The sequence below is a fragment of the Peromyscus leucopus genome, chromosome 8b (assembly GCF_004664715.2).
Source record: "Peromyscus leucopus breed LL Stock chromosome 8b, UCI_PerLeu_2.1, whole genome shotgun sequence".
NCBI lineage: Eukaryota > Metazoa > Chordata > Mammalia > Rodentia > Cricetidae > Peromyscus > Peromyscus leucopus.
The window spans coordinates 102,835,599-102,974,734 of NC_051086.1; the positions used below are offsets into that span (position 1 = coordinate 102,835,599).

The 139,136-nt window shown below is 53.9% G+C and overlaps 5 protein-coding genes and 1 long non-coding RNA gene across 14 annotated transcripts in view; 2 read left to right on the forward strand and 4 right to left on the reverse strand.

Moving 5' to 3' along the window:
* Positions 1 to 7,559: 7,559 nt before the first annotated feature.
* On the reverse strand, positions 7,560 to 18,203 carry LOC114708958 (galectin 3 binding protein). The gene is made up of 6 exons (XM_028892568.2): positions 18,019 to 18,203; positions 15,534 to 15,607; positions 14,193 to 14,384; positions 13,904 to 14,035; positions 12,173 to 12,425; positions 7,560 to 8,960 (listed from the first exon to the last, which is right to left on the reverse strand). The coding sequence occupies exons 1-6, from the start codon at positions 18,129 to 18,131 to the stop codon at positions 7,856 to 7,858; spliced, it is 1,869 nt and encodes a 622-aa protein (XP_028748401.1). The 5' UTR covers positions 18,132 to 18,203; the 3' UTR covers positions 7,560 to 7,855.
* Positions 18,204 to 23,946: 5,743 nt separating this feature from the next.
* On the reverse strand, positions 23,947 to 35,638 carry Cant1 (calcium activated nucleotidase 1). Its single transcript, XM_028892565.2, is given in 6 exon segments — positions 23,947 to 24,403; positions 25,106 to 25,309; positions 27,387 to 27,770; positions 27,773 to 28,044; positions 34,332 to 34,626; positions 35,537 to 35,638. Coding segments are annotated over 4 exon segments (1,209 nt in total). The 5' UTR covers positions 28,023 to 28,044; positions 34,332 to 34,626; positions 35,537 to 35,638; the 3' UTR covers positions 23,947 to 24,032.
* Positions 35,639 to 39,790: 4,152 nt separating this feature from the next.
* On the reverse strand, positions 39,791 to 45,115 carry LOC119087044. 2 transcript variants are annotated; one of them, XR_005090484.1, is made up of 3 exons: positions 45,037 to 45,115; positions 43,506 to 43,717; positions 39,791 to 39,857 (listed from the first exon to the last, which is right to left on the reverse strand). It is a non-coding gene; the product is annotated as an uncharacterized LOC119087044 (long non-coding RNA). The 2 variants fall into 2 exon arrangements; XR_005090483.1 differs by having other exon boundaries at positions 44,966 to 45,104.
* Positions 45,116 to 49,559: 4,444 nt separating this feature from the next.
* Positions 49,560 to 72,426, forward strand: C1qtnf1 (C1q and TNF related 1). 3 transcript variants are annotated; one of them, XM_028892579.2, is made up of 5 exons: positions 50,080 to 50,240; positions 50,396 to 50,493; positions 64,594 to 64,752; positions 67,405 to 67,541; positions 68,716 to 72,426. In XM_028892579.2, the coding sequence occupies exons 3-5, from the start codon at positions 64,601 to 64,603 to the stop codon at positions 69,264 to 69,266; spliced, it is 840 nt and encodes a 279-aa protein (XP_028748412.1). In that variant the 5' UTR covers positions 50,080 to 50,240; positions 50,396 to 50,493; positions 64,594 to 64,600; the 3' UTR covers positions 69,267 to 72,426. The 3 variants fall into 3 exon arrangements, with proteins under 3 accessions (XP_037056714.1, XP_028748412.1, XP_037056713.1); XM_037200819.1 differs by lacking the exons at positions 50,080 to 50,240; positions 50,396 to 50,493 and adding an exon at positions 49,560 to 49,652; XM_037200818.1 differs by lacking the exon at positions 50,080 to 50,240 and having other exon boundaries at positions 50,267 to 50,493.
* An 18,347-nt stretch (positions 72,427 to 90,773) lies between these two features.
* On the forward strand, positions 90,774 to 102,104 carry Engase (endo-beta-N-acetylglucosaminidase). Of its 3 annotated transcripts, none has more exons than XM_028892571.2 (14): positions 90,774 to 91,032; positions 92,957 to 93,027; positions 93,160 to 93,361; positions 94,611 to 94,759; positions 95,169 to 95,326; positions 95,855 to 96,003; positions 96,247 to 96,412; positions 97,715 to 97,818; positions 98,180 to 98,288; positions 98,494 to 98,684; positions 99,533 to 99,681; positions 100,511 to 100,619; positions 101,116 to 101,233; positions 101,400 to 102,104. In XM_028892571.2, the coding sequence occupies exons 1-14, from the start codon at positions 90,914 to 90,916 to the stop codon at positions 101,814 to 101,816; spliced, it is 2,211 nt and encodes a 736-aa protein (XP_028748404.1). In that variant the 5' UTR covers positions 90,774 to 90,913; the 3' UTR covers positions 101,817 to 102,104. The 3 variants fall into 3 exon arrangements, with proteins under 3 accessions (XP_028748404.1, XP_028748405.1, XP_028748406.1); XM_028892572.2 differs by having other exon boundaries at positions 100,514 to 100,619; XM_028892573.2 differs by having other exon boundaries at positions 91,012 to 91,032; positions 93,164 to 93,361.
* Positions 102,105 to 105,470: 3,366 nt separating this feature from the next.
* The window catches only part of Rbfox3 (RNA binding fox-1 homolog 3), a 428,898-nt gene continuing 395,232 nt past the window's right edge, over positions 105,471 to 139,136 (reverse strand). For 2 of the 4 annotated variants that reach the window (XM_037201309.1, XM_028892576.2), the window contains 11 exons: positions 127,101 to 127,355; positions 120,183 to 120,320; positions 118,197 to 118,250; positions 117,342 to 117,434; positions 116,065 to 116,125; positions 111,833 to 111,886; positions 111,584 to 111,716; positions 110,954 to 111,134; positions 109,549 to 109,613; positions 108,410 to 108,488; positions 105,557 to 106,944 (listed from right to left, as the gene is read on the reverse strand). In XM_037201309.1, coding sequence (XP_037057204.1) covers positions 106,900 to 106,944; positions 108,410 to 108,488; positions 109,549 to 109,613; positions 110,954 to 111,134; positions 111,584 to 111,716; positions 111,833 to 111,886; positions 116,065 to 116,125; positions 117,342 to 117,434; positions 118,197 to 118,250; positions 120,183 to 120,320; positions 127,101 to 127,322 — 1,125 coding nt within the window. In that variant the 5' untranslated portion in view covers positions 127,323 to 127,355 and the 3' untranslated portion in view covers positions 105,557 to 106,899. The other 2 variants (XM_037201310.1, XM_037201311.1) reach the window with 2 other exon arrangements.

Here is a 139,136-nt window from a genome sequence, read left to right on the forward strand (position 1 = left end):
GAACCACCACCAGGAGAGGCAGGTGGCTTCTTGTCACTGTCTCAGAACCAACATCTGGAGAGGCAGGTGGTTTTGGCTAAAGGGTGGGAGCATAGGGAATGTCTTGTCTGGTGACCCAGTTTCTAGAAGTGGAGCTTCGTTGGGGAGGGGAGACTTGGCTCTGTAACCAAGATAGGACCTCAGAGCCCAGTCCCAGCCAGGCCATCTCCTAACTAGAGGAAGGCTTCCTCGCTAGACCCCAGGAAACAGAGGCATTCTGTCCATCCGTGCCAGCTGTTGGGATCTTCCTCCTCCTCTTTTGTCTTGTTTTCCTGCCTCGTCTTCCCCCCTAGTGCCCTATAGTCTCCCTGCTTTGGTCCCTTGGACTCTTTAATGATGCTATAATCAAATCCCCAACCCACCTAGATGCCTCAAATTGATTAAATCAATCTTAATTTTTTCTGGGGGGGGGCAGATGTGTGTGCTGTGGCATACATGTGGAAGTCAGGGGACAACTTACAAGAGCTGGTTCTTGTAACTTCTCCATCACCCACGGATGTTCTCAAGCTCAGACTTAGGGCTGCAGTCTTGGGAGTAAGCACCTTTATTGACCGAACCACCTCACTGATCCCACCACTTCCTAAGCTGCCCAATTTGCAGTTTCTGGATGCCTCCCACAAAGGCTGTCGCTGATTCCCCAAGGTGGCCAAGCACCTCTGTAAACATGAACTGGGTTCTGTCAAGATGGCAGCCTTCAGAACCCAGTGGTCACTCACATAGCAGTAGATATGAGAACCCAGCACTGTGGAGAGGGGGACAGTGCTGCAGGCCCATCTGCTGTGACATTCCAGCACACGGGATGGTCCCCAGCAGCAGACTCTACCTCCTTAGCAGTAGCACTTACTGCCTCGGGCTCCACGGTACCAGCATCCATGGGCTGTCGGGTACCAGCATCCGTGGGCTGTCAGGTACCAGCATCCGTGGGCTGTCGGGCAGCTTTGATCAGGAATGCTTACGGGCTGAATTGTGCCCACTCCTCAGCCCCTTACCAGTGACATGACTGAGTCCTAATCCCTTAGGACCCAAGTGCAGCTTTTGGACTCAGAGTCTTTGCCGTTGAGACAAGGTAAGGGTCTTGAAAGGAGATCACTCATGTTTTGGGAGGCCCCAGGCCTGACTGGTATCCTTTCAGGAGAAGGGAGGGAGGTTGATAACATCATCAGACACACAGCTAATGCTCTGTGGAAGTAGCAACAGTTAAAGAGGCATGTCCACGTACCAAGGGTACTACACTGGAAATACTGTCCCATGGATCCTGCAGAAGGAACTGACCTTGGGTCTCAGGTCTTTGGAGCCATGAAAAAGTATTCCTGTTGTTTTTAGAACTGACTTCATGGTCTTTGTTTTTCCTAAACTTTGGGGGCAAATATACATCTGAATTCCTCTTCCTCCCGAGTCAGCTGGGGATCAAGGCAGGACAGAGATGGTAGGCAGGTGGCCAATTGTCACTGCACAGAACAAGCAGTGGGTAGAGTTTTTGCTTTTTACCTTACCTGGGCAGCATGAGAATGCTCGAGGTTTTGGGACTCCACAGCTACCCTCTGGACCTTTCCAGCTCCCAGCTGGCACCTTGGCATGTTTGGTTTTGCCTAGACCACCTTTGGACATCTCCCTCCTCTTTTCTTGTGAGGCACAGCCTGAGGTAGTCTTTGGGCAGAACCAGGGCTGCATTCCTCCATCTGGGACCAACTCATGCCCTCTCCCTGCTTCAGGTACATTGTTCTTGACATGCCAGCTGTGTGTGCCTCTGTCTGGTCCCTGTTAGGGTCTAACTGAATCTGTCTTCTATTACCACACTTCCTGGGTTCCCCATCCCACCCCAGTTCATTCACTGGGTCCTCCTGACACCAGTCAGGCCCTCCATAGGCAACTACAAAACCCACATAAAAAGCCCACGGAGTTGGGCTCAGCCACACAGGACTCCCCACATCAGATGGCCCTCTCACATGCTGCGGCTGCTGAGTGCTGTAAGTTGGAGCCCCCCATGGCCCCTTTCTCAGGAATTTTCTAGAATGCTATCTCAGAACTCGGGGAAACACATCACTAAGGCTAGCGGCATATTTATAAATGAGACTGAAGGGTTACAGATAGACAGCCACAGGGACAAGGACACGGGGAGCAGTCAGGAAGGCTCCAGAGGACAGAGTCTCTGGCCTGTGCAGTTTGGAGTATGCAGCCCTCACAGCACCGGTGTGTGCTCTTGGGCCTGGAGCCTCTGAGCCCTTTGGGTCCATCGTGTGGGGACGGTCGGCTCAGTCTGGCTGTACTGACTCACCCTGGAGGTCAGGGTGCAGCAGGGGTTCTGGTCCTCTGGGGCTACTGAGTCCTCCTCACTTGCATAGACTCAGGCAAAGCCCAAAGGGCCTCATGAAAAGCAGAACAGGCTCCTCCCATCTCTTCCTCGTGGACATTCAGAAGCCTTGAGAGGCTGTGCCAGCGGCAGGGAGACTTAAATGTACCAGCCCTGCTGAGCCCCGTAGTTGGATCTAGCCCTCCCTCAGGACCCCAGCTCTGCCCAGAGCAGTCCTGGTGGGGGTTTTCCAGAGCGGGCTGGAGGATGAGCACACAGGCTGGATGTGATACTGAGCAAGGTAAGGACAGCGTGCTCAGCTCCACTCTGGTGCCCTCCAGTGGCTTTCTTCCAGACCAGCAGCTGACAGCAAACCTCCCTCCAGAACTCAGAGGTCTGGGAGGTCACCGCCTGGTCCCTCCATTCAGGAGAGTAAGGAGCCAGCCAAAGCTGGGGCAGGGTGGTGTGAAGAGCGAGGAGATGCAGGAGACTTTAAAACATGTTCATTTTATTCCATGTGTAAGTATGTATGGCTGTGTGAGTTTATGTGAAACACATGTGTTCAGAAACCTTTGGGGGCCAGAGGCATACAATCCCCTGGAACCGGAGTACAGAGGGTTGTGAGCCACCGTGTGGGGGCTGGGATTTGAACCCAGGTCCTCTGCAAGAGTAATATGCACTTTGACCTCTGAGCCATCTCCTCAGTCCCAGCCTAGGAGATTTTTGAGAGATTTCATAGCAAGATGTGCAAGTGGATGCTTTTCTTAAGCAGCTTCCCTAAGACAGCCCCTTCCCTAGGGGGTCAGCACAGGTCCACCCCAGACTGCCCTGTGGCAAAAAAAAGGGATCCTCCCTCCCTGCACTGCAGGGGCCCTGCCTAGAGAAGGAAGGTTGTCCTGGGAGGGGACTGAGGCCACTTGGGGAAGAGGAAGAGTTGGACACAGACTCTGCAGATCACTTGGACAGGAGAGTCCCAAAAGCTGCTTGTTTCCATTTTTTCTTTTAAAATTGATCAGGATTTTAAAATAAAAATTGCATTTGAACCGGTGGCTAGACAGACCATAGGCCCAGGGGAGAACCTGCTACTATTATTCTGCTAAATGAACATAGTATTTTTTTTTGAGACAGGGTTTCTCTATGTAACCCCGACTGTCCTGGTACTCACTAAGTAGAGTAGGTTGGCCTTGAACTCACAGAAAGAGTTGTCTCTGACTCCTGGTGGTAGGATTAGAAGTGTGTCTGTGCTTATATTTATACTGGTAGACTAGTGCTTCTCTCAACCCTCACCGAGAAGCTTCTTCTGCAGTAGATGGTGTTTAACACAGACACCCACGACTGCTCAACATGTAGAGAATAATGCCACCATGGCAACTTAGAGAAGAATTCATTTGGGGCTTATAGATTCAGAGGGCAGGCAGGCACAGAACTGGAGTGGTGGCTGAGACACAAGGAAAAGGCAGAGAGTGTGCTAATTAAGAATGGCATGGACTTTTGAAACCTCAAAGCCTGCTCCCAGTGACACACCTCCTCCAACAAGGCCACACCTCCTAATCCTTCCCAAACAGTTCCACCAACCAGGGACCAAGTATTCAAATGTATATGCCTATGGGGGCCATTCTCACTCAAACCACCACAGACACGCTCAGTCCTAAATGGGACATCTGCATCACACCTCCAGTGCTCAGAGGTCACCCAGGAAGAAGAAGCACAAGGAGTGAGAGCCAGAGGTCATGGATGACGGCAAGGGAACACAGCAGGGCGTTTGCACACACAAATGAAACCACAGCAGCTGTGGCAGCATGCACAAGACCTAAGTAGGCTGAAGCCTGAGACACAGTCCCAACACGAAGAGGAAGTGAGTACGAAGTCACACCCCTAGCTAAAGAACTGTCAGCATTTGATAACTACTGGGACAGGAGAGTCCATTTTCTTTAATGCTATGACTCCTGATAGGTCAACCACAATCCAGGACAGGTTCCAACTCAAGAGTATTGGAGAAACACAAATTGGACCCAGTGGGGGAGAGAGAGAGAATAAAGTTGTATGTGGAGAGAGATGGGAGTGGATCTCGGAGGGTTGGGCAGGGGGAATAAATATGATCAAAATATATTATATGAAATTCTCAAATAATTAAACGGAAATATTATTTTAGAAATTACATTTGATCCAGTTGGTGGTGGCATACACCTTTAAGCCCAGCACTCAGGAGGCAGAGACAGGTGGATCTCTGAGTTTAAGGACAGCCTGGTCTACAGAATGAGTTGCAGGACAGCCAGGGCTACATAAAGAAATTCTGCCTCAAAAAACCAAACCAAAACCAAACCAAACAAACAAAAAAGAAATTGCATTTGTTTATTTATTTAGTGTGCTTTTGTGCATGCTTGAGTGTCCTCCATCATTTGGGTCCTGGGAAGGGGATTGAACTCAGGTCATTGGGCTCAGCAGCAAGCCCCTTTAACCACTGAGCCATCTTTCAAGTCTTGCTTGTTTCCTTTTAACTTTTTATTGTCTTTATATTATGTCATTGTCCTAGTTGAAGTTTCTATTGCTGTTATCAAACACCATGACCAAAGCAACGTGGGGAGGAAAGGGTTTATTTGGCTGACACTTCCACATTGTAGTCCGTCACTGAATAAAGTCAGAGCAGGAACTCAAGCAGGGCAGGAACCTGAAGTCAGGAGCTGATGCAGAGACCATGGAGGGGTGCTGCTCACTGGCTTGCTCCTCACAGCTTGCTCAGCCTGCTTTCTTATAGAACCCAGAACTGTTGAGGGATATTTGCTTACATTGTGTATTGCTGTGATTGGTTTAACAAAGAGCCGAATGGCCAATAGCTAGGCAGGGACGAACAGGTGGGGCTTCCGGGGAAAGAGGGGAACTCAAGATGAATCTAGGCGCACAAGGGAGATGCCAGTGAGACACGAGGGAGTTGAGCACACAGAATGGAAGGAAGGTAAAAGCCACAGGGTAGAATGCAGATTAATAGAAACAGGGTAATTTGAGTTATAAGAGCCCAGTTGGGAACAAGCCTAAGCTAAAGGCCAAGCTTTCATAATTAATAACAAGTCTCCATGTCATTCCTAGGGAGCTGGTGATCCAGGGAAAGTCCGACCCCGACAAGAAAGCTTACTACACAGAACTATCTGCCCAGGTGAGGCACTTCATGTCGTCAACATTTTTTTAACTTCACCCATTCTGGTGGGTCTGAAAATCACTGGTTGGCCTGGTGATTTCACCAAATGTCCTGGGTGGGTCTAAAAACTGTGATCCTCCTGCCTCAGCCTTCAGAGTGCTCAAATGCCAGGCAAGCACCAGCATGCCTGGCTTGAGCACAGGGATGACAAGAGCTTTCGGGGTGGCTGGATAGCACCCCATCCTGCACCCGTGTCACGTATTTAACTTTCCCTCTGTATGTGGAGAGCCTCTTCCTGCAGTGTGAGTCTGCCCAGCACCTGTGAGCTGAGAGGACTGTCTGCAGCACCCCAGGTCACTGCACCCGTGTGCAGCAGTGAGTGGGCAGGCTCAGTTCTAACCTGACCATCTGGAGTCTACAGGTCCTCAGCTTTCTGCTGTCAAAGGAACACATTCCAACAATTTACTTTAAGTGTCTTAATTAGCTTTAGTTTGGAATTCTGGAATCAGAAATATTTCGTTGTATAAAGCAGATGGAGTATTCTCACGGGTTGAGCAAAGGCGGGTTTATAGGCAGAGGGTTGAGGAAGGCAGATGGGAGATGGTCACTTCCAAGTTACCGTTAAGAGCTGGAACCTAACACTGGCCCCTGAAGCCCGTGTTGAAGGCTTGCTCTCCAGCTGGTGGGTTATGAGAGGACTGCATCCCGAGGGAGTCAATCCATGGGGGAGTTCGTAATGGATGGACTGTGAGGAGGCTGTGGGATCACGTGAAGGTGGACTGAAACCTTTGAAGGTGTGAGCTAAATCAACCTTCTCTCCTCGACGTTGACTTGCTCAAGGTGTTTTGTCATAGTGGCGAAGGGATGGCTGATGCGTACACACCCACCAGAATGGGTGAAGTTAAAAAATGCTGTCAACACGAAGTGCTGAGGAGGACACAGGTGATGGGACTCATGGGAAGAGAATGTAGGTCAGACAATGAGGAGGGAGTGCTCAGCAAGCTCTGCACAAGCTGATTTAGCTCCACTTCTGTTGCTGTGACAAAAGGACCCCTCAGGAGAAAGGGCTCATTTTAGTCTGTCACAGCTCATCATCATGAGGACATCCAGCAGGAACACACAGCTGGTCACATCAGAGGGAAATGAATGCATGCACTTGCTTGTTCTCAGCTCAATTTTTTCCCTCCTATATACAGGTAAGGACCCCCTTTACCTAGGGCATGGTGCTGCCCACAGTGGGCTGGGTCTTCCCACAATAATTAACTCATAGACATGCACACAAGCCAACGCAATGCAGACAATCCATCATTGAGACTCTCTTTTCTCATGATTCTAGGCTGTGTAAAGTTGACCAAGATGAATGACCTATTAATCTTGAGAAATGAGACCTGGGGGTAACCTCTGCCTTCAAAAATGAACATGCACATGTGCACACGCATGTGCATACACACACACACACACACACACACACACACACACACACACATTCTTGCTGGTCATAAAGGAGTTGGTAGGGCATCCACTGCCCAGGACCCAAAGGCGACACTCTCACAGGATGTCCCCACAGCATCGAAGCCTGATCCAGGGCCCCACAGGTCACCCAGCACCCAGCACCTCTCTTCTGCCTGACTCCTGATCTGGCTCTCTTCTGTTTTGAGTGACTGAGCATCTACTCACGTGTAGAGAGTCTCCCCACTTGTCCATTCTCATAGATGCTGAGATGTCTTTGTCCCTCTGCCCTGGCACAGGCTCAGGGCTTCTGAAGGGACTGCTGCTCACTATGACTCTTCTTTCTCCCTGCACATGCCCTCCTCTGTCTTCTGCTGTGTTCTGTAGCCTCTGCCTACCAGCCTGGCAGTCTCTTCTCAGAGACAGCCCTGTTCTCAGTCAGGTCAGCCCTATGCTCACCAGCTTGATAGCCATGGCTGCATCCCACTCTGTTCCTCTGTGGTGGCCCTGGAGGACTGGGATGTTTGCCCACCCAGAACCACCAGGATCTCCCCCACTGGTTCACAATCTCATTCCCCATTCCCCAGCACCCCTGCCCTCCAAACACTGGAGGAAGCCAGCAACACCTCCCGCATGAATGGACCAGCATCGTGAGAAGTACATGTGACTTTAATGATTTCAGATTAGTGACCGTGACAGACAGAGCTCTGCAGTGGGCATTGGAAATCCCACAGGACTTCACAGAACCTGCGTGTGCCTGCAATGGGAGCCCTGGGGACTCTCAACAGTGGAGTGAGTGATGTCTGAAACCTAGTGAAATACAAAGCTCGTGGAGACAGTGGAAGCTGGGGAAATCTGGTGGCAGGCTGCTGGAAGCAGCTGCAAAGGAGGAGGCCAGGGAGGGGACACATGGGTGTCTGGTCCCCACCACAGAGATGGACCGTCTAGTCCAGGTCAGTGGAGTTAGTCAGGTAGAAGGGGCGGACGACCACACGGAAGCTGCTGAAGGCCCCTGAGGTGCAGGGAAAGACGGAGGAAATCTTGGAACTATTGGTATCCAGGGCACTGGGGATAGGAGCCTTAGAGCCTTCAAAATTGGTGACATCCACCACACTGGACCCTCCGCAGACCATCAGCGCTTTGTTTTCGTAGCCAATAGTAGGATCGGAGTAGCCGGACTTGGTGAGGCCCAGCACAGGGAGCTCGTCAGAGGTGCAAGAGAAGCCGTAATTCCAGCAGCTCTGCATGGTGGGGAGGTAGGTGGCTGACCAGGAGATCAGCTTGTCCTTGAAGAGGAAGCTGGGGTGCTGTGGGGTCAGGAAGGACTGGTAGGGGTCATACCGGCGTCTTGAGCCATAGTTATACGAGTAGAACTGATCGTAGCTGTACACTTGCACTCCCTGCGATCTGGAGGAACGGGCCGTCACCAAGGTACTCCAGGTTGAGGAGGTGTAGAGCCGGGGCATGTAGGTGTCGTCCGTGAGGTTCAGGCCTCTGTACTTGGCCAGCACTGGGAAAGGCACGGTGTGGAACTCCAGGGCCTCCATGGTCTTCCTTTGGAACAGTGCCTGGTGACCCTGGTACAGGCTCAGGTTGAACTGCAGCTCAAACAGCTGCTCGGGCAGCATCATAGGGAAGCGGACCTGTTCCAGCAGGTGCTCTACCTCCGCGTGGGAGGCGCCACTCTCTGTGCTCCATTGATCCACCGCCTTCAGCAAGTCCAGCTCGCTCGACACGGCCAGCTCGCTCTTGGAGAGGAGAGCCTGGAGCAAGGTGGTAGGGACACTTAGCCAGGCCTCAGCCTGTGTCAGAGGCTCGAAGTTCCAGGCCAGGAACTGCACGCACAGATCTTCCAGCACAGAGTCCTTGGTGTCCTGTGCATACTCATAGAGGTCCAGGGTGGTGTGGAAAGTGGGATCCTGGGGGAGGAGGGTGGCAAAGAGCCGTCCGCAGTAGTCTTGAAGCTGTGTGGCCTGAAAGGCTGAGGCTAGCTTGTGCAAGCACTTGACAGAAGACATGGTAACCTCGATTCTTCGGGAGTAAAAGTACCTGGGGGCGGGAGGGAAGCCAGGGATCTGAAGTCTGCCCTGACAGACAGCAGGTGTGTCTGGCCTGCTCTCCCACACAGCTGCCTACGACACCTTCCCCACCGACCTCCCTTCAGGGTACTGCCACTGGTGGGTCAGTCATCCTCCATTCCACACCAACCGACAGCAGCTTCGGGGTGTCAGGCCATGGGGTGGTGGATCATGGCTGGCAGAGACACTCACGGCCACTTAGTTCCTCTTCTGTGAGTGCCCTCACCTGAGGGGTTCCCACCCACACCTCCTGGTCTCTCTGATGTCACTGTGAGCCTTGGTCAGCAGAGGTCTGGGCACGGATCCCTGCTGGGTTCCTGTGCGTACCTCTCTCTGCCCAAGCATTTGCTCCCTGTCAGGTGACAATGGCTTCTTTAGTCACCTTGTTTCTGCTTCCCTGGGACTGTGAGACATGTGAGGGCCTAAGCCCACCATGCCCAGAGTAGCACCCCCCCCCTCTCTGTGCACAAGTGTTCAGACAGAACTGAGGAGGCCTGCCATTGACTTCACAGCATCTCAGAGATGGCATGGCAGCCCTCTCCCCTGGACTGACCCACCCCACACAACCCACAATGAAGACCCTTCACTGAAATCACCTCATAGGGAGGGCATGGTCCTCATGATGTCACCGTGAGCCTTGACATCAGAGACCAACCTCCCCCTGCTGTTGAAGGCGGAAGACCAGGAAGAAAGATTGGCACCAGTTCCTAATCCTCATCCCACACCAGTGTCCCTCGGACTGCTGGCAGCTCTGAGTGCCAAGGAGGCTGAGATGAGCCCGTGTTCTTGTGAACGCCTCTCTGTCTTCATGCTTTCTCCAAGCCTCCCTCACTCAGGGCTCAGTCTTGGGTTCCAGAAATCAGAGTGGATCTCCCAGCCCTGCCCATCCTTTTCAAGTAAAAATCACATATTCAGAGAGGGGTCATGCCTAAAGCTAGCAAGGACAAGTGGCTTGAGGGACAGCTGGAGGAGCCTAGAGGACTGCTGTGTCTCCTGTGGCTAAGCCCATGCGTGCGTGCGTGTGCGTGCGTGTGCGTGTGCGTGTGCGTGTGCGTGTGCGTGTGTGTGTGTGTGTGTGTGTGTGTGTGTGTGTGTGTGTGTCTTCAGAGGGAAGCCAAGGGGGATGGGAGAGGAAGAGAGAGAGAACAAGAGCCCAGACCTTGGGCCACAGCTGGGAGGGGGGAGGATGAGGGGATACGGGAAGGCAGAGATGGCATCTGCTCCACCCTCCACTGTGCCTTAGACATAGAATTCACCAGCAGGACACAGGATCCCCGCCAGGTCTGTACACTAGCCTGGAAAGCAAACGGTTCTAATCTGGGTTTAATTGCCAGTATTGTTCTCATAAATGTCACATTCCACTATATAAAGCATCATGTCGTAAGAACGAGAGAGAATACTTTTTAATAAATGTTCTGTTTTAAAATCCCTGCTTTCAAAATACAAGCCTGAGAATTCCTCCCGAGTGGGGAACCTGTGTGATCTTGACAATCCCTGGGGAGGTGTAGAGGGAAGGCTGGTGGCAGAGGCTGGGGAGGAATGTGGACCCCACTAACTGCCTTTCCTCTCATCTGTAAGAATCCTGCACCTGACTGGACAGGAGCCGGGTGGTCTGTGAGGCTCCTCGGAGGACCCTCTCTCCCTCCTCCCTTCACAGACAGCACTGAAGTCACGGCTTCCTGCCTTCCTCTTAGCAAGACCAATAAATGGGCAGGGAAGAATCTCACGCTGAAGCTGGCACGATGACCCAGCAGCCAGTCAACTGCTACCAAGTCTGGTGACCTGAGATGATCCCCAGACCCTGCGTGGTGGGGAAGGGGAGAACCCACTCCTGCAAGTTGTCCTTTGACCTCTGCATACGCCCTGTGGGCCCCACCCCCCACCAGCACACAAGAACCCCCCATTGTATCTGCAGCACCTAAGACACATGACAGAGAGGGGAGGGGTTATGCGTGTGTCTTCCTAAGGTGCCCCCCCCCACCCTGGAAGACTGGAGCTTCGTTCTGGCCTTGCTGTAGGAGCTCCATGCTACCCAGTGCCCACCTGGACTCCATCTCCATGTGCCCCCCCAGGGGACAACCGACAACTCCATGCTAAGGTCATGACCTCAGAATATCAAAAACTTCTCATAAGAGCGCATGGTGATTAGGAGGGAGCAGAGTTGTATAGTGAAATGCATGTATTTGTATGCACTGAATGTGGGTGAGAGTACATGTGTGTACACCAGTTCAGTGTGCATGGAATGCTGTGGTGAGCCGGGTGGTGGTGGCATACGCCTTTAATCCCAGCACTCGGGAGGCAGAACTCATCTCTGTGAGTTCAAGGCCAATCTGGGCTACAAACTGAGTTCTAGGACAGGCTCCAAAGCTACACAGAGAAAGCCTGTCTCAACAAAACAAAACAAAAAAGAATGCTGTGGTGTCTGAGTGAGAACGGCCCCCATAGGCTCCTAGATTTGAGTGCTTAGTCACCAGGGAGTAGCACTGTTGGAAAGGATTAGAAGGATTGTGAGGTGTGGCCTTGTTGGAGGAGGTATGTTACTGGGGGTGGCTTTGAGGTTTCAAAAGCGCATGACAGGCCCATCTCTCTCTGCCTATGGATCAGGATGTAAAGCTCTCAGCTACTGCCCCAGCAACTGCCTGCATGCTTCCCTGCTCCACCTCCACCACCATGATGATAATGGATTAAACCTCTGGAGCTGCAAGCCAGTCCTCAATCAAATGCTTTTATCTGAAAAGTTGCCTTGGTCATGGTGACTCTTCACAGCAACAGAACAGTGACTAAGACAGACAAACGGGCACATGTAAAAGTAAGGCTGGGATGCATGAGCATGTGTTTATACAAGTTCAGGAAGCATTTGGATACATAAGCATATGTGTGTGTGTGTGTGTGTGTGTGTGTGTAAGTGTAGGAAGCATCTGGGTGTAAATGTGTGTTCACACAAGTGCAGCAAGCATTCAGATGTGTGTCTCCATGTGACTGCAGATGTGAGCTTGTTGCTTGACGTGTGCAGTGTGAGGAAGCATGCATACGGCTGTGCATGTGTATGGGTATTGCATGAGCACATGCTGAGTGTGCAGGACAGATCTACTACCCTGCTGCCCCACCCTAGCCGTCAGGAGGAGTGTGGAGGAGAGGAAGAGTGTGCAGCCCAGCACTGCTGGAGCTGAAGGCTTGGCTTACCTGAGGAAGTCTTTGACCACAGGCATGCATTCCTCGTCCACTCTCATGATGACGCTGCTGCCCACTGTTTGCCACAGGGCCTGGGCCTCAGGGTTGGTGTTCAAGATCAGCTTGTGGGCACAGAGGTTCAGATCCCTATGCCCCTGCCCTGTCACCTGGATGAACAGGTCACAGCCCTGCTGGCTGTCAAAGATCTGGACCATCGCGTCAGGGAGCTCTCCAGAGAGGTCCAGGACATGGACACGCCTGGTTTCTGGGAGAGACAGAGGGAGTCGCTGGGTGAGGGTTTGGACTCTGCGGACCATTTTCTCTAACTCTAAGTTCTGTTCGACCTCAGGAGTCAGGATCTTCATCTGAACCAGCCACCCTGGTACCTGGCTTTGCTCAAAAGGGCTTGTGAGAAGATGCAGGATGGAGCAGGCCTTAAGGAAGTGTGCAGCTGCCCTCTGAACCTCATGAAACTGGAGTAGGCCCTGCTGGCCTCTGTGGCCATGTGTGGCCCTGTGCCCTTATGTACCCAGAGGCTGGCTTCCTGTTCCCCACAGTGAGGCACTGTGTGTTTGGTTTGTGGAGAGGGCTGTGGTGTCTGAGTGAGAACGGCCCCCATAGGCTCCTGGATTTGAATGCTTAGTCACCAGGGAGCAGGACTGTTGGAAAGGATAGGAAGGATTGTGAGGTGCGGCCTTGTTGGAGGAGGTGTGTTACTGGGGGTGGGCTTTGAGGTTTGAAAGGGAGGCAGGACTGGGCAGTGTTGGCGCACACCTTTAATCCCAGCATTCAGGAGGCAGAGGCAGGTGGATCTCTGTGAGTTCGAAGCCAGCCTGGGCTACAGGGTGAGTTCCAGGACAGGCGCAAAGCTACACAGAGAAACCCTGCCTCGAAAAACCAAAAAAAAAAAAAAAAAAAAAAGAAAGAAAGAAAGAAAGAAAAAGAAAGAAAGAAAGAAAGAAAAAAGAGAGGCAGGGAGGGATGAAGGGAGTGAAGGGAGGGAGGAGGGAGGAAGACTCTTACCCTGAGTCTGTGCCCATTCTTTACAAAGTCATCAGTAACTGCAGAGGCCACTCTCCCACACCCAGTGAACAGCCTAAGAAGTTAGAGTCCCACAGCAGCCCCACATTAGAACTTGGGGCTTCCCAGTCCCAAGGGGACAAATCCTTGAGGGGCTATGGCATGCCTCTGGGAATCCCCACTTTTCCCTGCCTCCCAAAGCCTAATCCAGAACCCCATTCCACATCATCTGTTGCCCTGTGAGGATTTGGCTTGACTTTTACATTTAGAGTAGGTGGGCTGGCTCCTCGAGTCTCCTCACACTGTGGCCCTGGTACGAGGGTAGCTCATACCAGGTAGGGGGCTAGCTTCCACCTCCAGTCTCCTGTTCACATCGTTCCCCAGCCAGAGGGGCCTCTTGCCTTCCCAGAAGCCTGCACAGCTTAGTCACACTCATGAGGTTCCCCAAGTCTGAGCCTTTCACCCCAGATCAGATCAGCTTGTCTCCAAGCTTGTCTGACTTTGTGGGATTCAATACCCTCATGGCTCAGTTCCCCAACTTGGGACAGAGGGGAATCCCATGGGCCAGCCCAGGAGGAAGCCACAGATGGCAGCCAGGAAGGAAAGCTCCCATCGAGCCAGACAGTAGAGGTGAAGAGCTGGGATGGAGTCAGGGTTTGGCAGGCAGGGGCCTGGGCTTAACCACTGCTTCCTCCAGGTACCGGGAGGGCAAGGGCAGCTCACCGTTGGAGCAGACCACGCCTGCATCCTTCTCATGCCCACAGCGGCTCTTCAGCCAGCCCAGGGAGCTGCAGTTGGCCAGCGAGGACTCTGTCCCTGTACACTCCACCTCGTCCAGCATGATGGGTCCCTTTCCTGTGGGTACAAAAGGAAGCCGGGGCCGCACTGGAGGAGGAACTGGACCTTTGGTGGAGAGCAGGTCCTGCAACAGGGTTGCTCCCTGACACAGTAGGGATGTTTGAGGGGCATTACTAAGTGATCTCAGCTTTGGGGGGTGGGGTAGCAGCCACACCTGGCCCGAAGGCAGCTCTGCCCAGTGCCTGAGTGGCGTTCTCGTAGCCCAGGGCCCGACAGACGACGTTGGCATCTAACAGGCTCCAGAGGTTGTCGCACACCGTCCCCCACTGGCCTCTGTAGAAGATCTCCACGCGGCCCTCACTGGCCGAGGCTCCGTTAACCAGACGCATGTCCCCATCTTCTGCACCTGTCAGGAGAGAGGAGGTCAGCTGGGAGAAGAGCTGGCCTGTCTTGGGGCCTATCCCCCATGGACCTCATGCTCTGTGCTGTCCTGCTGGGTGAAGGGTACCCAGCTGGGGTGGAGTGGCCTTCTGGGTTGCTCCTAAACTACTTCAAAGCCCTCTTTCCGGGTGTGAAAGGTTATCCACCGAGGAGGCAGGAAAGCTCTGTGAAGACCCCACAGAGGCCACAGCCTTTCTATCTCAGCTCTGGGTCTTTTGCTCCAAAAGGACACCTTGGCTCTCCAGCCTGCAGAGGGGAGGTGGCGGCTCCTGGGAAGAACTGGGAGGAAGAGGCCCCTTGCCGACTCTCTGGAATACTGGCCTGAGGTGGTCCCTGGGCCCCTAGACATAGGCAGAGAGCAGATGCCCCTCGACTTATGATAGGGTGATGCCCTGACAACCCAATGTAAATTGAAATTGTCTCAAGTGAAAATGCGTCTCATCCTCGGGGCCTCTGGACTGTCCCCACTCAGCAGCTGGACAGCACAGTGTGGCTTATTTCCTCCAAAGCATGGGACTGAGGGAGCTGTGCTGTGATAAGAGGAGTGGACAACACAGCGCCGGCCCCAGCTCACACCCAGGGTTTCTACCTCATCCCTACAGCATCTGCCTAAAGAGACAGCCCTGGACCCCAGACAGTCTGCACACAGACAGCCAAGGGGGTCCTGCACCCCCCCCCACTCTCCAGGGCTCCCATCTCTGCCCAGCAAATAGCTGGGTACTTGAATTTGGGGGGTCACCCATGCTAAGGAGGGACACCAGCTGAGGGTGCAGGATGACCACTCCTAGGGACTCTGAATTCTAACCTGTGTCCCGAGGCCACCCATTCCAGGATAGCACAGGCCCAACACTCCCTCCTTGGCACACTGATGAGATGGGAAGGTTCCTTGGCATTTTCTCCATCACCCAAGTTTCACCTGGGCCCAGGGGAGCCCCAGGGCCCACACACCACCATTATTTGGGATGACTGGGGATCCACATGAAGAGAATCCTGAGACATGGCACCTCACCGAATGACACCTGGGTTTTCTACAAGGAGGGAAATGACCCAGAGAGCAAGGTGCAGCAGCCTTGAGGACTTCTGTTTTAGACATTTCCCAGCGGGCACGACTCACCTTGAGTCCCTGGAACCAGCAACCACACAGAGAGGAGCCAGAGGAGAGCCATTGCCTGGCCTAGAAGCCCAGCCCTGCAGCAGAAGGCACAGGAGAGTGAGACTAGAATCAGTTCTCTACTGATTACAGCAGTTCCATGGCCCCCTGCTTGCTGAGGGCGGGACAGCTTTGTGGGTGGTCCCTCTTCCGCGGGGGCCCAGGTGGCTACGTGATGGCCTCACACAGGCCTCTCACATGCTCTGTGGGACAACCGTCAGGTCAGGAAGGCTTCTCAGGAGGGACAGGGGGTTGAGGGCTCCTGGCAATGAGGACCCAGGAAGCACAAGAAGCTGTCCCTTGGTGGTGAACAGGGTGTAAGCCTGCTAACAGTTGGCCGTATCTTCAGGCAGCAGCTCCCTGCATGGTGAGCTGCATGGTGAGCTGCATGGTGAGCTGCATGGTGAGCTGCATGGTGAGCTACATGGTGTGCTGCATGGTGAGCTGCATGGTGAGCTGCATGGTGTGCTGCATGGAGTGCTGCATGGTAAGCTGCATGGTGAGCTGCATGGTGAGCTGCATGGTGTGCTGCATGGTGTGCTGCATGGAGTGCTGCATGGAGTGCTGCATGGTGAGCTGCATGGTGAGCTGCATGGTGTGCTGCATGGTGAGCTGCATGGTGTGCTGCATGGTGTGCCCCAGAGGCACAAGCGATGCCAGTGAGAGAGGGAGCTGTGGATGAGGTTGGAACAGGGGGCCCCTCAGGAGAGCAGTAACAGAGACAATGCAGAAGGGCTTGGGGCTGCATGATGTGACGCTGGGATGAGTGGGGGGTGGGTCAGGGCCAACCCCCAAGGTGCTGACAGCTCTAAGGAAGAGGGCCGAGGAGGACTCAGTACTTAGACTATGGTCTAAGCTCTTGCCTGTCTGTAGGATGTGTCGCCCCCCCCCACCCCCCCCCCAGGCACTGTCCTTCCACCCCTGCAAGGAGGGGGATGACCCACAGAGCAAGGTGCAGCAGCCCTGGTGACACCCACTCTACGCCCAGCAGTCCGCAAGCTTGGTTCCAGCTAGGGGGGGGTGCTGTGGGGAGCATTATCTACTAGGCAAGCAAGGGCTGGTAACCTCAAGTTGTATCTTTGTTACTCAAGACCAGGGGCCCAGGGATGGGCAACAGAGATATCCCAGGACCAGTAGAAATACCAGGATTGCCCCCACCCCACTACACACACACACACACACACACACACACACACCACCACCACCACCACCACCACCACTCCACTCCCATCCCAGACACCTCTGCATTAGACCAGCACGAAGGACCTCAGGGTCCCAGTCCACCTGTAGCCATCCTGGCAGGGGTGAAGATGTTCTAAGAGAGACTTGAGCCCCTCCCTTTGGCCATCAGACTACCGAAGCAAGGCACCCCAAAGAGCTGGAATTCCCCTGGGTGTTGGCTCAAGTCTGGTGACAGCGTCAACAGGGGGACCTTGTCTCCAGGAAAGAGATTTACAGGTCAGGCAAGGACCAGGCCAGCTTCTTTATGCACACTTTTAGCCCTCCATTTAAATCTAAACCTCATGTTAATACTCCCTGATGGACTCCAGGGGGAGGCCAGATCTCCGTTCATCTTCTCAATGTAGCCACATTAGATAAAGTTCCTTTTATGCTTTTCACTACTGTATCTGTAACTGGACCACGGAGGATGGGTGGCTGAGCCTGGTTATCAGGGGAGCAGTCTGGGCATAGGCTCTGACCACTGAGTCCGGTAGTACACCAATGGGTGAGAAGCTGGCCTTTATTGCTCTGTACCCCACCCCACCCCATTCAGCAGGTTCCCGTCAGCCTTCTGAAGCTAGTCATACAATAAAGGAGAGCCCAGCGCAACAAGCAAGTTTCCACATCCCGAGTGAACACGCTGAAGCTAGGGAGTCGACTGACTCCAGATCACACAGCTGGTGACCCCAGGTTGGGGTCTGCCCAGGGGTGACCCCCTTCTACCGAACAGACGCTGGCAGAGGTGGAGGGAGCCAGGGAGCCCCACATCTGTGTGCTGAGACATCACCCAGTTTAATCCCAGGGAACACTGGCTTCTGGAAAACCTGAGTCCCAAGGCAAACTGCACTGGGTGCCCATCCTCTCCATTTATTATAAGGTGTGGCCAACAGATTTGTCCATGCTGGGTCAGGAACTTTGGCCTTGGGAGCATTGCAGGTGGGTGTGGCTGTCCTCTGTCTGACTCCTTTGTGTGGGAAGTTGGGACAAGTCTGTCTATGCTGGCTCATTCAGTACCTCTGTGCAGGTGGGATTAGGCCTGGGGGAGAGAGAGTCCACAGAGCCAGGAGAGGGCCAAGGGCTCAATTCTAACGCACTTGCCCCTTTAGCTGATGCTTGTTCAGCAAACATCCCACCCAGCTGCACAGAGGCCCTGCAGGTCTAGGAGGAACACAATGGCTCCTGGGCTCGGTGACCTGCCAGTGACCATGCTGTGTGGAGTGGGACTCACCTGGAAGCAAGAGACAGGGACTCCCGGGCAGCTGCTGAAGGTGGTCCTAGGGCCTCCCTGCTGGCTGCCCTCGGAAGCTTTCTGCAGACTGTTGGGCTGAGAGGCTCCACCATGTGGTTCTTCTCAGCCTGGTCCCAGGAAATGCTTCATAAACCTAGTCTGGTTTCGATTTCCAGAAAACACATGACAGAGGCCGCTTCTGGGGTTGGCCGCAGACAGGCTAGCAGCCCTCTGCTTACTCGCTGCTCCGCTTGGAGATGGCAGGCACCCAAGTGCTCTGTTGCTGAGCAGATAATGTAGCAATGTTCAGGCACCTAGGCTACGGCTGTGTTTGACCATCAGATGCATGTCCAGGCTGGCCAGACAGACACCCGTGGGAGGGGGAACAGGGGAGGATGGTGGAGAGGTGGTGCAAGCCGGCCTGGGAGCAGAGGCTCAGGTGGAACGGACTGAGCATGACGTGGGCAGCACATTCCTTTCCTGGATCTGGGGAGGCTGGCTGTGCTCATGCACACACCTGCTGTGCTTGGAGGTATGTGGACCACAGAGTAGGCCATGCCTGAGGGACAGATAGAGACAAAAAGTCAAGAGTAGACAACAAGGCTGGGAGCTGGGGGTGGCTTAGTGGTTAAGAGAATGACCTGCTCTTACAGGGGACCTGAGTTCGATTCCCAGCACCCATGTCAGTTGGCTCAGAACAGCCTGTAACGCAGCTCCAGGGGGATCTGACACTTCTGGCCCCTGTGGGCACCCACACTCAAGTGTGTGCATGCACACATACACACAATTTAAAAAATTAAATCTTAAAAGGTTCCTACAATACCTAGTTTAAAGGGGGAAAAAGCAGGGCTAATCAGGCATGGTGGCACCCACCTTTAGTTGGGAGGCAGAGGCACTCGGATCTTTGGGAGTTAGAGCCTAGCATAGTTCTCATAGTGAGCAGGTAAGGGCACCTGCAGCCAATCCTGACGTAGGAGTTTGATCCCTGCAACTCACTGTAGGAGAAAACTGCCTCCTGTAAGTTCTCTTCTGATCTCTGCATGTGTACCATGGCATGTATGCACGCATGTGGTCACGGATAGCAAAGAAATGTAAAAACTTAAATAAAAATGAAAGAGGACTGGAGAGATGGCTCAGTGGTCAAGAACACTTGTTGCTCTTGCAAAGGACCCAGGTTCAGGTTGAAACATCCACATGGTGACTCACAACCACCCCGTAACTCCAGTTCTAAAGGATGTAATGCCCTTTCCTGATCTCCGTGGAGCACCAGGCACACATGTGGTGCACATTCACATGCAGCTGACAAACACCTGTACACACAAATTACATTAAAATATAAAAATTATCAAGGCAAAATTTCCCAGACTTAGGATAACTTTATACAGTGGGGGCCTAATTCCTAACGGCTCCTGCACCTCACCCTCGTCTCTAGCACTGTGAGAGCTACTACCTCAAGACACTGAGCTGTCCTTGTGAAGTCTACCCAAAGGATCTGACACAGAAGGCCCAGGAGGCAGGCCAGCTGACTTCTAATTGGTATACAGTCACCCCATTCCTTTTCAGGTGTCTGATTCTCTTTTAGAATTCACCTGCTGTGTTTCTGTCCTCAGTGTCTACTGTTTTCTAAGATTCATTTACGTTATGTGTGTGAGCATTCTGTCTGTATTTAGCACACCATGTGCATGATGTGCATATGGGAGCCACCAGAGGGCGTCAGATGCCCTGGAACTGGAGCTACAGGAGGTTGTGAGCTGCCATGTGGGCGCTGGGAATTACACGTGGGGTCTGTGCAAGAACAAGGACTCTTAACAGCTGAGCCTTCTCTCCAGCCCCACCCCTAGTGTCTGTTCCGTATTAAAACCTTTACAGCGATTCTAAGTCTTTATCCCTGTGCCTTGGGCTCCTTGTTCCAGACATGACAACAAGGAGGCCCTGGACCTGGGAGCACCAAGCCCAAGCATTAGTTGGTGAGCAGATATGCTGGGTTCCCACACATCTGATGGTACTGTCACCCACACTCAGTAACCCAGTTTCCTGATGGCCCCAGTGGGGCAGGGTACAGAACACCAAAGGTTCCGCCTGACTCACACCCATTCTCCTTCTTCCACAAAACAAAACAAACAAAAATCCCACACCTTGGTTTCTACTTGGGGAGTTCTCTGCCCAGCGCATCTCAACCTGGGCTGGGCAGAATCACCTGTGACAGACACCAGTGTCCATGTCAGCCTGTGGGAGAGGTGCACTGTTGTTTTAAATCCCCAGGAAATTCTGATGTACAGCCCCTTTGGATTCACCCCAAAGCTTTGAGCCCCAGAGCCTAGAGGTCAGACCTCAATGACATGCAGTTTCCAGGGGTGTGGGGTCCTGCAGTCCTGGGAAACCCGTGCAGAGAGCGACAGGCGCAGAACTGACTCTGCAGAGATGTCCAAGCTTGTTGAACTGGGTGCCAGCTCACTTGTGGCTTCCGTCACCTCAGATGAGAATGTGAAAGGGAGGATGGGGGTGAGGGCCTGCTTGGTGCCTCCATTCTGGGTCAGCCCCATCAGCCAGCTGGGGCCCAGAGTCCCACGTTTCCCACGGAGGGAAGGACGCTAGGCCGCAGAGACAGGGCCGTCACAGGGTGGAGTCTGCAGCAGGTCCAGTTGCTCCATGGCCACTCCAAAGCCAACAGATGTGGTTTAGTGGGCCCAGACACTGAAACACAGGGGGACTTCCAGAGGCCAGGCCCCAGGAACATGCAGCTTCCCCCAGCCACTCAATGACTCATCTGGAGACTCAGAGCAAACGGCAGGGAAGAGCAAGCCGAGGGGGTCAAAGGTCAAGTGACCTCGCTTCCATTTTGGTTACCCAGGGCAGAGTATCACAGGGGGCCATCCTGGTCCCCCGCCCCCAACAGTGCTTATCTTTAACAATGGGTCTGGAGGTCACAAGGGCCTCTTCAGGATAATGCCCTGAAGAGGTCTTCAGTGACCTCTAGCAAACCCTAAATCCCCTCCCAATACTGTAAGTCAGAGCCTCAGAGCCAAGACAGTTATGAGTCACTAAGACCCTAACAGAACAGAAGCTTCAGAAGGAAGTGTCTAGTTCCCAGAAGACACGGGGCCTCCGGCTTCCCATTTCTTTTGCTTTGTATCTGTGGCTTCCCACACCCAGCCTTGGAAGCCAGGCCCCACTTCTCCATTCTCTGGCCACAGAATAAACCCGTGAGTCTTTGCTTTTCAACACTGGAAGGAAAATGGCCTCTTACGGTAACAGGTTGAAGTATGACCAAACAGCCTTTGTTTAGGGGAGTCTCTCATGAAATGGGGTGATATACTGGTAACTTTTCTTCCTCATCCCTCTGGGGTGTCCTCAGTCTCAACCTGGGGACCTCTGTACATCCTTGGAGGGGCACATTCCCCACATACTCTGGTGTCATTTGTCAGCAAACTTTCCAGGTTCCCTCAAATGATCTGCATGTGCACATTATTTGAACACTCTGGTCCCTGCTGCCCTGGGCAGTGGTTCCAAGATGATCTGCCTTCTGCATAGAAAATGGACCACAGGGAAGACAGAGACACAGACACCCACATCCCTCTCCTTGCCTACCCGACAACTGATGTAGTGGGTTACAAGAAACTGAAAATTTCCCAGGGGGCTCACCTGAGAGGGGAAAAGCTGAGGCCTGCTGCCAGCAGAGAAGACCCTTGTCTCCTGGAAGGATTCCACATGGTCTGACCTGGCCAGACAGCTGAGGAGCCAGGGCCAGACACAGTGATGGGTAAGTGATGGGCAGGACCACACCTTGACCAGGGCCTGTTTAGCTAGGCATAACTCTTGCCTTCTGTTTAAACCTAAACTGTGTGTCAGGAACCCAAAGAAGGGCTTGGGAGAGTCATTCTCTCTCACTCTGTCTCTCTGTCTCTCCCCCACACACACCCCGTGTGTTTGTGTGTAAGTATACGTGAGGCGGCACATGAAGAACCGAGAACAGCTGGCAATCAGTTCCCTCCTTCCACCGTGGGTTCCCGGGATCACTCAGTCTGTCAGGTTTCCATGGCAGGCACTGTCCACGCTGAGCCTTTGCCTTGTCCCTCTGCCCAGTGTGGCCACACCAGTAAACCTTTCTCTGCTGTTCTGTGGAGGTGGGGACACCAAGGCTGGCTCGTGACCCTGTGGCCCTGGTTCCAGCACTGCAGGCTCTGTCCCGACTCCAGTAATAAGCAGATTGGGGAGACATGGCGTGGACAGCACCAGCCCCACACACTGCTCTTCCCACGAGGTCCAGGCTTGGAGACACGCGTGAGGTGCCCACCTTGTGACTCCAAGGCTCGCCACCCCACCTGCTCAGACATCTTGGGGCAGAGCCCTTGGCAACAGTCAACACACACAAGAGAACCACATTCCCCTGACACTTTATTGCTGACAGAACAAATGGACAGAGGGAAGGACACACTCACTACGCTGACGTCCAGGGAAGGAAGGGGTGTGAAGGCTGCCCGTCCGTCCCAGGTCCACACTGTCTCTCCGGTGAGGGTCCCTAGGCCTCTCTCGGGCTCCCTCATTTCACCTTCCAGTTTAGAATCACGCACTCTGACACAGTTGACAACCATCAGAGGAATGGCTGAGCTCCAGCGGAACACAGAAAACACACAAAGGTGTCACCATCACGAGTCAGCAGCAGGCTGCCAAGTGGGAGTCACCCCCGGGGCAGTGGCCCTCCTGGCCTCCCAGTGGAAGGGCTTTGTGAGGGTTATCAGGGCCTCTGTCCTAAGGGTGTCTGTCGCAGGATGATGAGGTGGCCGCCCCAAGGACAACCTCCCACCCCGACTCTGCGGCCTTTGCTGTCGAGCATGGACAGGAGGAGAGCAGAAAACAGAGGCTCCCCGGAGAAGGCTGCTCAACGCTCGCTGGGAGCCAGCAAGAGATGCAGGGGACAACAAGGATGGCCTCTAGTCAGGGGCCGGCCTGCGGGAACCAGATCCTCCCTCAGCCACTGCTGGAGGGGAGACGTGGCAGCTTTTGAAGTTGCTAGAAGGCAGAGGCCAAGGATCCAGAGTCCCTTTCTGTAAAAGACAGTGTCGCCATTGCGGCTGTGGGGACGATTCCCTCCCTCGCCGCTGGGAGGTGTGGAAACTCCACCTTTGCTGTGTGATGAGGTTTGGCGACTGTTCCATAGGAACGGAAATTACTTGAATAAGTTAGTAAGTCAAAGGACTGAACGGCCAGACCCCTCCCGAGGGGTGGAAGGCGGCCGTGGCCATGGGAAGCAGGAACCCTGTGCTCAATAGAGGCGGCTTCAGAAGTGTGGGCAGGTGTGTCCCAAGGGTGGGGCCCTCGCTCTGCCTTGTAAACATTTACTTTCCAGAGGTCTGCAGAGTGTGGAATGCCAGGGTCACCTAGGAGGAAGAGGGGTGGGTGCCTTAGGGTGCCTATCTGGCAGGCCCACCTCAAACTCCCAGGGTGAGGCTAGGACTCAACACCTGGCCACCTCAGACACGTACTGGCCAGAGAACCCATGGAAAGGCAAGAGGCCAGGAAAGAGATGGAGGGAAGGAGGGGCGTGGCTGGACTTTGTGGCCAGGGGCTCAGGTACCTGAAGCAGTGACCAATCCCTACCACAAGGTGGCAGTGCAGAGTGAGGCATGGGTGGGCGAGGCCCTGCTGCTCCTGTCCAGCCCCCCCCCCCCCACCTGCCCTTGCTCTGGAAATCTCTATCCAGACACCCAGCTCAGTTAAAAAAAAAAAAGAAAGCCGGGCGGTGGTGGCGCACGCCTTTAATCCCAGCACTCGGGAGGCAGAGCCAGGTGGATCTCTGTGAGTTCGAGGCCAGCCTGGGCTACCAAGTGAGTTCCAGGAAAGGCACAAAGCTACACAGAGAAACCCTGTCTCTCGAAAAACCAAAAAAAAAAAAAAAAGAAAAAAAAGAAATCACCAAACAAGCCAAAGTGCGTTCCTCTGGTTTTTATGGAATTGAGTCCTGGTGTGGCTCAGGCCACGCGCCCTCACCTTGCTGGGCATGCGAACTTACTCATCTAGATGAATTCTATCCCTTCATACTTGACACTGCCGATCTTCGTCTCTGGAAGCAGGAAGCGGCCATCTAGCGTGAAGGCCATGATGTAGGTGGCAATCCTGCCACTGTCCTCTTCTGACTTGAGAGCCACGATGATCTGGTCGTCCGTGTTGGGGATGAACTTGAAAGACGAGAAGCCGTGAGTGGGGACCAGCTCCCCCACGCGCCTCACAGCGATGTCCTTGAAGTCCTGGGCTGCGCTCAGCAGGAGGTTGCTGCCCTTGCGCTCGTCTGCCCTCTCGCTGTAGCGCTCGTGGCTGGCCCGGCGTGGCAGGAAGAACCAGCGCTGCAGTGTGTCACTCCAGCAGGCGGATTCGTGAATGAGGTAGCCTGGGGTCACAGCACAGACCAGTCACCACATCACAGCCCTTCTTCTCCAGAGTCCTGCCACCCCAGAGGCTACACTCGAGGGCCCACCCCACCTTCCCTCTAATCTCGGCTCCTGGAGAACAATCACAGCTGCTCTAGGACCACGCAGCAGACGCAGCACAGCTGGAGAGCGGTACTGAGTCTACAGCGTCTCACCCCCCCCCCCAGCTGCCGTCATGCCCTCAGGGGCCTGCAGCCTTCACCACTTGTCTGTGCTTTGTTCCCATGGTGCCCAGGGCTCAGGGCACAGAGAGGTCAACGAGTGGAAAGGGAAACCTAGCCAGCAGCACCTCCACCCACTTCAGCATGGAAGAGCTCTCTGGGTCTCGGCTCTCTGCTGCCCTTTGCCCCACACCTGACTCAACCTTTCAGACCAAGGTCACACTCCTCAGCCCAGGGGAAGGCCGCTCAGGCCCTAAACCTCTCCTCCTCAGCTTATGAGGGCCATGACCCCAGCCATTAGGGCCCCAAACCAAGGACGAATTTTGTGGATGAGGGGACTGCAGTGTGCAGTGGGCAGAGGCCATCTGTTGAGGCTAGTGAAGGACAGAAACAGAAATGGCTTATCTGTCTCAGAATCAACCTACACGAGGAGAGTATCATCAACAAACCCGAGCAAGCCGTGAGGCTTCAGACTTGGGAGCCTGTCGAGAAGAGCCTTACCTGGCGGCTGGATCCCAGCGGCGGCTCTCAGAGCATTGTAGCTGGACACCCAGTTCTCGTGCTCCACGCTGCCCCTGTGGCCTACCACCTTCACCCACTCCGGGTTCTCGTTCATCACCTCCCCTGTGGTGCTGGTCCACTCCTTGCCCAGGCCACCCACGTACAGGTGCTCGTCCTTCACAGCAAGCCACTCAGCTTTGAAGCCTGGGGCAATGAGAGGGCGAGTCTGAGACCCTGGTCGCCTGTGCAGCCAGAGTGGTCAGCTGCATCCAGAGTGGCGCCAAGTCTCCTGGACGTCACAAGTCACCACACCTGAGGTTCACTGGAGGCTGCATGAGAGGCCCAGAAGGGAGCCTGGCAGACCTGTGCTGGGTCCCAGAGGCCCCACATCCTCTTCCGTACCCCTTTCCTCCCAAGGAGCCCCATCTCCTCTGCAACTCTAGAACCGCATCAGACCAGTCCCAGACCTCCTGTGCTAGGTCTCCGCCCACCCTTCAGCTCCCAAGGGCCAGCAACCCCACCCCACGCCTGTGACGCCAGCAGCCTCAGGAGCCTCTGTGCCACAGCGATCCACAGCGATCCACAGCGACCCGAGCTTCCAAGTGCTGTGGCAGTTATCGGCCACCGAGGGCCAGAGCTGACAGCCCAACACAGGCTACCATTTCCTGCCTCTCACCTGCCAGGTTGTAGAGCACCACCATGTGGGTCTGTTCTCCCCTGAGCCGGGGAAGAAAGCACAGTGACAGGGTCTTAAGGACGAAGCAGTGGTGCTCACCATCCTCGCCTTCGTTTCAGAGCATTCACCCGGAGCTCCTCCATCTAACTGACGGCGCAGGCCTCCTGGGCACGCCGGCAATGAAGCTGTGCCATCCCAGCACTCTCCCCCGACATTCCCACACATGCCAGCTCTCCAACACTCCTGCAAGTTCCCTAGCCCCTGGGAAGCCAGGGCTGCATCTGCCTCCCCACTGTAGGAGGATGGAAGCCTCTGACACCCCTAGAGTGACTCTGGAGGGACTGGCTTGGTCCCTGTTGCCCATGACCTCATGAGTCTTCTGAGCTGCCTCCATGAGAAGCTGCCCCATTTGCCAACCTTTGACCCTTCTGGATGAACAGTCACAACTCAGCCCTAAGCACCTATGACCATCCTGCACTCTTCCCACCCCACACAACAGAGGCTGACAACCCTGAAGGTTATGAGCAGGAAATGGGTGAGCATCATCATCACTGGCACGGAGGTGGAGAGAGGCCCTCCCGAGAGCCCAGCCTTGGACAAACACTAGAGATTTTATCACCCAGGCAGGGCCTGGCAGGCTATGTACAGGGACAATGAATCAACCTCCTTCTACCCCAGGCGTCTGCAGGGTCTCCAGCTTGCTGTGAGGACAGAACAGACCTGCTGAGGTGAGGCAGTTCGTTCCCCTACCCTGTGGAAGCAGCGGCTCCTCTCTGCTACACATGGGGATAACGTCAGTCTATTCCCAGGGGTAACTGCTGCTCAACACAGAGACCCTTGCACTGGGCTCAGAGCAGGGCTGGGTAGCAGCAGCTGACCTGTGGCCCCAATAAACTGAGATTAGAATCTGGGATCACAGTGAACCACTGAGTACCCAGCTTTGAAGGTGAGTCACCCGGTGGGAGTAATACTGAATGATCCTAAGACACCTCTGAAGACATGACAAGGACCAGGGTCCCTTAAGGGGCAAGGGAGGCAGTGGACACAGCCTTGGCTCATTCAGAAAAGGGCTTCCCACTCAGCAGCAGGCTCCCCGTGATCTGCTCAAATTTCTAGAAACAGCTTCATATAATCCCGGCAAGGCTCTGCTAAGGTGGGTGGGTGGGTCAGTCGGAGTTGAATGAAATGTCACCAGGGCCTTGGATTACGTTCTGTGGTTGATCTTGAGTGTCAACTTGATGGGATTCGTGATCACTATGGAGACAAACTTCTGGGCATGCAGGTGAGGAGTTTCTAGATTGGGCAGGAAAACTCACCCTAAATAGGTGACAACCGTCCCACAGGTTGGGGTTCCGGACTAAATGAAAAGGAGAAAGCGAACTGAGCACCAGCATCCACCTCTGCTTCCTGACCATGTGACTAGCTGCCTCACACTCCTGTCACTATGGCCTCCCCACCGCGACGGACTGTGCCTAAGCTGGGAGTCACAGGAACCCGCGGCCCCCCCCCCCCCCCCCCCCCCCCCCCCCGTCAGTTTGGTCACAACAGTGAGAAACTAATATGGCAGTGGACAAAAGCTCAGCCCACAGAGAAGGGCTCACTTACCCTTCTCCACGGTTCCGTCGCCATCAGAAAGGATCACCCAGGGCACTGGTCTGGTGCCCTCGATCTGGTAGATGACCCCCGTGCGGTCGTCCACAGAGTATAGTTTCCCATTGAAGACGATCAGGTCAGAGAGCTCCATGCCCCGCCCCTTTTCTGCCAGGTGGGACTCCAGGACCCCACGGTCTTTATCCCACTCCACGGTCACCTTGTCCCCACTGTCCGACAGGGTCAGGTAGCCTTTCTTAAGGTAACTAAACCAAGTGTTTTCCTCCTGGGCCCTGGACCCCGTGTCCAAGTCAGCGATGACTGCGATTCGGTACCGGATCCCACCTGGAGTCCTCTGGGAGGGTGACAGGGGATAGGTGTCATTGTAGTGAGAGACATGCCCGGGTTGAACCTCCGGCCGTGTGCATTGTGGGTGGGGGACCTGCCCGGTACTGGGGCCTGATGATGGGAATAGAGCAGCCAGAGGAGGGCAGCACCCACAAAGGACGTCAGGATCACCCTCCAGCGGGGGCGGAAGCGAGGGTCTGTGGCCTTGGTCATGGATGCCAGCACAGGAAGGCCCCCGACACTGATCCGGAGGGAGTGCATAGGCTCATTCCATTCCCGGTGGTCAAGGGGCTGGATGGGCATCAGACTGCACGCTGGGCAGGACCTAAACCAGGCAGAAGAGAGCAGCCAGTGAGCTCTGGAGGATACCGCCTCTCCAGTCCTAGGTCGAACAGGCTGAGGTCAGCCTCATCCAGGAGAGACAGCACTTCATGGAAGTGGTGTCCTGGCTGAACCCTGACCCCAGCAGGGAGGTCAGCTGTTCTAATTCAGCAGGATGGCAAGGGTTTACAAATACAGCAGAGGCAAAGCGTAGGTGAGGGCTAGTGCCTGCAGGCTGGCAGATGCTCTAACAGAGGTGCACATCTGGACCTGACCTGTCTCTTGAAGTCTTCTCTAACCACCCCACTCCCAGGCATATCAACACTCATGCTGCCAGCCTCCGCATCCCAGCCCCCCCTCCCTCATGGCAGACCGCAGCACTGAGCCCCGAGTTCCCGGGCAGGTTCTGGAATGTTTCAGCACTAAGATGGGAGGCGGTGCAAGCACTCTGCTGTCTGGTCTGCCTCCTGGCACTTACTTCTCTGTAACACGGCAGGCACAGGGACTGGGTCTAGCATGCCGCTCACCTTATGACCTGGGGCATGGTTTTGGCTTCAGGCCCAAGCTGGGCTCTCTACTATGGCACAGCTACAGGCCCAGAGCACTGGAGAGCTGGGAATCCCATCTCCTTGCAACTGCCTGACCTGCCTGCTCCTGGCACACCACAACAGCTCAGTGCCACAAAGCCTCCAAGCCTGCGCTGGCTGTGGCGGAGAGGTGTCTGTCTCCTGACCAGAAGGTACAGCCGCTGCTGCTCTCGGGCCCTTAGTCCTTCACCTGGATGTTTGTGGGGTGCCACTGTACTCCAATCACAAGGTTCTCGTGTCCAGGGGCTGCAGAGGTGGTTCCCTCACCATTCTGTAGGCTGCTCACAAGGCACTGGTTCCTGGACATGCTCAGGTTTTAGTGCCCAGGGTCAGGTCCAAGGAGAACAGTGGGTGCAGGGCCTGCTGCTCACAGCAAGGGTGGGAGAAGGTTCTGTGCCCTTCTGGGGCTGCTGTGTCATGGCCACCTTGCAAAGTAGCTACCTTTTACCAGTGGCTACAGAACTGGTCGCTCCAGAGCGTCCCCTGCCCCTGCCGGTGGTGCCTCCTTGGGACTCACTTTGGCTCTGCCTCACACACCACGGCTCCAGAGGCTAGACCCAGGATATCAGTGTTATAGCCTCATCCCGGACATGGTGCTGAGCTCTGCCAAGTCTCAAACACTGCCACGTTCCAATTCCCACTTGCACCTTAGACACTATTTCAAAATACAAGTCTGAGTTCCCCAACCTCAAGCCAAGTAACCCAATCCTCCTCAGGAATGGTTGACACCACCATAAACTCCAGCACCAAGTCAAAATTTCCACAAACCCCAAAGAAAAGGTGCAGTTTCGGTGTGAATGTTATGCTTCAAATTGCCACAGTGCCAAGAAGTGCCCTCAACCCTTTCCTTTGCCTTCTCTAATGGCTTCTCAGCGGCAGGTGTGTCCATCCAAAGCCTGTTTGACTCATGATCCATCTGCAGAGCTCCACTCACCCCCATGCCAACAGTCTCCCCAGTTCCTCTGCAGCCCTCTCCTCCTTAGCCACCCAGCAGCCAGCACTACTTGCCGGGCAACCTTCACAGGCTCCTTGTTCCTCCCTGGCACCCTCTTGCTCCTCACCACTAATCATGCGGGTCCTCATGCCCAGGGCAAGCGTCGCCATTCCCTTGCCCAGGATGCTGCCCAGCTCTGCACAGCTGCTTTACTCACACCCTCGGGTCCTCATCTGCTCTCCTTCTGTTGGGAACTTTGCAGGGTCAGGGCTTCCTGCCCTATCTCTGGTACTCAGCTCAGAACTAGCAGCCAAGAGAAAAACCAGCACACATCTTCTGAAGGGTTGAAAGAGCAGCACCACACGAGGTTGCCTTCCGTCACTCTGAAAGTGCACAGCCCCAGATCAAGGCCTGATGAACAAGCCTCTCAGCTGCCCAACATGAGCCGCGGGCCCAACAGACACGATCGCTATGTAGAGTACCACACACTATGAAACGTCACCATCCTTAGTGTCTGGGACCCTCCCACTTGTCTCTGTTCAACAAACTGCATTCCTGTGAGCCACCACACCGTCACCGTTCTGAAAGTCACCAGTCCACCTGCTCCAAGACAGGATACAGCCCATATCCCCACACCTCTGTTCAGGGAGAGGGACTCTAGGCCATCCTAAGGGGCTGACACTGGTTCCTGTCCACCTGGCTGGCTCGTGCGTGCTCCTGGACTGTCCTCTCAGGCACACTGACTTACTCCGTGAACAGAGGACCTGGAGCCTGTGTAGGAGCAGGTCTCCCCACCCCTGCTCCAGCGCCCTGCTCACTGTCTCCAGAGCATCACACTCAGTGTGCCCTCCTCCAGGAGAGCCCAGGGCTGCATTCCTGAGCTCTCTGTGCCTCTCCAGGCACTGTCCCTCCTAGAGTCAGGGAAACTTCTCTGCTGGCTCAGGAGGCCATCCCAGGAGCAGCTGCTGCTTCTCTTTCCCCACACACTTAGGCAGGCACCAGTTCAGCTTGCCATCATCCCCACAGCCTTGGGCCTGGTCCTGTTTCACCCGGACTTCCAACCTAATGCTCCAGACCTTCAGGGTCCAGAGACTTCAGACAAGAACTACTCCGCTTCTGTGGGTCTCAGCATTCTTCCTAGACCTGCTGACAATTAAGCCAGATGCAGAGGAAGAGGGGCCTCCTTGTTAGCCCTTCTTACTTACACGCTCTCCTTACCTGTCACAGTCTGCAGAGAGAACCTCCCTTGGTTTTTCAGCCCAGCCTCCCACAAACTAACTTCAGACAAGAGAAACTCTGCAAATCCAGAGTCTACATGCCCAGACCATGACGCAACTGCTCCCCGCACCTGGGATGCACATCTCTGACCACACGGGGCCATCTAGAACCCCCCAAAAGTGCCATAACAGCCATGCTTTCACTGCGCTGCCCTCTTTGGCCAGGCGTTCTCACCCAGCAAGTCATCCCTCCCATGGGAGGCTGCTATTGTCACTGTCCCCTACAGGGGACCCTTCCAAACCAGTACAGACTTTGAGGGAGTGATTAAGGACCTCAATGAGGACGCTGTCCAAGAGGACGCAATGCAATCAGAGGTGTTTCTTTTTCCTTTTTCCAGACAGGGTCTGGCCTTGAACTCAAGAGAATCCTTCTGCCTCAGCCTCTTGAGTGCTGAGCTGTCACAAGTGTTTGTCTACAAAAGGCAGGGAGCAATGGGTAGAGAGAAGGCCACATGAACACAGAGGCAGAGGGTGGGGGGCTGATATGGCCTCAAGCCGAGGAATGAATGCCTGAGACGCTGGGAGGACAGAAGGAGTTCTCCCCTAGAACTTTCAGAAAGAGCTCTGGGACACCCTAATTTCAACTCTGTGGCAACGACAATGGGACCAAGATTTTTGGGTCACTGAGTCTCCAGACCTGTGTGTGAAGATGCAGGCCACCTCAGGCTACTGTACATGCCATTCTCTTGACCCTCCTGACAGTGGCCCAAGGACCACCAGCACCTGAGCCAACCCAGACCTCAAGGGAAAGGATTGTCCAAGAGCAAAAGGAAGAACAGGAACCCCTGGGGCTTGGGCATCTTTGGACAAAGGAGGGAAGGTACTGCTTTCCACAATAGCAGGCTTCTAGAAACTTCTGCCTCCTTCCAGAAGCCTCTGTGAACAGCCCCATTGGACGGCCTTCCCCAGCCTCACTCGTACTTCTCTAGGAAGACAGCTTCAAGTCAGCTGCCTTTCCACTGGTGTCTCTCACCTCGGCTACTCAGTGCCTGAGACTGACTTGTGTCCTGCGGCTGTAGATGCTGACAAGGCCACAAGACAGGAGCCAGTGGATGCAAGGGATGAGATGGACAACAGTCCCAGGAAAGGACAGGCTTGGGCTTGCCTCCTCCCGGCCCCCAGAGGAACCCTGAGGTCATTCCGGGGTTGGTATGGTTGTGGCAAGAAGCCTGTCCACCTTGCCCGCAGCACGACATGTCCTGACCTGAGCACTGAACGGTTACAGTTCCTTCCAGACCGCTAAGGGCACTGGCCCGTGGCCTGCAGACGGGCGCTCCCCGAGACCCGGAGGCACCCCGCTGGCACTCCTCTTCCTGAACCAACCCTACTCCAGTGCAACATGGCTGGAAAGAGACATCAAGTGCCATCAAAGCGTCCAGAGGGCACAGGAGCCCTTCCCTCCCACCCCTCTTATTCAGTGGGTGCTGAAGAGCTAACGACCCTCAGACATAAAACAGCAAGACCACACCTCTCTTCCTCATTAGACACACGCATCTGTCTGTCCACTCCAAAGGACATTGCTAGATGACCAAAGGAATTAGCCACAAGCCACAGAGGGAGTGTTTTTCTCTGTGTACCCAGGAGATGCCAGGGCTGCTGGCCTGTTAGGAAGAGCATGGGCAGAGGGCACCTACCTCCATGGGCACCCTTGAGTCTATACAGCACAATGCGGAACCACAGCCAGGGTGGCCTGTCTCCTTCTTACTTCCTTCACAAGTGGCCTGCGTGTGTAACAGGTGGCAGCTCAAACAGGTTCAAGGCGGCTGCCAGCCTGACTCCTCCCCTCCAGGATCAAGGAAGGGCTGTTCTTAGTGCTACTCTCTCGTCCCTCTCTTCGCTCCTGCAGAAAGGGCTCCCGACTCCTTCCAGGCCAGAGAGGGGGCAGGTCGCCTATGTCTACCCTGTGCGATGTGAAGAAGTCACTTCCTCAGCACACGGAACAGCACAGACCGCTGGGGAAGGGGGAGGCAGACACCCAGGGCTTCCCGGCAGCCTCTGAGGGCAGAGGAAGCACACACCTGTGTACAGCCACAGCTTAGAGCCTTGGACGTGGAGGCTGCCTCCTGGTTTTGTGCTTTGCCAAGCTGAGCGGCGTACCTAAGAATTCCATTCCCGATTTAGACCAGGTGGACAGCCCAGGGGAATGAGAAGAAAGGCAGTGTGTGTTCTAGGGACTACAGAGGCCACTCAGATCCTTCTCAAAGGCCAAGGGTGGTGTCTCTGACATCTGCACCCCGCTCCAGTGTCGTACACAGAGGCAGTGACAATTCTCTCCTGAGTCAACTTCTGTACCAGTGGGGTAGTTTTGTTGTTGTTTTTCCAGCCCATTTTTAAGTCAACTACTCAGGAGGAGTGTTAGCTTTGCCAGGTCTGTAACTAATTACTACAGACATGGCAGCTGAGACATCACACGCCATTATTTCCAGCCCTGCAGAAGTCTGGATTGGCCTCACTGGGCTCCGCCCAAAGGCTGGTTCCTTTCCCAGGCGCTGGGGGAAGATCCACTTCCCGGACTTTGCCAGCACCAAAGGCTGACCTCACTCGCTGCCTGTGGTCCCTTCCTCCCTGTTTTGAGGTGGCGATACTGACTCCCACCAGTGCTCTCTGCAGCCTTTCCCTCTTGCTGTTCTGCCTCCCTCTCACAGTTTTAGGGGCCCTGAGGTCACATTTCCCCTGGAGAAAATTTCCCCAGTTTCAGGTGAGGTATTTTTCTTATACACTGCAGCACATGCACAGGCTGGGGGGAGGTAGACATGGCTGCCTTGAGGCTCATCACAACTCACGCCAGGCCTCGGGTGGGCGGAGAAGCTTCAGACCACATCACAACACTGCCACATCTGCTTACCTCGTATCCCCAGTGCCCTGGAAGGAATCCTAGCAGAGGAGCTGCCTTCCAGGCCAAACTGACACCCCAACACTGGATGCCTAAAACCAAGGGTATGGCAACCCCAGCTCAACTCAGGCCAGCACTCAAGTCCACTCAACTCAGTGCCAGCTCCTGGGACAGGACCCTCAACCATTCTGATGGGTCCCACCTGTGCTCACCTGCGCCTCACTGCTCACGGTTGCTCACCCTCAAGGCACTGGAGCTGACTGGAGCTTCTAGTTCGTCTTCTGTGGCCCCACCCACTCTGGACACAGGTGAAGCACATAATCTGTGCTCACTGGAGAGAAATGGGGATTCAAGAGAAATCCACCAACAGGAACCCTAATGCCTCTCCTTGCAGACTTATTCATAATAAGTCTCCGTACAGGGTTATTATTTTTTCCTAGTCAATCCATCTCACGCTGATAAAAAGGAAAAAAGTTATTTAAAATCAGTACATAGGGTTTTAATTCCTTCAATGCTGGCATTTAAGACAAGCTTTCCAGGAATTCTCAACACTCACTGGCTTCCCACAGGTCTCCTTACGCCACTCTGCAGAGAGAGGAAGGTGTGGATGACAGCTCTGATGTCCTCAAGGGGCACATGCTCACGCACGGGAGCACCTACCTGTACAGCCACCTTGAAGACAGCCACACTACTGTGAAGGACGCTCTGAGACTCAGATGACAGGGCCACACGTGTCTGTGGGAGCTTCACACATGCCACATTCAGGTGGAAGGTGAAAACAGGACCCCCGCCTCCACCGCTCTCGAGACCTTTCTTCCTGCCCCCTCTGCTCTGCAGGCACAGGAGATGGAGTGCGTGCGCTGTTGGGACAGGTTGGTGACAGTGGTCTCAAGTACCAACAGCTTACACCAGTGCCTCTGTAGAGCTGCTGCAGGCTGCGGAAGCAAGGTCACACCTGTAAAGGGAAGGGCACTTAGCTGGCCGTAGGGGACACAAATCCCTTGTCTTATCCAGAAGGAACTAGGCTGGCTCCACCAGGCCTCAGGGACACAAGAAGACTAAGGCCAGCAGGAAGGGCCTGCTGTGCTGGAGGGCGCCAGCAGGACCCTTACACTGAGGTGCAGGGAGCAGCTGAAAGGAGGGCCTGAAGGATGGTCTTCAGTCAAGCTCCGCAGAGGGGCGGGGAGGAGGAGCTACAGCTCCCGCAGTGCTAGTCTTGGGAGCTTGCAAGTTCTGAGCAGCCAGGTCCCACTGACACCATGAGACCAGGTTCCCAGGTCTATGCGTCAAGTATGTAGTCCTGAGATGGGCATGGGAAACGAAGCTGGTTACCGAGGTGCTCCTGAGTGTCTGCAGGAGGGGTGCTTGGCTTTGCTGGGGGTGGGAGAGTGTCATGAGTGCTAAGGGCAGGGAGAGTGGATAGTTGGGGAGTAAAAAATGAGACAGGGCCGTAGTGATGCCCACGGGAAGGTCCAGTCTTGGTTGGACAAGAGCCTGGACGGCAGCAAGAAGGTGGGCAGTTACAGGCGGGGATGGGGTGGGTGGACAGGTGGGTCTGTTACAACTGTGATCGAGTGCCACACTGGAGAGGCCCTGCCCACGCCAGGCAGGGGTGCCTAGGGGCTCGAGGCACGCTAGTCCGAAGAGGAAGAAGTCTCACACTACTCCTAATGGGTATAGCGTTACACACTCATCAGAGAGGGGAGATCTCCCACACTAGCCAGAGGGGGAAGACGTCTGTCCAGCACCAGTCACGGGCTAGCTGCGGAGAGAATCTGAGGTGCCCGGGACCAGGCTGGACGGGTGCAGGCGGCGACAAGCCCTAGAATACGGCAAGGCAGGGCACCCGGCCGCAGGTCACTCACCCACTGAGAGCCTGGCTCCGGAGCCCGCGGGCTGCCGCCTACCTGCGTAGGGCCGGACAGGGCGGGCGGCTACTTCCGCCCGGCCGCGCGCTCCCGGCAGCCTCTGCTCTGCGCCTGCGCCCCACTCTGGCCGCGCGCTCCCGGCAGCCCCTGCTCTGCACCTGCGTCCCATTTCACTCCGCCCCGCCTAGAGCCACGTCTTCCCAGCAGTCTTTGCTCTATGGGTCTCTCCCCTTCCCCCACCGTCTCTGCTCTGCGCCTGCGCGCTGGAAGCGGGGCTGCTGGGAGTTGTAGTTTTTCGCTTGCGCTTGAGCACGAAGTTGCGAGGGACATCTGGCAGCTGGAGGTGGCTGTCATTCCCCAGCTGAGGCTCCAGGGTTCTTTGCCTGGGCCTCCCCGGCTTCATCTCAGGAAGTTCTGAAGTTTGGACCCCGCTTGGCCACCCTAGTTCTCTTCTGAGCTCACCCAAGCCGGCTATAACGCAGTGCTGTCCAGTTTCCACAGCCAGGACCAGAGTCCTGCACTGAATGAGAATGGCAGCGTGTCCTCATGACCGACTGCAGTCAACAACCCTTACCAACGGTGGACCCCGATTCCTTTTTTCCCGGCCTCCTGCGTAGCCCTGAGTTCTTGTGCTATGTGAACAGGCATCCCGATACTCATTCAGTCCCAGACAGTGGTAGCAAAACAGGATTCTTGAGAAAGGCCCTCATCAGCCAGGGAGCATCAGCTCTAACTCCTACACTTCAACCTCATCTCCAGGTCTCCAAAAAGCCTTCTGAGAAGTAACGGGTGCAGGAGGGGGACGAATTCAAAATATGCAAACCGCACACAGTGAAAAAAACAGCCCTTTCTTCCATCTTTCCTGTTCAGAAGCCACAGTTACTGCTACATTCTTGAAAGATGTCCTGTAGGACACACACTAACGGTAGAACACATACTAAATTACATGTAAAAGTGGAAATGTGCTGGGTTCCTCCTCTGTGCTTGGGGTGGCAGACAGACCTTTCTTGAATTCACTGATGTTCCCCGTCAGATCAAAAGGAGTCCCAATCACACCTCGTTCTTCCTATAATTATTCTGAACTATCCATCCTTTATTTGTTACAGCTTGTCCACAATAACAGATTGCTCTCAGTATTTTTAAAGCACCCTGGATATTCCTTCCCATCCCATGCTCCTCTCCTCCCACCCTCAAAGGTAGATATGGTCCAGAATATTGTGTTCATTATTCTTTCACCATCCTTTGCAGTCTTAGCACATAGCTGTGTGGCTCTAAATAACACACTGCTTAGTTCTGCCTAGTTTAACTTTCATAAAATGAAATAAAACTTTGAGGTGGATGGCAGTCCCAGGGTTCCGCAGGCAGTTTAGTTTTGCCAATTTGGTGGCATCAAATGTCCTCTCCTTGCCTGACTGTAGAGTTGTGTGCACAAGTATGTGTGTGTGTGTGTGCACATACACATCATATATAAACACATTAATATATGATTTGTTTTGATTGAGACAGGTTCTTACTGTGTAGCCCAGGCTGGTTGCAAGCCTGCAATGATCCTTCTTCCTCAGCCTCCTGAGTGAGACTACAGGTGTGTTCTACCATGTCTGGTGCTTTTCACACACACACACACACACACACACATACCATGTCTGGTGCTTTACACACACACACACACACACACACACACACACACACACACACACACACATGCACGCACGCACGCACGCACAGAATGCCTTTGTGTGGGTTTATGTGTTCATAGGTGCACACATTTGTGCATTCCTCTAGAGGCCAAAAGACAAGCTCGACTGTTGTTCCTCAGGTGTTATCCTTTTTGTTTCTGGATGGCCTGAGAACTGGTCAAGAAGGTTAGCCTGACTAGCCGGGGAGCCCCAGGATTCACATGCTTCTGCCTCCCTTGCACTGGGATGGCAAGCATGTATCACTACACCCATTCTTTTTTGTAACATGAGTTCTGGGGGTTGAATTCATGTCTCTGTGCTTACAAGGCTAGCCCTTTGCCAGCTGATTTATCCTCTCAGCCCTGTCATATCTTTTAGATCATGCACAAGTTTTTGGAGTTCAGTAACATCTCTTTAAGAAGGAATCCACCCTTCCCCATTGCTATCGCACAATACTAATTACCAGAATGATGTTTCCATAGATACACAGCTCTGTTCGGAGGCTATTAGGTTCCTCTGGTAGGTTTTTTTTAATCTGCTTCAACGGCTCTTTATCATCATCTCTTTGTAAGCCTTCATAAGTTGTTTGACACAGCCCTGCAACTACCCACCAGCAACCAGCCTTTAGAGATGTTGAAAAGAATTGCTTTGAACCTGTAGAATTAGGAGACTATGGAGATTTTTATGATATATAGTCTTCTACCCAAGACTATAAGGAAGTTATTTTATTCCACCCTAAAATATTCTTTTGGTGTATCTATAGTCTCATATTTCAACAAGGCTGCAGGGAACAGCCTGTGTTGTTAGAGCACAACTATACAATGTATCTAGGCTAAATTTCTAGAAGGAAAACCACTGTCCCAAAGGTTATCTTCAGGCGGGAGTGAGCACATATCCCCTAGAGCAGCTGGCCCATGGAATGACCCTCCTCAGGGTCAGCAGTGGCTCCATGCTCGAGCACAAACAGGTGTGGTTTGACTTTCATTCTTCTTTGCATCGATCCTCATAGCCTCCAACGGATCAGAAAAGGCATGCTGACTTCCTCACCCTGCACAGGGCTAGCCTACACTCCAGTAACAAAATGCAGGTAGCAAGATAATAGCATGGCAAATTCACTGAATCTTGGTTTAAGACATGAGACGAAGACCCCTAAGACCTGGGAATCCAGGAAAGGCTCTATTTTTCTTTAAACATGTAGCCCAGGCTGTCCTCAGACAGGCTATATATCCGAGGATGACCCTGAACTTCTGATACTCCAGCCTCTACCTCCTAAGACTCTGGGATTGCAGGCATGCACCACCACACCTGGTCTGTCTGGTGCTGGGCATCAAACCCAGGGCTTTGGGCATACACAGAAAGCATTCCACCACCTGAGCTCCAGCTCCAGCCTGGGAACGTTATCTTAATGCTTGGATCTGAAGAAGAAGGAACTTTGTATGTAAAAGTGACTGAACACAGCCAGGGCTACACAGAGAAACATGTCTCAAAAAACCAAAAGAGAATAGTGACAGGACAAAAGGGATATGATCTAATGGGGCTAGGCTGAGTGGAAGGACCTAGGGGAATGTTTGCTTGCTCAGTATCTCCTTGGCTTCTCACTGTAGCACTATTTCTTGTCAGGTGTGAGGCAAGACTCCTTCTGGGATGAAGTCATGTGACCTATCACCAAATAGGGTTTCTCTGTGTAGCTTTGGAGCTTATCCTGGAACTCACTCTGTAGCCCAGGTTGGCCTCAAACTCACAGAGATCTTCCTGCCTCTGCCTCCTGAGTGCTGGGATTAAAGGCATGTGCCACCACTGCCCAGCATATAAAACTTTCTAAAATATATAAGCTTTCTCTCTCTCTCTCTCTTTTAAAAAAGATTTATTTATTTATTATGTATACAGTATTCTGTCTGCATGTATGACTGCAGGCCAGAAAAAGGCACCAGATCTCATTACAGATGGTTGTGAGCCACCATGTGGGTGTTAGGAATTGAACTCAGGACCTCTGGAAGAGCAGCTAGTGCTCTTAACCCCTGAGCCATCTCTCCAGCCCCTAAACTTTCTCTTTAAAAAAAAAAAAATTGTTCATTTTGTTTTGTGTGTGGCTTTTTTTTGTGTGTGTGTATGTGCACCAGGTGCTTGCCTGGAACTGGGGAGGGGGCGGGGGCTGGAGGACGGAGTAAGAGCCCATGGAACTGGAGTTACAGATGGTTATGAGTCTCCACGTGGTTGCTAGGACTCACACCAGAGTGGTCTGCAAGATAAGCAAGTGTTCTTAACCCCTGAGCCATCTCTCCAGTCCTACAGAAACGCTTTGTAAAAAGCATGCTTTGTGTATTGCTTGAAAATTGCGTACATGGGGGGCTGGAGAGATGGCTCAGTGATTAAGAGCACTGGCTGCTCTTCCAGAGGTCCTGAGTTCAATTCCCAGCAACCACATGGTGGCTCACAATCATCTATAATGAGATCTGGTGCCCTCTTCTGGCCTGCAGGATATATGCAGACAGAACACTGTATACATAATGAATAAATAAATCATAAAAAAAGAAAGAAAATTTCATACATGTATACAACGTATTTTGATCATACTCACTTCCTGCTCCCTCCCATGCTTAGTGCTGCCCGCTGGGAGGCCGGCTGGTTTTGTTAGCTTGATCCTGTGGGTAACCATAACTGTGGTGAGTTCATAAGTACAACAGCTCTTCAGAGCACTCCTCCCTACTCCTCCCCCTCTTGCACAGCACTCCTCCCCCTCCTCCACAGCACTCCTCCCTCCTCCACAGCCCCCCTCCTCCTCCACAGCACTCCTCCCTCTCCACAGCACTCTCCCTCCTCCACAGCACTCCTCCCCCTCCTCCACAGCACTCCTCCCTCCTCCACAGCACTCCTCTCCCTCCTCCACAGCACTCCTCCTCCACAGCACTCTTCTCCTCCTCCACAGCACTCCTCCCCCTCCACAGCACTCCTCCTCCTCCTCCACAGCAGTCCTCCTCCTCCTCCACAGCACTCCTCCTCCTCCTCCACAGCAGTCCTCCCCCTCCTCCACAGCAGTCTCCTTCCCCCTCCTCCACAGCAGTCCTCCTCCTCCTCCACAGCACTCCTCCCCTCCTCCACAGCATCCTCCCCTCCTCCACAGCACTCCTCCCCTCCTCCTCCACAGCACTCCTCCTCCTCCTCCACAGCACTTCCTCCCCTCCTCCACAGCACTCCTCCCTCCTCCACAGCACTTCCTGCTCCTCCTCCACAGCACTCCTCCTCCTCCTCCCTCTCCACAGCACTCCTCCCTCCTCCACAGCACTCCTCCCTCCTCCTCCACAGCACTCCTCCTCCTCCTCCACAGCACTCCTCCTCTCCCTCTCACAGCACTCCTCCCCTCCTCCACAGCACTCCTCCTCCTCCTCCACAGCACTCCTCCTCTCCCCTCTCCCTCCCACTCCTCCCTCCACAGAACTCCCTCCCCCGCCTCCTCCTCTCCACAGCACTCCTCCCTCCTCCACAGCACTCCTCCTCGCCTCTTCCTCCACAGCACTCCTCCCTCCTCTCCACAGCACTCCCTCCCTCTCCTTCCACAGCACTCCTCCTCCTCCACAGCACTCCTCCTCCTCCACAGCACTCCTCCTCGCTCCTCCCCAGCATCTCCCCCTCCTCCACAGCACTCCTCCTCCTCCACAGCACTCTCCTCCCATCTCTCCTCCACAGCATCTCTCCTCCCCTCTCTCCACAGCACTCCTCCTCCTCTCCACAGCACTCCTCCCCTCCTCCACAGCACTCCTCCCCTCCCCTCCACAGCACTCCTCCCCCTCCCTCCACAGCACTCCTCCTCCTCCACAGCACTCCTCCTCCCTCCACAGCACTCCTCCTCCTCCCACAGCACTCTCCCCTCCTCCACAGCACTCCTCCTCCTCCACAGCACTCCTCCTCCCTCCTCCACAGCACTCCTCCTCCTCCTCCACAGCACTCCTCTCCTCCTCCACAGCAGTCCTCCTCCTCCTCCACAGCACTCCTCCTCCTCCACAGCACTCCTCCTCCTCCACAGCACTCCTCCTCCTCCACAGCACTCCTCCTCCTCCACAGCACTCCTCCTCCTCCTCCACAGCACTCTCCTCCTCCACAGCACTCCTCCTCCTCCACAGCACTCCTCCTCCTCCACAGCACTCCTCCCCTCCTCCACAGCACTCCTCCCCCTCCTCCACAGCACCTCCTCCTCCTCCACAGCACTCCTCCTCCTCCTCCACAGCACTCCTCCTCCTCCACAGCACTCCTCCTCCCTCCTCCACAGCACTCCTCCTCCTCCTCCACAGCACTCTCTCCTCCTCCACAGCACTCCTCCTCTCCTCCACAGCACTCCTCCCCTCCTCCACAGCACTCCTCCTCCTCCACAGCACTCCTCCCCCCCCTCCACAGCACTCCTCCTCCTCCACAGCACTCCCTCCTCCACAGCACTCCTCCTCCTCCTCCACAGCACTCCTCCCCTCCTCCACAGCACTCCCTCCCACTCCTCCACAGCACTCCTCCTCCTCCTCCACAGCACTCTCCTCCTCCACAGCACTCCTCCTCCTCTCACAGCACTCCTCCCTCCTCCTCCACAGCACTCCTCCCTCCTCCACAGCACTCCTCCCTCCTCCACAGCACCTCCTTCCTCCACAGCACTCCTCCTCCTCCACAGCACTCCTCCCCTCCTCCCACAGCACTCCTCTCCCCTCCTCCTCCACAGCACTCCTCCCTCCTCCTCCACAGCACTCTCCTCCTCCTCCACAGCACTCCTCCCTCCTCCACAGCACTCCTCCTCCTCCACAGCACTCCTCCTCCTCCACAGCACTCCTCCTCCCCCTCCTCCTCCACAGCACTCCTCCCTCCTCCACAGCACTCCTCCCCCTCCTCCACAGCACTCCTCCCCTCCTCCACAGCACTCCTCCCTCCTCCTCCACAGCACTCCTCCTCCTCCTCCACAGCACTCCTCCTCCTCCTCCACAGCACTCCTCCTCCTCCACAGCACTCCTCCTCCTCCACAGCACTCCTCCCTCCTCCACAGCACTCCTCCCTCCTCCACAGCACTCCTCCCCCCTCCTCCACAGCACTCCTCCTCCTCCTCCACAGCACTCCTCCCTCCTCCTCCACAGCACTCCTCCCTCCTCCACAGCACTCCTCCCCTCCTCCACAGCACTCCTCCCTCCTCCACAGCACTCCTCCCTCCTCCACAGCACTCCTCCTCCTCCACAGCACTCCTCCCCCTCCTCCACAGCACTCCTCCCTCCTCCACAGCACTCCTCCCTCCTCCACAGCACTCCTCCCTCCTCCCCTCCTCCACAGCACTCCTCCTCCTCCACAGCACTCCTCCCTCCTCCACTCCTCCTCCTCCACAGCATCCTCCCCTCCTCCACAGCACTCCTCCTCCTCCTCCACAGCACTCCTCCCTCCTCCACAGCACTCCTCCCTCCTCCACAGCACTCCTCCCCTCCTCCACAGCACTCCTCCTCCTCCACAGCACTCCTCCCTCCTCCTCCACAGCACTCCTCCCCTCCTCCACAGCACTCCTCCTCCTCCTCCACAGCACTCCTCCCCCTCTCCACAGCACTCCTCCTCCTCCACAGCACTCCTCCTCCTCCACAGCACTCCTCCTCTCCTCCACAGCACTCCTCCTCCTCCACAGCACTCCTCCTCCACAGCACTCCTCCCCTCCTCCACAGCACTCCTCCCTCCTCCACAGCACTCCTCCTCCTCCTCCACAGCACTCCTCCCTCCTCCACAGCACTCCTCCCCCTCCTCCACAGCACTCCTCCCTCCTCCACAGCACTCCCCTCCTCCACAGCACTCCCCTCCTCCACAGCACTCCCCTCCTCCACAGCACTCCTCCCCTCCTCCACAGCACTCCCCCTCCTCCACAGCACTCCTCCCCTCCACAGCACTCCCTCCTCCACAGCACTCCTCCCTCCTCCACAGCACTCCTCCCTCCTCACAGCACTCCTCCTCCACAGCACTCCTCCTCCTCCTCCACAGCACTCCTCCTCCTCCACAGCACTCCTCCCTCCTCCACAGCACTCCTCTCCCTCCTCCACAGCACTCCTCCCTCCTCCTCCACAGCACTCCTCTCCCTCCTCCACAGCACTCCTCCCCCTCCTCCACAGCACTCCTCCTCCTCCTCCACAGCACTCCTCCCTCCTCCACAGCACTCCTCCGTCCTCCCCAGCACTCCTCCTCTGGCTCCTGCGTTATCTCCACCTCCTCTCCCGCAGTGTCCCCCAGCGTTGTGGGGCGCAGTGCTGGCAGCGGTGTCCTCCCCGGCTGACCACCCAGCCGTGACTCACTCTGCACTCTGCAGCCAGAGGACTTTGCGAGGTGGGGCGCTCGTGTGGTGTTTCCGGGTTTCTGTGGGAAAGAGGAGCAGAGCCAGGAGGGCTGACGAGGCTGAGAGAGGTTTTGCTGCCCAGGGCCTCTGCACACCACCCTCTTCAGTGCCAAGGGCTCCGTACCGTGTCTTGGGGTATCATGTTCTGAGCGCATTCCGAACAGCTGGGGCCTGGAGTGGGTGCAGTAAGGAAATGAAGGAAGGACAGACACACAGACACACAGACAGAAAAGCTGATGTCACTCTGATGCAGCGGGACCAACTACTGCCATTAAGCTGATTAACACCACAGAAAGGTCTGCTTTGGACTACAAACTGCTTAGGACAATTTTGAGATGGCTAGCTGAGATGATCCAGCCTAACAGACTACTTGAACAAAGACTTGAAATAAGCCCTGAACTTTCCTTTTATGCAGAGACTGGACAAATGATACAGAACTTGACAATTAACCCAAAAATTTTCTTTTCAAGATTCCCTAAAGATATCTTCACCCCTAGAAAGCAAAAAGAAAAAGAATAAGATATGAGATAGATCATTGAATCTACTCTGAGAAAAAAGATAAAGAAATAATAGGATAAATAGGTAGATCATTGAATCTACACTGAAGAAAAAGGGGAAGATATAAAAATGACAAAAGGTAGACTACTGAATCTATTATGAAAAGAAAAAAGAGAATATGGATATGATAAGATAAAAAGGGAGATTATGGAATCTACTTTTAAAAAGGAACTACTTGTTTTAAATTTTTTGGTCTGAGTTTATCAGATGTTACTGGACTGGACATTGTTAGTATATATAATGGAGTTTTCATCTGAATCTGTCAAATGTTAATGGACTAGACATCATTAATGTAATTTTGGCTGTATATATTATATATACTTATTGGATAGTTTTTCTTGTATTAGTTACAAGCTTTTTTTAATTTTAGACAAAAAGAGAGGAAATGTGGTGGTATTGTGTTCCCCAAAATATTGTGTACTCTAATAAATAAACCGGTGGCGGCTGCGGTTTACTACGTACAGCGCAGGGGCAGGACAATCTCCCGAGGAGGGTCGGGGGCCAGCAGTCTCAGGCTGTAAACACCCGGCAGGAGGAAGCAGTGGCTGCCAGTTTCCGTACACACTGGTCAGTTGCTTGTGCTTGGACCCCAAGAAAGGCTCTACCATCCCTCTGAGCCTCCCCTGGGGAAGGCTCTACCATCCCTCTGAGCCTCCCCTGGGGAAGACTCTACCATCCCTCTGAGCCTCCCCTGGGGAAGGCTCTACCATCCCTCTGAGCCTCACCTGGGGAAGGCTCTACCATCCCTCTGAGCCTCCCCTGGGGAAGACTCTACCATCCCTCTGAGCCTCACCTGGGGAAGGCTCTACTATCCCTCTGAGCCTCCCCTGGGGAAGACTCTACCATCCCTCTGAGCCTCACCTGGGGAAGGCTCCATGGACCCGAGGCATTAGGGTCCCTGACGTGACACATCCACTCAGGCCTTCACTCACCCAGGGCTTTCTCTGCTCCCTGCATGCCCTCTTTCAAAATGCTTTTGGTTCCTGTGGCTGTGTAAAAGATGACGCATCCTTCACCCCCCCCCACCCCCCCCCCCCCCCCGTACTTACATCTCATTTTCTCACTGCCTTTCTTAGTGAAGTGCTTAGGACTGTGCTTCCACCAGGGGGCACGCTTACTTTATTTATCAGGTAAAATATTGCATCAGGTTCATCCTTTGCCTCTGTGTTAATTGAAAACATATATTACCAAAACAGAGGAAGCCAGTAGAGATGGAGAAACTGAGGCACGGAGAGGTCAAATGGCTGAATGAAAGTCGAGAGGCATGCGAATGGCCACAGTAGGAGTGTGCTGACCTTGGAGAGGGATAAGCCTTACACTGTTTTCTTCCAGTTGTGAGGCCCTGTACAAGCCGTGTATCTGGCCTGTCCATGCAGCTGCCAATCCTGAGCTCCACCTGCCCAAGCCTCCCAGAATACAAGGCAGCGCCAGGCAGGAGACACGAGCTCGGGCCAGGGGCCAGGAGCAGGCCTGGATGCCAGGTTTCCTTTCTCATCTCAGCAACTTCTGTGGATCCTGGAGAGAGGTTCCCCCAACCCCCTCTTGGCAGTGGCACCCACCAATGGGAGCCTGCCTGTCGCACTACCCTTTGGAATGGAATTCAGAAGTTTGCAAAACCAGCCTCTGCCTGTGGGATAGCTGGGCAGACGGGCCCAGAATAGCTGGGTTGGCAGGATGTTAGGGCCCCAGTGGGAGACGCCATGGAGCTGCTAATGACATGCTGTGTCGCCCAACTGCAGTGAGGCCTCACAGCCTCTCCAGCATTCAGAAAACAGCAGCAGGGATGATGGCATGGCCAGGGAGGAGGAAAGAATTGCCAAAGGGGGGCTGGAGAGATGGCTCAACGTGGCGGAGGGGGCGCGGGGGTGGGGTGGTGGTGGTGTGTGGAACCTGCTGGATAAGCATGGGGACTGAGTTTTCAAAGGAAATCAGGTGGAGAGTGACAGCATCCTCCTCCGGCCTCTGCTTGTCTGGACACACACACACACACACACACACACACACACACACACACACCAAAAACCACCAAACAGATACACCCCATATACACTCACATACATATATACACAAAAGTAAATAAACAGCACTACAGTATGTCAGGGCACAGAGTGTGCCCTCCATGGTGGGCTGCAGGAGACTCTCCAGTGACTTTCCTGTCCTTCTCCAGGAGCTGCTCTGGTCTAAGAAGAGAGAGCCACGTACCTGAGAATGAGGAGGAAGCCTTTGATGGTCTGACACAGACACCCTTGGGTAGGTGCAGCCCTTAGGGAATTCAGGGCGGAAGTAGCTTAGGCTCATTTGGGAACTTGACAGGAAGCCCCTGGAGGAGTACTTGGTCTTGATGTCTGCCCCACCTACTCGGCTGCGGCGATGACCTCTGACCCAGCCACAGCTGACCACCACACTGCTGCTGACTTGGGTTGGTTTATTGGTAGTTGGCGTGTTTCACCATGGCCCTTGCCTTAGCCTGGAGGGAGGGCGTGGGCTATGGGGAACAGGCTCTGGGGTGCTTGTGGAAGGGATGGAGGGAGACCAGAAATTCTGCAAAGCTTTCCCTGCCTTGCCAAACTTCCGGCCTTTCTTACAGCTTCAAAGCAGAAATGAAGTTGATGACAGAGGGCTTAGGAGCCTAGCAAACTGTCCAGCTCAGTGAGACATTTTATTTCTTCTATGACACTGGCGTGCCTTGGCCTTTGGGACCTGGCCCTGTGAGTCCCTTTGTCTGTTTTCCTGTTGAGTTGGGTTGTGATGACACCCTTCAGACACACTCCATCTCTTCCCACCCCTTGGAACTCTGCCTGCCTCTGAGCCTCCTGGCCCTTGGGCATCGTGGGAAGCCACAGGTTCCCTTTGCTATGTTTGGTACAAAGCTTCTCCTCTCCCATTTCCACCGCAAAGAAAACGAACAAGCCCCCTTTCAGATCTCTTGGGAGATATGGGGGCTTGGCCTAAGAGACTGGAAGGAGAGAGGTTATACTTAGAATACTAGTAGTTATCGAGGGTATCCTAGCATTCTGTCCACCTCACCAATCTTTTTACTAATCATGTGAGAAAATTCAGGTGTAGGGTGGCTTATCCAAAATTCCCCAAAATACACCAGCCATAGTGGTACACATACATAGTCCCAGCAATTGGGAGGCTGAGACAGAGGGATTGCTATTAGTAGGAAGCCAGCCAGGGTTAGTGAGTGAGGCTCTGTCTCCAAAGAAAAACCAGAAAGAAGAATGGGGAGTTATTTGCTAAATGTTTCTTTGCAAGCACCAGGACCCAAGTTCCAGCCCAGAATCCACGTTACAAAAAAAAAAGAAAAAGGAAGGAAGGAAGGAAGGAAGGAAGGAAGGAAGGAAGAAAAAGTATGGTGAAGGGGTTTATAGTCCAGCCTTGCCTACTTGATGGGTTCCAGAACAGTGAGACTGTGGATTAAGACCCAATGTTTCCCTCTGACCTCCACACCCATGTTTACACACATGTGTATGCACTGGAACACACACGTACATACACACACACACACACACACACACACACACACACACAAGTAATTCCGTTTGTTTGTTTACTTATTTGTTGACACAGTGTCTCATCTCACTATGTAGCCCTGACTGTCCTGGAACTTGCTACATGGACCAGGCTGGCCTCAAACTCATGGGGATCCACTTGCATCTGCCTCTCAAGGGCTGGAATTAAAAGAATATTGTAAATGCTCATCACTGGTTGCTCACACCACTGATCATCTTGCCTCTTCTGTGCGCCTACATACTGTACATAATAAATAAATAAAAAAAAAAAATCAGAGCATTTACAGAAAGAATGCAATAAGGAAACAAACAAACAAACAAACAAAAAACAAACCAACTACCTCCCACCCAAATCTCCCAAATACAAATACAGATCTGAAACCTTGGTCTCTCCTAAGTTTGACAGGAACTTGGTAGTACAATGTGACTTGAGCTGTCTTGCAATGGCATGGCCTTCATTTATTGCCCTGGAGCCACCTGGGTGAGCTGCTTTCTGGGAAATCTCCATCTTACTCTGAGTCAGTTGACTACAAATCAGAGACTCGGAGTCCATCTTTGCGGTATCCACAAGGAACCAAGCCTGTGAGTTTGGCTACCATTCCCCAGGCTGGGTTGAGGAAAAGACACTGGGCCAGGATGCAAAACCTCATGTTGGAATAAGCCAGTTGTGCAGACTGCCTGTCATCTGGTGTATTTCTAGAATGTTCTACTGTTTTGGGCCTTCCAGTTGGCATCTCAGAATTTCATTAGAGAGTGTTGCCATCTTGGATGTGTGGGGTGAGGGCAATTCCTCTGCCTCCACATCTTTCCCTCTCCTGAGCCACATGCCCAGCTTTAGGAATGTTGCCGTGAGCAGGTCTTCCTGGAGCTGAGCCTTCTGGGTAGGACCCTGCAAGCTGTACTGCCACACCCACCCGTCACAAGACTTTGGAGGCTCTCTGTTGTCACAGCAGCAGCCTAGTAGGGGTTAAGTGGTCTTTCTGCCTCTGCTGGCTGCTCTCCCTGGCATCTCTACTGCAAAGGATGTGGGGGACAGAGTGACAGGGGACAGAGTGGGTCCATGTGCTGGGTGGGAAGCTTCACATCACTCACAGGAATGAGAATCTTATCCCTGTGTTTTCCTATATCGATAACCAAGAATGCGGTTTCACTCCGCCTTAGATATGTGCTAAGCAACAGGAAGTATCTTGCTAGGCCAAGGCAGGTCACATCTCTGGTGGGAACACATCTACTTATTCTCGACATGCGTCCTTAAGTGGCACCGCCCCCTCTCCCCTCCCCCGCCCTGTGGGTACCAAAGGGCTCAGCAACATCTCTCTTTCTCATGGGGTTGGCACTTGGACTTAGAATTTCTGGAGAAGCCTGTGGGAATTCACAGGCTGCTCCTTGCCATCAGAATCTGCCCTCTTGTCCTTCCATCCATCCCTGGCCTTCTGGGATCTGCCCTCTACTGATGTAAGCCTGGCTTTTGGGCAAGATGATGGGGGTACTGGGCTTGTTCTCTCCTGCCTCCCCGCTTTGATTCTGTTGGCCCCTTTTTCGTGCTGACACACAACCGAGAATAGCAGAGTGCAGCCTGTTTATTTTGCTTGGGATATCCCAAACTAGCATCCCTAATTTTATATCTCCTGCCTATAGAGAGGAGGGAGAAAGGGAAGGGTGGGAGGGAGGGATGGGGGAAGTGGAGAAAGAGAGAAAGAGAGAGAGCGCGCTCAGAGGCTGATAGCATTAGGGCATTTTCTCCTCTCTCTTATGGGTTGTGATAAGATTCCAGAGCAAGCCATCTGACTCAGTGTTTGGGGATGGAGAACAGGAGGGACTTTTCTGTAGAAGCCTGGGGTAGTATCCCCACGGGAAGAGACTCACAAAGGCATGTGTGTAAGATTAAGAAATTTCCAGAGCAGAGCTGCCTAGCAGAGGCTGAGAAGCATCTGGCTCAGCACTGCTCTCCACTGCATGCCACGGGAGGACCTGAGCCTTCTGGAGGCTGCCTGCTCACCTTCGCCTCTCAGCGTTCTCTAGACTCTGAACAAGTGAGCCACCCCCTTCCAGTACATACTTGCATGAACACAAAACCTGCCATTCTTTTGCAAAGGGATTACGGATGTCCCTAAACCTACCCATGAGTCTCTGGATTGCAAGTAGATGTCTTGCTGGAAAAGTGTCTCAGATGGGCCACTGTTTGGAGTCAGGGTTGCCCAAATGCCTAAGTCAACTCCCTAACCACTAATTAACTTCAGATTCTCAGCCTTTTTGCAGTTCTCTATCCTGAGTGGAGCACCCTTGTCCTGGGCTCCCGGCCACCTCCACATCTGGAAAGACCTCTAGATAAACAGAAGTGTTCATCCCCATCCCCTCCAAGCCTGCCCTAGCTCCCCAGGGTGTCCAGAAGGAGGGAGCACCAGCCAGCCAGCCAGCCGGGCACACACACAGTTAATCTTCTGCGGCTGCTGTTTGGATAAAAAGCGCTAGGAGCGTTCTAGGCTCCTCAGCAGCTCACATCTGGCTGGGGTTTGCTCTTTGTATGTGTCCCGCTTTCTTCCTCTCTTCCTTTACTTTTGAGAGAGACCACGTTTCCGCTTCTGGCCAAAGAGACCTTGGAGGCAGCTGAGGAGATAAAGGTGTTGGGACCGCTGTGGCTTGCACCGCCCCCTCTTCCTCACCCTTAAGTCCCCCCCACCCCACCCCCAGGGACTTCTTTTCTCCCTCGGGCTCGCTCTCTCTTCTCTCTCCCTCTGCTTTGACGCATCTGTGCTTCCCCTCTGACCTGGCCTAGAAAAGACTCAGCCCCCGAGAGATGCTTTAAGAGTCAGCGTCCCGAGAGCCCCAGTGGCGGGAGGATTCGGTTGGCACCGCCGGCTCAGCTGGACGGAGGTAGGTGGCTTGGCCGTCGGACAGACCAGGAAGGACTCGGTGCCTCTGAGCTCTGTCTTCGTGGCTTCGTCTGGGTGCCAGAGCAGAGTTGAACAGACACCTTCCGTGTGGTGAGATGTGAGGTGGTGCCTACGGCAAAGGGGCAGACGGAGCAGAGGAGTTTGGGGTTCTCACTAACTCCCCCTGCTCAGATTGGCTCTTCCCAGGCAGCCGCCGCCGCCGGGGCTCCCTGGAGCGTGCAGGAGGCGGGCTCTTTGGCCGATAGGATGCTAACAGGACCAACTGCACCTTCGCTCACGGTTTGGTGGGGTGTCTTTTCTTCCGGGTGCTTTTTAGAGGATGTGGAAGGAGAAACAGCATTTCTGTTTCCACCTGACACCACACTGTCCCTGCCAGATCACCTGGGCCCACTGGATCCAGGTCTAGACCATCTGTCAGTGGTCAGCCGGAACCCCAACACTGAACAGGAAGTGTGACTTTGGCCCCCTCTTCTAACAGCTGTTTCTGGATGGCATCCAGTCTGGGCAGGAAAAAACAAATATCCCTTCTCTGTGGACCTTCCTGGGAAGTAAAGCTGCCTATCTTGCTAAGAGTGGCCAGAGCTAGGGTTGCAGTCTCTAAGATGTCCCGGGATACCTTTGCGCGGCCCACGTCCACCTACTCCTCAGATGCCCAGGTGTAGATATCCTCCTTCCTGGTGAACCGGAGCCCCACCTGTCATCTCTGGCCCACCCAGGCTGCTCCCTGCCCTGGAGAGCTGGATTTCTCAGGGGAGCCCTCCCATCCCTCTTCTGTTACTCCCTGCCCTGCCCTTTTCTATGGGGAGGGGGAGTGGAGGGGCTGCCTCTCTGGCTCCTTTCTGCCCTGTCCTCCCTGTTTCTCAGAATGGGGGCTACGGAATATGCTTCTCCAGCTTTGGGTTTGAGATGTGGCTCAGTAGTTCCGGGTAGTGCCCAGCACGTGAAAGGCCCAGGGTTGCTTCTCCAGTAATGGAAACAACCAAATACCAACTGTGATTTTCACTGAGCATGTTGGCTCAAGACTGTGAGGCAGGCAGGAAGGCTGCTGTGAGTCTGAGGCCGTCCTGAGCCAGATAACCAGCTGAGGTCAGCCCAGGCTATACAGTGTGAGGTGCTGTTTCAAAGTAACAAAAAGAAAAGAAAAACAACAACAAAAAGAAAGCCAAGAAATGTCCCTGGGATCCCCCGGGAGTCAGTGACGTCCTTAGAGACTGCCTGGGCTCTGCTTTTTTTAGTGCGCTGACTGCACCAGAGTGGGGTGTGGGAGAGCCTGCCCCCTTCTCACGGGAGAGGAGGGAACCTGCAGAGGGAAGCCCAGGTCGCCTCCCTCGCCTGTGCCTCATAGCTCTGGCCAAGGCCCTGCCTGCAGCCAGCGCAGGAAGAAGCATCCCAGCTAAATGGTGTCTTCACTACCCAAGACTCAACTTGGAGTCTCTGCTCAGGCAGGAGACGCTGAGCTTTTCAACTGTCCCTTTTTACTTCTAAAAACTCCCACATACACATTCCCCCCTCCATCTCTTATCCCCTGTGAAGTCAAAAGAGGTGTTCTTAAGTTCCTGGAGAGCAGGCTAGCCCAGGAAGCCTGGGGTAGGCCCCACTAGCAGGCCTGTCCTGGAGCGTGAGGGCAGTTCACTGCTCATTCCTGGCTGTAACCTCCCTATTCAGAGCGACTAGCACAGCATTAATTTTTTCTGAACACACTCCTTTCTGTTATTCTTCCTGGTGCCTCCCCCTGACCCCCCCCCCGTAATTAGCATGACTCATAAACCAAATATTCTGGCATTGAACGTCACCCATCAAAACAAAGATGAAAAGAATTTCGTGGAAACTATGGGTCCTGCCTCAGGGCACGCTCACCCATTTGCTTCTTATCCACAGGTCAGGCCCTTTTGTGGGTCACAGTTCCTAGGGCTGGGAGTGGCTGAGGTTCCAGGGTTAAGGAGCCGGTGAAGTGGCTGCTGCTTCTCCCTGTAGGGACGGGCTGTTTGGGAACAGCCTGGGCACTGGCCTTGAAGGACCCAGAGATACTGGAGCCCGGTCGTGACTCCAAAGGACTGCTATTTTCTTCAGTTTTAGTCACTGAAAATCCGCCTTCCACTTCTGTCAAGTGGCCCACAGTGGCTGTCTGGACAGGACCCTGCCACCTCCCTGACTCATTCATGAGGTGCAAGAGACATTCTGGCTTCTCCAGAGAGCAGTTTCCTGAGAACCACACGTGTCTGCTGATGCTGCTCTGGCTCTGTCTCAGGGCCCTCCCTGCCCTGGGTCCTTGCCCTGGCAGGACCTCTGGTGGGAGACTGCAGTCTTGGAGGCCTTCAGAAGTGGCTCCTCTTTCCCTCCTCCCCAAGCAGGAAGGGACATGCCGATTCCCTGCAGGCCTGTTTGACTTGGGGAGAACAGGCCTGTACACAGGGTGAGGCCTCTGAGCCTGGAAGGGCGCTGTGTCTCAGAGCCCTGCTTAAGAGGCAATGGTATTGTGCTGGTGCCCTGTCAGCAGCAGCTCTTCATGTACCAGCCGGTACCCATTGCAAGCCACCCTTCTTGCCCTCATTGGCTACAAGTAGGGGTTTTGGTACCCCATCACCACTGTCCACTGAGCATTCTCAGACTGTTTCTGAGGCCTTTGCATACCTACAGTCTCCTCCATGGGCACCTCCATACACCACTGGGAATCCACGCACTAGCTGGCCTCTGTGTCCCACCATCCTCCTGGCCTCTGTAGGAATTTCCCTTGAAATGAGACAGTTGAGCAGGAGACAGGAGGCAGACAGGGAGCTGAAGCCCAGGCTGCAAGGATGGGAGAAGACCCATCTGGGAAGGAGGACGGGCAAGGAGACAAGTTCCCAGTGCCCAGGACTGGGCCGGAAGTGCTCCTGGCTGCTGTGGCCACATGTGGTGGGGAGCCTCACATCCTGGGGGCTGCAGCTCCTCTGTACCCTGGGGCATCTGGTTCCCAGCTGCCTGCTGCCCTGGGTACCCGGGAAGGAGAAGACAGCCATGGGTGGGCTTAAGGATGATGTAGGCCAGAAGCTAGGCTGGGTCTGCAGTTTTCTCCCTTACATTTCTGGGGCTGGCTCTTCATAGATAGGGTTGTTGTCGAAGTTGTTAGGGTCAGAGCCTGGGCCCCTGAAAGCCTTAACAAGCAAGATTCAGGCTCTGTCCTCAACAGACCAATCAAAGGAGCAAATAGTGAAAACAGACAGGTTTATTCATTAGGAAGAACAAATAAAGAGAGCCGGTGACCTCCAAGTCTGTCTTTGGGTCCCAACGTGAGATTTGGATTTAATTAGAGGGCAAGAAGTGTGCAGAGCTAAGCTGTTCCAGTCAAAGCACCACAGTCAAGGTGTGGCCCTGTCCATCACTGTCCCATTATTGTCTTGGCCCCTGTAAGATGGTGTGACAAATTGTCAGATGGTCTGAAACCTCTCCCTAGGGGACAAGATCCTCTTCTTGTTGGCACCAGGCTTCCAGCCTTTCCTTCTCCAAGTGAGAGATACCTGAGGAGACCCCAATTTTGCAGGGTCACACAAATGGCCAAAGGGAGGGCACACATGTCTCTGTAGAATGTCTTCATTTTTGCTAGGATGCTGAGCTCTGGTGGGGGACAGGAGGTTTGGGGTGCTATGGGCTCCTGAGTCTTGTGGCATGCTGGTCTCTCCCTTCCTGGGCCTGGAGCCCCATGAAGACCCATCTATGAGAAGGAGACTGTAGGGTCTGTAATTCCTGATGGCACTTGAGCAGCCACTGCTGCTGGGGAAGGGGCCTGCTGTGCAGGTGGAGGCTGCCGGAGCCCTGAGGTCTGCTGTGGGACTGACTAGGTTAGAGCCCAAGCCACCCCAACCCTTGTGGTCTCGTTTTTCAGTCTTCACGCTTCTACCTAGTGGATCCCTGGTAGTGTCCATTCATAACTGACTCCTGACATCAAGAGATGGGAAGAGGGTGTTCGGCTCTTCCCTCAGTAACGATTCTTCACACAGTTTCTTCTGGCTGACCGCTGGGATGTGACCTCAGGGTCCTCGTGATCCAGAGTGCACACTTGCTGTTATTGTTGTTATTATTGACAGGGTCTCGCCATGCTTGTGAGGCTGTCCTGGAACTCAGTATGTACCCTCCGGTTAGCCTTAAACACCACACAATCCTGACCTCAATCATGCCTGATGACTCAGGTTGTCTCCTCCATGGGGGGCACTGAAAGGAACCCCGTAACCCTGCCCGCATGCTTCTCCTCCTGAGCTAACTAACATACTGTTCTCTCGCCACTCTGTTAAAAACAAGATCCTAAAAATGATTCACGGGATGAGGTGCCTCCCATTTGAATGTGTGAGGGGGCTGTTCTTGGTCATTCTATGCCCAAATCCAAGGAGTTAAACTCTAGGGTCAGGTGTTCGGTGTCAGCTTGCTGGCACCGCAGAGATTTTTGAGCATTGAACCAAAGAAGCCAGCGATGGGTCCTGGTGCCCGTACTGTGGCTGGCCTGCTGTAGGTGCTCAGCATCCTCTGCTGAGTAAATGATGGCCAGTTCTGTCACCCCAAGGGTGGCTGCTGGCGTGTGTCCCAGCTGTCACTAAGTAAGCTAATCAGGTGGGCACCCCAACCCCAAGCCCAGTGTGTGGGAACTGCTGATGCCCAAGGGAAGGTGAGCATCTTCTTGCTCCAGATGCTTCTAACATCAGCCCACTGCCCAGCATGCTGCAGGCATTCATAAGCATTCACTAAAGGGATAAAATGATGCAAAGCTCAGCCCCCAGCTCCACGTGAGCCTAAATGCATCACGGTCCAACCCGTCCCCTTTCCTATGCATAGTCAGCTTCCCTGGAATAAACAAAAGGCTCTCTCAGTCCTCAGGGTGGGGCTTATTTTGTCATTTTCTAAGCGGAAAATAATGCGTACTTCTGTGAAGAAAACGGTGGGATTGTTACAGGGGAAAAAGAAAGAAAACCCAGAGAAGCACAAATAAGCAAGTGTCAACAGTCCTGTTTCCAGCCCCCGTGGTGGCTGTTGGGAGCTGCTGGATGGGGGGCTTCTGGGTTGCTGGGTATGTGGGTCTGGGGACACCACACTTTTAACCTGCACTTTCCCTCTTCATGATTCTAGAAACGTCTGTGTCAATAGATGCTCACCTGTTTGCACTGACTGTGGCTGCTGCCTACCAGTCTTGCTTCCCCTCTCCTGCCCTCCCTTGCCTCTCCTTCCTCCTGTAGACAGAACCAGGGTTTTCTGGTTAGTGCAACCCCCAGACTTCCCTGTGGCTGAGTTTACCTCTAGTCAACAGCCTTGGTCTTGGTTTCCCACCCAACTGATTACTGTCATCTAATGTCTTCCTGGTGGCCTCTGGGGTTTGTAACCTTGGCTACAGAGGTGCGGAGTTGGGGTGTCTTAGAAGCAGGCAGCTTTTTGGGTGCAGAGCAGAGAGGCATTTGGGAAAGGCTAGCTCCAGACTACAACTAGATTCAGAATTCAGGTCACACTTAACAGCACATGGCTCTCCCTCATGGACGTTGCCTCATCTGAATACCTGAAGATACAGGGTGGTTTTGCGCTTTGAATTGACCGCAGTAGAAATGACACAGAGCAGGGGTGGATGGATGGCTCAGTGGTTAAGTGGTGGCTGATCTTGTGGAGGATCCAAGCTCTCAGATTGGGTGGCCCACGATCACTCGTAACTCTAGCCCAAGGGGGTTGGTGCCCTCTTCCGGCTTCCATGCACCCCTACACAGGCAGTATACTTACACCCATACTAAAAATAAATGTTTTTAAAGTGACACCAGATGCCAAAGGGTGTAGGAATGAGACAGTTCCATCTTCTAGGAATTCATAGTTCCTGGAGACTGGATCGGGACACCAGCAATCACCTAGCAGCTCTGTTCCTGATGCGAGAGAGGGGTGGCAGCAGTGGGTAAGGGACCAGGAAGCCTGCTAGGGGAGGCTGGTCTGAAGAATGGCTGCGGGGAGGTAGCAGTAAGAGGGCATCCATCTAAAGACCTGGAATGGCTTTAGGTAGCTGGGCGACGGGGGAGGTGGAGGTCCATGTTAATGCTCAGAATTTAAACACTTCCTTTCTTATCAGCAGATACCCTTAAGTCAAGAATGATGCTCCAATTTGGATTTTAAAGCTGCCTCTGGGAGACTGGTGGCAGGGAGACCCTGGACCAGCTGGGGAAGACGTGGTGCAGGACACAAGGGGCAGAGACCTTGGGGAGCTTGTGTCATAGCTTAGGTGTGGAAGGCATGTGGAAAGTGTGAGTCTTGGCAGCTCCCACACTCTCAGCCCCAGGGGTCAGCGCTGTCTCTAACCCAGCTGCTAGCCCCAGGGGGAGAAGTCAGGATTGTGGGAACAGAGGGAGGGGAAGAGTTAACTGGGGATCCCATGGTAGGGTAGACCAGGGTCACCAAGCAGAGATTTGGGAACAAAGATGCAGAGCCTCACTGGTCAAGGCATATTCAAGAAAAGTCCGGCCAGCCTGGCTGTCCAGTCTGGTGGCCACTAGTCTGGTGGGAAGCTTGGATGTGCCTGCCATGGGACCTGAAGTTTTACTGTGATTCATCTCTGCTAACTGAAACAGCCCCGTGTGGCTGGTGTGTTGGAGGGCACAGATGTGGGGCTCAGCACCCCTCCTGGGAGAGGATGGGTTGGGGTGGTGTCCGTTGAAGGCCTGACAGGCAGGATGGGTTTGGAGCGAGAGGAGCTAAGAGCTGAGGAAAGCAACTGTCTTGTGGGGAGACCAAGAAGGGTAGATACATGGGTGCTCAGCACCAGGGAGGCTGAAGCAGGATGATGGCGAGTTCAAGGCCAGCCTGGGCCACATAACAAGTTCAAGTCTGCCTTCTTTCCTTCTTCCTTCCTTCCTTCCTTCCTTCCTTCCTTCCTTCCTTCCTTCCTTCCTTCCTTCCTCCCTCCCTCCCTCCTTCCTCTCTCCCTCCCTCCCTCCCTCTTTCTTTCTTTCTTTCTTTCTTTCTTTCTTTCTTTCTTTCTTTCTTTCTTTCTTTCTTTCTTTCTTCCTTTCTTCTATAAGGAAAGGTAAGCCCCAAAGACAAACTGGTAGGTGTTTTAAGGATTTATGTTTATTCTTATATATGTGTATGTACATGTTTCTGTGTGAGTGTATGCTACCTGTGTGTGTGTGCCCCTGGAGGCCAGAAGACAGCGCTAGGTCCTGTGGAACTGAAGTCACGGGACAGTGTAGAGAGCAGGAAGTCCTCTTACTCTCTCCAGCCCCACCTGGCAGATGTTTTAAAGCTCTTAGATTGGGCATGCTCTCTTACACCTGTAACCCAGCGCACAGGAGGCTGAGACAGGGGGATCACCATGAGACAGAGTTTACATAGTAAGTGGACTACAGAGTAGGAGCCCTTTCTCAAAGCAATAACAAACAACAACAAAATAAATAACTGAAGCACCAAGCACATTGCAGAGATCTTGGTACCTCCAGGTGGAAAGTGTGGTGTGAGCAGCCTGGGCTGGAATAGGTGGTAGCAAGATTGAGAGATGCTGGCCAGATGGTGCTGGCACATGCCTTTAATCCTAGCAAAGGCAAGCGGATCTCTGTGAGTTCGAGACCAGCCTGGTCTACAGAGAGAGTTCCAGAACAGGCAGGGCTACACAGAGAAACCCTGTTTTGAAAAACCAAAAAAGAAAAAAGAAAGAAAGAAAGAGAGAAAGAAAGAGAGAAAGAAAGAAAGAAAGAAAGAAAGAAAGAAAGAAAGAAAGAAAGAAAGAAAGAAAGAAAGAAAGAAAGAAAGAAAGAAAGAAAGAAAGAAAGATGGGCAGATGCTGAGCAAACCACAAGGCTGACCCAGGAGCCACTAGGTAGAGGGCAGCATTCCCTCTTGGAGAGTATCCTCAGGCGGTTCCTGTGAAGTGCTGGGGGATGTCCAGGCTTGGGGGAACCAGACAAAGGCCAGTTTGTGCTGCCTACAGAGGGCTGGGCATGCTAGAGCCGGGATACAGAATCCCCAGGTTCTTTCTTCCCTGGGTCTTGGGAGTGGTCAGCCCTCAGGGCAATGTCAGTGCTGGTGCCAAAGAAATGGGCAGTGGGCCAGGCCACCTGCAGAGTGAGGCCCTGGCACGAGCTCCTGGGCCTCTCTTCCCTCAGACGGTCCTCAAAGCAGGGTGAGCTTCCAGCCGGAGGGCCCCTGCTGGGAGGTGACCTAAGGACAGTTGCTCTCCTCAAGGCGATCTTTGTTTCCTCGAGGATGCCGGAGCCCTGCAGGCTGGGCTGGTCAGGTGCCGCTAAGGCTGGAGGCCTGGCAACCACATGGCAGGGCCTGGGCAGACTGCTCCAGGTGAGTCTTCTTAGGGTGCAGATGAAGGAGCTGCTTTAGGATGGGGGAACTCCTGGTCTTTCCTCTCTTCTTTTTACCCAGACAAGACCTCACTTGCATCCAGGGACAAAGAGTCCTGTGCTCATAAGCTGGCTGTCCTACAGGAATCCACCTTCTCCATCCCTGAGGAAAGCCCCAAACCTTAAAAAAGTAAGCCCTCCTTCTCCAAGACAGAAACAGGAAAAGGTATGAAAGGGAACTACAGTGATTCCAAGAGCAGCGAGGCCCTGGAACACACGTGAGCCCATCCCCCATCAGGAGTCAAGGCTCCCTAGCTGCCCCCTTTAATCAGTTGGGGGAAGAGGCAGAGCCTCCAACCAGCATAGGCTGCTGAGTCCCAGCAGGAAATCACACACTGAAGGGGCTTCTGGAACAAACCTTGAACTGGGCTGACCACTGACTGGAAGCTCTGCCATCCTCTTGCTCATCCTGTTTGGGTGTTTGAGGGATAAATGAGCAAGGAAAGACCTAGGAGCTGATGTCACGTGTTAGGAAATCCTGAGTATCATCTCAATGTGGCGTTTTCTCTTCCTTGGCTGAATCTTGTTCTCACATGGGTGCTCTACTCTCCTCAGTGGTGGAGATCAGTTCTACCAGGGGTCAAGGCAGAGCAGTCTCTGGCTTCCCAGGGTCTGCGAGGACGCCTTAGGCATGAGAAGAACAGTGATGGTGGAGGGGAGCAGCGCTGTGCTCAGAGAGCTTTCCAGTGCGGCGCTGCATGTGTCCTAGAGCTGAAGCCATTAGGGAAGTGTGGGGGATCCGGTCCTGTCCTTGCCAAGCTTCCTGGGAAATGAGTGTAAAACGTTAGGGTGCTGTCCAGGTCCCAGCAAAGCTGGACAAAGATGCTTGTCTGGGAGGCAGCCAGAGCCCCTGGAAAGCATCTGGTAGGGCCGGTGGCAGGAAGGACGAGCGACCTTCGAGGCTATGAAGGAGGGCTGGCGGTGGATTAGATGTGCCGGATGCAAGGGAGGAAGGGTGTAAATGGTTCCCAGATTTCAGGCCTGCTGTGAGTTCATAGCTCCTGCTTCCTCCCCCGCCGGCCCCACTGTAATCTAGAACAGAAGCCCCCTTGGAACTTGCAGCCATGCCCGACACGTTCTGTACGGTGCTTTCCAATATGGCAGCAATACTGCCATGCACTCAATTGTCCAGAGCTTGGGACGTGACGAGCCTGCTCAGGGAGCAGAACTTTGAATTTCATTTTACTATTATTTTGTGAATAGAATCTAGTCTCTTGTCCATGGTAGTCAAGTGCTCTACAGCTGACCTAGACCCCCAGCACTTTTGAGATAGTCTCATTAAGTAGCCCAGACTAGCTTCAGATCTGAGATTTTTCAGGCAGGTACAATAGCCCAGTTGGCAAAGTGCCTTCGTTAAAAGCACAAAGACAAGAGTTTGATCCTCAGAATCTGAGTAAAAAATGCTGGCATGGTGGCCGGCAGGAGTAATCCTGTGACGGGGAGGCGGGGACTGTCCTGAGCTCTCTTTGCCTCTTCCTAGTGCATCCTGGGATAACAAGTAGGCACCCCCATGCTTAGTGCTTGATTTGTGTCTTATTTCAATTGATTTCAATACCACAATGGCCACTGCTCAGAGAGCAAAGGTCTAGAATGTTCCAGGCTCATCACTCACCATTCAGTCTTGAGCATTTGTCTGTTTCTCCCCTGGGCTGTTACACAGTTGAGATCGGGAACACATTTAATTTATGGCTGAATCATTCCCCACCCCCACCCCGGCTCTTGCACAATGTCATGCCATAAGCCATGCCTGTGTTAAATTGCCAGCTGAGAGGGCCGCTCCAGACTCCTTCCAAGGCTCCTGGCCATTCAAGGAGATTACAGGCTTCTCGCCTCTCTGAACAGTTGCTTACCCGATGAGGATTAAGGAAGAAAACAGTGTTTACAAAATGCTTTTGTCAATGGCACTGAGCTGGGGGGTGATGGGGAGGGAGATACCAAGGCCAAACCCACACTCACACTCACACTCCAGGCAGCCTCCCACTCCAGGAGGCCACCGTCCACACACACAGGCAGGGAGGGGTCAGAAACAACAAGACATAAGGAAATTGAGCTTGCAAGTGAATACTGTGTTCCATGAAGGACCCACCACATGAGGTCTGGGAAGGGATAAAAAGTCCCAGCAAGGAAGCGCCCTCACACGCCTCGCCCTCCTCGAAGTTGCTTTACTTCTCCTGCAAAGGGGGATTCCCGTTGCTGGGGTGAAAGCTGGGTGGAAGCCGCTGGGGTGGGCTGAGGAAGGATGCTGGGCTCTGCTCTGCAGGTTCTGTGGAGTTGGAGGGAGAAATAAAAAAGCAGAGTGTTGATAAGGCCCAGGGATGGGAGAGGCTGCTGAAGACCTGGGGTCATGCTGGGGTTGTCCTCGGGGACTCTTACTGCGACACAACCCAGACAGACTATATGAGTCCCGGTTGTGTGGTGGGGTCACCCTCATGATCAGGAAGGATGTCCTAGCCTTCTGTGGAGCTACCTCTGTGTGGAGCACATCCCCAGATGGTCTCACCACAGGCCATCTGTGCTGGGAATGGAGACAGGACCAAATTTGGTTAGGTGTTGGGCAATACTGATTTTGCCCAAAAAATGACTAAAACGACCTTAATGTGACTCTATAGGGTTTGTTTAAATGGTTGTTGAGATGGCATCGAGGAGGGGAATATTTCAGCCTTGGTTTGATTTTAATCTTCAAAGGAGGCTGTGTGTGTGTGTGTGTGTGTGTGTGTGTGTGTGTGTGTGTGTGTATTTGTGTGTGTGGTTGCACATGCGCATGTGCATGCAGGTGTTGGGGAACACTCTGCCCACCTCATTGCCATCAGCAGAAGCTTCTGACTACTTTGGGGGCTGTTACCTGACACCCTACCCATGTCACATTCCTAACCCAGCTCTGGGCACCCTTTTCTGACAAACATGTTTAAAATCCCCATTCTCGACTGGAAAGAGACATACCAGCATTGAACGGGGGCCACGGCACAGGTTCCTGGAAGGGAGTAATTTTGCCCCAGAGTCTAGAGTCGTTGGTTACAAACTGAGGAGGATGCCAACAGCATTTTGGGGTAGAGGCTGGGACCCCACAAAGCACCCTTAAATATACAGGACAGGATCCCCTCTAAGGAGAAAAGGAGAACTGTCCAGCTTCAGCTGTCAGCAGGAACCCATGGGTTAGGAGAGCCAAAGGCAGCTTTATGTCAGCTTCCATCCATTCATAGGGCCCCCAAACATGCATGGGTTTTGTTACACACACACACACACACACACACACACACACACACACACACACACACACACACGTTCATATATTCAGAGTCATAGATAAATCAAGTTTAAACTTAGTGTGGTGGTGCATACCTACACTACAGCACTTAGGAGCCTGAGGCAGGAGAATTGAGAGTTTGAAGCCAACCTGGGTTACACAGTGAGGAAAAAAAAAAATGAAAAAAACAAAAACAAAAAAACCCAGATAGATCCAAGTTTAAAGAAAGGAAAACTTCCTGTTGCCTGATGCAAGCGTAACACTTACAGGTGTGAGGAGAATAATTACGAAGGTACCAGGGGAAAACAGGAAATACAGAAATAGAGAAATAAACAGATCAAGAGAACTTAGCTCAATAAATATTTGTTGAGTCCTGGTGAAGTCCAGGATGCTGCAGGACACTTGGCTGGGCCAGGGACATCTATATCTGATGGAGAGTCAGGGCCAAGCCAAAGTCTCCACGGCTGGAGACAACCTGACACCTAACACGGCGGAGGAGGAGAGGAGGGTCTTCCCAGGTCAGGGCTGGGGAGGCGTGAACCAGCAGCAGAGCTTAGCATGAAGTGGGCCTTGACAGGGCCAGCTGGGCCAGGGTCACCTGAGTTTCGCTTGTCTTTGCTCCAGGGTAGCCAGGCACCTAGGAGGAGGCCAGCAGTTCCCTCCCCTGTGTGTGCTGTGCATGTGTGCATGTGTGCTGTGCATGCTCAGATGTGTGGAGGAACAGTTCTGTGTGTGTGTGTGTGTGTGTGTGTGTGCACGTGTGTTGTGCATGCTCAGATGTGTGGAGGAACAGTTCTGTGTGTGTGTACATGTGTGTGCACGTGTGCTGTGCATGTTCAGATGTGTGGAGGAACAGTTCTCTGTGTGTGTGTGTACATGTGTGTGCACGTGTGTGCATGTGTCTGTGTGCTCTGGTGGAGGTTAAGGGACAAACTCAGCTGTTGTTCCTCAGGTACCATCTATCTTTATTTTGTTTATTTGTTTGTTTATGAGACAGGGTTTCTCTGTGTATCCTGGCTGTCCTGGAACTCACTCTGTATCCCAGGCTGGCCTCGAACTCACAGAGATCCACCTGCTCTGCCTCCAGAGTGCTGGGATTAAAGGTGTGTGCCACCACCACCACCACCACCCCACCACCACCACTGCTGCCTGGCTGCTTTGTTTTTTGAGATAGGGTCTCTCATTAGCTTGGGACTAACCAAGTAGGTGAGGCTGGCTGGCCAGTGAGCCCCAGACATTCGCCCATCTCCGACTTCGTGATACTGGGGTTGTAAATACAGGCCACCATACTCAGCTTTTATTTGTTTTTATTTTGTATGTGGATTCTAGGGGTGGAACTCAGGTCCTTGTGCCTGCCAGGCGAGCACTTTAGCGACTGAAAAAGATCATTCCACCCCGCTCCGTTCTCACTTATGAACGGCATACTAATGAATGAATATTGTCTCCTGGAAAGATTAGCCCCGGGATCACATGAGGCCTGGGTGGGATACAAGTGATTAATGAGGACATGTTCTCAGACCTACCCTTACCTCACGGGCCCAAGGAATTAATTGGAAGGATGCATGGAATCGCAGCCGGGTGCCTGGTACCACTGCTGGGTCCCTTCGCTGCTTATCAGTCCAAACAGGACAAAGGCACTCCATGCAAAGGAGCAGGAATGTAGGCCTGCCGACAGGTGCCAGGGCTTGGGGGTGTGGCTTGAAGGTGGCATGCAAGCTGCTATCTGTCAGCAGACCCTTGGCAGCACCAGGATATGTGGGATATGGCCCTGCCCTGGTCAGCTGAACCAGAAGCTGAAGTGTAAGAGGAGCCCTAGGTTTGAGGGACCAAGGGCTGGACCACAGACTGAGGTGTGCAGCCGAAGGGGAAGAGAGCCTGGTCCTGCTTGCCCCAGGCCAGTTGCTTAGAGAGATGACAGGTGGATGGGGTAGAGAATTTAAACATGTGCTTCAACTCAGTACACACACACACCCTCGCTTGCTTTGGCTAGTGGTGGGGAAGCATCTGGGACTGAGGACAGGCTTGAAGGACAGTCTCCTATTGGAAGAGGAAGGTTCTTTCCAAGCTTTTGCTTAGCAGCGGGGGTGGGGGGTGGGGGTGGGGGGATGGGAGCTGTTAGATGGAGAGGGTTGGATGAGTGACCTTCTCTACAATATGTACAAATGGACACTCGCTCAGCGCCCCCTGGTGGTAGAAAACAGTGCAGCCAGTTTCTGCCCACCGCCCCTCTGGGGAGGGACTAGTAGTAGCCCTGGACTCATTTGGGCTTATTCTGCTTATTGTCAGGGCCCAGCAGGTGGTGGGTCCCCTTCCTGAGAGGCTGGTGCAGGTGACTCTGTGATCAGTGAATCAGAAGTTCCCATGGAGCGGTGTGTGTGTGTGTGTGTGTGTGTGTGTGTGTGTGTGTGTGATGTGGGGCTGGGCAAACGGTTCTCACTGTGGGCTGTTTCTCTGTCGAGCCCCTTCCTAACCCATGCCCTCTCTTGTATTTTAGCAGGAAAATGGGCTCCTGTGGACAGGGATTCATGCTGGGCTGCTGCCTGCTGCTGGCCATTGCCTGGGGTCCAGTCCTGAGCCTTGTGCCCCGCGGCCAGCAGGAACAGCTGGAGTGGGAAGAGGAGGGGCCGCCCTCTCCTCTGGACCATGAGAAGAGGTGAGGGGCTGTGATGGCATGATGGCAGGGCTCTGGAGCTGACCAGGGCAAGCGTGTGAGGTGTGGGGCACTCCAGGGTGGCTGCCCAGAGTCGCAAAGGGGCAAAGAGGAAGCGGAGGAGTGGTCCTCAGTGAGGTTGGTCCTGGAAGTCAGACAGGCAGTTTCTCCGTCTGGAGACTTGGGCGTCTTATCTGAATCTGAGGATGGTGGTCCAGCCTCATCCTAACCCCAGGGCAGCCGAGTCTGCAAGAACCTCACATCTCCATCATGAAAAGGTACCTGCACTACTCTTCGGGTTACCTCTGCCTTCTAGTTAGGTTTCCTGGGAATGTTTACCAGAGCACTGGGAGTGCATGCAAGCAGGAGGCTGGGACAAGTGGCCTCAAACACTTACTCATTTATAAGATGGCAATACAGTCTGGCAGTCTTGGTCAGGATCGTTTTCTCTGCCAGTTAAAGCCTTAAAAACAAACAAACAAAAACCAGGAAAAATCTCAAGCGTAACAAGCAGCAGCAGAGAAATCTCAGACACCACAGACAGCAGCAGCTGAAGATCGGCGTTTATTGGGGGGGAGGAAACATGGGCAGGCACACAGGGAAAAAGAGGGGACATCCAGTCTCTTCTCCAGGGCTGGGGCTTTTAGTCTCTAGAGAGTTTTCCTCCCCTAATTTAGGGTTGGTCAGTTTGAAGAAAGACAGGATGGCTGATGAGCCCACGACTGTTGTTGACCTGTCCTGAGCAGCCTTGAACCTGTTCAGCCAGTCGGTCAGCAGGGTGCCTGCTGGTGGGAGACCAACGCCTAGAGTGTTTTTGTTTTAAGCTGTTGGAATTTTGTCTGAAGGCTGGAGGTTGAGGAGGAAGCCAGCTGTGGAAACTCACCAGCTCTATTACCGAGCCACGCTCCCTCTCCCTGTCTGTCTGACTACCAGGAAGTCTGTCTAACAACTCCCAGGCAAGATCGTGCTGGTGAGGATGGACCCTGCGGGCCATGCGTCAGCTTCCCTTGATAAAGGACTTCAGGATGTCCCTTGCCTTTGTGTCTGTGACCCTCAGTGTATACAGACCCAAAGCTATGGAAGATATTTTGTAGGGACACCAAGCATGAAGTCCTACAGGCCTGTGCAAGGCTCCATGCTGGCTTCGGGCTTCTTCATTATCCTGCACATTGGGTCGATTTAATATTCAAGGTTCCAGACAGTTTTGAGGGCCAAGAAACCCCATTCCTTTGTTCTTCTTCCTCTCCTTTGTTTCCATTCGGCAAACATTGATTAAGTAGCTGCTGTCAGTCAGGCCATCTCCTGGGTCCTGGAGATGCACTTGGAGGACAGACTTCGGCTTCCAGAAACTCCAAGGCCGTAGGGAGACAGGCAAACACAATACAATACAGACTCCGAAGTAAGGCTGTATCCGCAGTGCAGTACTGGGGTTCTCCTGGGTGTGGGAGGAAAAGGCAGAATGCTGTAGGCAGAGGGGGGTGAGTCCCACAGGATGGGAGGGTGACTCGGGGTGGTGGGAGCTGGAGCCTGGGAATGGAGGATGTAAAGTGTTAAGTCTTAGGTAGCTGAGTGTAGTGTGTGGGAGGGAGAATCTCATCCGGGCTTCGTTCTGTAGGGAATAGGGAGTCCTGCAGGAGAGGTTTGCACTTAAGGGTGTTCCAGAAGGAATGCTCGAGGGAAGCATCAGAGAGTGAATTGATGATGGAAAGACAAACTCCAGGACTGCTGTCCACACGGTGCATTAGAGATAAGGGCCCAGATCTGACCTGCTGTGGGTAGGCTTGACTCCCCAGTACTTGCTGGATATTGGGGAGGTCAGGGAGGCAGAAGGCTCTATTATGGGCCACTATCATGTGCTGAAAAAAAAAATTGGAAGCAGCAGGTTTCATAGGCAAAGAGTTGTTACGAGGCTTTCAATTCTGGACACGTGGTGTCTGTGGGGCCTGTTGAAAGGGTGGGATGGAGACTTCCCGAAAGACGTCTGAAGCTCAGGAGAGAGGTGTAGGTGAGAGTCTTTCTCCAGGAACTGGGTTTCCATGTGGTGGAACTCAGAGTTTGTGTGGATCCATGTCCCAGACTGTCTGGGGATGAAACATGGACGGGGTTAGAGAGGAACGGACTTATCTATAGCCTTCTGTGTCCAGTGGAGCCTCCATGAGGAGAGCAACATGCAATGTTGCATGTGGCCATGTGATGGCAGTGTACAGCCATTACTGTCCGCTGGCTGCGGTAGCCCAGAGGCACCGGAAGATGAAGTGAATGAAGCGAAATTGTTTACAAATGAGTTGCTGGTAGGTTGTGCTCTAGATACACAGAGCAGTTCTTTACCACTGAAAGAACCTGGTCCTGCAGACAGGATTTCTCCACCTAAGCCCTGAGGTTATTGTCATTTGCATTATCTTTGTTTTGGATATATTATATTACTACTATAATAGTGTGTGTGTGTGGTGTGTGTGTGTGTGTGTGTGTGTGTGTGTGTGTGTGTGTGTTATCTGCAGTTTGAGTCAGGATCTCAGAATTCTCTCCATGTCTATGCTAACCAGAGCATTGCATATCCAGAGAAGGAGGGCCCAGGGGAGCCAAGCCCTGGGTCCATAGCAGCAGAAGAGAGTGCCCAGCTTAGAGTTTATAATTTGTGATGGTTTATTCCCTCAGGGATGAAGACACACGTGAGAAGTATAGCCCCAGCCAGGGCCAGGACCCCACTTCTGGGTGCTACAGATGCTGTGACCCTGGCACGCCTGTATACCAGACAATCCCCCCACCCCAAATCAACATCACCATCCTGAAAGGTGAGAAGGCTGCAGAGCTGGATGGTATGGGGGGGGCACTTCCTGGGGGCTGCTTTATGTCGATGGAGAGGGAGATGCCGCTGGGTGGGGCTTGCAGGACCAGGGGTCTCAGATAGAGTGGAGGTGGGCTGCCATCTGGAGGGAAGGAAGAAATTTTGAGTTTTGAGCTGTGACCCTTCTCCATGAGCAGAAGAGGAGGAGCCCTAGAGGATTCTAGGGAGATGGCTCAGTGGTTAAGAACACTCGCTAAGAAAGCAAGATGACCCAAGTTCAAATCCCCAGCACCCACGTAAAAACCAGGGGTAGCCACATGTGCCTGTAACCAGGAGGCTCGGGAAGGGCAGAGTCAGGAAGATTCTAGAATCCAGGCTTTCTGAAGCACTGTGATTCAGTGAGGAACCTTACATCAAAAGGTAAGATGGAGTGGGGCTGGAGAGACGGCTCAGTGAGTAAGAGCACTGGCTGCTCTTCCAGAGGACCCGGGTTCGATTCCCAGCATCCACATGGCAGCTCTCAACTGTCTGTAACTCCAGTTCCAGGGGATCTGACATCCATGGAAAAACACCAATGCACATAAAAATACTAAAATAAATAAAAAAGGCAAGGTGGAAAGAGTACCCCCAACACCGTCTTCTGGCCTCGCCAAGTGCCTGTAGTGTGTGCACACACACATCACACGTGTACACAAACACCACACATGCTTATCCATAAATAGGGGCTTCAGGGGTTCTTCCCCCTCCCTGTTTGCATGGGACTTGCAGACCTCTTTGTTTTGACGCCACGTCAATCCAGTTCTCTGAAATGCTGTGCCCTCCCGCTAGATAACTTCACTCAACCCCAGGGAATGCTTGCAACCTGGATCTTGCTCTGAGTCCTGACATCTGCAGTCCATTTACTCAGAGTGAGCCCAGGCCTGGCCCCAGAGCCTGTTGCTAGTGGACAAACCCATATGTTCCTTTATCTTTGCCAGGACTTTCCAGAAAGAGAGTGAAAAAGCTTGCCTTCTGGATGAAAATAGACCAACCCTTGACAGAGAAAATGGTAGCTCTAATGATATGAGAACCAAAATGTCCCCTTGCCCAGGTCAGGGCTGGGATGTGGAGTCACATGACTGCCTGGAAGCCAGCTGCAGGCTGACCTCCTTTGGGACCTATCTCTTCTTATTCTCTCTTAGGTGAGAAAGGTGACCGAGGGGATCGAGGCCTCCAGGGGAAATACGGTAAAACAGGCTCTACAGGTGCCAGGGGCCATATTGGCCCCAAAGGGCAGAAGGGGTCCATGGGGGCTCCTGGAGACCGCTGCAAGAGCCATTACGCAGCCTTCTCTGTGGGCCGAAAAAAGGCTTTGCACAGTAATGACTACTTCCAGCCTGTGGTCTTTGACACGCAGTTTGTGAACCTCTATGAACACTTCAACATGTTCACTGGCAAGTTCTACTGCTATGTGCCGGGCATCTACTTCTTCAGCCTCAATGTGCACACTTGGAACCAGAAGGAGACGTATCTGCACATCATGAAGAACGAGGAGGAGGTGGTGATCCTGTATGCACAGGTGAGCGACCGAAGCATTATGCAGAGTCAGAGCCTGATGCTGGAGCTGCGTGAGCAGGATGAGGTCTGGGTGCGCCTCTTCAAGGGCGAGCGTGAGAACGCCATTTTCAGTGATGAGTTCGACACCTACATCACCTTCAGTGGCTACCTGGTCAAGCCAGCCTCTGAGCCCTAGCTGCCACTCCCCATGGTGCTCTCACAGACTGATGACCTCCTTGCCTGTCGCCCCTGCCCATTCCTGCATTCCACGGACACTGGAGTCCTGCCCCAGGCTGACCCCAGCGTCTCTCCCCTCAGTCCTGGCTTCTTTGGCCTTGGCGTCCTTAGTTTTGGTTTTTGACAAGATGCCCGTGGCCACTGGGAAGTCCAAAGGGCTGTGTGGTCCTAGGTCTGGCTGCCGCTCTCGATGGAGAGCTGCTGGCAGATGAAATCATCGGGTGGGGTGCCTATGAGGACTTTGGGGGACCTCCAGCTCCTTCTGTGTACACAGCCTTAGACGACCCTGTGGTGGGCTGTCCTGCGGCCACAGGGCGTTCCAGAGCACAGCCCCTGTGTGCTCCCATTCCTGGATGTAAGTAAGCAAACGCCATGAGTTTCAGAGGAACAAAGTAAAGCGGAGAGACAGGAAAGTGGTGTTTGGTTTGGCCTTTCAGCCAGCTGGCTCTTAGAGAGAGAGAGGGAGGGAGGAAGGGGGAGAGAGCGAGAGCGAGCAAGCGCTGTACTGGGGAAAGTGGGCCAGAGACCCTGCACAGGAATGGATCCTTGGGAAAGCATAGGTGACAACGGAGGAGCCGCAGTTTGTGGGTTTGGAAACCGCACCTGACTTCACTCTATTAAGCCACGTGTGAGCTTTCTTGGGGACAGCAGGACTGACCTCCGAGCTCTGTTGACTTGCTACAGCCTTGCCCAGGGGCCTGCCAGTCTTTCTGAGCCACAACAGTGAAAGGGTTCGGGGAGGAAGGCAGCAAATGTCAGCTCCCAAGAGGGGCAGCAGGCCCTCTGTGGGTTGGGCTGGGAGCAGCACCCAGCTCGCTCCAGCTCACAGCTCCTGACAGTGGCTGGGGACCTCAGGGACTCCTGAACCTGCAGGTTTCTCTATAAGAAATAAAGCTCCTAATTTATCCCTGCACCTCTCTGCTTTCCTCCACTTCCCTGGGCTGCTCTGGAACCCCAGGTGAGTTCTCCCCCTGCCTGGTGTGGGATCAGTTCCCAGTTCCTCCTCCCAGATGGATCAGTCATAAAAGGCACCAGGCCTTTGATTTGGGATTCTAACAAGCTGCCCCTCACCAGCCTGTGTTCCATCTTCTCCCTGGTTCAGTGTCCTGTCTGGGAGATTGAAGTGTTAACCCACAGGAGCTGATGGGTCTGACAGGACCCTAGCCTGACACAGCCCTAGCCAGCCTATGGCAATGGGAAAGGGATTTCCTTTGGGTCCCAGAGCTGGGGGAGCTTGTAAAGGCTGGAAAGTATACCCTTCCCATTTCCTGGTCAATCCTGAAGTGCTAGAGGAGGAAACATGAGATTTGTATCCCACCACCAGGCTCGGACTCAGGGACAGCTTCAGGGCTGATTCTCAGATCTCAGAGAACCTGTGGCCTCTCCGCATCTCACCCGGGTTGATGCCAGGGCCTGTATCTGCTTTGTGCCAACCAGGCTTGCTCGCTGCTGCTTGCTGGCCCTTGGCTAGGATCCCACTCTTCTTCTGGTGTCTGAGTGTTGGGACTCAGTGTTTGCGTATACCACCTCTGAAGGGGCTTCTGCTGATCAGACCCTCCAAGCCAGTCTCCAGGGGTGTGCCTGCAGCAGAGGCCGCCTGCCAGCTGTGCTCTGCCCTGCTCTTTCCAGAAAACATTAAACTTGCCATGGCAATCCACAGCAAGCCGGCCTCTTCGTCTGCTCATTGGATGGAGTCTTCCTCCTGCCCTCTTCCCATCTATCACCCACCTTCTGCCTACTAAAGGCCAATTATGTCCTCAGCTTTGTACCCAGGGCCCGAATCGTCATGTTCTACCAAGGAGACATGGATTTCCTGAGTATCCTAGATTTCCTAGAGCTGAGCACTAGGGCTGTTTGGTGTGTGGACAGGTCTGGAGACTCACATGTAGTGACGGCACATTATTCTTTTGTACTGGAGTGGGAAGCCCTGGGACTAGCAGTATAGGTAGCCCCCTGGCCTGGACTGCAGCCCAGGAAACTGTATGACAGTCCTGGGCTGTGTCACGAAGGCCCAGAAACCAGGTGGCTGGAAACAGACAAATGTCTTCTCAGAGCTCTGGAGGTCAGAGTTCAAAATCCAGGTGTGAGCGATGTGGTGCTCCTAGCAAGGACTGGGGGAGGGCACTTCCTGCCACCTGTATTTGCAGGCATTCTTTGCCTGGAGGGAGGGACCTTATCAGTCTTCCTGTCCTGACTCTATGTGACCTGCTTCCCACAGCTTGTCTCCCTTTCAAGAACACTTAGGGCTGCATTCAGGGCCTCCCCTAAATCCAGGACTCACTCTCCAGATCTCCAGATTTAACTTAAAACACATCTGCTAAAGGGATTTGTGAATGGGCAGGCGCTGGAGACCAGTGCATGCGTGTCTCTTTTGGAGATCCCAGTGATGCTTGTTGTGACAACCCACTGGTTTGGGCACTGGTAACAGCCCCTCTGTGTCTCCATGGTGAAGGGTAGGCACTTCTTCTTTTCATTGCTGGCCAGCGAGGTCTGCAGCCAGCCCCCCTCTCCACCTACCAGCAGCTGGCTTGGAAGCTGGAATCGGCAGCTTGGCAAACAGCTGGCCCTTCTGCCTCTGCCTGGTGCTGGGAGACCATGTGGCCACACTCAGCCTTGGAATGGGGCCAAAATGGAGCAGGTGGACAAGGGCCCTGGTCAAAAAGTGAGTTCCCTTCTCCACAGTGTGGAGGCTGTTGTGCAGAGAAGAGGCCTTACAGGTGCCCAGGAGTGGGGCCGGTGCTTTTCCCAAAGGGACCTGGAAGGAATGTGTTGGGCCTATTCAAGGGCAACTGGCAGCCTGCTCTCCTGTCCTGTGGCCCGGGTACATTCAGTCCACAGCTGGCCTGGCCCTGGGGAAGAAGGCAGCATTTACTCTGGTGCCCATCTGATGCTTCCCCCTATCCCCACCTTTTTTTTTTTCTTTTTTTAAAAAAGGGTCTCATGTAGGCCAGGCTGATCTTGAACTTACTATATATGATAAGCCTGACCTTGAATTCCTGACCCTCCTGACTCCACTTCCTGAATGCCAGGATTACAGGTCTGCCCCAACTCGCCTGACCTTTTAAAATGTTAGCATATATTAATTATATATAATAAAGAGTTTCCTTATGACATTTGCATACATGTGCACAGTGTATTTCCATCATATCCAGTTCCCATAATCCTTGCCTGTTCCCCTTTGCTTAGACTAATTCCATCTTCTTCCCATTTAGTATCCCTTTCGTGTGTGTGTGTGTGTGTGTGTGTGTGTGTGTGTGTGTGTGTATCTCCAAATGAGTCACAGTAGGGCTGTTCATAGGCACATGGGCACCTTCACAGTGAACATATCCCTGTCCCCCAGGCAACTGGGTATAAATCCTCAGAGAAGGGTGTGTGGCCATGAAATCCCTTCCCAGTTCCATGACTAAGAGCTGCAGGGCCCAGTCATGTGTGAGCAGTCACAACAGCTGTGCATTCAAGAGTGCGAGAGCCATGCCATGCCCAGACATCACGGTTTTTGCTTTTACTATTTATCATCTGTTTGTCTATCTACCTATCTATCTATCTATCTATCTATCTATCTATCTATCTATCTATCTATCTATCTATCATCTATTTTCAGACTGTATTTTATACTGTAGCCAGGCTGGTCTCAAACTTGTGGCAGTCAGTCTCTGGCTTCAGTATCCTGTAAAGGCATGTGCCCCAATGCCCCGATGTCCCTCATAAGATTTATTTTTATGTGTATAAGTCTACATACATATACATCCACCACATGTGTGAGTGTCTTCAAAGGCCAGGGGAGAGCATCAGAACTGAAACTATAGGTAGCTGTGAGCTCCTGGCATGTGGGTTCTGGGAACTGAACCCAGGTCCTCTGCAAAAGCAGTTAAAAAAAAAAAAAAAAAAAAAAAAAAATCTTATGAAGTTGATCCAGCATCTCCAGAGGCTGGGCTGGGAGAATGAGAGCAACAGCCAATGTGCACTAATGCATCTGTGGTCGTTTCATTTTTTTCTTTTTGATGAAAGCATTCTCCGATTGCCAATCATGGTTACATAACACAGTGACTGCTAGGAACCTTTTAACTGCACACTTTGCATTTGTGTAACAGAATGGTCACATACACACGAACACACGTGCCCACATGCTCGTACACATTAGCTTCCTATCACACATACCACACACATGATCAGGTTCCCCACGCCTCTCAGTCGAGGGCTGGAGAATCCCTGTCCTTCTGAGTTATAATCCTCATCATCCATCCATCATGACTTGGCTAAGGTGGAGTCAGAGGCCGAGGCTGAGAACGTAGAACAGGAGCAGAGAGCTAGCCGTCCAAGAACATTACTGAACAAGCAGTTTTCAACATCTAGAGTGTGAGCTCATTCGAGTTTGAGAGGCTGATGCAGAGGCCAAGGGAACATTCCAGAGGAACAAGTAATGGAGGACCGTGCCTTTCCCTCTCAAATCCCAGCCTTGCTGGGCAGGGGCCAGAAAGTCAGGGTGACCTCAAGTGCCCTACCTCAAGAGGCCCCAGTGTCCAGCCCTCCCAGCACAGGATGGAGTCCGGCCATTTCTCCTGGAACAGGCGGCCGGTGTAGACAAGGAGGTTGCATTTCAGAGATCCTACAAACGGGACTCGAAACCCATGTGCCCTACGGAACCTAGAATGCTTCCTGCCTCACCAGAGAAAAACGTCCTGACTGTTCAGTGGAGATGCCGCTAAGTTACCGTCCACACGGCGGGAAGGCCTGCTCGCTAAGGACAGGCATACAAATGCAGGCTTGTTCACCAGGCAGGGGGAGGATTCAGAGTTATCACCAGCAAAAAATAATACACTGGCTACAGCTGGAGAGATCAACGGAGACAAGACTGAGAACTGGTGAAGAACATGGTGGCAAGGAACCATACTTTCTGTATTGTGCGCTGGAAGTGGGAAACCAAACGAACAGAATTGAGAACTCCATGGACGAATTTAACCATGCCCTGTCAAAGTGGGATAGAAAATCAGCACAGGGAAAGTGAGTCAGAAGAAAACGCCCGGGAGCAAGCACGGAAACGGTGAAGTCAGAAGGAGAGGACGGGAGGCCTCAGGAAAACCAAGCCGGGCACACGAGGACTGGGTGTCGGCGCAAACAGTGTCATGAACTTAGGGACAGAGTCAGGACCACGAAGCAGGTGTTAACGGGGTGCATTAGCAGAAGTATGTCTTGTGTGGTGGCAAGACAGGTGGACGATAGCTCCCCAAAGCCAGAGGTGGGACTTCACGTGTCGGCTGGTTGATCTTGACCATCGATTGGATTGAATCAAGATATTCTCAGGAGATGATCAACGCACTCGGGTGTGTTCGGGAGGATGGTTGCTCACCAGGGCTCTGACAGTTAGTGCGATCCATTGATGGACAGTTAGTGTGATCCACTGATGGACAGTTAGTGCGATCCACTGATGGACAGTTAGTGCGATCCACTGATGGACAGTTAGTGGATCACTGATGGACAGTTAGTGCGATCCACTGATGGACAGTTAGTGCGATCCACTGATGGACAGTTAGTGCGATCCATTGATGGACAGTTAGTGCGATCCACTGATGGACAGCTAGTGCGATCCACTGATGGACAGTTAGTGCAATCCATTGATGGATTCATAATTGGAACGGACTATTGGCAGGTGTTGGGAGGAAGTAGGTCACAGGGCTTGTGTCCTTGGGGTTATATCCCATCATGGTTCCTTTTTGTTACTGTTTAACTATGTATCTTATCCTCCAGGATGTGAACAGTTCTGCTTTGAAACCAGGAACCCAGATAAATCTTTCCTCATTTACATCTTCCAGCCAGGCTGCCGCAGCAACCGTCTAACAGGTGTTAAGATAGACAGGTGAGGTGAGACCAGAATACACTGGTCTTTCTCGAGACTGTTGACATGTCCACCGTCGGCCCAACAACAGACTGGGCATCATCGGCTGGCACACTACCTTCAGGTGACTATCTCAGGATTTGATGTGTCCTATAGGGTAGAGGTGACTCCAGGGTTACCCAGCCAGCAAAACAGGAGTTAGGATGAAGATAGCCAGAGTCATATCATGGTACGTAAACACTGATGGTCCTGGCAAAACTAAATGGGTCACAAAACAAAACCAGGAGTTATAGAATCTGGGAAAGGGACGTGTGTGTGTGTGTGTGTGTGTGTGTGTGTGTGTGTGTGTGTGTGTTTGATGGTGGTAGAAGTTGGATAAGAGAGGGTGGATGGAAAGAGTAACCAGAATACATAATATACATCTATGAAATTGTCAAAGAACAATCTTTTTAGGAAGTGCAAAGCAGCTTTGAAATGTCCCCTGCTTCCCACAAGCACAAATGCACACACTCACTTGTAGGAGCACAGATCGAAGAGGGAGGGAGGGAGGAAGTGGGGGGAGGGAGGGAGAGGACATTTGCAAATGCACAAAACTTGTAAGTGTTCTTCACGGAGTGAGAACGGGTAGAAGGGAGAGCTGGAAGTGCAGGAAGGAGTAAGTGAGGAGCGCCAGAGTGGTTACATTTGCTGCTGATTCTAAGTGAACATCACTTGCCAAAAACAATAATAACAACCTTGGAAAACAGCTTGGAAGTTCCTCAAAATGTTAAATATAGAGTTGCCATGACTCAGAAATCCCACTTGTAAGCACATGCCAAAGAGAAACAAAAACAGGCTCCCACACAGAGCCTCGTGCATGCAGGTTCGGCAGCACCGCACGCAGGCTTGCGGGGTACCTGTGTAAGAGGGGGTGAGCTGCTACTGTGCGCTACTGCAAGGGATGGGCCTCAACCATGCTGAGCGGGTCAAGTCCTTGCAGAGGGTCACAACAGTGCACCACTGCTTCACGTGTGGGGAATACCCAGAAGAGGGGTCCATAGAGGGAGATTATGGGCTACCTGGGGCTGTGTACATTAGAGAAGAGCCGCCAGAGAATGGCCACTAATGGGACTCTTGACTGGAGTGATGAACTGTTCTAAAATTAAATCGTGGTCATAGCTGCACACACACTCGGTCAATATACTAAACGCCACTGAATTGGGCACTCTTTTGTTTGTTTGAGGCAGTCTCATGTAAGCTGAACTGGCCTTGAACTTGTACTGTAACCAAGGCTGACCTTGAATTCCTGATCCTCCTGCTTCTACCTCTCGGGGGCTGGGATTTCAGGTGTGTGCCAACACGCCCAGATGGATTGTGCATCTTAGATGACTATATTAATATTATATGTCTTGATGATGTGAAAATGAGGCCTTTGGGGCAGGACATACAGATTTTGCCCACCGAGCAAGCTTGAGGACCTGAGTTCAATCCCTAGAACCCACACACAGAAGCTGGGTACCATAGCATGTTTTTGTGATCCCAGTGCTGGGAAGCAAACAGGAGGCTCCCTAGGACTTGCTGGTCAGCTGCAACACCTACTTATAAAGACCACAGTGGAGACAGACTAGCAGGGTATAGGAGAAAAAAGCAGAGTCAGCGAAGTCGATTCTTTGAAAACATCAACAAACAAACACCTAACAAGACGGTCTAAGGAACAAGAGGGAAGATCTGGCTTATTGAAGCCAGCTGTGGGAGATGCCATCACCTCCCAACATGAGGCAGTGTGACTGAGGGGAGGTGGCTCAGTGGATGAGCATGCTTGCTGTAAACAAGAGGACCGAGTTTGGATTTCCAGCACCTATGTATACAGCTGGGTGGGGCCATGCACCCCTGCAAGCCCAGTGCTCGGAGGGGGCGTAGGTGAGACAGGGGACTGATGGGGGTCAGCAAGATGGCTCATCGGGTAAAGGGGTCTGCAGCCAAGCCCAGTAGAATAAGCGCAGTCTCCAGGATCCCTTGGTTGGAAGGAGAGAACTGACTGACTGCTGCAAATCACCTTCTGACCTGTACATGTGTGCCGCAGCACTCCCAAACACCACACACACACACACACACACACACACACACACACACACACAAACACACTGTCTGCCATCTGCCTATCTGTCTGTCTATCTATCCATCTTTTTTTTTTTTTTTTTTTTTCAAGAAAGGAAGCCATCCCTGGGGCTTGTTGGCTGCCAGCCTGGCTGAACTACAGAGAATTCCAGTCTCAGTGAGAGACCCTGTCTGAGTAATGTCGAAGCTCCATAAAAGAGGATTCCCGCTATCCTCCTCTCCCTCTTGATGACAGACACTTGCAGACTTGCATGTTACACACACACACACACACACACACACACACACACACACACACAGAGTTTTTATTTTTCCTTTTGAAAGGACATCACTAGGACTGGCAAGATGGCTGAGAGTTTGCTGATGCCACGCCTGATGACCTGAGTTTGATCCCCGAAACCCACCAGGTGGGAAGTTTAAACTGAGTCCTGCGAGTTGTCTCTGATGTCCACTCGTGTACCGTGACCCCCCTAAACATATGTCCACGCCCACACATATTCACTGCACTCTCACACATTAGAAGGAAAATCGTGGAGATACACCGTAGAATGGTGATGTGGTAGGTGAAGTTGCTGTTCAGTGGGTGGGATCTTGATTACATAGAGCCCTGGAGCACAAGGGTGGTAAGGACCGCCTCTGTCCTGATGCATTTAGTGCTGTGGTTGCCTCCATAACCATCTGGGGTTCAGATCTAAGTTATTTGCAGCCCTGTCACACCCCGTCACCTCTGGCCTAGTTCAGACTTCCCTTCCTGACTGGTAGATTGTGATGAAGTCTGTCCTTTCTTATCTTCCTCACTGGGAGCTCCGCCGCTGCTGCTGACCACTAGAAACCCGAGGGCGGCATCAGGGGACATCACCAAGTTCCCTCTGTGTGTGTGTTCACTCTAAGCCTGCATAGCTCCCGGGAAGTGCGAGGGCACCATAGGAACCTGGTGACAGTATGGCCCCCAGGCCCCTCCCTCCTGTCTCCTCCCCCTCCCCTCTCCCTTCCTTCCTGAATTTGTCTCTCCCACACTGTCTTCCTGTCTCCTCTCTCCTGCTCTCTTCCTCCCCACCTTCCCCGTCTCTGTCCCCTCTCATCTGCTGGTAGAGCAGCATGTCATTGGTCTTCCCTACAGACTCCTCCGCACCCTTCCCTCAGGGACCCAGAAGTGGTGCACTGTCTGTTAGTTCGTGTTTATTGTGCAATCTCTGGATCTTACTTGATCACCCAGCTGAATCACTGTCCCCCTGGTCAAGGCTGCCTGCAAGAGTAAGACATCTGGGTAAGAATGAATTGGATGCAGAATTCATCATATAATCTATAAAACAACATTTTTTTTTATTGAACACGTGGATTTTGTGGGTTTGAAACACAGAAGGGACACAGAGATGGAGAGAATCATGGACTCTCATAAAATAATGGAACAGGAAAATCATTTAAAAAGTGTCATTGCAGCGTCTACCAGTATGGGATGTAAATGACTAATAGCCTTCCTTCATGCCAGTGAGCTTGAGAAACAGATAGACAATCCTTAAAAACCCACAACTCCTGAGATTAGTGTAGGTGTAGAAACATTTGGATAGTTATAGGAATATCTAGTGCAAACTGCAATTTAAAAGCTACCACAAAAGAAACTACTCAGCACAGACTATCTTTTAAACAAAGATTTATTTAGCTGGGCAATGATGGTGCATGTCATTAATCCCAGCACTCAGGAGGCAGAGCCAGGCAGATCTCTGTGAGTTCAAGGCCAATCTGGTCTACAGAGTGAGATCCAGGACAGGCACCAAAACTACAGAGAGAAACCCTGTCTCAAACAAACAAAAAAACAAAAATAAAAAATAAAAAAGATTTATTTATCTTTTGTGTATGTATGTATGCGTGTGTGTGTTTGCCTGCAAGTATGTGCATGTAGTACCTGTGGATGCCAGAAGAGGGCACAAGATCCCCTGGAACTGGAGCTACAGTGGTTGTGAGGTGCCATGTGTGTGTTGGGAACCAAATCTGGTTCTCAGCAACAGCAGCAAGTGCTTTTAACCAATGAGCCACCTCTCTGAATCCTGCTGTTATGTGAATAAGCTAAGTTACAGAACAATTATGATAATCTTGAGCAAGCTATTCCAGAAAAGGGAAAAAGGGATCTTCCCCCATGTTTTAATGACGCAGTCCTAAAATAGTCTGATTTTAAGGCCAGATGGGAAAAAAATTTTTTTTTTGTTTTTGTTTTTGTTTTGGTTTTTCAAGACAGGGTTTCTCTGTGTAGTTTTGGTGCTGGTCCTGGATCTCACTCTGTAGACCAGGCTGGCCTCAACTCACAGAGATCCACCTGGCTCTGCCTCCAGAGTGCTGGGATTGGGGGCTGGAGAGATGGCTCAGAGGTAAAGAGCACTGGCTGTTTCTTCCAGAGGTCCTGAGTTCAATTCCCAGCAACCACATGGTGGCTCACAACCATCTGTAATGAGATCTGGCACCCTCTTCTGGCCTGAAGGGATACATGCAAGCAGAACACTACACATAATAAATAAATAAATCTTGAAAAAAAAAAAAAAGGGCAGAGTGCTGGGATTAAAGGCATGTGCCACCGCTGCCTGGCCCAATGAGAAAATTTTAAGAAAGGAAAACAACAGGACAATCTCCGAGTGAACATGGATTACTCCTGAACAGCTCAGTTGCACAGAGGAAAAGTACACACCTTGAGTAAACTGGGTTTATTTTGTGAAGGCAGCCTCCTGGAAAGACCCACACCTTCTAACCACTGAGTAGAACTTCAGTGACTGTGAGGGAGTTGGAATGTTACAGGTCCAAGGCCTAATTACTAGTATCTTACTAACATTCCTTGCTCATCTCTGTCTCATCTAACCTGTGACTGTCAGTCACAGACGGGCTCCACCACTGAGCTCCACCCCCACCCACACCAGTACACTTATGTTTGAGGTTGGTCGGGAGGGTGGATACAGATCATTAAGGCAAGAAAGGTCAATGATGTGGCAAGGATTGGAAAGGGTAAGATGAAACTGCCATTGATGGGTTGCTGTCAGTGAAGACATGCAATTAATAGGTGAAGTATCAGAACTGGTAATTAATGAATACAGGGCATAAAAATCACTACACCAGGGCTAGTGTAGTTGGAGTTTTCCTTTCCAGCCAGCAGCTCCCAAGTAAACACACAGAGGCTTAACATTAATTACAAATGATCGGCCAATAGCTCAGGCTTGTTACTAGCTAACCCTTACATTTATGTTAAATCATATTTCTTATCTTTGCTTTGCCATGTGTCTTGGTACCTTTTCTCAGTACAGCATGCCCATCTTGCTTCTCTCTGCATCTGCTGGCAAATCCTGAAGACTCTTCAGACTTCACCCCCTCCTTCCCAGCATTCTCTCTGCCTCCAAAATTCTGCCTAACCATCAGCCAGTCAGCTCTTTATTAACCAATGAGAGTAATACACATTCACAGTGAATAAAAGGATTATTCCACAGCATTCTTCCCTTTTTGTCTAATTAAAAAGGAAAGTTTTAATGTTAACATAGTAAAATTGTGGGTGACTGTTCATGCAGCCAAATATGAATATTACTTTACACTGTGTGACTATATGTCACTGTGGTTGGTTTAAAAAAGAAGTTGACTGGCCAATAGCTGAACAGAATAAGGTTAGGTGGAAAGCCAAACTGAGAATGCTGGGAGAAACAAGGGCAGAGCAGAAGAGTAGCCAGCAGATGCAGAGAGAAGCAAGATGGGCAAGCTGTACTGAGAAAAGGTACCAAGCCACATGGCAAAGCATAGATAAGAAATATGAATTAACATAAATGTAAGAGTTAGCTAGTAACAAGCCTGAGCTATTGGTTGAGCATTTATAATTAATATGAAGCCTGTGTGTGGCTACTTGGGAATGGCTTGCAGGACAGAAATCTCTGCCTACAGGCTGGCAAGATGGCTCCATGGGCAAAGGTGCTTGTAGCTAAGTCTGATGACTTGAGTTCAACCCCTGGGTCCTGCATGGTAGAAGTAAAGAACTGATCCTTGCTAGGTGACCTGTGACCTCCACAAAAGCACCGTGGCACTTGAGTGCTCACACAGATGTAAACACACTATAAACAGACAAATGCAATCTTTTCCATTAAAACATCAAAAACAAAAATCACCACTCTGCCAATAGCAGGCTGAAGGTGACATTTAAGACTCGATGCTGAGAGGCAGAGGCGGCTGGATTTCTGTGGGTTTGAGGCCAGTCTGATCTACACAGAGCTACACAGTGAGACCCTGTCTTGAAAAACTAAAGGAAAATAAAACAAAACAAAACAAAACAAAAGACAAAAACAAAAACAAAACAAAAACCAGACTCTGGGTTAGCTTTAATTGGTGGGTAATAAATCACTCCCCAAACTCAGTATCTTGAGGGAAAAATGGCAGCTTATTATGTCAGGACCCAGCTCACTGGCAATCATTGGCAGGGCTCCTCAGAGCTTCCCTCAGCCATTGGATCTGCTTCTGGGTATTCCAAGATGGCCTTAGACTGGGACGTCAGCTGCCAGGGCTCCGATGCCCCAGAGTGCCTGTCTAAGCTTCTCTGTCCACTTTGTCTTTTGTCCCAGAAGCCACTTCTTCATAGAGTGACCTCTGACCTCCACAGTGCTCTAAGGAGGAGGGGCAGAAACTTCAAGGTTTCTTGAGACCTAGACTCAAAACTCACACCATGGCCACTTCAGCCACATTCTTCTGGCCAAAGCAAGTCACAGGGCCAGCCCTGAGAAGGGCTGGCAGCCAACGTCACCTTTTGGTGGGGAAGGATGCGGAGAACTGAGTCTCATCCCTCACAGGTTTATGGTGTCGTTTAGAGGTGAATGTGACTAGGTGAGATCGCTCTGCTCTAAAGCAGTGTCAAATTAAAACCTACAGGCAGTAAGTTGTTTTTTGCTCTCTGAGAAGCGAGCTTCAAAACAGGCGTGGGCACATGAGAAGAACAAGGTTGCGGGGAGGGAGACGGTGAAGGTTTTAGGTAGGAATGAGCTTGGCAGAGGGTGTTCAAAGGATGTGAGCTGGACACTTTGAAGAGGGGACAGAAGGAGATAGGCCGGCACAGCTCCCAAGAGTTTGTCCAGGCTGATGGAGGTCCGGGGTTCAAGGTGCACTCCCCATGGTCTCGGCTTGGCATCAGGGTGGATTTCAAAAGGCAGCTGCTGGTATCCTTGGTCACTTGTTCCCTGGTTGCAAGGGATCCCAGTGGTTGCATGTCCCCACCCTTCCATGGAATGTAGCACACTCCCAGTCTGTGAAATCCAGTTGTGTAAAGACGGCACACCTTCCCAACCGGGGGTTTCGATGGCGTAAATGCATTTCTAACAGACTCTCAGTAGAAGGCAGCAGCCTGATTCTAAATATTAAGTAAGCAGAAGGCCTTTCTGAAGACCACGGTTCTCTTTAAAGCTACACCATGAACAGGTCTGGTATCAAGGAGCAGAGGGGGCAGAGAGCCCAGATACAGACGTGGGCACTCTGGACTTGGCCTCAGCAAAGGGAGGGCTGCAGGAAAAAGATAGTCTTTCCAGAGATAAAAACCCGAGTGAAACCCACCCCCCTCATTGTGCTGGGATGAGATGCAGGACTGCTTTAGCACATGCACATCTTCAGTTCCCTCTCCATCTCCAGTACAGCCGAAAGAAATAGTAGATGAATGGTAAACATAAACCAATGATAACAGTAACAGATACGAGACACTGAACCTCCAGAGAAGCTTAAAGGCAAAATGGAAGCTTTAGGAGGCAGGCAAGATGGTTCAGTGGGGAGAGGTGTTTGCTGCTAAAAGAGACACCTGAGTCGAAAGGACCTCCAAATCCATGTAGTAGAAGGAGAGAATCGATTCCTTCGGGCTGTCCTCTGACCTCCACATATGCACCTTAGTACGCATGCCTGGACACACACACACACACACACACACACACACACACACACACACACGAGACACACACACACACACATGAGACACACACACACACATGAGACACACACACATGAGACACACACACATGAGACACACACACACACACACGAGACACACACACACACACACGAGACACACACACACACATGAGACACACACACACGGCACACACACATGAGACACACACACACATACACACATGAGACACACACACACACACACACATGAGACACACACACACAAATAAACAGATGCAGTAATAAAACCCAGGAGTGCATGAGAGAGGTGAATCCCCTGGAACAGTCGATGGAGTTCAGGAGAGATGTAGGATCAGTGGGAGCACTGGAGTTACACATGGTTGTGAGCCACTGTGCAGATGCCGGGAACAGAACCAGTGTCCTCTGGAAGAGCGGTTAGCGCTCCTACCTGCCAAGCCATGTCTCCAGCCCCACAGTCAAAAACCTCTGTGATAGGTTAGGTAGGAACTGAAAATGGAACTTAACACAACCTTTAGAACTTAATGAAGATGAAGCAGCACCTTCCCCCATGAGCACCTGTGGCTAGTGGGGGGTGGGCTGCTGCCTTGCAGGCCTAGCTAGGCGGATTCTGAGACAGGAGGGTTTGCTCCCGGTTCAAGACCAGCTTCGGCCACGTTGTAAGTGCCAGGCCAGTGTGTGATGTGGGATGTTCTGTATGTTACGTGTGTTGCTCTGATTGGGTAATAAATAAAACACTGATTAGCCAGTAGCCAGGCAGGAAGTATAGGAGGGACAAAGAGAAGAGAATTGGGGGAAGTGGAAGGCTGAGGCAGAGAGACCTGCTGGCCGCCATGACAAGTGAGATGTAAGGTACTGACTGGTAAGCCACGTGGCAACTTATAGATTTATAGAAATGGGTTAATTTAAGATAGAAGAGGTGGATAACAAGAAGCCTGCCACAGCCATACAGTTTATAAGTAATATAAGCGTCTGAGTGATTATTTTATATGTGGGTCGTGAGACTGAGGGGACTTGGTGGAACCTGGAGAGAAGCCTTCCAGCTACAAGTCTGGCCTACAGAGGATCTCTGTCTTTAAAAAAACAAAACAAACAAACACAAGACCCCAAACCAAAACAATCCAGCAAGAAAACAAATGAAAACAAGCTAAAGCGAGCCTTCTCTTCCATATTCACCTCGAAACCAGAGCTACGTAGTACACAGGCCAGAACGTCCCACTTTGGAAATCAGAGGAGGAACAACTAACAAATCCACAGAACACTGCGGGCAAGACAATAAAGGCAGAAACCAGAGAGACAGAAAACAAACAGGAAGAGGGGAGCCCGCCAACAGAAAGAATCCCGAGAGGAAGAAAAAGACGCAGACACAGGTCTGTGTGCAGGCAGCAGAGCACACACGGGGCCAGGGGACTTTTTCTTTTTAAGTCAAGGGATTCAAGGGTATGAGCAGGGGCAATTTAAAACCCCACATTTGAAAACCTTGATGAAATGATCACTTTTCAAGGAAGACATTTAGTCAGAAAAATTGGCTCAGCAAGAAAGAGTGAGATCTAAAGTCCTTAACCAACAGGACGATGGACGTTAGAGACCCACCTCCCCAGAGGCCTCTGAAGGGGCACAGCCTGGCAAGGATGACCTTGATGTCGGGATAGCTGTGCTGAGCAGGAGACAGCTTGGCTACACACATCCGTCTGCATGGAAATATCAGATCCTGTTCTGTGAGCCATGTGAAGAGCTAAGATGAGCTACACATGTATGCGCTGTCTTCATGTACGCAGGAGGGAAATCAGTATCCTCACTGTGTAGCAGGCGCTTCCCAGCAGAGGAGAACTTCCTGGAATTGTCACGGAGGAGCTGCCGTGTCCAGGTGCCTGGACAATCCTAAAGATTATGCAGTGTGACGTCAAGCCAACAGTTGCTCCCCAAAAGCTCAATTAAAAAAATGTACTGCTGATTAAAAAAACCCAAAACATGGGATAATTTTTACAACATGGTACCATTTTTATAACACAATATCATACAAGTACATACACATGTTTTAAATGTATGTATGACTGTCACATGTATGGCTGTCTAGAAGTGTATTCTAAGATGTCTGCAGGATGCAGGCTAGTCTGGTAATATGAGTGGAGTGTTGAGGGGTCTCTAGAGGAGAGGGGTGCGTGAGGAGACCCAGCAGGGTGGGGGATGGAACTTCACTCTTGTGGAAGTACCATGAAAGGCCACACCATGTTAAGGGAGCAGAGTCTATCAAATGGATCTGTCAAGGTGACATGGTTCTTTTGTGAGGCCGGGGGTAAACCCAAGGCCCTGCTCCTGGGTTGACTTTCCTCTGTAATAAAGAGTGGACCGTCCTCTGCTCTGCACAATGGAGGAGAGCACTGTAGGACGCCGGCTGGGCAGGTGTCTGTAAGGTGGGGAGCTAGGTGATGGGGGAGTGGAGGAAAAGGCTGGTGCAAATACCAGGAGGCTGGATGCATTTTCTGTGAGGGTCAAGCCAGAGGGGCTTCCTTATTATGTTGGCATGGGTGGGCTGTCGTCAGACTTACGGAACTCTCCCCCTTGGAGACAGACACAGCTGTTTCTTTAAAGCTGCAGCACGATGACATGGCTTCATTCCACACTGGTCAGGCCTTCCCATAGCGCTCATGTCATACCATCTGTGTGATCACAATAGAGTAAGGGTACAGGACGCAGACAGACATCCCAGGTGGTGTCCTTTCACTGTGGAAGACAGAGCAGGTGGCTTCCATGATGGCATGGAGGCTGGAGTGTGCCAGGAGCCATCACCCCCTGACTGGGCAAGCTGCTGAGCAGGTGCCGAGACAGAGGCTCCAGTGGGCGGAGAGCTGGGCCGGGCAGCGGGAGCCCGAGGTCAGTCCCAGCTCCTCTCACTCAGTAGGATGCGCTGAGTGCCTGGGAAAACCACAGGCAGAAGAACAGCTGAAAGGTTTTGCTTGTGCCTCAGCTGTTCTGGGGCAGACCCCTGAATGGAGGGACAGTGGGGTTTATTGCAGAAGGACAATTTATTTATTGCACAATGAGCAAGAATGAGATAATAACATTTTGAAAAACAAGCACTCCCCCTCCCCCAAAAAACCCAGTTCAAACCAGGGAAAAAAAAACAGCCTTGCAAGGCAGGCTGATGTCCCAAGATTTCTCAAGCCTCGATATAGAGGTCGCCATCTAATTGACCGAGTGGCTTCCTGATCTTAGGATGGTGCAAAGTGCACACATGACCTTCCCGATTTTTACTCTGCTGCTCCACAGGTTTCAGGAGGCACTCGGTCTTTATCATCAAGTAGGCTTTGCGCTAGGTCACGTAACCCTGCTGCGGCGCCAGAGCAGGTGTGTGGGCTGGGTTGTGGGGCTTTGTTGAACAGCCGTAAAGGCAGTTTTGGAAAAGAGTGTGTGTGAGAGAGGGTGTGTGTGTGTGTGTGTGTGTGTGTGTGTGTGTGTGTGTGTGTGTGTGTGTGTGTGTGAATGTGTGTGTGTGTAAGAGAGGGGAGAGTGTATGTGAGAAAGGGGAATGTGTGCAAGAGGGGGGAATGTGTGTGTGTGTGTGTGAGTGTGTGTGTGTGTGTGTGTGTGTGTGTGTGTGTGTGTGTGTGTGTGTGTGTGTGTGTGTGAGTGGTGTGTGTGGTGTGGAGGCTAGAAGTTGACATTTGGTATTTTCTATGCTGCTTCATTTTATTTTACCCTGCTTTTCCACATCCAAGGCTTTTTTAAATAACAGTAGTAAGATCCAGGGTTAGTTTTTGTAACCGTGGCCAGCCCTTCAGCTTCTGGCACACTGGAACTTAGAGTGGACACAGGGCTTGGTGTGGCTGTGCAGGGTTTCTGGGGCCTTGACAAAATGTCGTTATACCTCTCAGTCCTTCCAAGGACCAGACAGGAGCATGGTGCCATGGCCCTTGGGGGACGCCAGGGTCAGCTGGATTGAAAGTGGAGTTGGTTCGTCTATCCAGAAACCTGTACAGCTTGACTGGCAGCCACAGGTAGATGTCCTGGCTCTTGGGCTCCTTGTGCCAAACCTTTCGGTCCTTATTGAATTTCAACACCCATGATGGCGCCTCCCGCTTGGCCAGGTCTAGAAAGCTTATATATATATTTATATAATATTTAATATTTATATATATTTAAATGTGTGCCACGTGTGTAGATGCCTGTGGAGACCAGAAGAGGGCGCTGAATCCCCTGGAGTTAGAATTACAAGCAATTTTGGGCTGTCCTAATGTGGGTGCTGGGAACCAAACTCAGGTCCTCTAGAGGAGCAGCAAACACTCTCAAACTGCTCAGCCATCTCTTCAGCCCCCCCCCCCCCCCGCACTTCTATTCTGAGACAAGATTTCTCACCGAACGTGGCTGTCTAGACTGGCTGGCCAATGAGCCTCCCACACTGTCATTACAACCACTTGCCACCACACTCACGTTCTCACATGGGTGCTGGGGACCCAAACCCGTATTTTCCTGCTTTCCAGAGAGCACTTTACCCACCAGCCCCTCCTCAGCCCCCTGAATGTATTCCCGACTGATAATATTTTCAATCGACAGTGTGTTTATCAGGAGAAGTCAAGGAACACATACAGTCAGTCCTTGACGTAAACACCAGCCCTCACCTCAGTGGGGTAAAAGAGTTATTTCTGGAGCCAAATATCAGTGATCATGGACTGAGAAAAAATTCAGGTCACCCCAAATTCAACATCTCAGTGTGGTAGCAGTTTCATGGAGCTTTTGTAGTAACAGAATAAAGAAGTCATAGATGAAGACACTTTTCAAATATATTGTTGGAAACTTCAGGTAGGTGGTTACAGCGCGCAAGGAATCTGCTATAGGCCTCGGGTGCTGCCTGGGACATTCTTAGCTCTGGGGCTGGTGGAACCTAGGGCCCTGTTTGTACATTCCAAAGATTTACCTAATAGTCACACAAAGGCGGCTGTTCCAGGGGCCGAGATAGCTCAGATCATTTGCGATTAGATCCCGCAACATTCTAACTCTTAATCATCAAGGAAGTTTTAATTAGTCAGTCAGCTTACAAAATGCTGTTTCTTTCCGGGAACTGTTGTCCCATATCATCTCAGATTCAGCTATCCTCGTAGACACAGAGATTGCTCTGGCTTCAATCACAGCTTTTCTCCTGGGGGAGCCTGCATGAAGTGGTCCAGGCTGACACTGTCTGTTCCATCAAAGTTTAGGCTGCTTCTGTCCTACTGTTCTGTACCCTCTCACAGACCCAAGCGGCTGCCAGTTCCAACCATCAGATCCTCATACTGGCAGATACTCACCCTGCCGCCAGCAGGAAGCAGGGGAAGAGAAGTGGGGGGCCCACTCAGAGCAGCGGACCTCTGGCCTCACATGCCAGCACTCACGCTCACTGCTTTGTCTTCGTGCTTCTGATCTCTGGAGCAATATGCGGGGGTGGAGGGGACTGAGAGGGAGGGGACAAGAAAGAGTTAGGCCATGTTATGGAATGTTGTCCTCTGGCTGCGACGTGACCATTGACATCTAAGTCCGAGAAGCTGATCCCTTCAGTCATATGGCCTTCACAGGACTGGCCTATTATCACGACCTTGTAGGAGCATGGTGGGAGGGTGTGGGGGGCACGGGGTGTGTGTGGGGAGGTATCAGACCTAACCCGAGAGCCCAGCCACTTCTACCTACCCACTTGTAACTCTGTTCTGGATGCACAGGTCTCTGGAGGGGGTAGAGCACAGAGGTGGAAGGTTGGCGGAGGTGGAACCATTCCCATCTATTACAGCTTTCAAGATAGCTGTTTTCTTTCCTCGAGGCTTCACGTTAGATAACTGCATTTTGGGACAGTGGCCCAAGCTGGGTGACCTGCTACCTTCTCACAGTCTGAGCCCCACACAGAGCTTTCCTCCCCACACTGGATCAGTGGGAAGAGGTGTCCTGCCAACTCTGTCCTGTAGATCACTCTATCTTGCTCCCCAGTGCCTCTTCCCTGTTGACTGGCTAGCCAACAACAGAACGGGGCCATAGTCAACCACCTTAGTCATTGTCCCCACCCTTGGCGTTTATGGACGCTTGGGGCCTCATAAAGCTCAAAGGCTGCAAACAGCAATAAAGAGGCCCAGTTAACTTGGCTTGGGCAAGCTGCAGAGGGACACTGGGCTCAGGCAGAAGCCATCTCCTCATCTCCTAGCACTTCCCACAGCTCAGAACACGGAGCCTCAAGTTCACTGTGAATCTCTCCTGTGCTTCCTGGGCCCTGCATACTTGGCGGGGTATACTTCTGCAGAACACAGGCGTGGGAGTGGGAAATGTGTTCAGGAGGAAACTACCCACGCCCACCATGCTCACCATCTTATCGGGTTCATTCCAGCTGTTTCCAAGTTGTGCAGGGTAGATGATGCAAACAGTCGCTCCAGGGAGTGTCACTGTCCTCCCACCCCATTCCCCCCACCTGCCTCTTACTTCCTAGACTTTGTTGAACCCCACCCTAAGCTCACTATAACACCTCTTTTCATCTTTTGTTGATTAACGAGAAAAGACAATCGTCAGCCCTTTGCTGATGTACGAATGGGAATCAGTTTTATCTTTTATGTTGCTCTGAATTACTCTTTCAGCGTGATTAGCAGAACTGAGTTAAAATCTCATCACTGGACCTAGAATTGGCTCAGCTGGCTTACCTGAGTTAACTTTGCAAGCCCTAGGACCAGGATTTGAGTCCAGAACCTGGGTTAAAGAGTCAGCACCGTGCTGCCTTAGTGAAGTGCCGATTGTACGTTCCTCTCCATGACCTCTGACATCACTAGTGCCAGACATGATTTTCCTTTTGTTGAACAGGTTTTAAGTCTAGTTGTGCCTCCTAGAAAAGGCAGAGAAGTTACATCCGTGAAGTTTCATCAGCATGGTTGCTTAAACAAGACCTGGACAATGATGACACCAATAGACTAACATGGCCCCCATCCTCGACAGATAACTACAGGGAACTACAGAATGCTGAGAGTGGGGGAAACAGTTTTCCCCAGGAAGAGCCCCTCCCCAGTTGGTTATTCAGTATCAAATGCCAGTCCTGAAAACATATACATACAAGTAACATTTATAGAGACTGAGCAGGTTGTGTTTATATATTTAGGAATATATACATGCATATGTAGCAACAATTAAAGAAATAAAAATCATGAATTTGAGAGTGATCAAGTGAGTGTGGTACACAGGAAGGGTTGGAGGGAGGAAAGGAAGGGGAAAATCAGGTAATTATATTTTAATTAAAAAAAATAAAAAAGCCGAGTATGGTGGCATATGCCTATAATCCCAGCATTTGGAGATGGTAGGTGGAGACGGCGGATCCAGGGAAGCTCCAGGGCCAGCTAGCCTGGTCTATGTGGCCAAGTTTCAGGGCTCATCGCTACCGTGTACTGACTTGGTGGTCTCTGGCGGATTCCTTCATCTGTCTGGGCTGCACCTCAATTTACTGGGAAGAGAGCTTTGCGGCTAACGCCAGGTCACACAGATAGGCGCTCTTGGGGATCTCTTAGAATCTGAGGCTCTGGATCCTCGCGGCCCCGCCTTTCTCCCAGACCCCGCCCATTAGCCCCGCCCCCTCAGGTTATTTAACTCTTGCTCCATGCGCCCGCTTGCAGAGCGCGGTCTGATTCCAGCCGGAAGAAGCCCGCCGCGGCGCTGCGCACTCTCCATTGGCTGAGAGCGGCGGCAGGGGCAGGCCCAGGCCTGCGATTGGCTGTTGGAGCAAGGTGTCCGGAGGCCCTAGCGGCCGGCGGGCGCGGGTGGTCATGGATCCCCCGCCAGTGCTGACCCAGGGGACTGCGCAGCAGAGAGGCCCCACAGCCTCGGAGAAGCAGGCGCAGGACCAGTCGGAACGGAGGCCGGGGCGGCGGAGGCCGGGGCGGAGGTGCGCACGGCTGGGCTGAGCTCCGGTCTGGGCTGGGGTGGCCATGCTGCCTGTCCCTGCACAGTGAGACACTGTCCACTGCTCGCGGTGGGCTCCCTCCATCCCTGCGTCCCTCTATCCTTCCATCCCTGGCCACAGACGGGCCACCTGAGCAAGCTAGCAGCGCCCTTGTCCCTGACCCATGACGGACCCTGTCCCAGCCCACCGGGTCGCGTCCTGGAAGGCTGGCGCCATGGCTACCATACCTTTGGCTTATAGATCAGGCAGTCCCAAACATGGATGGCTTTCTGTTAGGGTGATATTTGAACTGAGTCTTTAGGGATGAGGAGGAGGACCGTGGTTGGTGGATATCCACGTGGAAAGGATCAGAATGGGCACAAAGTCAGGAGTGGACAGGCATGCCCTTCTGGTCTGGGGATTTGTTCCTTTTGGGGTAGTAACCCCCTGGTCTGAAGAATACTGGGGAAGTTATTAGCGCAGGCTTGGCTTGTCCCGTTTTGATTTTACACCCTCAGCAGTGAGACAGATGGGCCATTCATACTATACGGTGGTTGCTGGCTGATGGAAAGGTTTTTCTGGGTGGAAGAGATTCTAATACGGTCCTTTCTTTCTTATTGGAGGAATTATACGGTGACAAAGGTGAACAGGAGCAGGCAGGATCGCTCTGAGTTCCTTTGGGTGTAGCTGAAGGATAAAGGCATCAGCAGGGAGGGACATCTGGAAGAGAGAAGTCTGGGGATGAAATTTGAAAGGGGGTGGTTTGCATGGCCCGATGACACAGCCTGTGATTCAGCTGTTTGAGAGGGTGAGGCAGGAGGATCACAAGTTTGAGGCCAACCTGGTTTAGTGAGGCCGTGTCTTAAAATAAAAATGGAAGGTCTTAGGATAGATTCATGGTAGAGCACTGGCCTAGGATGTGGAAGTCTTGCGTTTGAGCCCTAGCCCCACAGAAAAAGAAGGACTCTATCTCCATTTTAACCTGCTGCTGTCTGGCCACCTCTGCAGTGCCAAGGGCTCCTTTAATTACGGAGGCCATGGGTCAGTGATCGATGGCTGATCCTATGGAGGGAGCTCAAGTCATTGTTGATGGCCTCGGGCCCTGGGAGGTTTAGGGGAGTCCAGCTTCGATGCCTGCCATACCTAAAGGTTACTATAGCGTCTTCTCACTACTCTTAAAATGATACTTTAAAACTTAATGACAAACGAATGTTTCCTGATTATGGTGTGCTCACACTGTGACTTCATGAAGCCAAGGTGCTTTTCTTTTCTTATCCACTGGTGGACATTGGGGGCCCAGTGAATATTCCATGCCCCTGCATGTGGAAGGAGATAAAGCCGGTTCTGCCCTTTCAGGGCCTTCAATTTTACTAGTACTTGAAGACCCTATGTGACCCTTGGCCACAGAAGGCCTGTGACCCTAGGGAGTGCCTATCTTGGGGTTCTCAGTGTGTGATTTGCCTATTGGGTGGGGAAATCGCAGGTGTGGGCTGCCATTGGCATCTGTCCAAGCAGAAGCAGGTCCTGGTGGCTAATAAACAAGACGAACCCCAGCTCTCCAGTCTCTGGATCCATGCATGCCTCTGGTGTATGTTTATAGGCCATGTCCAGAGATAGCTAGCCATTTGCTTCTAACTGCTATTTACCCTTTCAGAGGGCTGAGAATGTAGCTCAGTTGATAGCTCATCTAACATGCTCAGAGCCTAGTGTGGTCACCAGCACAGCATAAATGGGGTATGGTGGAGCATCCCCATAACCCCAGCATTTGGGAGGTGAAAGGAGAAAGTTCCAGACTGGCCTGGGCTATGCAAGACCCTGTATCAAAAACAAAAATTAATCTTGTAAAAACAAAAATTAATCTTGTAAAAACAAAAATTAATCTTGTAAAAACAAAAATTAATCTTGTAAAAACCCACCCTTTGCCTAGGATCAAAGAGGACCAAGAAGAGGAAGCAGTTTTTAGAGATGTGGTCAGTTTCACCCCGGACCCTTTACCAGGTGAGGTGACCGAGGCTCCCACTAATATGTCCTCATGGCCATTGCAGCCCTACTCTTCCCTCTGTCGGGTCAGAGCATCTGCATGAATTCCCTGATTTCCATTATTCCTTTCTGTTTCCCTCCGTGGACCAGCTAGATATTATGACAAGGACAAAACCAGACCTATCAGCTTCTACTTATCTTCGCTGGAGGAGCTCCTGGCGTGGACCCCGCTCATGGAGGATGGCTTCAATGTCGCCCTGGAGCCCCTGGAGCGTCGCCAGCCCCCACTGAGCAGCCCTAGGCCCCGGACCCTGCTGTGCCACGACATGATGGGCGGGTACCTGGAAGACAGGTGGGGTTCCTGACACAGCACTGGTCTCGCTGGCCGCCCTAGGATGGGAAGAGGGCAGCAGTTGGGAAAGCAGGTTCTAGATGGGCCTCTGACGCCTCAGGGAGAGAAACTCAATCCTAGGTTAAGCTTCCCGTGGCGGAAGCAAGGTGGAGTTGGGTGAGCCGTGTCTGTCTTAGCTGCAGAGACGGCTAGTTCCTCAGGCTGCCCCTGCAGAGAACTGCCGGCCACATCTCTAGGCCTCCTGGCCCAGCAGTCTTCATCAGATGGGTCTGTGGCGCTTCCCCTAGCGCTGTCCTTGTTGGGTTCTCTTGCTCTGGCTTCCTGTGCTCTCTCTGCCAGCTATGCACAGGCTAGCTCGAGTGACATCTGGAACATTATAGAAGAGTCTCGGGCAGGGTGATGGGAAGCTGAGTCAGAGCCAACTGCCCCATCTGGGGCGTGACCAACCCGCAGACCCCGGGAGTCACAGGCACTGCTGACCCTGCATGCGGGGCGGAAGCCGGAGCTGGGGCCTGCACCCAGCCTTTCTGCTTCCTGCTTCCTCTGCTCACAGAGGCAAGAATGCTGTCTGTGCAGATCCATGGCCTGTGCCAGTTCCCTGGCTGGTGAATGATTGTCCCCCCAAACACTGGGTCTTGCTCTGTAGTTTCGTCTGGTCTAGAACTCATTACATAGCCCAGCTCTGGCTTCCACCTCTAGTCCCTCTGCCTCAGATGCCCCCACGCCTAGCGCCCCCTCACTGGTCTTTGTGTGTCAGTGTGTGCACATGGAGGTGGGGTGGGGTGGGGTGGGGCAACCTTGGCTGTTATTCCTCAGGTGCTCTTTACCTTATTTTTGAGATATGCTTCCTCACTGGCCATGAACTCACCAAGTAGACAAGGCTGGTCTAGCTGGGACTCTCCACCTTCTCATCCCTGGGAGTACAAGCACACTCTACCATACCTGGACTTTCTATTTTTTATTTTAAAGTCAGTTCTGGGGAGGGAACTCACACAAGGCGAGCGTTTTGCCGACTGGCTGTCACCCCAGCTCCTGCTCCTGGCTGCTCTTGACAGAAGAGCTCAGATAGTTCCTGCTCTTGTTCCTCTCACACAGGATCTTACACAGCAGGCTTTCAGTCAGAGCCAGTGACCAGAACTGAAGAGAGACACCTCACCCATGGCACGCCCCTCCCCCCCTCCCCCGCCCCCGGCAATCACTGTGTCCCGATTCTCTCTCCTGGGACCTGACTCCGCTCAGTGTCTTCCAGGTTCATTCAGGGCTCAGAGGTGCAGACTCCGTACTCCTTCTACCACTGGCAGTACATCGACATCTTCGTGTACTTCAGCCACCACACGGTCACCATCCCCCCTGTGTGCTGGACCAACGCCGCCCACCGGCATGGGGTCTGCGTGCTGGGTAAGAGCCAGGGTTGGTCACCTGCTGGGTGATCCTGTGATGTAGCCACGTCCATGGGTTAGGATGGCGTCCGTGCATTTTCCCGGGGTGGACCATCGGTCCTTGTGGTGGTGATCAGCATAATAGCGGCTGTAGATGACAGGTAGGCAGAGGGGCCATGCTGCGTTCTAGGAAAGTACTACTTACACGAGCAGTGGCTGGGTCAGGCCCAAGGCCATAGTTTGCCAACCACTGGTTCAAAATGATGCCTGTCCAGCTTGGTCCTGCATCCTCTGTGACTACATCCCAGAGTACCACTGATGGAATGTCTACATTTTCCTGTAGTCCTGATGTCCAGGAAGCACACTTGGCCAAGCCCTGGCTCAGAGGAGAGCCACCCATGTAGCTCTCTCCATCTCCTGTCTCACAGGGACCTTCATCACAGAGTGGCAGGAGGGAGGCAGGCTCTGTGAATCCTTCCTGGCTGGGGATGAGCGCTCCTACCAGGCAGTGGCTGATCGGCTGGTCCAGATCGCTCAGTTTTTTCATTTCGATGGTTGGCTCATCAATATCGAGAACTCTCTGAGCGTAAGCACTGAAGCCTTGTCCTGGTGCCTGACCCTCCGCCCCTTGCTTTGCAAATCCTTTCTGCTAGTTTCCACTGCCCTCATCCCTTTGCGTGACCCCTCTTGCTCCGGACCTAGCTCCAGCCCACGGAACAAGACCCGCTTCTCGCATCCTAGCTAGGACCGTCTGTGTTGTCTCTGACTGCAGGGAGGGGAGAGCCCAGCTACTCCATGAGCTTCTTTGGCTCTGTTCTTCTTGCCTCCTCCCTCGGTGTGGCCACATGCTTTCTCCCCATCCCTGCTTCAGGCTTGTGTGGCTTTTCTGTGGCCACAGACCCCTCCAGTTGCTTTTTATCTTGTCCTGAGTTCTGGGCTAGTTTCTTTTCTGTCTAGCAAGGATAGCTAGGTCCTTCCTCCCTTGTGGTTGTGGGACAAGGGGCATTTTTGGTGGTGTTGGGTCTTGTGGCTTCCCTTCTCAACTATACTGATTATTTCTCATGACAGACATGCCCAGCCTCGCAAGGGTCTGATCTCCTTTCCTCTCTTGCAGCCAGCTGCTGTGGGGAACACACCTCCATTTCTCCAGTACCTGACCACACAGCTCCATCAGCAGGTTCCTGGAGGTCTGGTGCTCTGGTATGACAGCGTGGTACAGAGTGGGCAGCTCAAATGGCAGGATGAACTCAATGAACAGAACAGGTGAGCGCCGGGGTGGCCGTGCAGGAGGAGGAGCTGGACGGGGTTACAGGACATCCTGTGTGGGCAGCTTTGGGGAGGAGGGAGCAGGTGTGATCAGTACCCACAGGGCCAGATGCTGCAGACTGTAGTCATGGGCAGCCCCAGTCCATGGGCGAGGTGTGGCCTGAGCATCAGGGAAGCTGACGGCAGATGGGTGTCCCGTCCAGCTGCGCATGGCCTCAGCTGGTCCTTGCCACCTCTCAGGGTCTTCTTTGACTCCTGCGATGGCTTCTTCACCAACTACAACTGGCGGGAGGAACACCTGCAGAGGATGGTGGCGCAGGCCGGGGAGCGCCTGGCTGACGTGTATGTGGGCGTGGATGTGTTTGCTCGGAGCAATGTGGTCGGAGGTCGTTTTGATACAGACAAGGTAGGTGGTGACCTTTGCCCCGCACCAGGGCTACTGGTCTGTATGCCTCGGTGGCCGCTTCCTTGGGGAACCTTCCATTCTCATTAGCACCTCAAAGGAAAGAAAGGGGAACTGTCCCTGAGAAGGGAAACCAAGGCACCCTGGGACTCCTGTGTCTCTTCCTGAGTCTCCAGTCAGATGGGCTGAAGGACCTGTTTCCACTCTTGAATCATCCCACAGACACCGACTTCCCTCCCGGGCCACGTGCTTTGGAGTGCGTTGAGTGACCTTTCATGCCACTCAGTGGACGTAGGGGGTGTGCAGGGGGCTGTAGTGCACAGAGGTGAAGCACTCGTGTTTGGGACCAGTTGTCTCAGCAGGGTGGAAAGGTGAGCAGCAGCCTCAGTTCCTGTCTGTCAGTCCCGAGGGAAGCTGTAGATGAATCATTTAATCCAGGGCCCTTGTTTCACTTCTGTTGTGATAAAATACTCTGACGAAATGCAACAGGAGACCCAGCGGTGTAATCTCGGGTTACAGTCCAGGCTCCAGTCCGTCAGTGTAGGCAGGTGTCGGTGACTGTCCCATCAAACAGTCAAGACCAGAGGGAAAGGGAATGAATCCTTGCTTATTCTCAGCCAGCTTTCTTCTCCTTCCCCCACCTCTCCTTATTTTGGAGACAGAGTCTTCCTATACAGCCCTGGCTGTCCTGGAACTTGCTGTGTAGATCAGGCTGGCCTTGATCTTTCTGTCTTGGCCTCCTAGGATTAAAGGTCACCACACCCAGCTTTATCCCTCTTTACACTGTTCAGGACCTCCTTGCCTAGGGAATGGTACTGCCTGCAATGGGCTAGGTCTTCCCTGCGTCAATCAACAAGACAGTCCACACTCAGACATGCCCACAGGCTAACCCAGTGTAGCCCGTCCCTCATTGGGACTCTCTTCCCGGGTTATTGTGTCAAGGTGACAGTTAAAACTAAGCAGCACACAGTTACACAACCCGGTAACTGCAGAGTCTCTACCTGCTGTGACTCTAGAGAAGAGGAGAGAGGAGGAGGTAGAGAGTTAGAGTGAGCTCAGCCACTCTGTCCACCGAGACAGCACCTCCATGGTTGAGTCTGCCATGTTTTCAGCTGCTTCTCTAACACCCTCCTTTAGCTGGCTTATGGGACAAGAGGGATGAAGCCCAAGACCCTCTGCTTGGAGTTGTGAGGAGAGCTTTTCCTAGCTGACCCCGAGAGATCCTTCCCTGTGAGCTGATGTCCAGGAAGCATGTGTGGACTCTGGTCACAGTGTTGGGCATCTCCCTGGTTTCTGTTTCCCCAGTCGATGGAGCTGATTCGTAAGCATGGCTTCTCAGTGGCGCTGTTTGCTCCTGGCTGGGTGTATGAGTGTCTGGATAAGAATGACTTCTTTCAGAACCAGGACAAGTGAGTCCCCAAGGGCTTTGCGCGAACTGGCAGGAGAGAGGGCGTCTCTGCTGCCGTGGATACCTGGGAGTAGCTCCGGTCTTGCTGTGTAGTGATCCTCTCCAATGGGGTGGTGACTGGAGGATGAGGGGGATCCAATGGGAACAAAGGGGCCACTGGCAGCTCCCTGGGAGGATGCTGGAGACCTTCTGGGCAGGAGGGAACAGAGGAGACAACCACTTCCTGCAGATGTCATTTGGCTGCCCCTAGCCGGGTGCCCTAGGCTCCCTGGATGGCCCCTGTCAGAGATCCCCCCAGCTTCACACAGGGCTGCAGGGATGTGGAGCAGCCCCCTCACCCCAGCTCCCTCTGTCCCTGTCAGGTTCTGGAGACTGCTGGAGCGCTTCCTGCCCACACACAGCATCAGCTCCCTGCCTTTTGTCACCTCTTTCTGCCTGGGCCTGGGGACTCGAAGAGTCTGCTACGGCCAGGTGCGTGGGTCACAGTGCTCAGGATGGGGTGGGAGTGGGCCTCTCTGCGTGTGGCCTCTGGCTGGGTGGGCAGGGGGAAGCCAAAGGGTGTGAGCAGGAGAGCTGTGTGTGGCTTTCCTGTCCCTACCTCACTTACTGTGTTCTGTTTGCCTCTGCAGAGGAGGCCCCTGCCCTGCCCCATGTCTCACTTACCCCCTTTCTTCAGGAGCAGGCAGTGGGGCCTTGGTACCACCCCAGTGCCCAAGAGATCCAGCCCCTCTTTGGTGAACATAAACTGGCTGGAGACAGCCGGGGCTGGGTGAAGACACACTGCTGTCTGGCCGACGCTTGGCATGGAGGCAGCTCTCTGCTGCTCCGGGGCCTGATCCCACCCGAGGTTGACAATGTAGCCGTGAGGTGGGTGAGTGCTGGGTGAGGCGTGTGGATCTCTGCCTTCTGTCCTCTGTGTCTGCAGCTAACTTAGGCCGAGGGTCTGCAGGAGCCAAGTGACGACAGGGTTAGACCTCAGATCTTTCACCTTGTAGTCAAACACCTCACAAGACACCTCTGCAGCCTTCTAAAGTGTTGCATAGCTGTGTCAGCGGGTGGGGTATCTGTCATGCAGGAGTCTGCAACGACCCACTGAGTTGTCCTTCCCAACGTGTGGCTGCAGCCTTAGATGCATGGGAAGAAATTAGAATGAGGAGCTTCCAGTACACAGCAGAGCCTGGCCATAGGGAATGCCCTAGCCACAGCAAGGTCCTGGCCACAGCAGGGTCCTGGCCACAGCAGGGCCCTGGCCACAGCAAGGCCCTGGCCAAAGCAGGGTCCTGGCCACAGCAGGGCCCTGGCCACAGCAGGGTCCTGGCCACAGCAGGGTCCTGGCCACAGCAGGGTCCTGGCCACAGCAGAGCCTGGCCATAGGGAATGCCCTAGCCACAGCAGGGTCCTGGCCACAGCAGGGTCTTGGCCACAGCAGGGTCCTGGCCACAGCAGGGTCCTGGCCACAGCAGGGTCCTGGCCACAGCAGGGTCTTAGCCACAGCAGGGTCCTGGCCACAGCAGGGTCCTGACCACAGCAGGGTCTTAGCCACAGCAGGGTCCTGGCCACAGCAGGGTCCTGGCCACAGCAGGGTCCTGGCCACAGCAGGGTCCTGGCCACAGCAGGGCAGGTGTCTGGCCACCCCACTCCCGACCCAGGCAGGGAGGGGCTGGTGGAGGACCTGCAGTCTCTCTTCCTCCTCTAGTGGGGTTTCTCTCCTCTAGGTTGTTCTCCCTGCTGGTCCCAGTGCCACCCAAGCTCTTCCTGTCGATGGTGTACAAGTTTGAAGACTCAACAGATGTCCAGGTGGCTTTGGAGCTCACAACAGGGGATGCCAGCAGCTGCCATGTGGGTGGCATTTCGGTGTTGAACGGTGAGAGGCTGGGTGACTTCATGGAAAGGAGGTGGATAAGGTCCTGGCTCTGGGCGGGGCTGCTGTGGGCGGGGCTGCTGTGGGCGGGGCTGCTGTGGGCGGGCTGCTGGGCGGGGCGGGGCTGCTCCCACCTTGGGTGGAATCTGTTGCTTGTGGTCATTACCTGCACTCCTCTGTGACCCTGCTAAGCAGCATGGCCTTTTGGGCAGGTTGAATACAGGTCTCCTTCCGGGCAGGACACTGAGATGGGCACACCAGTGGGCTGTGGAGGTGGCAAGGTGGTAGATAGCCAGGATGAGTGAGTCTGGCTAGTCCCAGACACACAGCCCACTGGTCCTCCAAAATCTTTCCAAGCGTCTGCCCCACCAGGGGTCTCCTAGGCCCCCTCCTCTCCCCCCCTCTGCCCCACCAGGGGTCTCCTAGGCCCCCTCCCCCCACTGCCCCACCAGGGGTCTCCTAGGCCCTCTTCTCTCCCCCCCTCTGCCCCACCAGGGGTCTCCTAGGCCCCCTCCTCTCCCCCCCTCTGCCCCACCAGGGGTCTCCTAGGCCCCCTCCTCTCCCCCCCTCTGCCCCACCAGGGGTCTCCTAGGCCCCTCCCTCCCCCCTCTGCCCCACCAGGGTCTCCTAGACCCCTCCCCCACTGCCCCACCAGGGTCTCCTAGGACCCCTCCCCCCACTGCCCCACCAGGGTCTCCTAGGACCCCTCCCCCCACTGCCCCACCAGGGATCTTACCTAGACTCCCCTTCCCACAATGCCTTGCTAAGTAGACAACCTGCCCTTCTTGGGTTTTCCTGTGGGATTCTCCTTTCTGAAGCCCATGTCTTCTAGCAGAAACTGGCTCAAGGCACAGCCCCCGACCCCTCCGGGTGCCCCCCACCAAGCTGGCCAGATGGGCCAGCCGTTGTGGCCAGCAGCTCAGTGGGGGCTGGATTCAACGGTGAGTCCTCCCCTGACAAGTCCCCATAAGGCGATGGGCACACATGGGAGAATTTAAGGAATGTGAGTCCCCCACTGCCGGGCAGTGGTGGCACAAGCCTTTAATCCCAGCACTCGGGAGGCAGAGGCAGGTGGATCTCTGTGAGTTCGAGGCCAGCCTGGTCTACAGAGAGATCCAGGACAGGCACCAAAACTACACAGAGAAACGCTGTCTTGGGAAAAAAAAAAAAAAAAAAAAAAAAAAAAAAAAAAAAAACCAGGAAAAAAAACAAAAAAGAGTCCCCTACTGAAAAACCCCAGAACAAGAGGGAAGGAGAGGCCTTGGTTTGACCCTCGCGGTTTTCAGCAGCAGTGAGACAGACCAGGACACTCCTTGTAGGACCCTGCTGTAGTCCTGGGCCCCACGACCTGGGGTACCCTCCGGATGCTTCCCCCTTCATACTGTGGCTCGGGCCCTCCCCGTAGCTGGCTTGTGAGCAGCCTGTGTGTTCTTTCAGCTGCTATGAGGTGAGCCTGCATGGGTGCCTGCTTCAGGACCTCTTGGTGAGCTTCTCACGGCCACCCGGTGGCAGCCGGGAGGAGAAGAGCTTCATTTGTCGTCTTGGAGAGATCCAGGTGTGTATGTGGGAGCTGGGCCTGTGGGGAGAAGGGGTGGATGGGGGAGTGTCTGGGTCCCTGGGGAGGAGGAAGGGTGGATGGAGGCACTGAGGAGTGTCTCCACATGGGATGCCACCCCTTTTTGTCCTCCTGGGCATCTGGCCTTACAAACCTCTCCTTCCAGGTGGTTGATGCCAACAGCCTGCTGACCCCTCTGCCCCGGGTGCAGAATGTCACCATTTCACAGATCCGCTGGATCCCCCTGGTTTCGGGGTCCGAGGGCCTCCCTACCCGGCTCCTTCTCAGCTGCACTCTACACTGGTCCTACCTCCTGCTCCAAGCCCGGTGCTTCCGGATTCACTGCCGGGAGCGGACAGGAAGCAGCTCTGCAACGGAGGAGACCCCTGGGACAGAGAAGCCCGTGTTCCTGGGCCTGGCTTTTGCCAACCAGTACCGTGTGGTGGACTTAGCAGTGGCGGCTGCTAGATTTGGGCAGGATGGGCATGTGGAGTTCCTGGTGGAGCCTGTCCCCAGGGAGGGCTTCCTGGTGCCTCAGGTTGAATGGGGGAGGGCAGCCCTGCTCTACTCCGCCCCTCAGTGAACCCAGCCCAGAGCACAGTGCTCTTCTCACCTCAAGACCTGAGGTGTCTTCCTGGGCAGCCGCCCAGGGCTGAGCGGACCGCTGAGTGTAGCTGGGTCCCCGGGGGGCCAGGTCTCTAGGCTCTGGCCATGCTCTCAGGAAGCTCGGCCCCGTGGATGCTCTAGGTGAGTTACCTAGCACCCACATCCTTCTTTGTAATGCTCTCCATGGGATGCAAGTCTCAAGGAAGGAGAGGCTTTGAGGACTCTTCCAAAAAATTCCATAAAGGCTATTACTCATCGTCTGAAAGGATTCTTCTGTTGAGAATGCTGGCCGTTTATCCCCGCAGCTTTGACAATCAGAGACAAACATCACTGGTGGCAGTAAGGATCCCGAGGGGCCAGGATTTGTGATGCTCCCTGAAGCCTGAGGCAATACTCCTCAGGGTTGGAGTGGGTGTCAGGGTGCTCACAGGTAGCTGGGATGGTGCCCCCCAGGACTAGGAGCCCCATCAGGTGGGCGTTGGCACCGCACCCCCGCCTGTACAAGGTGAGCCGGTTGTATTTCAGACTACCTGTATGGATGGTGGCGGTGGCAGCCGGCCGTCGCTATGAACCCCACCCCCCTTGCCTGTGTAGTATCTCCCCTAGGCTGTCTGCTCAGGGTGAAGGTGCAGAGACATCAGGGTACCACCAGGTTTCTTCCTCTGTGTCTTGCTAGAGGCGGGTGAGCCTTGCCTCCGGGTGTGGCTACGTCTTAGTCGTACAGAGCCCTGTTGATACTGGGCTGCATGGAAATGACCTGCTGTGTAGCTGGGTCTTGGGTAATGCCCAACCGCATTTTTCCTGCTTCTCCTGGTGCTTCATGCTCAGGCCACCATATAGAGCCCTCACATCCCTTCTGTGTTCAGAAAAGAGACACAGCTCTGGGGTCTGACCTGTGGACCTCATGTTGTAGTATAGGGTGGGTGGCCACCAGATGCCAGGGTAGCCTGTCACCGTCTCCCAGAGGTGTATGGGTTGGGTGGGTGGGGCTTCCTCAGAGTCCTGAGTGCCAAGCAAAGAGGGCAAGGGTGGCTCCTCCCTGTACGGGTTGATACTGCCCCCGCCCATCTTCCCTGATTTCCTGGGCACTCTGCCCCTCTCAAGTGAAGTGTAAGGGTGAGGACTTGGAACCTGAGATTGGGAACATTCTGCCGTTTCTCGGGTGGTTCTACCAGCTCTCACAGGGACAGGGGCAGGACAGGGCCTCTGGTAAAGCCTAGGCTACTCCTGTACTCTGGCATGGCTCCACCAGCCTTGCAAGGTGGCAGAGGAGCCCCTGGTGCTGTGCTGGCCTTACTTTCTCTGGTTCACGGCCAGATCCTGCCCCAGAGCACTGTCTCTCCCACTCCCGCCAGGGTGCTATGGCTGGGGTGGAGAGTCTGTGGGTGGCAGGCAGGGCAGGTGGCCCGTCTGGGGGCAGTACAGCATTCCTGAATGCCCTGCTTCCCTCGTGGTGTCGAGTCTGCTTCTTAAAAGTGCTGGTCCCTTCAAATATTTTATGCAGAGAAGGAGGAAAAATTTATAGTGGCAATTATTTTCTCACAGTCTGGTGAGCAAGCAATTAGAAGTGAGGGGGCTTAGCAGAGCATGGCGTGAGGCAGAGCCGCACAACCCCGCTTCCCAGGAGCACGGTCCCCGGTCCCAGCAACACTGGCTCCCGTGCAGGAAAATTAATCTGCCGGCATTTAAGCCGGGGCCCCTCTGGTGGATATAATCGCTTGGAAATAAATTATCCAATGTGAAAAATGAGAAGGCGAGTCTTGGTGAGATCCGACTCCCGGCCCCAGCCCTGAAGCGTTTGGATTGGATTCTGCACCTCTCCTTGCAGGGCTCAGCCCGTGCCTTCTAGCCCCCCTCCCTGCTGTTCTGCCGCCTCTTTCAGAAGTTGGGGCTCAGGGCTGGGGCGGCACATTCACCTTGAAGTGAATGTAGGGTCACAGCCGAGGGCGTCCACACACACGATGGCTTCACTCCCTACCCCTGGCTCTGTGACCTCTCACGTCCAGTGGAGCACCGTGGCTGGGGAATGCCCAGCGTGTCCCGCTTCTTTAGATGTGACTTGTTGCAGAAGCCTTGAGGGCTGTTCTGCTCCCCTGGCCCGTCTTGGGGTGGGGTGCAGCAGGCCATCCTGAAGACGGGGGTTGGAATCCCAGGTATTTGCTCAGAGGGGGTCTCCAACCTGCCTATCCTACCCCTGCCCCACCCCCTGTGCCGGGAACTGCTAAATCAGAAAAAGCCATCCTGGTTTGAAGAAAGAAATCTTTATTAATCTTAATAATAATACTGTTAATTTGAATGGTCACACCGTGGAAGCATACAGAATGGTAAGAAAGGAAGCCTGGGGCTCGGCTGCAGTCCTGGGGGAGGGGCTGGGGGGAGGGGGTCCGAGCTGCTGTGGGAAAAGGGTCCGAAACAGCAGAGGGCGCGGGGCTCTGTACAGAGGACAGAGCCGGAGGCAGGCGCGGGGCTATGTACAACAGGAATAGAAAAGGAGGGTTCCGTTTCCATAGCTTCGGTGGCTGATGCTGGATAGAAAGTGAGGTGATTTATTTTGAGGTGTCATGAGACTGGTGCCGCGTCGGGAGCCATGGTTTCTGTTAATTTTTTGCTGTTAATCCTACTCCACCTATCCCTGCCTTGCCAGGGGCTTCTTGCTACCTGTCCCCTGTGCCTTCCACTGGGTCTGCTGCTTCCCTGTGACTCCCACTACACCTGCCCAGGGAGCCAAGGGGCTGCAGCCCTGCTGGCCTTCCCTTGGCGGGGCCAGCCCGGACCTTCCCCCACTCCTTGCCTTCCCCATGGGTCCTGCTCTGACTGTGGCCCTCCAGACCCATAGCACCTTGACTCCCAACCTCGAGGTGCAGCCCAGGGCTGGCCCATCGGTCATCCCCTGCTCCCCAGCAGAACTGAGCCTACAGAAGGGAGTGGGAAGGAGGGCTGGGTCCTAGCAGACAGCCGAGGTTGGCCTTCTTCAGGAAGGCTGCCTCTACAAACAAATCCTGTGCTCCAGGGCCCACCTGCCCACGCTCACAGCATGAGGACTGGGTCCCCGCTGGCTGGGCTTCCTTTGTTCTCTGTAGCTGGAAGCTTTTTCACATAGGGGAGTGGAGCATGGGGTGCCCCAGAGCTCTGGAGCCATGTCAGCCCTTTGCATTGGGAGTTGGACCCCAGGGCGGCTGGTTGGACAGCTGAGGCACTGGCAGCACATTCAATGAGGCCAGGCTGGAGACCTGGGATGAGTGACAAGCCGCTGGCCCCGAACTGCCCCCAGCCCCTCCAGGGCTCAGCAGGCAATAGCCCAAGTCAGCTGGCCGCTCCTTCTCAGGGGCCTGCTCCACCCTAGGAACCCCTGCCTGGGGAGCAGGGTGGGAAGGGAAGACTGGACAGATACCCGAGCCCCCCCGCCCCACACCCACGGGCCACATCTTCCCTCCAGGTCTTCCCCTGCGCCTGGCCGTATCCCTACTGCACCGCCAGCCAGGCAAGGCCACTCTCCGGCGCCCCCTGGGGGACGAGCTCCCTCGGTGCGGGCGTACGCCAGACGTGGACTTGGACTCTTGAATGCCTCTTGGTTTGGTTGGAATTTTTTGTTGTTGTTGTTGCTTGGATCTTAACATCTTTTTTTGTTTTGTTTTTTGTTTTGTGATTTTTTTTGTTTTTTTGTTTTTGCCCTTCATGGTCCGAGAAGGAGACGGTGGAAGGTTTCACTACAACAGAAACAGAAAGGGAAGGCTTGCAGTTTCTGAGGGGTGGCTGCAGCATCGGGGCCACTGTGCCTGTCCAGCCTGAAGTCACAGCCCCCACAGCTTCTGGAACCCTGCCACAAGCTGGACCTAGAGTAGACCATCTTGTAGGGATGGGCAGGGCTGTGGTTGGATGACAGGTAGGGCAGGGTGGAGGACGTGGGAGGAGAGGGAGCAGGGCTCTCGATCTGCCACGGGGCTGACAGCTTTGGTAGCCGTGTGGTCCCGAACCCCCAGAGTGGAGGGGCCAGCACCTGCTAGTTCTCCAGAGCCCTCAGCTCGACCTCAGGTACCGACTGGCATCCCCTCCGGGACTCTGGGCAGTAGAGCTAGGTGAGTCCCCACAGGCCACAGAGGCACACACATGCTAACGGAGGCTGGGGTGGCCACAGGAAGGCTGGGGGAAGGAAGCTGACGCGTGTCCCTGGCCTGACTGCTGACACCTTTCCCTCTCCTGTGATGGACCTCGACAAAAGGTATGCTGAGTCTTGGGGATGGGTGGGCAGCTCTGTAGGTCAAGGACAAATACCCAGAGCCATCAGCTTCGGTGCCTGAGGAGGCGGTCAGGCTCAGGAAGGGTCTCGGGGTCCACCAATGCAGGGTGACCCCGGGGCAGGGACATGTTCATTTCTGTAAGGAATCCCAGAGCTGGGGTGATTGCAGCAGTATACACACAGAGCAGTGTGTTGTGACTACTTGGACAGGAGGATCATTAGTAAACTTTAATAGAAACATTAACTTCAGCTGAGTGGAAGTCCAGAGGGGCCGCAGCCACTCCTGACATTCCTAGGAGAGGTGGATGGAGGCCCCCCTCCCACTGGGAAACCCACCGACGAGGCCTAGAGCCCTGGTGCTCCTCTATCCGTCACCAAGCATAGGGGTGGCCAGGCCTGCAGGGGGTTGGCTGAGGTGGCTCTGAGGGAGGCTTGGTGGCACTTCTGGAGCTCTGAGGGCCCGTGTTGCCCTGAGACATAGGCATGGCCCTGGTAGGGCAACTTGCCGTCCCCCCAGCCTGGCTCCCGCTGTATGCATACTGTACCTGAAGTGGCTTGTACAACATCAACAACGTCAAGATAGGAAAGCAAGGTTCAGACATACAGGAAAACCAGGGTCAGAGACACACACACCAGCATGGGTGGGGTGGGGAGACCAGCTGGCTGGAGGTAAAAATCTATGGACTTTAGAGTCGCAGAGGTCAGCGGCGCTTGTCGCTGACCGGGAGGGGCGCACTGTCCTCCTGATGGCTGTGTCTGGTGTTGGGACTGTAGGGTTTGGTTTGGAATAAGCAGTGGTGTGAATGCTGTGAGGGGTCTCTTGCTAGTAGGGGGTGAAGCGGCTGTACCCTCCTCGGCAGAGGCTAGCCTGCAACATCAAAGATGAAAAACAGCCAATCAGTACCATCTTATGGTATCGGGAGGAAAAATCAAAAAGGAAAAAAAAAAAAAAAAAAGGAGAACCAAAAAAAGAAAGAAAGAAAGAAATAGCTAATCCCACTTTCTTTCCCCCAATGGCATTTCTTTGGGAGAACGGGTTTTGGGTTGCCATGGCAACCAGGGGGCCTGGTTCCTTGGTGGTGGTCTTGGGGCTGGGAGGAATGGCCCTCCCTTGCAGACTTTTATACTGTTTCTGGGGTCACTTCTTGGGGCTTCAGCTGGGTCCACTGTGCCCTCTGGTGGAGCTAATCAGGATGCTCCGACAGGGTGCCTAGTCTGTGGCTCCAGAGCCACTGAAGCCCGAGGGGCACACCTGCTGGTCACAGCTCCTGCCCTGCATCTGGGTCTCCTAGGGCCTCCTAGGTTTGGCTCTGTGTCCTGCCAGAGAGGATTCCGTGGAATCTCGTCCCCGCCCCCCAAGTTTTGCAGGAAATGGGAATAAAGTAGCAAACGCAGGAGGAAAAAGTTGGAGGATGCCCCCAGAGCCTCAAAAATAAGCCATAACCAAGAGGGGCCTGTGAGTCAACCACAGCTTTCAGCTAGCAGCTGCCTTGAGCCTGAGCTGTGCAGGCAGCCTGGAAGGCTGCAGTCCTGGGTCTGGGTCTTTTCCTGAATGGCTGTGGCACCCTCTCAGCTAGAGCCCCCACAGGCCTGTTCAGGATGTCTGGGGCTTGTTAAAAATCAACAAAGACAAAAATTCCAAGGGAGTAATCAAAACCGAGGAAGGTAGAAAAAAAATCCACGTTGCCCCTCAGCTTTCTCTCTTTACTGCCCCCCCCCAATGTTTTCATCTTTGATGCTGGATGCCAAGCTAAAAACGTACATCAACATCCCTGGGGGCTAAGGCACAGGAAGTAGGTGTGCACTGGACACAGACTGGGACACAGAGGGTTGGGCTATGTTGACAACTGGGCACACACATACACATACACACATACACATGCACACAGACACACCAGCCCGTCCACCCTCCCACCCTGCTAGGGTCCTCTCCACCCTGAAACCATGAATGAGGCTGCTGGAGACCGTATCCCTGGAGCCCCGGGGTAGTCTGGGAAGAGAGTCTGGTGAGAAAGGGTTGCCATACTTTAGTCCCCCTGCTAAGTGAGAATGGGCGGCTTGGGGGTTAACCTCAGACACTTCACGGCCAGGCCTCTGGAGCCACTGCAGGGAGGAACCGGGAATGGAGGGGCCTTGGCAGGACTGTGGTCACAGGGCTCCGGAACACTAGGATGCTTCCCAGAGGTCCACTCATTATGGAGGGCTGGACCTGCCTCCAGGGCAAGTCCCTCCCTCTCCAGTTTTTCCCACCTCTCCAGAACTAGGCCCTGGCTGGAGGCCCCCCCATCCCATCCCAGGACGGGTCTCTTCACCTCACCGGCAGCTGTTCTTACCATGGTTCCGATGCTGTAGGTTGCTGTGGGGCCGATGGTGTGATGGTAGGGATCAGTGGCTGCATAGACTCTGCCATAACTAGAAGAGCAGGGAGGGGAGGGTGCGGGAGAGGGGCAGCTGAAACAGGCCACAGCTGACCGGCCTTCCCAGACCAGCATCCTTCCCACGAGGCCTCTCCCTCCCCCACGAGACCCTCTCAGCTTCCTGCCCGCCCTTCCTGTTTGGAAGCAAGTTTCTGGAACTTAGCAGTATATCCCCTTCGTTAGGTGGTCAGTGTGTCCTGCTTGGTGACACAGGGAGGGGATGGAATTCTTAGCGAGTTCGTTTGACTCGGCCTCCAGCAAGAACTAGGGCTACGAGCTGGGAAAGGGCTTTGAGAGAAGAGAGATGGGAATGGAGACCCGGAACATCATGGCCCAAGAGGTGGCACTCTGTCCCAGATGACCTTTTGCTCACCTAATTTGTGATGTGACAAATTCTTAGAGGACAAGGCTGGGTCCAAGCACCCTGGACGCCTTGCACATTTGGGAAGGTGGGGCAACAGGCCGTAAGAAGGGCAAGAGCTGGAAGAGTTGGTGGGCCCCACCGGCTATGGGGGTGGGGAGCAGGCAGCCTCCAGGCCACAGGGAGCATGTGGACAAGAATGCCAGCTTTCGGTAGGCAGATAGCTCAAACAGGAACTCAAGCTACCAGGCCAAGAATCTGAGGAAAAAGGCATTAGGCTCGGCCTCTAGTGAGGACTTGCCCCCGAGAAAGCATCGCTTTCTTCCTGGGCATGCTCACAGCTGGGCCGAGGGAGGGCCGGGTGCTTCCAGATACAAACTGGACCAGAGTTGTTTTCAGAGGCCAAATGGAGGCCCCCAGTTGCCCTCCTTGTAAGGGGTCTTGAGAGCTGTGAGACCCCTGGGTTGAGAACCAGGTGTTACATCTGCTACACGAGAGAGAAGGCATTCATCAGTCAGGGACTCCCAGGTTCACGGATCTCTGAGTTCAGTCTGGATTTGCATTCCTTCCAGCCCTGCACTCACCAGACACAGGCACCCACAGGCGCCCTGGTGGGTGGGGCTTCCTGTCTGTCTGAACTGACCCTCCAAAGAGCCCACCACGACCCTGTGCGGCCTACAGCTCCCAGCCTCACCTGTCGCTGTAGGCTGCGGCGGCGGCGGCTGCGGGCTGAGCGTATCTGTAAGCTGCATAGCCTCCCTGCAGGGGAGGTGGGAAGGAGAAATGGCAGACGGACTCAGTGGGGCTCACTCAGGTTCAGGCAGAGCCAGAGAAACTGAGGTGGACACAGACCCAGGCCCTCAGGAGGGGCTGCAGACCTTCTCAGGCCTCCTGTGCCGGACTTTCCTCCCCCACCTTGGCCTGGTGTGGCTTAGGTGGTCCTGGCCTGGGAACCTGGTTTGCGGTCTAATGGAGGTCTGAGGACTGTGCTGTTCCAAGATGACGAAGGGTTGCCTGTTCATTTGTCTGTCCTTCCTTCCTTCCTTCCTTCCTTCCTTCCTTCCTTCCTTCCTTCCTTCCTTCCTTCCTTCTTCTTTCCTTCCTCCTTCCTTCCTTCCTTCCTTCCTTCCTTCCTTCCTTCCTTCTCCCTTCCTTCCTTCCTTCCTTCCTTCCTTCCTTTTCTCCTTCCTTCCTTCCTTCCTTCCTTCCTTCCTGCCTTCTTTCCTTCCTTCCTTCCTTCTTTCCTTCCTTCCTTCCTTCCTTTTCTTCCTTCCTTCCTTCCTTCCTTCCTTCCTTCCTTCCTTCCTTCTTTCCTTCCTTCCTGCCTTCCTTCCTTTTCTTCCTTCCTTCCTTCCTTCCTTCCTTCCTTCCTTCCTTCCTTCCTTCCTTCCTTCCCTCCCTATTCTCACAAACGCTTGTGATTTCGTTGCATACTAATGTATACCAATTGTATCTCTGGCTGCATGCTGATCCTGGCACACAGTAAGTGCCCAGAGACCTCCCAACAGACCAGCTGCTACTTGAATGCTGACAGTCCTAGAAGCCCACTGGTGACTCTAGACAGTCCTGGACGCCAGGAAGGATGAAGGGGGCCTTGAAGGGATTGGTTGAGATACGCCTTAGACAAGTGGGTAGTTAATTATGGGTAGCTGTCCAGGGGCAAGGCATAGCCAGGTTCATTTTTTTTTTGTGGAGGGGATGCTCACTGAGGGTTCTGAGCCACAGAAAGTACGAGCAGTTTCAAAGGGAGGGGGAGGCACAGGACCTCACCCAGAGAGAATGGACAGCTAGGGCCTGCCTCTGGTCTCTCTCAGGACCTCCACACCGGGAAAGGGTGTCCTTGGATGCTGATTTTAGCATCGTTAGGAATGGAAGAAAACCACTCAGTGCCCCTCATATAACCCCTGCCACACGGGGCAGGATGCATTGGGCTTACAAGGCTACTGGGACAGCCATTCACAATGGCCACAGTCTGTGTGCACTGACATTCAGCGCTAAGTCCAGAGGGCAGGGAGAGTGAGGCCCTAAGGTTAGACAGATTTCTCCTGGGCACAAAGAGTGTTGGACCTGCACCCTTCCCTCCCCAGGGCTACACTTACATAAATCTCAGCACCATAAAATCCATCCTGATACACGACCCTGGAAGCAAACGGACAAGAGAGTGGTGGGAACGCAGGAGAGGCGGGGTAGGCCGGCTCCGGTGTCTGCTGAGGAGGGAGGGGGCACGGCGCCAGCCCCGCCCACGGGCCTGGCATTTTAACAAGCGTTTGCTCCAGTGCCCTGTTTGGTATAACAATAGAGTAACACCCTTGCTGGTCAGCTCCTTTCTCCCAAAACCCAGGGGCCCATCCGCCCACCCCTGATTCCTGCTATCCCCCACTTCCTCCCTCAGGCAGCTGCCCCCCTTCAACAGTGGAGGGCAGGACCCCAGGAAAGGGACCAGAGAGGGCTCCCAGAAGGCCCTTGCTGGACCCAAGGGCTAACACATGCCCTAGTTAGCATTCAGATGACATGTTGGTGCTAATGGCCCCTCAGAGGCCAGCGAGCCCTGGCAGTGGCCCCTGTGGTGGGGACACTGATGGTGCAGGGGGTTGCAGTGCTGGGTTCTGGGGTCCCCACCATTCTGTCCTGCCCCACAGTTCTGGAAGGGCTGCTGAGCCCCCTTAACTTCTCAGGGGTGCCTCCCATGCCCCCTGGCCTTCCCTCAGCCTCCCTTTCCAGGTACTCACGCTCCGTAAGTCGGAATGGGGGGCGGAGGTGGTGCAGCTCGAAATGTATTATACACAGCACGGCCCCGGCCCCGCAGGTGCGCACCCCGGTAGGCGACAGCGGTGCCCGTGGTGGGGTACGGGAAACTGGTCACTGCAGGGAAGGAGCCCGAGAGAGCAGGAGAGGATACGTGAAGAGTGGCCAAGGCTTACAGCCCCTCTTGCCTTGCCCCAGCCCATCCCACCTGCCCCGCCCGTCCCCGCCTTTACCTGCATAGAATTCAGGCCCATAGACTGCCCCTACTACAGGGTTTAGCTTCCAGCCTAGAACAGAAAGAACAGAGTCACTGGCTTTCCAAACCCATCGCTACCTCTCCTTCTGCCTGGACCTCCAAAGGCGGCAAACAGCTAGGCTACAGGGATGCTTTAGCACTTAGCAAAGGGCAGAACCCTGTCCAGGAGTGGGCAGAGGAGGCAGGCCATCAACCCGGCTCCCTCTCCTGACACCACAGCCACCTGCTACTGGAGGAGACACAGTGTGAAAGTATCTACAGCTGGGACAAAGGATTCACTGTTGGGGTGTTTCTTCACCTCCTGCCTGAAAGTCTCCCTGCTGCTCTGAGGTTCCTGGGTCCCCCACCCTCTGTCCTCTTATCTCAAGTCCTTCTGTGGGGTTGCTGGGGAAGAGGGGGAGGAAGGCATTAGACCGAGAGAAGAAATAGTGACGTGGTCAGCAAAATGGCTCAGTGGGTAAACGTGCTTGTCACTGAACCTGGTGACCAGAGTTCAAGTCCTTAGACCTACATGGTGGACGGAGAGAACCAACTTTTGCAAGTTGTCCTCTCATTTCCACACATGCTACAACATGCTTGCACACACATACACACACACACACACACACACACACACACACACTAAAATGTTAAAAGAATAATAATGACGATAGCTAATAGGTCCCATGTACTTGGAGTGTGCCAAAAATACTGTTGTTAACTCCTGAGGTTCTCATCGTACATGGGGCAGGTACCACAACCTCCCCATTTACACTCAGAAACACAGATTGGTAATACGGGTGTGTGTGTGGAAGAGCGGGTTTCAAACCTGTACTCTCAAGCCAGATGGGCTTCCTGGCTTCTCCCTGGGACCACAGCTGGACTCTGCACCCCCACCTCTCCCTTCTTCCAGGTGGGCAGTCCCCTTTTCCCACTGGGACTCGGGAGCAAAGCCCTGTTTCCCTGTGGTCTCCGGAGGCAGAAGCCAGCTGGATTCCAGTGGGTTACAGCCACAGGTCAGATGGTGGAGAAGGATTAGCCCACCTCCTGAGGTACTCAGGCCTCATCTGTGCAGTCCTCATTTGCATGCATGATGAGGAGGGACAGAGAGGACCTGAACCGCTGGTCAGTGGGTGAGAGGGTGGCAATGGACTGTGGCAGACTGCGCATGAAAGGTCCTAGCCCCAACTCTAACGGCCCCACAGGAGGGCAGGTGAACAAGCAACCCCTAAGTGGAGCATCCAGGCACTCTGCCCACCTAAGCGAGACTAAGCACTTTCCACCCTCAGCCCTCTAGTATCCCGCCTTGTGTCTAAACTGGCCAGGATTCTGGAATCTTCCATCCAGCCAAGGTTAGCAGAGAAGAAATCTGGTGAAACAGACCCCCAAGATCTCATCTTCCTAGACGGATCATAATGTAGTAGAACCCCGGTGCTGGTCTGGGTCCCACTCTCCCTAGGCTTCTTCTGCCTAGGTTCTTCTGTGTCCATTCTAGAAGAGGAGTCAGGGGCTGCTGCATCCTGTCTCAGGGGCCCTGGGCACTTTGACCTGAGAATGCCTACTTGCCTGCTGGCTTTGCTTCAGGTGAACCCCACAGAGACAGTCTGAGGACCCACCTGGAGGACTATTTGTGTCCACTGTAGGTAGGGCACCTGGTAACGCCTGGTGGGCTTGTTTTCTGCAGTGAGGACCTCAACACTCCCGATGGTGAATTTCACAGTCCTCAGTGTTAAAGCGCTCATGAGCCACTGCCCCTCCTGGCCATGGCGAAGTGAACCCAGGGCTGTCCCTCTGAAGCCCCAGGATTCTCGCCTGGCACTGAAGTGCAACTCTCGACAGCACGATGAGCAGAGCTTTCTGCTTCTCTCACTCCCTGACACCAGCCCGCATCAGTGCTCTGAGGAGCCAGCCAGGAACAGAGCTGGCTGGGGCTGGGCTTACTGTGCGCAACATGCCCCTCAGCTCTCCTGGTGTGTCCAGACAGCGGTGTGACTCAGGATCTTAGCGAAGAATGGGAAGGGGCTCAACTGTGTCACAGCTGCTGTGGACCACCCAGGCCCCGGGGATCCACAGAAGCCAACAGGTCCCTTCACTGCCAAAGCTCACGTGCAGTGGCTGCACTCAGCAGCCCCTCAGCGTGGGGGGCTGACCTCGGAGACAGACCGTCTACTGCATGTCATGACTCTGCCCCTATGACCTAGTCCAGGGTCCAGAGGGCTGTTTTAGGTGCCTGGGGCTCACACAGTGGCGAGATCACTGTGTCCATTTACCCAAACTGCAGAATCAAGAGTTTATGACTCAGGCTTTGCACAGGACCAAGCTCAACTTCTTGAGCCATTAGAAATATCGACATTAAAGAAGAGGGCTTTATCAGTTAATGGGGGTGAAGATGTGGTGGCTGACTGGGATGCTGTGGGGTCATGTGTGGGTCTGAGTTGTGGTCCTCAGGACAAGCTTCAACCTCAGGAGGGCTCCCCCCATAATGACCACTGCTTAATCACACCACCCACAAACCCCACATCTTGTCCGCCTTAGTAAAGCCGACCCTTTTCCCACCTGTGCTAAGGACCAGCTAGCACAAGTTATCCAGGATTCACTAAGGACTCAGGCAAATCCAGAACCTTCAAGTTCTCAGAATTTTGAGGACCAAATCCTTGCAAAAGTGAGAAGGAGTCTTTGACACGTGGTCCTAAGCTGGAACCTCCAGAGTCCCTATCTGTGCTGGCTAGGTTTGTTTGTTTCCCCAACTTGACACAAGCTGGAGTCATCTGAGAAGAGGAGACCTCAGCTGAGAAGATGACCCCATCACATTAGCCTGTGGGGCATTTTCTTGATTAATGATTGATGTGCAAGGACCCAGCACACTGAAGTAGTGCCGCCCCAGGCAGACGGTCCTCATGACATGAGAAAGGAGGCAGAGTAAGCCAGGATGAGCAAGCCAATAAGCAGTGTTCCTCCATGGTCTCTGCTTCAGTTCCTGCCCTGACTTCCCTCAGTGACGGACTGTGATCAGGACGTGTAAGCCAAATAAACCCTTTTTTTCTCAAGTTGCTTTTGGTTCTAGTGGTTATCCAGCAACAGAAAAACCTAACAAGGATACTCTCTCACCCAGATCTGACACCTGAATCCTGTCCAACCACACACCAACTCTACCCATGGTTCTGCCACAGGCTTTCTGCACTAGCGGGTCACCCAGCTCTGTGTAGGGCTCATTGCTGAAGACAAGGGCAGCTGAGATGTGGTCCATCCTACCTCCACGCAGAGGTGGGTCATTGCGCTGTCTACGAGTGGTACCATACCCCCAGCTCCAGATATTGCTCCCCGGTAGGGTCCCAAGAGCTAGAAAAGTCTCTGCTGCACAGCCAGCTACCCTCAGGGCAGACCTCTCTCTGGTAATCTCTAACAATCTCTGTGGAGTCAGCCTAGCAAGTGTGCGTACACAGAACTGTATAGCTGACCTGCAGTGTAGGTCAGCTGGGAGCTGTAGCTGACACTTTAGGGGCCAACGGACAGGCTCCTTTCATAGTCAGCCTCTCACATAACACTGACACCTGTGTCCCCAGCCCTGAGTGGCCCTCAGAGATGCCACTTGTTATTCCCCAGCTCTCAGCGGTGGATGTAGGGTCTCGTGTGGCCCAAGCTGGCCTTGAACTTCTGATCCTTCTGCCTCGACTCTGCAAGTGCTGGGATTACAGCTGTGTACCAGCACCGGTTTATGTGATGCAGAGGGATGCAGCTCAGGGCTCTGTGCATGCCAGGCAAATGCTCTACCAACTGAGCCACACACCCCTCCATATTCGTGTTTTTCAGATGAAAAGATTGGGGTTCAGGGATGTCTAGAAGCTTGACTGGGGTCTCTGACCCCTTCCTCCCTGTCCTGTGAATGAGGACCGTGCACTAACCACAGAGCCCTCTGAACTCAACTTGGTTTTCCAGGAAGTCACCCCTGTTTGTCACCCACTGCCTTTCTATACGGCTTCTGGGAGCTGTGGACACTTGGAAAAGCTCAGGAGCTCTGACTGGAGACACCAGCTATGTGGGTGGGGACAGTGACTCCAGCTATCTGCCTCGGCTGACCTCTCTCTCTGACAGGACAGAAATGGGAAGCCTGGGACATCAGATGGGGACCGTGGAAGCAGGAAGAAACAGGAAGGCTGGCCTTTGGCTGCCTTAGCTTCCCCAGGCTTCTGTTCCAGTCCCTGAAGCATGCTGGGAGTCTTGGGTTCTCACCATTGGCATATGGGTTCCCAGGCTTCTTATTGGTCATGACCCGGGCTGTGGCATTATTAACCTGTCCAGGAGAGAAAGAGAGAGTGAGTGAGTGGGTCAGCTTCATGGCAGGCCCTCAGCCACCCTGTTTTTACCCTTGGGGTATAGCCTCTGGGGAGGAAGGCCACCGAGGCTCCTAAGCTGCTATCTAGCTGGGTCCAGGACGCTGGCCCAGACTGGCGCTTTTCACGAAGCAGTTCCAGTAAACAGAGCCCAACCCTGCTGGAAAGCACAGGCCCTTGGAGCTGGTCCTAGGCCCGCTAGCAGGCCAGGCTCCGTGATGTTTTCTTCCAGGCAGTTGCCAAGGCCCTCCTTGTATGTGCAGGATGGCTACTCCTATCACCATGGGCAAGCAGCTCTTTTCCTGAGGTAGGGTCTTTGACCTCTCTCTGCAGCGTGGAACTTTCTGATGGGGCCACTGGGTGCAAGGTTGAGTAAGGGAAGCATTAGAAAGACAGAACCCAGGGGCTAGGTCCTGTTTCCCAGATATGTAAGGCCTAGCCAGATTGCCTGGGGCAGGGGCGATGACACAGGGATGTGAGGGAGGCAGGAATGAACCAGGCAGTGCCTGAGGACGTCTGGGCCACACGCATCCTCTACACTTCTATGTGTGAGCCTGGGCAGAGGTCTCAGAGCCACTGGGCACTGGGCTGGGTTGGGGTGTCAGAGTCCCTCCAGTACTACAGTTCTAGGCCCCCTGGGGCGGGGAGCCCGGCTCTGGACCCCGAAGCCACACTGAGGAACCAACAAGGAGGAAAGGGGCAGAAATGGGGTGTCTGAGGGCCCCTCCCAACTCTGCTCACTGCTAGCCTTTGGCGAGCCCCCTCTACCGCTTCTACTCAACAAGGCTGAGGCTGCCTGCTGGGAGGACCCTCTTTGTCAGGGACAGGCAGGGCTGCCCATAGCCCCGGAGACCACCTGGCCTCACAGGTTTTCTGGAACCCCCTGTGTGTGGATGGGAACAGGCCTCTTCCAGGAGGAAAGGATGGAAGGAGGTCGGGAGGTGGAGACCTCAGAGGGAGCTTTAAGCCTCTACTGGCCAGGGCAACAGGTGCTAGGCTCTGGCTAAGAGCTGATGGTCCGGGAGGTCGGGCTCAGGGCAGCCCTCTTCCAGTCGGAGCCCCCTGGTGGGCTCTTTGTAGGATGGGCAGCAGCCACCAGGCTGGTGGGGGGCCCAGGGGTGGGGCATGCTGTCCAGGACCTCCCTGCCCTGCTGCGCCGCACACTTATCTGAGCACCTCAATTTTCCGTCCCTCTACGATCGTCCCATTCAGCTTCTCCCGGGCTCGGTCAGCATCTGAGCTAGTTTCAAAAGTTACAAACCCAAAACCCTGTGAGCAGAGGAGGACAGACAGGAGAAGACAGGATGAGAAAAGGGAAGGAGAGGAGGGGGGAAGGGGAGTGGGAGGGAGAGAGAGGGGGCAAGTCAGGTGAGTGAAGGAGAGCCCCCAGTGTCGGAAGTCTGTGTGGGTGCCAGCACTAGGAGACGGCCCCAGGCAAGAGCAGGGGCTGAGCCCAGCCTGAGCCCACCACGTCTGACACGTCCTAGGAGGACAGGTCAAAGAGATGCTAACCTGGCCAGGGGCCAAGTCCGCCACTGTAACCCCACCTTGGGGTGAGGGGCTGAGACTGGGCTCCACGGGGACCAGCACCCCCACCTTTCCTCTGGGAGTCCAGGGTGTGTGTGTGGGTCTTCCTGGAGAGGGGAGCAGAGCTTTTCTCGGATGGGTGCCCTCCCGATCTACAGACTCTGCAGCCCCTCCCACAAGCCTCCAGGGTTGTGAGTGGTTGGGTGGGCTTGGGGACCCAGGCCCAGGGCTGGGGGCAGTGGGGCTCTGGGGTGCAAGCAGGAGGTCCTGGCAGCCCGAAGGAGGAGAAGCAGCCTGGCAGCAACAACAGACAGCTGGGGGCGGGGGTCAGAAGAGCAGGGAGTACAAGCACCCGTGTGGCTCAGGGGTCCTCGGGCGGGCGGGCGGGCGGGCGAGCGGGCGGGCGCGAAGCTCTCCAGGAAGGAAACGCACATTTCACACGTTAGCCTGGCGGGCCCTACAGCTGGCGCGCAGTAATGGTGGCGGCCTCTGTGCGGCACCCACCTTGGAGCCCCGCTCGTTAAAAATGATCTCCACGTCTAAAATTTTCCCGAATTGCTGCAGAGACAGAGAGAGGAGGGGTGGGAGACAGGGGAGGGGTTACGACAGCAGCAGCCTTACCCATTTCACTCCCAAGACGCCACCAGGCTCAGGGAAGGACGACCCCAGGGGCGCCCTCCCCTTCTTCCTCTGGAGGCCTTTGTCTTCCTTAAGGAACGTGTGTCATAGCACCAGGGTCCCCCTGGGCCACGGCCACAGCAGGGAGGGAGTGCCCAAGGTATCAGTGCCATCCTTAATCTGCGGAGAGGCCTTTGCCTGAATGGGCTTGTGGAGAAGGGGAGGGTCACGCGCTGGGGCCAGGAAATGGCAGCTGAGGTGACAGATCAGGACCCTTGACTAGGATAAGGGACCTTCAGGCACCTCTGAGTGGGGTAGAGGGTCAGAGTTGGCAAGTGGGAGATGTTAGAGTGAAGGACCAGGGACCAGGGAGGGGGCACTGATCCTTATACTGGTGACTCCCAGGACCCAGTACTGTTCGCCCCTGTGCTGTGGAAAAGGCTTGTGTGTCGGAACCCAGGTCTCCTGCCGGTACAGGGTGTGCTGCCAGCCAGGATACATTGCTCCGGCTCTGGCTGATCCCTTCCAGCCCCATAGCTAGCCTGGAGTCTCCATGGTCAGCCTCGTCTCCTTCAGTGAGCCCATATCTCCACACCACACCAGCAAGGGCTTTAGCCCACAGCCTCCTGGGCTAGCAACTGACGGGGCCTCTTCTCACCTTGCACATTCTTGACACAGAGCAAGAGGGCCCGGAGGGCCAGGGGCCAGGTAGCTATAGGGCCCTGTCTGCAGGTTCTGAGAAGAGGGGAACCTTTTACCTCATTCTATATGGACCCAGAAACATGACACTGGGCTTCTACTTGTCTGTTAGGACCCCCAGGAGTAGGTGCAGGATAAGGGCCCTGGTCAGTGATTGTCTGTAGTGGCAGCTGCTTAATGCAAGCGGCCCAGGCTCAGAGAGGTCCAGAGTCCCCTGAAACTCCAGTCAAGAGGGCTCAGTAACCTCCATCTGACAGTTCCGAACCATGATCCAGTGAGAGCCACCCCAAGATGGGGAGTGCAATTCTAGGGTCACACTAGCGCTGCTCAGAGGCACCCTGCACTGCCCTGTGCATGGCTACTGTGTAAGAAAAGCTGAGCAGAGGCCGAGGCTCAGGGCCCAAGCCGCTAGCTGAGTGGTAGAAAGGGACCGGATGCTGGGCAGAGACAGAGGAGTTGAGGCCAGGGTGGAGACAGAAAGAAGGAACAGAGGCACACTGCATGGTCCTTTGGAGCCAGGGCAAGCCCGGGAGCTCAGGAAGCTGCCCCCTATCCTCCGGTCTTCTCCTCCACGGCAGCCCCGCCACCCACAGACACCAGCACTTGTCTTGGAGACCAGATCCAAGGCAAGCCTCCAGGGCAGCCTGGCATGGAGTTTCGAGGGTACCACCTTCTCTGGAGCCCAGCAACGCAAAATCTAGGACCACACCCAGAGGACCTGGGAAGGGCACCGCTTGGTTCCAATACATTGTATTTGCAAGTCTCCCCTCCCCTGGGGAGCCAGGACACAAGCCTGGAAGAGGAGAACCTTGTCGTCCCTAAACACACAGGAGAGGCTGCAGCTGTGTGAGGCCAGGAGGCCAGGCTGTCCATCCAAGTACCTTCTTCTGGGGAGCACAAATCTGCCTCAAGGTAGGCTGTTGGGGCACACGGGACTTTATGGGAGTGGTGGACGGATACCTGGCAGAGAACCAGGTGATGACACGAAGCTTAAGAGGCAGCCCTTACCAAACCCCTACCCTAAGCTTGGGTTCCCCTCCTTGTGCTCTGCCAGCAGATGGAGGGGAGAGCTGACTGGAACCAGATAAGAAGAATACAAGGACCCTACCTCCTCCTGGCACAGACTCTGCAATGGTGGGGTGGAGACAGAGAAGCAGGGGTGCGCACACTCACCCCGAACATTTGCCGCAGGTCGGGGTCCCTGAACCGGAAGGGGATGTTGGAGACATGTAGTCGTTTGGGCTGCTGCTTCTCCGTGGGGTCGGAAGGGTGGAGCTGCTGGCTGTCCGTCTGTGCTGCCTCGTCCGCTTGCTGCGGAGAGAAGACGAGGTCGTAAGGCGGCCCTGTGGACTGCGTGAGCCATCCTCTCTCCATCCCAACCACCCCTGGGCCAGCGATCCCTAAGAGAACCCCGGGAGACAATTCTCAAGGTTCAAATGGCAACCAAGGCCTCACCGTTCCTGTCCTGGTGAGCCTGTGAGACCACATCTCTGCTGTCAGAGCCGGCTCAGGCCTCCTTGGCCAGGTCTGCTACGAGCTCCCTCAACGCGACCCTCTGCGGAGTTCTACCCTCAGTGGCTTCTTAGCCCAATACTACTGTTGCTCTCAAAGAAGTTCTGGGAGTGAGGGCCCTTCTGGGGTCAGAATCGGACTGGTTTCACGACCTGGGTACAGTTATCCGCAAGGTGTTGCTACGCCATGCCATGGACTCCCAAGGCTCCTTCCGACCCTGGTCATGCTGCTTCACTCAACCCCTGGGGCCGCCCTTGTTGTTAGGGCTGCTCTCACACCGTCTGTCCTCATTAGACTAAACACTGGCTGGCAGAAACCGTGAAAGTTTCGGGTTTTAAGCCCACCACCCTATAGCTTGTGTCGGGGTACTGGGAGCCCAGAGGAAGCATGCCTGAGGCTCGGCCCTTGTAGACATCTTCAGGGAGGCTGGCCTTCAGTCTGACTCACTCTCAGCTTCATCTGCAGCAGCAAGGACAGACTGGCCAGCAAGCATTTCCTCAGCACTGGCTGGTGAGTGGATATCTGGACCAAGATGGTGGAGTTCACCTCCTGGATGCCCAGGCCTGAGGTCCTCATGTTCACAGCCAGGTCACACACTGGTCAGTCTACCTAGTTCTTCACTCATCCCCAAGGCCTTGGTGTCCAGGATAGGAGCTGAGGTGGCACACAGGGGGTGGGCACCCCGGCTCCCACCCTAGGGTTCCTTTTTACTACTGCCCGTTCTCCCCGTGGGACTGAGCTCAGCTACATGGTAACACTAGGCTGAGAACACACCTTCTAATGGCCTTTTTCCAATCCCAATGCCCTCTGGCCCCAATGGTTTTGACGGATCACTTCCAAAATACATCCACTGAACTCAGACTTTCTAGGGCATAGGTGGAGGTACTGGATGGTACAGAGGTAAGTGTCAGTCACTGTGGTTCCCATTGTGGCCCAAGGAGCAGAAGCAGCTGATGGGCAGCTGATGGGAGAGACACAGTGCTCCTTTCCCACGGGCTTCCAGGAAGTGCGGGTGTTCTCAGGCTATTTCAGGGTAGACTCTATTCCAGGAATGCTGATAGTATGGGTCTCCTGGAAGCGGACAGTCAGCAAGGCTGTGCCCAAGGCTACTGTGCCTGGGTCTGTGCTGTAGCTGAAAAAGATGGAGCCCAAATGGACAGTCTCCCCCAGACCCACCGTGTCTAAGAGGCAAGGGGTGGGCCTCTGGGCTCCACTTGGAGTGGCTCCCTGGCCTTCCCTGTCTCCTTTATGGAGAGGCAAACTATTCCCTTAGGTTCCCGTGTTCAGCCAGGCTTCAGGCAGCAAGTGCCCTAGGTGACCAGAGCAGAAGGCCCAGGTACAGCTGGGGTAGCGTTGGGAGGCCTGTGGGGCTGCAGAATTTACATCCAAACGTGCTGCAGATGCATCTCTGCCTTGCAACACAGGGAGGTTGATACACGGCACAGCTATGGGCGTGGGAGCCCCTGTTCCGTCCTCCACTCCTGTGGACAGCCCCACGTCTGTCTCAGCAACCAGCCCCCCGTGTCTGACCAATTTTGGTGAAGGTGTGTCTTCGGGCCCCATGCTGGAACTGTAGGTATGGCACCCCCCACCCCAGTGCCTCTGAGAGGCAGTGGGTGGTGAGAAGTCTCAGGCTTGGCAAGCCAGGAAGCTATTCACCCAGAAGTGCAGTGAGGGGGCTGGGCTTGGGCAGGAAGACGGAGGAAGACGGAGCAGCTACGGTGGACAGGAAGGTGCACGTCTGTTCTGTTCTGCACCAGGTCCACCTCTGTGGGGCGACACAGGGCAGCAGGCTGCTCTGCAGGAGCTGACTGGCTCTCCAGGTGTGCTGGGGCTCCCGGAGGAGTCTGACTCTTCACTGCTGTCCTCCTTGCTCTCAGTGCTGGTGCAGAAAGTGAATGCTGGCTAGACTCCGAAGGGACAACTGGACCCCTGGACAAAGGCAAAACTGCCCAGGCAGCCTGGGTGTTTGAGGTATGAACTCCACACTCTGTCATGGCAGGTGTGGTTCCCCTTTTCCCCGCGGAAGCCACATAGCAGGCAGCTGCAGGTGTCTACTAATTAAGTCATCTTCGTCTTGGATTGGAGGAATCCAGCCTCGTTAGGCGTCTGCAATGCTAGCTTCTGACCAGCAGAGGGCAGCAATGAGCACTCCCAGGTGGCTGCTGTAGCTCAGGAATCCCTTTCTAAGCAAGCTGGCCAGAGTGTGTGTGTGGGGGGGGGGGGGGGGGGGGGGTAAGGGGGAGGCACAGGGCTGCACTGCTGAAGCCCGGGTGTCGGGGCCTCTTTGTTTGCCCCGTCCTACTCAGTGGTGTACAGAGGCAAGTAAATGGGCTCAGCGCCTATAAAATTGTAAGGTGCGTAGAGAAACCTCTTAGTCTGATTGCATATCTCTGGCCCTGAGCAGGGGCAAGGCCTTCCTACCATTTACCACAGTGGTGTAGGTGGCCTAGCTGACCCTTCCTTCTGAGAAGTGGGTCTGCCCGCCTTCCCTCCCTCCTCCTCCTTTCTCTCCCTCCTTTTCTCCCCTCCCAGTCTTCGCTTGCAGTCCTCAGATGCAGAGAAGAAACAGGCACCATAGGCCCCAACCTCTCCCAGGATGCTGGTGGCCTTGCTTTGGTGACTTTCCAGTGCCGTATCATAGTCCGGTCATCACAGACCCTTCTGCTTTCCCATCTTGTCCCATTCAAGGCTGGGTGCCAGCTCCTGGGGCTAAGGCAAAGTCAAGAAGGCCGGCTGTTGTTTGGGTCTGTCAAGCTGTGCACAGAGGAACGAGAAGTCGCCTGGGAAGGATGAGCGGAGGGGTTCTGGGAGGGCCCTGGGCAGCCGATGGACCTGGCCACCCCATGGAATTCCACTCTGTAGCCTCTCTCTATTCCTCCTGCTCCCTTGGGGTATCCGAGAGATGACCCAGCCACTCGGCTCTGGGAGGAGGGGCTCTCTGCACGGCCTGAGGTGTCTTTCTTCTCTGAATGTTTTCCCGAAGCCCAGACCGCTTCGGCTTGGATGACGACACGCCATGCCTCTGCTGGCTGAGCACACATCTGCAGTATTCGCAGCTGACTAGCGGCACTGACTGGTCCCGGTGAGGCTGGTGAGCTGTCCCACTGGTGGCCCGGCTCAGGGGCTCATACCTTTTAACCTTCTTTCCTTCTCATCCCATGTGCCTACTCTGCTCTGCCACTGGGCAGCCAAGGAAGCAGGGACCCAAGGCTTCCCCTCTTGATGGAAGAAGCCTCATTATCCCCCACACCCAGCAGGTATACACCCAGGTGTATACCAGTCTTTCCAAGAGCTCCCGTCCAGTGTAAGGAATGGGTGTGAGCCCTCTGGGCTTCCAACCCTGGCACTCATGTGACCTGGAGTGAATGAATGAGGGCTTGGGGGGGGGGCTTCCTCCACCTGTGAGCTGGACCCTCTGTATGCCGTAGAGCTCACTGTAGCCCTATGATGATGATGACACTCAGCACTCTGTGTTGACTATGGCAGGTGGACCTGCATGGTAAGAGCTGAGAGACCCTGAATCCATGTGTAGCAGCTCAGAGCTCTCCAGCCTTCCTGCCAGGATCACAGGTGGGGTTCTCAGAAGGGACCTCCAGATGATGGGACCCCGAATAGCGGTCTCCTGTGTGGTAATGAGCAGCTTTCTTGGGAATGACCACGGGCAAAAGTCACTGGGGGTTAAGGGCAAATCTGCTGAAATGGGCCTAAGGATTTCTGAGGATCCTGGTTGCCGAAGCTGTTGGGAGTAACAGATGGTTGATGGACTGGGTCCCTCGGGGTCAGCCATCCCTCTGTTACTCGGGGTCTTTGGGCATCTTGTCTGGGAGTGGGTTGTCAGGAAGAGTCCTGAGCTGGCAGTAACAGGGGTCCCCAATTCTGAGCTGGGAACGCTCCTAAGTGGGGAACCTGGATACAGCAGGTTCAGGCCCTGTCCCAAAACAAAGAAAGCCTTTCTGAGCCAAGGTTCAGGATACATGTCTCTGAGGGATGGGGGACAAGAGGAGGCAGGTATACCAGCTGCAGGGTCACCTACTCCTCCTGTATCACCCTTGGCTTGGGAAAGGATTGTCCTTTTAGAGCTGACTTAGTGGTGAATAGGGACCAATGCTCCTCATCAGCAGAAGGAAATCTCTTGGGGGAGAGGGGCACCTATTGTGTGTGTGTCCACCAGGTACGTGGGATGATGGTGCACACACATCCTGGGAGCAAGGGTGGGCGTGGGGAAGGCACCAGGCCACTTGGAGGCCATGTCCTGGGAACTCAAGGGAGGTCCTGAGCCAGGTGGGAGAAGCTAGGTCTAGCCTCGAGCTCTGAGTGCAACTTGCCTGCCGTCCTGGTGACCCTCGATCCCAGTCTCAGGCTGCTCAGGGAAATAGCCCAGAGAAGGCCAGAGTGAGTGGAAAGAGTCCTCCAAATGTCGACATGATAGATTGGTGACACTGGACCTGGCCAGCAGAGGCTGGCTTTGCTACACGTTCGGGCAGCTCCTCTGAGGGAGGGGCTGAGCAGCTCCTGGATTCTTAGACCCAGCATACCTGTCCTCTGCTGAGCCCCTCCCAAGGTGGGTAGCTCTGCTCGCATGAGTGTCCCAAGGCCAGAGAGCAAGGCCCTCAGGCACCTGTCGTTTTTTGGAGGGGGGCATCGCTCAGTGTCCTCAATGTCTTCTTGCTAGGCTAGTACTTTCTACCTTCCCAGGTCAGAGTGGCAGCTTTGCCCTCATGGTGACCCTGACACCCTTATAGGAGCCGAACACTCCAGCAGAAAGCAGAATGGTCCAGGGTGCGTGTCCCTCAGGGCTCTGATGTTCTCTGGCATAGGCATATCCCTCGGGAAACATTTGGGTACCAAGTCTCAAAACTCAGTGTGCTCTGGGTGCTCGCACACAGCCAGTCCTCTCCCCATCCCCCAGCCCCAGCTTCCTGGCATCTCTGCCTTTGACTAGAAGAACCCAAAGGACAGGGCTGGTCACACCCTCTCTGCACCGCAGAACTGCCTCGGAGCCTGGCACTCAGCCTGTGTGATGCAGGGCAGAGAAGTTGACTCAGATCCTGGTAGTTGTGTCTGTCTGGTAGCCGCGAGGTGTCCAGAGGCCTCAGTGCTGGCTTCTGTTGTTGAATTGTAAAGCTGTCTGTCCTCTCCTCATGTCATCTGTGACACTGACCTGCTTTCGACCAGGAGAAGCCCCATGGCTCATGAGAGATGCCCCCCCTCCCCGCCCCGTCGTTTGTCTGTTAACTATGGGAGAAGAACTGGGCCACGTGGCTGTAACTTATCTATGGTGAACCTCTTTAACTCTGGGGTCACCCGTCTATCTATCACGAGCATATAGAGGCTATGTGTGGACCTGGTGACTTGGAGTCAGACCTCCAATTCTATAATCCAGGGGTTTGGCTTTTCAGTCTGTGACCCACAGCTGGAAGAATCCTGGTGGCTGGGAGAGGGGGCGTTAGATGTCCTGAACTGGAGTGGGGCTTCTGCTGGCTTCTGGGTAGACTCAGGCAGGTAGTGCTGGCGAAGGAAGGAAGAGCACTGGCTGCTGGGCACGGAGCAAGGTCAGGTGCAGCCCAGGTACAGGTAGGTTGGGCAGGGGGCTGGTGGAGGAGGCCCCTGCCCGTGCACAGAGGGCAGCGTTTGGGTCTGTACAGCGTCTGTGGAGCCAGGCTGGATGGGGTAAGGACCACAGCTGGAAGCCCCCTGGGGAGACGCCAGGGTGGTGCCACTCTGCCTGGGTAGAGCAGAGAGAGCTGGCCTCCTGCCCAGGCCCTGCCAGCCAGCAGCCGGCTGCTGGGACGGAGCCAGCAGAGATGGGTAGATGAACCCAAAGCCCCGGAGCAAGGAGGGGAAGGCCCACAGGGAACGTAATGGGAAGAGCCGGAGAGGCCTGAGCCGCTGTAGCAGCAGCCAGGGCCTGGGAGGGGGCTTCAGGACAGAGCCCGGGAGAGGGCTGCGGGACAGAGCCCACCCAGGCGGCTCTGTTTTCCCACTCCTTTCTCCATGAGGAAATCTGAGAAGTGCAGCGCTCAGCACTTTTGCCTCCAAGCTGCATTACAACCGCGTAATTGAAGCTATCTGATTGGAGGGCAGCCAAGCAGGTAGATTACAAGTGATTAGAAATGATAGGGGGCCTGCAACCCAAGACAGCTCCACAGCTGCCTACCGTTCACTGCCCACCCTTGCTTTCTTCTGAGACCCTAGGCAGCCCACGCCTCTGGCCCCTACCTCCCCTTAACGGGACATCCACAGCCATCACCACCACACTTCCCACCTCTCACATGAGGTGAGAGTCTGCCTGAAGCCGGAGACAGCTCGGGGTGAGTGAGGTCACTACCCCACCCTGTGGTTCCTTGGTGGCACTTGCTCACTGAAGGGACTTGGTGTCAGATGTGGAGTTCCTGAAGTCTGGGGCCGGAGGCAGGCTTACTGGGGTGGGGATCTCTGGGGCAGATGCCCAACAATGAAGTCTGGCCCTCCTTATGTATCCAGAGGCCCTTTCTAGAAAGTTCTACTGAGCCAGCATGTACTGGGGACACTCTGCCCCACAGTTCTGGGCTGGCCAGTGTGGGAAGGGTCTCTTACCGGCACTGTCTGGGTCCCAGCGATGGGCTGTGTGCTGGCCTCCGTGCCTGGCTGCTCAGGGTGCGTCTGTGCTGGTGTGTAGAGGGTCATGCCGTGCTCTGGGGGGACTGGGGTCTGGCCGGAGTAGTCCTGTGTTGGGTGTGGTGGAGGCGGGGCATATTCAGCTGGGATTCCATTCTGAGGTGGAGGAGGGTACTGGGCAGGGGGGTAGGGCTGGGCCATCGCTTCAGGTGGAGCCGTGGCGTCCTGATTGCCCTGTAGGTAGAGAGAGCACAGCCCAGGTTAGAATCTTTTGAAGCCTGTGAGGGATGTTGCCTTTCAATTCAGTCTCTGATTTCCACACACTACTTCCCATGGCATCTCCCAGGTCCTCAGGATGGGGACCCCTAGAAGAGCTGCAGGAGGTGCCAGCTAGAGGTACCAGCGTGAGACACTCTTGGCTGTGACCACTTATACTTGTTGCACATGACCACATGACTTCAGAATTCTGTTTTCCCACCTCGATTTTAAAACAATCATCTTCTATCAAGATCATTGCAGACTCATGTGTTGCTCCAGGAATCAACCCAGATTGATCTTCACACTCTCCACCTGGTGTCCCCGAACAGCAGTGACCACTGAAAACCAGCATTCAAGGAGCACCCCCTTTCCCCTGCCACCAAGCCTCTTCCCGAATGGGGCTCCAAGCCTTGGTTTCCCACTACACGGGGTGGCTTCCTAGTTCACCTTGATGAACAGGAGCAGAACACACCCCTTCAGTGACAGGCAGCATCACGACAGGATGATCGCTATAGCCAGAAGGTCTCTGAGATCTCACTAAGATTCTTTCCTGCCCCCTTGAAAGCCTGCAGCCCAGAGAAGTGATGAACACCCCCTCGATGCTGATCCCCAACCCCAGTACCCCCCCCCTCGCAGTGATACTCAAAGCTGGTGCCTGGGTCCTCAGTGCCAGCTTCACCATGGAGCCTGCTAGCTGAGGACGCAGGTCTGGGCCCCGCCCCATGCCTCTTGGGCACTTGTGAGGAAAACTCATTACAAGCAGATAAGCAGCTCAGCGAGGAGCCCTTCCTTCAACCCGAGGCTTCTGTCCTGCAGAGCCAGGTGCAGGCAGAGCTGGAGAGGGAGGAGACTGGTTTACCCTGTGCTCTGCTGCGGGACACCGTTACTCTTCCTTGTGTGGCCACAGAGGTCCATCACCTGAGAGGTCAGGTAGTGTCTCCCGTTGGAGCAGACCCCCAAGGACACATCAGCAAGAATTCATGTCCTTGCTGAGTGACTCGGATCAGGCGTGGAAGGGGAAAGACGGGCTGCCTCCTCCCACTCATGCTCGTCCAACATGGACTCCCCTGTGGCCCACAGTACGGGGCACTTCATGTAGTGAGAACCGACTTAAGGGTGGGCACGCGGTGGCGGGGAGGTACTGGTGGGCTCGCAGGAGTCTCTCTCGTTTCCTGCTGTGTCTGTCCGACCCTTCGCCAGTTGCATGACTGACCTCCCAGCCTGGCTGTGTCCACCTCAGCCTCGGGGTAGCAGCAGGCAAAGTTTCAGCAGCAGGGCTCACCCGTACCCTCTGTTCCCCATAGCTGACCCCACGTGCCTCAATGTCCATCCTCACTGACAAGAGAGCCTCCCCCATCAGCACACACTGGGCCTTGTTCTTGCCCACACACATCATTAGGCTTCCCTGTACTCTCCAAGTAGCTGCTTTTTCTTTTTTTTTTTTTCATCTGGGGTGTGCCAGGTCCAAGCTGGGGCTGGGTTACTTTGGGAAGCAAGAACAGGCCTGCTTCACCAGGCTTGCTGAAAGCCACAGTGGTCCAGATGCTTGATCCACTGTGATGGCGCTCAAGGGGCACCCAAATGTGAAGCGTCTACAGGGCCTGGCACACCCTGTCTGTCTGGTCACTAGCCATGAGTGTTGTTAGCCTTGCTCTGCTCCCTAGAGCACCCAGGGCCAGCCACCCTAGAACAGATTCACCAAGCTGATGATAGTCTCAGGTGCCCAAGTCCCCCTCTTCCCTCCTTTTATTCTCTGTCATTTTCTCCCACTCCCCTCTCCCCCAGCAACGCTGCCTGGCCCCTTCTCTGTCTATGCAGAAGCTCACAACTGGGGCAGTGTGTAAGCTCTGAAGAAAGAGGTAGGCCTCACAACGCCTCCCCCCCCCTTGTTTTCACACCTGGACACAGCAAATCCCCTTGCTGGAGATTCCCAACTCATTGCTCCATAGTAGCTAGGTCTAGAAATCATGTCACCCACTGTTAACAGACATGCTGGCATTCAAAATGGGCAGGCGGCTCATGGATGAGGGTGTTTGCTGGAGGTCTGGGGAGAGATGGGAATGCTGGGAGGGGCTGGAGAGCATCTAGCACCCGGGATGGCCAAGGGGGAATGGCAGGATAGAGCAGGAGGCCTAAGGGTGTAGAAGGTGAGGGGGAGGCAGGGAGGGGCCTGTCAGCGGCCTGGCGGACGCCAGGGAGATCAATTCCCCTGTAAATATTTGATGAGAACCTTCACTAACTGATATGGCTGGCTTCACAGCTCCTCTCTCCACTCCTCCCGGGTGGCTTTGGCTGTGAGTCACTTCAGCTGCCTGGGGTGGGGCCCCGACTTGGGCATCTTTTTAAAGCCCTTGAGTGATGTAGTTGGATCTGAGGGCCACTTGGGACCACAGCTATCCTCAGCACGAGGAGGTGAAAATGTACAACAGGGAGGCATCACCCATTTACACCCATTTACTCTGTATCCCCTGGTCCCGGGTACCACGGTGACCATCTGCAGATGGTGAGACCTTATGCCCCGAGGAGACCAGAGCCACCTGGTGGCTTAGGGCTTCAGGCAGTCATCACTGCGTCTCCCAGGATCTGAACTCTGTCGCTGCCCTCTCCTCAAGGTCCTCCCGGGACAGGGTGCAGTTCTCCACGGAGGGCAGTGGCCTGTCGTCTCTACCTCCACCTGCTCAGCTGTGAAGTGTGGAAACAACCATCTACCGTGTATGTGGATTACATGAGCTATGTACATCCACACGCTTACCAGAATTCACTCGCCTCCCATGGCTGTACAGTTTGGTTTCCTGGTAATGTCCCATTGGAGCTGCTGTCCTGAAAGCCTTTCCATCCTGTGACACACATCCCTCTCCCTTTGCTTGATAACTCAGCATTCAGCCTGCACCCCAGGATTCAGGCCACAGTGACAGCTCCACTGGTCTACATTCCACAGCCCCCCAGCAACTCCAACTCTGCCTTTATGAACCCAGAATCCAACCACTTAGACCAAGTCGGGGCTTCCACTCTGCCTTGTCCCTCCAGACTTCCTGCTTCTGTTCTAGCCCCTACCGTCTGTTCCCCGTGGAGTGAAACCCCAAGTCATCACAGCACCTCGAATTCCTGCTCATAGTCTTTGCCCCCTCTATTTATCCTCTGGCTTGTTTTGTTCAGATGCAAATGTCCCTGCTGCTCCATGCACATCTAGCTCCCGGCTCAGGTCACTCACTCTTCCCTCAGACCTCTGGGGTGCTCTCATGTTCTCAGTACTGAATTTTCAGGGAGGCCTTTGTAAGTCAGGGTCCCTGGATTGACACTCACCATTCCTTGACCCACATTCTCCTCAGTCTGGGAGCCTGCACCCAGATGTTTATCATCTGGAGTCACTGTCTGTCCCCTGCCCTACATAGGATGTGGTCTCAGGGGGACAGGCATGATGTCTGCCTTGCTGCCCTGACTCTCCGGTGTCACAGATCCATGTGCCATGCAGGTAAACGGTGACAAAGAGGTGTCAGTGAGGAAAGAACAGATTTAAGTGGAAGAAAAGGGGTGTCTGTGTAGACACAGTCACCCATTGACTTATCTTTGTGAAGTGCTCAGAGTTCTTGCCCAGAAGATGGCCCCAGGTGTCACCCTCCTCTAATGGTCAAGAAGCCCTAGCTTAGGACCATGAAGCTTGCTCAGCACCTTCAGGACTCAGGATTTTGGGGGACTTCACTGGAAACCTCCACTCCCACTTTGTAGCACCAGCCCAGGATCCTCACTGTCTCCCCCATGACAGACACCACAGCGGCCATGTTTACAGAAGGGTCAAAGTGCACAGAGTGGGGACTGTGTCAGAGATCTGTCACCTGCATGGCTTCTGAAGACTGGGTGCGAGACTGGGAGGGTTTGTAGGTGGAATAGGGCAGCCTGTGGAGGTAAGCTGGACCCGGGTGGACTCAACTCATTCCAGCAAGCTGGGAACATTCTAAACAGCTCCAGGTGAGCAGGCTCACGTCACTGGCTGGAAACTGGCTCCATGACAGAAGCCCCCAGAGCTGGGGCTTTGTGAGGAGAAAGGGTATCCCAGGTCAGGCATTCATCAGCACATTTGGAATAGCTCCCTCAGCTCATACCACAGGCACATCCCAGTGCTGACCCGGGGCTTGATGTTGGGCAAGATAAATGATACCAACTATGGTGTCTACAACACCTGGACTTTGTGATTTTTAATTAAAAAATTTATTATTGTGTGTATACATGGAGTGGATGGGGGTGTGTACACCACAGCATGCGTACGGAGTACGTCAGTTCTCTCCTTTCACCTTTATGTGGATTCTGAGGGAACTCAGGTCATCAGGCTTTTGTGACTAGGGCCTTGACTCTCTGAGCCTTCTCGTCCACCCTCAGTGTTTTGAAATGATTTGATTCCAGCAGTATTTGTGGGAATCCTCCTTGAAGGTGGGGGTCTGAGATGAGTCTGTGTCCTTGAGGGGTCTCTGGTCCAGGGGTATGCTGTTCCAGACAGTACCGTGAAAGCTGGATGGTGAGGTCTTCAGGGAGCCTCTGTCCACCCCTGAAGGACTCAGGGTGATGCACAGAGGGCTGGAACTGGCTTGGGTGTGGGAAGTAGGCAGGGGCTTGGGCTACAAGTATCTTGTGTCTGCCTCACCAGACCCTGTGGATCCTTTCCTGCCTTGAGCTCTGAAAGACAGGTGCGCCTTGTCCTCTGGCTTCCAGGTGGTTGAGGTGGTGGGGCGGTCAGTCTGGGTGGGACACTTCCTCCCCGGCCTCCTCTCATGGAAGTCCTTCTCTGAGTCTCCCTCCTTCACTGCTTCTTCCTCTAGCGGCCAGTCCTAGGCCCCTGCACTGTCCCTGGTGGGCCTTCTATGTGCCCCCTAGACTCACCAGGAGTGAGAGCTACCTGCACCTCTTGGGTCCTAGTGACACATGGAATAGAAGGTCCCTCTGCTCTGGGATGGGAAGACCTTGTAGCTAACTGCCAATCCCAGCAGCTTGGCCTGGGCACTTGCATTTGGATAGCCATGCCTTTGAATCTGGACCCCAAGCAGTGGCCCATCACCTCCATAGCTGGATGGGCCTTTTTTGGTTCCTAGCTGTGGAATGGGACAATGACTTGTCCCCCGTAAGGGCCCTTCATCTGCAGGGTTTGTGGCTAAGGAGGCTGCAGTCTATGTTTGCATTGCTGGCCCGGCTCCCCAGCCTGTGTCCTGCTGTCCGCATGTAGGGTGCCAGGCAAGGGAAGGTGCTCAGGGTGTGTGCTGATGGAGCGGACAGAAAGTTGGAGGGCTGACAGCAGCTGGAGCTGCTCCCCAGACAGCTGGCCACTTGCCCTCTGCAGCCCTGCTGGCTCTCTCTGCTCTGAGGCCCTCCAGGACAATTAAGATAATTGCTCTCGGATTCCTCACCCCCGGAGAGAGGGTGCCGCCTGCCCAAGGTCCACTGGCCATGCTGTTGGTGGGGGGTGGGCACCAGGCCATTTCTCCCCAACCCTGGGCAAAGCCTGCTCTAGGCCAGCGAAAAAGGCAGCACCGGGGAGCCACAGCCTCATCACCAAACTGCTACAAGGGTCCCTGTCCTGTGTTACTTACGTCCCCTAAGATTGATCCCCACTGCATGTCTGTGCCTGCAAAAGCACGGCCCCGCATGGCCACCTACTACTCATTTAATCCACATGGTGGCTTGAAGGAGTGGACACTGGGGCCAGAGGCATGTGGTCAGGGAGCAAGAGACTCCCCATTCCCAGCCCCACCCCCACCGTATTGGCCATGGGAATGGGGTCATGCACATCTGGAGGGCTGATGAGAAGAGGGGCTGGGTCCTACCACGAGAGGAACTAGCATGGGATGGTAAGGTGTCAGCCTTCCAAACCCCAGAAAGAGGCGAGGGCAGAGAGCGCCCCACGTGGGGCAGGTGCTGCGGCTGCAGGATGACATGTCAAAGGGCTGAACTGGAGGTGCCTGCTCTGAACTCCCTGAGCTACCCAAGCCTTTGAACAATTCAGGGTCTGCGAGGCGGGCTGGCTGCCCGGGGGGGCTAACCACCAGCAAGTGGGTGCTCTGGGTTCTAGTCTGGGTGCCCGTGACTCATTCGGGTGTTATGATGGTTGACTGGTTTGACTGACCTAGGAGACACCCCAGGCATGTCTGTGAGGGTGTTTCCAGGGACATTTCACTGAGGAAGGAAGACCCATGCTGAATGTGGGCGACACCATTCCTTAGGCTGGTGTCCTGAACTGAGCGAAAAGGAGAAAGGGACATTCATCTTCTCCACTTCCCGATGGCAGATGCAATGTGTCCAACCACCTCCTGCTCCTGCCACCATGCCTTCCCATGATGCACTAGGCCCTCAAACTGTGCCCCAAATAAACCTTTCCATACTAAGGTTGATTTTTTTCTTGTCACAGTAACAGGAAAATTAATTAAAACCAATGACAGCTTTCTGCTCTCCCCAGCATGAAAGCAGGGATGAACCTGCCCCAGGCCCCACCCGAAGGGGGTACTCATGTGGGGCTGGGCCCATCTCTCTGGACACCAGGCATTTGTGCACCACTGTCTCTGAGCAAATTAAATACTACTTCAGTTCCCAAACCTTCCGACAGAAGTTGACAATAAGAGACCCAGCCCAACCTGTCACTGCCAGTGAGGGGGTTCCTTTGGCTACACCACTCATATAGCTGAAATCTTTTCCCCAGAAACCTCTGGCATACATCTAGGTCTACACAAAGATCACAAATTTGTCCTCTGTAGGTCGAACCTCTGATGAGCAGAAGAATCTATCTAGCACAGCATTACCCAGCTTAGCTGGTCTTTGCATAGATCCAGGAGTTGAATATCGCCCACTAGCGCTCAGGTGAAGAATTGCAGGTAAATGGAACCTGACAGGCATCTGGTCCAGATCTCTGAATCCACACCTAGCATCTCCAGAATGTGGTGGTAGTGCCTACGCTGGGGCACTGTCTCTTGCCCTGGGCTGAGAGTCACGTCTTTTCTTGATGCCCACCTGTAGAGGGGGAAGCTCAGAGGTGCAGTCCATGTGTGCTCAATGGTCCTGGTTAAGAGCAGATGTAGGCCTTTAGGGGCTACTGGATGTGATATGACAAGGAACAAGAAAACTGATGCCTAGAGAGGTCAAGGAGCAGAAGTAGGTGGTAGGGTAAAGCAGAAGCTAGAAAATCTTAGGGGTGACATTCCTATTTTCTTTTCTCATTCAAATGGCACATTACAGGACAGTACAATTTTAGGGACAAAGAAAATGTTATCTAAGAGGTATGGATATGCTGATGTCCAGGGAAGACACCCGGCAGCCATGGGCACCATCCCTGGTGAGCCCATGTCAGAGGTCTGCCTGTGTCCCTGCTGCCACACTGCTGGGTTGCCATGGCTCTGGAGAAGGCATCCTATTGTGATCACGGGGCTCCAGGCAGGATTGGCAGAGTAAGCCTGCTGCCAGGGGACTCGCGTCCCTAGATCCCAGGAGAGCAGAGAAGGGGCTGAGCTCATTGGTCTGTTACCTCACAAGTGTTGGTGCAGCACTGTTGTCCTATACCAACCAGACAGCGAGTGGTGGTGCAACACCGCTCTCCACACGCGTTCCACATTCCACTTGGTGCCGGGCCCCTGGTGCCTGGAGGACAGCAGTAAGCTGAGGTTTGCCCAGGCAGTGGTCACCTGGGCATATGCCCAACAAGCATGAAGAAATCAGAGCTGCACCACCCCACTGGGGCGTATCAATAACCTCTCTTCTGGGGCGGAGGGTGGAGGTGGTGGTGGCTGCCCTTAACACTGGGACCTCCTGTGTGGCCCCATGACAGCAGGATGCTCCTGCATCAGCACCAAGCATCCCTTTGGTGACTCACACAAGGGTTCCCTGAGGAACAGGCAGGGATGCTGTTTTCCTCTGGGTATGGAAATGAGCCTCAGCGGGATGCTGGAGGGACTGAAGAGGTACCAGGACTCAGCTTGGCCTTCAGCTGGAGGTGGCTGGTAGAAGGGGAGGTGGGAGGCCTAAGAGGCCACAGCCTGCGCTCTCTCCCAGGCTCTTGTATTCTGCCTCAGTTGCTTCCTTAGCACAGAAGCAAGCTACCTCTGCGGCTCACAGTCTGTGCTGGTTAGTTTTTGTCAACTTGACACTAACTGGAGTCACTTGGGAGGAGGGGACCTCAACTGAGGGACTGCTTCCATCAGACTGATCTACAGGATGTATGTGAGGTGTTTCCTTTTGTTTTTTAAAATTTGCATTTTCTTAATTGCTAAATGATGTAGGAGGGCCCAGCCTACCATGGGTGGTACCATACCCGGGGAGGTGGTCCTGGATTGTACAAGAAAGCAGACTGAGGAAGCCAGGAGGAGCAAGCCAGTGAGCAGTGTTCCTCCTTGGCCTCTGCTTCAGGTCCTGCTTCCAGGTTCCTGTTTAAGTTCCTGTCTTGGCTTCCCTCTGTGATGGACCGTAACCTGTATGCCGAAGCAAACTAGAACATGGGTCTTGATTCCATGTTCCAAGGCTCCGGTGGTACTAGATGGAGGAGGTTCCATGGAGAGGAGGCCATCCTGGGTGGCCAAGAGAGCCAACAGGCGGCAGAGGTAGGTGGATCAGTGAGTCCTGGAGACTGGGGACAGGGGGAGACACCGGCCCCTCCCTTCCATTCAGCGCTCCCCAGATGCCCCTTTCTAGAGTAAACTAGCCATCAGGACCTACACAGATCTCCTTTTCTGGTCTGCAGGGGGCACCCTGAGGATCAGAGTGTGCAGATGTGCCATAGGCCACCATGCCAAGGTGAAGAAGTACAAGCATCAGCAATGTTTAGGTCCAAGGTACTGAGACTAAAGCTTCAAAGAACAATAGGGCCCATGCAAGGGCCTGGGGGGGGGGAGGATCCTTTTCAGCTCGAGCCTTTAGAATGTTCTAGAACCTCAGCTGTTGAGTACGGAGCTCTAGAGACTCTGAGTTCAAGGGCATAGCCCTCACCCCACTCAGGCATGCAGCAGGTGCTCAGGACAGGCTGATGGTGACCATTGACTGTGGTGGCAACCATTGGTTGAGTAAGAACGCACGGGTTTCAGCACTGGGTCAGGTTATAATAACATGGACACCTTTAAACACAGAGCAGTCCCCTGAATTAGCATTTTCCATATTAGTATAGACACTCTGAGCAGGCAGGTTTCTTGCCCAAAATACACACAGCCAATATATGGTCAACCTAGGATTTTAAACCAGGCCTGCTTGATTCAGACACATAACTCTACTTGATAGGTATGGACCACTGTTCAAATATGAATATATGAATAAGACGGTGTACCCTCTGTGTCCTCAGGTTTCTGCTCTGTGGATGTCCTGGCTGAGAATCGCTAGGGCTGTATGTATCAGGAAGACAGTGGTGTGCTGGGAAACATTTAAGATGAGCTTGGAGGATGTCACTCTGCCATAACATCTGCCCATTTCCCTGGTGTAAATGCTTTGGTATGACCACTTCACGCTCCCAGTATGAAGTCACTCAAGGTGCCCAATAGGACAGACTTCCAAGTCACATGTTCTCCCCTCCTCTCCAGTCTACCCTGTCCCAACAGCCCACTTCGTATCATTAATTAGGGCTGTGGGACCCACTGTCACACCACATATTACTCTGTCAAGGGCTCATTTATGTCTCATCTTCTCCATGAAGGCTTCAGAGCCCATGTTGACCATGTCCCAGAGGACCCCGGTATAATGAAGGTCTTCCTTTGTCTCTGGAACCTAGAGGGACTTGGGGCTGACCTAGGCAGAGCCTCACTCAGTGGCCAGGCCCTGGAGCCCTCTGTCACTCAGCAGATTAATTTACCACTTGCTGCCATCGAGGAGAACCGGAGGCCCCTGCTGCCTTCACTCTGCTGGACCCTGCTTCCGACTCCTCTCCTTTCTTTCTGCGTCACACTTCCGGGTTTCCTAGGAGGCCTCGGGGATCTCACGGTGTTACGGAGGTCAGTGGGTGGGTGGTGGACTGAGTTACTCACTGGATGGGTGATGGGTCTTCTGCAAAGCCAAGGCTATGTGTGGAGCCTGCTCAGCAGGTCCCAGGGCTGTCCAGCTTTGCACGGGGCCCGTGCACACTTGTCTCCGGACACAGTTCCCTGCAGCATGCTGAGCACTCCACCTCAGCCCAAGCTTGGCACGGGTTGGGTGGCCCCTCTGGCTCTGGTCTCCTTGCTGCTGCGGCAGGACCTCTGTGTCTTGGCTCGTTTCCTTGCCAGACCTGAGGTCACATCAGGATGTGTCCAAAGGGGCCGAGCACCTGTGAGGCAGCATGTTTACGTGTGCCACCTGTTTCATGGTCCTGTGTGCACACTCCACGGGCCCAGGCGCACTGCATGTTGTATGGGTTCCATGTGACTATGAGTCCCATGGGTGCTGTGTGTTCTGCGGGCTTGGTGTGTTCCATAGGTTCAGTGTGCACCGGGGTTTCACGTGTATCTCATTTTCTCTGGGATGAATGTGCACTCCATGTGTCATGGACTCTATACACACTGCCTCTATCACAGGCTCCATGTGTCCTGTGTGCTTCCTGGGCTAAGTATGCATTGCCTGACTCATGGGCTGCATGTACCCTGCATGCTCCATGGGCACTGTGCAGTCTTGGGCACAGAACTCAGGAGGTCTGCACTCTGGGAAACGCCCTGTTTACATTGTTATCGGCTGCATCTCCACTCATGTGTATGACCAAAGGCACAGGGACAAGTGTGACCTGAGTGTCATCTTCGGTGTCTTCCCACCTCCCACAGTCACCTCAGCACCTTCTGGTTTTCACGTTCACTGGGCTGTAAATCCAGAGTGCTCCCGACCAGCCTGACGTCTCTCAGCCTCGCCCTGGCATCCCACAGACCTGCTTTCTCTTCTAACTGTATTTCAATCTAATTGTTTCTCTTCATAATCTCACGAGTTTTATTCTGTGATTTAAGGCCATTTTTCAGAGAGAGCTGGTGTACTTCAGCAGGTGCCAAGGGGGTTCCAGGAACAAGACGCACTGGGAACTGCTGGCTCTGTTGGAGCCCTTTGCCTAGCTACTGACAGATGCCCAGGATAGAGGCTAGCCCCAGAAGAATTCTACCCCAATGCCGACAGCCTCTCAGTCCAGCCCCTTTCTGCTTGGGGCTGGCATAGATCTCAGCTGAAAAGCCCCAGGCCAAGGGAAGGATTTTCGCACGATTAGGCGGTAATTCCTTCCAAGCTCATGGCATACCAATCACACGGAATGAAGCGCCATAAATCCCCTCTCCCCCAGCCTCACTGTCTTGCCTGGGGAAATGAGCCAGGAGCCAGAGCCATCTCGCTGATGGCTCTGGGAAGACAGTGGCTAGGGCATGCAAAGACAGGCTTTACCCTTGACTGCCAACCAAGCCGATGGGGAGGAACTGTGCCCCTCCTCTGGGGCTCTGTAGGGTGTGAGGCCACTGGGCTGGGGTGAGCACTGAGCCTGGGTGGGATCTCAGTAGGGCAGATGGTGTGTGAACAAGCACCATGTTTGGGGTCAGCTAGGGAACCCAGCGAACTGGGCCAGTCCCTACCCCGGTAAGGAGACACCTCTATCCCTTTCCTGCAAGTCTCTCAGCAGTACCAAGTCTGACCTACAGCTCACTCTGTGCACACCTACAGGTACTGCCACAAGGATCTCTCTGGGGACAGTCAAGGCCACGGTCAGCAGGTAATGGTGTCTGTGGCTGGTCTGACAGACTAAACTACCAGCCATGCCAGAGCAAGTGGACACGGAATCTGGAGTGGGGATTAGGGCCTCTCTTCCTG

Excerpts from the sequence above, each read along its gene's own strand:
- Engase (XM_028892571.2), top strand. The coding sequence starts at position 90,914 with ATGGATCCCCCGCCAGTGCTGACCCAGGGGACTGCGCAGCAGAGAGGC. Across the intron at positions 95,327-95,854 it reads ATATCGAGAACTCTCTGAGC|CCAGCTGCTGTGGGGAACAC; the intron begins GTAAGCACTGAA and ends CCTCTCTTGCAG. Across the intron at positions 96,004-96,246 it reads GAACTCAATGAACAGAACAG|GGTCTTCTTTGACTCCTGCG; the intron begins GTGAGCGCCGGG and ends GCCACCTCTCAG.
- C1qtnf1 (XM_037200819.1), top strand. The coding sequence starts at position 64,601 with ATGGGCTCCTGTGGACAGGGATTCATGCTGGGCTGCTGCCTGCTGCTG. Across the intron at positions 64,753-67,404 it reads CCTCTGGACCATGAGAAGAG|GGATGAAGACACACGTGAGA; the intron begins GTGAGGGGCTGT and ends TTATTCCCTCAG. Across the intron at positions 67,542-68,715 it reads CAACATCACCATCCTGAAAG|GTGAGAAAGGTGACCGAGGG; the intron begins GTGAGAAGGCTG and ends ATTCTCTCTTAG.
- LOC114708958 (XM_028892568.2), bottom strand. The coding sequence starts at position 18,131 with ATGGTGGAGCCTCTCAGCCCAACAGTCTGCAGAAAGCTTCCGAGGGCA. Across the intron at positions 15,608-18,018 it reads TCCCTGTCTCTTGCTTCCAG|GGCTGGGCTTCTAGGCCAGG; the intron begins GTGAGTCCCACT and ends CTTCTGCTGCAG. Across the intron at positions 14,036-14,192 it reads CAGAGCTGCCTTCGGGCCAG|GAAAGGGACCCATCATGCTG; the intron begins GTGTGGCTGCTA and ends TTGTACCCACAG.